Source organism: Cebidichthys violaceus, unplaced genomic scaffold (genome assembly GCF_023349555.1).
Source record: "Cebidichthys violaceus isolate CVI_PGR_0920_01 unplaced genomic scaffold, fCebVio1.0.p SCAF_33, whole genome shotgun sequence".
NCBI lineage: Eukaryota > Metazoa > Chordata > Actinopteri > Perciformes > Stichaeidae > Cebidichthys > Cebidichthys violaceus.
Genome location: NW_027176517.1, coordinates 2,444,915 through 2,589,093, shown reverse-complemented (window position 1 = coordinate 2,589,093; position 144,179 = coordinate 2,444,915). Strand labels below are relative to the sequence as shown.

The following is a 144,179-nucleotide window of genomic DNA, read 5'->3' as shown; positions in this document are numbered from 1 at the left end:
CTGTTCTACAGTGTTAACACATCCAGAGAAGGCTGCAGGAAGTCAAATGAGAAATGGACTCACAGAGCTCCACGAGCCACCAGAGCTTCCACATTGTTAGTGTCGATATCCAAGGCCTTGTTGTACTCGTTCATGGCTTCGACGTGGTGACCGTGTTTGAAGTGGCCCACACCGGCACGGACACTGACGACGAAGACAGACACGCAACAGGAGAAGTGAGACCGAGTGAGACCAAGCGAGAGGAGACGTTGTTCACTTTGCACGGTGATGAATATGATAGACCAGTGACAAATGTCATCATTACCACTTCAAAGCCCATGATGCAGACTGCTTCTTCCTGATTGCTGAGGCAAAATCTTCCTCTTGAAAAAGTTTGCTGTGGAGAAAAGAGGCACAGGTCGTCTCTCAGCATTGAAGACTTCCTGTTCCCAAAGGACACCGCTACCTACCGGCCTGCCTCCAAGGACACTCCTTTAAACACTCACAGTAGTTATTGATCATAGAACTGACACATGTCGTATATTCCTTCTAAAAACACACACCGGTTTGAAGCATTAGGTCAACCCCGTGTCCTCACTGGCTGCTAGTGAAGCAGCAGCTCGAGTTGAACTTTTGTCAGATGCCGTTTCCATTTATTCCTGTCGCCGCCATGGAAGAGGAACGGCTAATTCTTTAAGTACAAATGAGGAGTTGTTTACACCACACCTCCTCCTTTCACTACGAAACCCTGAATAAGGAAACGGCAGGCTGGAGGGATATTCCAGGGAATGTTTCCTACTTGCTGTTCATTTCCAGGATACATCACAAAGAAAAAGTACAAATGTCAGAAGAGAGTCACCCATCTCTGAAGATGACCTCCAGTGGTTTACGCTTGTCGTGAGGATACTGTGTCACTCTCTCTGCTATCATACGGTTGCTGGAGAATTATCCAATCAAAGATGGCGGTGCTTAAAGTAACCAGTTAGTCAGCCGGTGGACATGCTCATTACCTCTGTAGTCCTCTCATCATGGACGGAGGGTGGGTGTCACTGACTCCCACCTTTCCCAGCAGGTAGGCCACTACAGAGGGGTTGTGGTAGCCGTGGCAGCTCTTCAGTATACACTCGTACGTCTCGCTGGAGTCAGCGGCTGCACGAACGCTACGACTAAGAAAAGGAAAAGGGGGGGAGGAGTCAGCGTCGCATGCTAAAACTGAAACACGCCGGCCTTGATGGAGCGATTGTTCGGCGGGTGAAATGATGAAGCAAAGATGTTTTGCATAGTCTGAACGTAGCTTCACTTGATGGACAAGAAAAACTCCAAACACAGATCACTCCACGCTACGGTTACATGACTTGCGTGTATTCTCTGGTGATGAAGAAAGTGTGAACGTTTGAATGAGTCGTGAACTTATATCTGTGGTAAACAGACACTTATTTTAAACACGTCCCGTATCCCTTCATCCTGAAACAAGTTCTATACAAATGTTTCCCCGAGTGTTCAGTACAGAACGCTTCAGTGTTACTCACAACCCTTCAAGCATATTGTAATTCATTTCAAATAAGTGTTATAAGTTGAGTGTTGTATACGTTGCAGTACTTGATCACGTCATGTTGTGTAATTACCTGTAGTGTATGGGCAGCTCCTCCCGAGGAACGACGCCCAGTTTGATGTGCTCCAAGTTGGGAGAAAGAGAGGCCTGCTGGAGGGAGACTGTGATCTTCTCCTGGTAGCGGTCGATGTCCTTCACCGCAGCTACACGACGACAGAGAGGTGACCAGATGTCAACACTTATTGCTGCATTATAATCTGCTCATAGCACTAAACACTCATATACATATATAATATATTCATGATTTCTAACAATCATATTCATAAAAACACATAAATCAGTTCATTACGACTTCAAGTATCACAACAGTTCATGATTGTTTTTTGCAAGGATCATAGTGCATCATAATTTAATAAGAGTCTGTGAGTCAGAGAAGCTATTTCACATGTCGTTCTCCAAAAAGAGGAACGTGGACGAACTCGTACATCTTCATTCTTCCAACAGGCAGATCACCACCAGTCCTTTTAATTAGTAAAAGCAGCGACGTGAAATCCAAACCGAAGACACAGGAAATAAATAATCCCAACGCATGAATTCACTTCACAACAACGAGGTGAACGGAGAGAATAGAGCAGAAACCAGAGCTTTAATAACCACAGATAACGTTCCTGTACACACATTTACCTTATTAGAAGATGAGGAGAAGATAACATCACTTCACACCTGAATGAACAGATTTTAACGCTGCAGGATGATTCAGTTAAAGTCACTTTATTTGAAGCTTCTGTTCTGTAATCTGTTTTTAAATCCAGCCCTTATTGTCATTGAAATGAGAGAAGAACATTTATTTATTATTATTATTTATTATTCATCCAGTTACATTTGAAAACTGACGATGAATATTGTTGAGCTTTAACTTTCTTTACTTGATTTGACAGTCAGTTGTTGACTACATATAGACGTTAATACAACTGCTAGGCTACTTCAATAACCATGGTACTAAATAAAAGCACAAGTTAGACATTGCTGTGATGTTCTGGACCTTTGTGTGAGGATATTCTCTCCAACTGGACCTCGTGAATATTAATGGGTTACCCCTGCTCCAGTACTTATGATGTAATGTTTCCACAAAATACTAACTCTGAAGAGACAACTGACTGAAAACATAGATAATACCTGAAACATGCTCTACTTCACCTGTACTTGTATAGAACAGTGGTATATAATACTTTGAGGAACCAATGAACAATTCTTAAAAGTTATCACAATGTCAATCACTTTATCCTCCGCCATTTAATTTAACAAACGCACTGTGATGTCAGATAAAGTGACATTGTGTTGCAGCAAGTATTGGGCCAGCTCTACCTGGTGAGAATTAAAGCCTTGAAACCGCTGTAGAGAAAACACACCTATGGTCTGACTGTGAGAGAAAGTCTGCACAGAGGAGGTTGTTTCAGAGGAAGCTAAGATACTAACCTCTGATGAAGTCTCCGGTCTGGAAGTAGGACAGAGGATCATCATGGCTGCCAGTGGAGGGGATTTCTCTGATGTGACAAAGAGCCTGTAAGTAGAAGAGAAAGGACATTCCACCAGGTGTTGCACCATTTACTACAGTAAGTACAGTTACACAAATTGTTCGTGTCATGACTTAAGACCTCAAGTTGCGCGGTGGTCATTTAAGTCGGCATTAGCACCGGTACAGCTGGACATCTACACTGGTTGACTGACGGGCTTCGATCCGTTCCCAGGTTGATGACATGAATATGGCCACATCGTGGCTCGATCGATTCAGCTTGTTGACATACCGACAGCTCGAGGTCCTCCACGTCTCTCTTCAGTCCTCCTGCCGTGCAGAGCAGAGTGAGAAAGAAGCCGTACTCTCTAATGTTGTTGATCCTCCCCACCAAAATGTCTCCTCTTTCCAAGTCCCTGTACAGCATGGCTCTTCTTTCTTCATAGGACACCTCCATGAACAACTCCACTGGTGGCATGATGGCATACGGCTCTGGGAAAGAAGAATAAAAAGGGAATCAAACATATGAAGATAGATTTCTCTATATTAGGGTAGATCCACACTAAGCCTCCGTTTTGGCTCTTCATAGTCACTGAGCTGGAAGCATTTCTCACCCAACAATGGAGCCTCTCCACAACTCTCTCCAGAGCCGATGAATCTGAAGACGCCAGGTCAGCATTTTAGTGTTTATGGGGAAAACTGAGCTTTTGCTAATCGATGACATAAGTCTGCCACACAGTTCAGAGAGAGAACTTATTGTTTATAACTCCATTTTATATGTCAACGTAGACACATCACAGCTGTGACCATGAAGATGTAAAGTGTGACCCTGTATTCATTTGTCAGACGACGTGGCGATCGTACATTTAAATAAAATTGAAACTATTTGAATCCATCCAGCTGTCCACACAGGCCGCCCTGCATTCAACATGTTTGGAATTGAAAAGAGGAGAAATGCAAAGTGGTTCTGCTGTAAAGACAGAGGTCTTTACAAAATGACCATGTTGGATGACCTCGTGTGGACCGAGCCTGGGAGACACACACCTGCAGCGTCGTCCTCCTCCTCGTGTTCCTCTTCCTGATGAGTGGTGGTCTTCCATGCTGGACAGAACAGGATGTCAGCCTTCCGGGCAATGAACTGCTCCACAAGGGGGCTGTCCTGCCCGTCACTCTTGCTGCACACAAAACACACAGACGCTCAGCGAGGCTCTCAGGAGAACACGGTTTAGTCAAACTAAGCAAACAGCTGAACTCTCGCACACTATTAGGGCCGAGTTTATTAGAGATACAACCAATAAAAAGAGTTAGTCTAATCTCCAACGCCTCAGACACTATCCATTACGAATAACAACGAGCTGGAACAACAGATCAGTAGTTGATTATTAGGCAAACAACTAAAAAAATCAATCAACAAACTATTTGATCATGAATATACAGGTTCATTCATTTTAGCCAGTTTGAAGTTTTCTGCTGTTCTCCGATTCATATTTAGTCATCTTTGACTTATGGAAATTGTGACTGAATTAAATTGTGCACTTTTCACTATTTTAAGGTTTATTGACCACAGTGAAAATAATTGTTCGTTGCAGCCCAACAACGTATCAGGATCCATAGAAGACAAACTAAAAGATGAGAAGCAAGACTAGATGCAAAGCTCACACGTGAACGACAATCTTCATCAGAACAGAAACGAACTTAAATACCTTTCGCACGAGACCTTGCACAGGTCAGACACCACCGCTTGGAAGTCTGGGTTTTCTGTTTGTTCACATTTCAGTTTGTTGAAGAACGATTCTCCGTGATAGGTCAGACACTGCCTCAACAAGTCTCTGTCCATTCTGCGTTCACAGGGCTGCGCTCACATTATTCTACAAGTCACAACATATAGCAATGTAACGTAACGTAACGTAACGTAACGTAATGTAATGTAATAGTAGCCACTGAGAGCCGTTGGCTATGGTCGAAACGTTGAAGCTAAATTTAGCTAACGTGTTACTTGTATTGCGGTGGAGACGTGATGCTTCCCATCAACAGGCTCGTCTGTTCAACAGATTCAACGTTAAAGGTCCATTAAAGACACTTTAACGTTAATGGACGTAAGTTAGCGAGATAACAGCGTTGCTCTGCGTCGTTTAGCTAGCCACCAAAACAAACGCTAGTCAGTCATGCTACAGCACTAGCAAGTTGAAATAATCTTCGTAATGAACGATATTCCAATAGTCTTACACGTGCAAAGTACCTCTGTTTCCTAAAACACGACTATCATTTCAATTCCAACAAGTCTCGACTGCTCTTTTCTCCTACATCGCCCATTACTATCACACATGGACGAGTGAGCATGCGCAAGGTGTGTTACACTGAAACCGTCGGGAGAAACAAGTCCCACCTAGGAACTAAAGTGGACAAAACATTAATACATTTTTTAAATGTGTTGAATTCTGATTAAGCTATATTCAAAATTAAATCAAAATTGTATTCAAAAGTAACTCCTCTTATAGTAATTATGTTAAAAGTTAAATATCCTACCAACATTTAGTCCCACACAGCCTTATTGAGCCAATGGAGGAAGAAGTACTGAGACATTTTACTTATATAAAACTAGTATTACTACAGTGTAAAAATACTCTGTTACGAGTAAAAGTTCTACATATTTGATTTTTCAACTACATCACCGACAACTGAAACCCTGAGCATTGCGCTTCTAACCACCACAACTGTGGGGTGATTGGGGTGACCGTGGAGAGCAGGGCTGCCTTTCAATCAGAGGGTCGGTGGTTCGATCCCCGGCTCCTGCTCTACTAGTCTCATGTCATTGTGTCCTTGAGCAAGACACTTAACCCCAGAATGTCTCCCGTAGCTGCGTCTACGGTGTGTAGATAGAGACTGAATTGTAAGTCGCTTTGGATAAAAGCGTCTGATAAATGACCGTAATGTAATATAATGTAATGTGACCCCACAACTCCAAACCCCCGATAACTGCACCCCAAAACCTGCAGCCCACACAAATGCGGCTAACAAACCTGCAGCCTCCACAGCTATTGCTCAAACTATCACAACTGCAGCCCTGACAACCGTGGCCCCACATCCATGGCCCCCACAAAAGCACCCCCACAACTACAGCTCCAACAACTGCACCCCTGAACATCTACAGCTCAGAAAACGGCGGCTACCGAACCTGCCACCACCACCGCTATTGCTCAAACTGTCACATTTGGAACCACCACAACTGCAGAAACCACATCTCTAGTTCCAACCACCACAATTACAGCCACAACGACTCCAGCTGTAACATCCACAACTGCAGCTACCACAACGCTGACTGTAGCTATGACAGCTACAGTCACATCAACATGTCCATGTGATTTGTCAGCCGCAGCCTGAAGTAGCAAGTTGAATAGAGAATGAGATGTGAGACGATTTCTGATATGTGTCACTAAGTTCAGGTTCAGTGGGGCAGAGTAAAGTGTTGTAAATGAGATATTTAATGTTACCAGTGCATTCATTTAGACTGGTGAACAGACCGGAGTGTCCATCAGAGCAGTATAAAGAGATTACTATATGATTATTATACGGCTCTAGTGTCCGTTATCAGGAATTAATGTACACCCTGCAGCCAATGAGAATCAAGTATTCACCGAGAACATGAATAGAACGTAATAATGTAGAAAAGTAGAGTTTGAATTAACAAAAAACAGAGACAGATGAAGAACTGAATTGCATGATATGAATAAGAAACCTGTTTGATAACCTTGATGAGGGTTTCCAGTAATGGCTTTGTTAGGAGCAATGCCAATTTCTCAGAGTATTGTATTGTAGTCATCACCTAGTTTCTCAAGTTCCGAGAAAGTATCCTCCGTCATCAATGCCATGCCACTCCCGAGCTAAGGGAGGAGTAAACCACACTATGCAACAAACACTCATCTACAAAGCACCTGTCTGTACCTGTAACTCATCATGGAAAGAAAAATACTTTGTTTGATATTTTTGTTTGGATATTTTCATGCATCCTCTGGACAAGGTAAATATTCAAGTGATACTATTGTGGCTTTGATTGTTTGTATTTTACTTTGGTCTGGATTTTGGTATTTTCGTGCTAAAAATAACTTGACTTTGATGAGACAAAGATGTTGTAAAACGCCAAAAACTTGCTGATCTGGTCTTCGTCCTTGCTTGTGTGAGTGTTTGTGTTTGGGTGATGACGCGGTGAAGTGGATGATCTTACCATTAGTACAAAATCTCAACACTTTGATCGTGTCAACCGCTTGAGGATAACGCACAGGCAGTTAAATGAGGAGACTGAGAGAAAAAGAGAGAGGATGATGATGATGGCAGAGGAAGAGCATGTACTGCCTAATACAGCCAGGATAGTAATAGCATTACGGGGCTTTGAATGGTCGCAATGCTGCATGAAACCTTTAAATCAGGGGTATTCAATTGAATTTCAATGAGGTCCAGTTAGAGAGAATGTCCTCACACAAAGGTCTGGAACATCACAATAATATCTAACTTGTGCTATGATTCAATATCTATATATATTGAAGTAGCCTAGTAGTTGTATCAACCTCTGTATGTTGTCAACAACTGATTATCAAATCAAATAAATAAAGTTCAATTGAATAATATCCCATTTTGAAAAATGTATAAAAAATTAAATAATTCTCAATTATTTATTGGTTGTTGGTCCAAGGTCCAGATACAACGGCGTCTGAGTCCGGACCCGGATCGCGGTCCGCCTATTAGTGACCCCTGGTTTAAATCAAGCTCTATTTTTCAGCTCTCTACCATGATAGTGAGTTAGATGGCTTTTTGAAGTCACTCGTGACAATATTTACAGTTATCCTGAAAATGTAAATTTACCTCAATAAATTTATTGAGTGTTTTTACCTTTATCAACGATATAACCCTAAATTATCAAATCGTTTGTTGGAACCTGAGTTGCGGTAGTCACAACCATAGTTGGAACATCGTTTTTAGTAGTTGCAACTGCAGTTGTTGGAAACACAGTTCCAACTGCAGTTGTGGATCCAGCTGTGGATGATCATTCCATATTGTTAATATAAAAGAATTTCAGAAAAAACAATCCTTTCAAATGCCTCAGTATTTCTATACCTCTTCTCACGTTAATTTTATACGAGCAATTTCACCAAGGAGATGAAATAATTGGATCTATTGTCTGTCTGGATGTCAGTTTGTACAACTCTCACCAAACATCTCAACAACTATTGTCCTGATTGTTCTTCAGCAATGCAGGTGACTCTACCATCTTTACATGAGCATTGACCTTCTGGCTAAACAAGTTTATTACATTAGACTACAATTAGAAATGGTTTCAAAAGTACAGAAGCATAGTAGGCCTACATTCACTTGAGAAAAAAATAATTAATTGAAAAAAAATTTGCTCTGTAATTCTGAATTAACAAGGTTATTATCACAGATTTCTAAGAAAAAGCTTGTCACGGCCACCACAGTGGTTTGTTCTGGCTAAATTCCAGTCATTACAGCCTCTAACTGAAGGTCTGTCTCCAGAGCTGCCGTCTGCTCTCCTTCCAGCGAAGGGCTGTGAGGTTGAGGGACCACCAGGTGTGCTAGCTAGCTAATTATTGTCTAATTTCCAGTCTGATAAACAGTAAACTCATCAAATTCCTCATTAATTCCAAGTTACTCCAAAAAAGGGAATTCAGCCAGCACAGACCACAGCGCCGGGAGTCATGGCAGGGTAGTGGCCCTGAAAACTTTTGGCAAAAGTAAAAGAAAGACAAAAATGATTTTAAAATAACTTAATATTATTAGTCTCCAGTGAGGATGGGATTATATCCTGGATCACGTGGAAAAAACTCACAACAAATTGATGCTGGTGAATTTCCATTATTGATATAACTGTAAAATATCGTCACGAGTGACGAAGGATCTAACACGCTATCATCGAAGACAGGATAAAAACAGAGCTTGATTTTAAAATAAATTTTGTTCTGTAGTCAGTGTAAAGGTTCATTTTCAGCTAATAAATAACTAAATAGTCGTCAGACGATAGCTGATGGGTTCCAAGATTACCACCAAGCACCAATACAACCCAAACTAGCACAATACCACCCACCACATCTGCAACTACAACACCTCTGAGTACCACAACACCTCCAATAACCACAACAACGTCAGCAAATACCAGAGCATCTACAACCTCATCAAGCACCACTATTACACCACCAACTACGACACCACCAAGCACCAGTACAACCCAAACTAGCACAACAACAAACATCACAACTACAACACTTTTGAGCCCCACAACACCTCCGATTACCACTACTTCACCAGCAACTACCATACCCTCAAGCACCTCCACAACAACATCAAGCAGCACTACACCCACAACTATCACAGCTGTATCAATAACAGAAATAATAGCTAATGCATCGGAAAAGCAATCAAATAAATAAGCAAGTTCAAAATGAGCTTGAATTACATATTAAACTGGAGGATAAGCACTGACTTAAAATACCACTATCACCACACAACTTAAAAAGAAAGACTCAGAACTATATACATTGTTGTCAGAAGAAAGAGAGAGATCATTTACATTTAGTAATTAACATTACGACACGGTACCAAACTTACTTAAAAGCCTCCTCACATCAGAACGTGTCCCTCATAAAAACATCAGCAATAGTCGGAATATCAAGCCTAATAAAAAAACTTAAAAAGGGCTAGACTCCAGGGAATTATGGATATACAAACTCACCAGAACACACAGAATCGCAGTCATGAAGTAAATAACTAGGAATTAGTTAAAAAGTCAAAAAGTTCAAAGATGGAAGGTAACTAGAGGAAATCTCAGAAAAGGAGAGAATAACTTCTAAAGCTGGAAACAAAGAGACAAAGTATGAAATATGTATGTTTAACTTGATGAGATATGAGGCCATCATGTAATTTATGAAATGACTTACACCAAGATTAACAAAATAGTATATAAATGCAGAGAGGCAGTGCCACCATCTGGACGATTGAGGGCATATTTGTTGAGCAGCATTTGCACAAAACTTCCAATCACTGGTGAAAATTCCACATGATGTCCCATCTCACTGGAATTTGCGTAAATATTTCTGATGTAAAAGCTTTTTAAAAATAAATTATTAAATATTATTATTATTATTAATAATTCTATCATTATATATATATATAATATTCGCAACAATTAATAATGGCAAAATTAGCCTCTGTCACCAATGCCTTGTCTCCGCCTCCATAGCTGAGGGAGGAGTAATTCACAAACTAAGCGCAACATGCAATCACAGACAAATTACTTGTCTCAGTCATCATGGAAAGACACATCCTTTGTTGGATATTTTTGTTTGGATATTTAAATGCATCCTCCGCACAAAGTAACTGTAAAAATTATATTTTTTTATGGCTTTCATTGTTTTTATTGTATCAACGTAGACTTGAGACATTAGAAGTGTTAAATAATCAAAAAGTTAAGGATCTCCTTCCTTCTGTATCTTCAATTTCACATTTCTACAGAATATTGTCAACATGTTAACACCTACTATTGTTTTGATTGTTTTATGTTTTTTATTTAATCATTTTACTCACTTAATCACAAATAAACAACTTGACGGACAACAGATCCCATTATCCATTCCTTACAAGTTAAACATGACATGATGTATTGAAATACTGACGTATTTGAATTGATCATTTTTTGGAAAATCTTAATGTGACTCATGCTAAATGATCAACCACAATTGCAGGCTCAACAACAGTTGCTCTCACAACTACGGCTCCAACAAATGCATCTCGCACAACAACTGTCACAACAACTGCGGGTCCCACAACTGCAGCTCCAACAACAGCTGCCCCAACAATTGCAGTTCCAACAACTGCGGCTCCAACGACGGCAGCTCCCACAACTGCGGCCACAACTATAGTTCCTACAACCACGGACCCAACAACTGCAGCCTCAACAACTGTGGCTCCCACAACTGCAGCTCCAACAACAGCAGCCCCAACAACAACAGCTTTCCCTACAACTGTTGCCCCAACAACTGCAGCCACAACAACTATAGCCACAACAACTGTTGCTCCAACAACTGCAACCCCAACAACTACAGCCACAACAACAAAAACTCCCACAACTGCGGCCACAACAACCATAGTTCCCACAACTGCGGCACCAACAACTGCGGCACCAACAACGGTAGCTTTAACGACTGCGGCCCCCACTACTGCGGCTCCCACAACCGCGGCACCAACAACTGCAACATCTATAGCCCCCACGACTGTTGCTCCTACAACTGCGGCTGCAACAACAGCTGCCCCAACAACAACAGCTTTCCCTAAAACTAATGCCCCAAAAACTACAACAGCCCCACTTACAACAGCCGCACCTACAACAGCCGCACCTACAACAGCCGCACCTACAACAGTTGCACCTACAACAGCTGCACCTACAACTGCAGCACCTACAACAATTGCACCTACAACAGCCGCACCTACAACAGTTGCACCTACAACAGCCCCACTTACAACTGTCGCACCTACAACTGCAGCACTTACAACTGCCGCACTTACAACTGCCGCACCTACAACAGCTGCAACTACAACAGCCGCACCTACAACAGCCGCAACTACAACAGCCGCAATTACAACAGCCGCACCTACAACAGTTGCACCTACAACTGCAGCACTTACAACTGCCGCACCTACAACAGCCGCACCTACAACAGCCTCAACTACAACAGCCGCAATTACAACTGCCGCACCTACAACAGCCGCACCTACAACAGCCGCACCTACAACAATTGTACCTCCAACAGCCGCACCTACAACAGTTATACCTACAACTGGCGGACCTCCAACAGCCGCACCTACAACAGCCGCACTTACAACTGCATCTACAACAGCCGCACCTACAACAGTTATACCTACAACTGGCGGACCTCCAACAGCCGCACCTACAACAGCCGCACTTACAACCGCATCTACAACAGCCGCACCTACAACAGTTATACCTACAACTGCCGCACCTACAACAGCCGTAATGTAATCATTTGAAACAGATTTTATACTTATACAGCAATCACTTTTTATTACCGGACAGTTTCTGATATAAAATGTATATAGAATGTCCATCCACTACTTAAAACTTTCTTTTTTGCCAAGTTGTTTTCTCACGTACAATAAAAACAAAACACTAATCCCGTGTTACTTGCAGAGCTCAGCCCAGTTTCATCAGTTTCGGTGGACTACACCTGCACCACTCACTCCGCCGTGGTTGCCTGGTCGTCCGTGTTTGGGGCCGACTCCTACAAGGCCACTGCGATGGGCAAAAATGGCACGCAGCTGACGTGCACCAGCCAGAGCATCAGCTGTCAGATCACCGGACTGAGCTGCGGCCAGAGCTACGTGGTGCATGTAACGCCAATGTCAGAGAACTGCAAGCACATGAGGAACACCACCTCAGCCACTTTCCAGACGGGTGAGATGCAACAATCACAAAGAAAAAAGGATCACTTCACTTAGGCGACCTATCTGACATTAACACTCATGCACAATAAAAAACACACATTCGGACATCTTCTTCAAAGTCCTTTTTGACATAACCACCCACCTGAGTCATTGTTGCAGCCTTTTGATTTTAGTTTTTTCAGCCATTTCAACATTGTTGAAACAGAGCAACTATTAGTAGTGAGAGAAACTGTGGGTGTTTGAATGAAGTCTCTTGGGACTCAGTGTGAGGAGAACAGAGAAAGACAAACTAGCGGGACAGTAAATGACCGCAAAACACAGTTAAGAGTCCTATGCTGAGCTGAAATAAAACAAGTGCACAAAACTTAGGTGAATAAAAAGACAGTGGTGGGGGAAACACAAAATACAACCATTTTCACAGGCCAAGTCAAACTTCTCATTACAAGTAATCTCTACTCCATGTGTAGTCAGTGGAGAGGCCCTTTGAATATGAGGGTGGCACTACAAGCCTGAGCTCTGGTCGACATAGTGAGGGAATGTGGTCAAACAGCATGCTACATTTGACAAAAAGGCCAAGAAAACCAAACTGGAAACCCAGCTCTGGATTTGGTAATTATAGCCCATCAATACCATAACTGACTGAATGGCTCTGTGTCCATAAAATGTTAGTCTGACGAACATTCTTGCTGCCCCACCCTTCCATCTATTTTGTTGCAGGCACTTAATCCTTTCATCTCACATATCAGTCTATTCTGTTAGAGAGCCGGGTCGAGATATTCTGTCCAACCACACCCCTGGTGCCACATTGTGCACCGCTAAGCTGTCGTGACTTGGATGATGCTGTACGTGATTTTATGACAAGTAATTGTTTTGTCAATAATACGTTAATAACTCAATCTGGTGACATAATACCTTTTTTGGAAAAGCCTAAAGGCACAAGCAAAAGGAAACAGCATCATCTTGGGATAATTTTGACTTTGCTTTATTAATAACACAGCTCCAATTGGGCTTTCATAGCCTTGGATGAAGACTTTTTACACTATTTTGATTCATAGGATTTTATATAAAGATCCACATCTGAATCCTGACAACAACACATTACATATTTTGTCAGGTATAAGATACATAAATTAAAAATTGTCCTTTGATTTTAACACACCTGGTTGTTACTGAGGTCATATCAGTCAGGGGTCATTTGGGAATAGCTGTTCACCCCCCCCCCCCCCCCCCCCCCCGGTTTTGTCTGGTGTCTACATTCACGCGTTCACTTGATGCATCACTGGGTGTCTCCTTTGAAAACTGGGTCTCCCATTGAGCTGCACTGTCTATAGCACATTGTGTTGTGTTCAGGCTGCTAAGAATGAGCCTGTTTGTGTTAAACCTGAAACCTCATACAGTGAAAAGCAACACTGGAGTGTAATCTTCAGTATCAGGGCGTTTTGACCTGAAAAGGGATCTGACATGCTCGCCTTTGATGTTGATGCAACACCACTTACTTACATTTTTTTTACGTAATTTGTCCTTCATAATGATATCTATCCATCCATCCATCTGACGGGAATGGGATTGATGAATAAGGTGAATTTCACAGTTTAAATAATTATATAATATCCATTTCCTTTAAGTTCCCTGTCCTCCCAAGAACCTGAAGTTGTTGCGAAATTGTTCCAGCGAAGTCATCGTTTTTTCCTGGGAACGCACAAACAGTACAGACCACTACTTGGCCCAGGCAGTGGACACTCAGGTACCGCGTTCTGGACAAAAATATTTGCAGCAGCAATTTTCTATGTAAAATGAATGTATATGTAAGATGATTCTTTTGAATTAAAAGAAAAAGTCCAACATTTTGGGGAAAAAAACGATAATTTGTCTTCTTATGTTGCATATTACTCTACAGCCAGCAGCTAGTTAGCTTAGCTTAGCACCATAGCTAACCTGCCTCTGTCCGAAGGCTTTGGTCTTTGTGCTTAACTAAGCTAACCGGCTGATAGCCGTAGCTTCATATTTAGGATGTAGATGTGACAGTGGTATCAACCTTCTCATCTAACTGCTTGCAAGAAAGCAAATAATAAGCATATGTCCCAAAAGGTTGAACTGTCCCTTTAAAGAGGTAACGACCAGAGTCTGTTAGTGTACACATCATGTCAATGCGTTGTGCTTTCTCTGTAGGGAGTGGTCCAGAAGTGTTTGACTGAAGACAACCACTGTTATTTCACACACACGGTGTGTGGACAACACTATGAGTTCTCAGTCCTCTCCATCACAGGGCAGTGCAGAAGCCAGATTAGCTCTACTGTTGACATCCATACAGGTATGACTACATCATCTATACAGCAGTAAACGCACACATACACATATCATTTTGTACAACACAAACATAACTTTGTGTAGCTTTTCTTTCTAATATTGCTTAATCTAGAGAGATAGTCATTTTATCTCATTCAATTAAAACAAGCAGACAGAAAAATCATTCTTTTTTTAAAATGCAACCAGTGATGAAGATTTTCAATTGAATATCCATAATTTGAATTTGCTGCAGTACAACTCTATTTAAAACATTAGTGGGTAGCTGAACTGTGATCCATTCTCATGTGATCGCCCTCTGGTGGATTCTCTTAAAACATGAACCAACTGCTGTCCTATTTCAAAATGACAATATCACTGCAACTCTTTTTAGCTTGCAGTGTTCGGTTATCATTTTTTATAAATTGCAAATATCAATTAAATAAATAAGTCAAATAACTTTACCTGTCTCCAGCACCTTGTATTCCCCAGAATATGCAAACCTTAGCCGACTGCAACTCAGATGTTCTGCTCAGCAAGTGGGATCTCGCTGAGGGGGCTCTTCGTTACACCGTGGAGGCCTTCGGCAACAGGGAAAACAACAGCTACTACAACTGCAGCTCACTGTCCAACAGCTGCGCTATGTCGGGCGTCCAGTGTGGAGAGTACTTCACCATCCACATCACGGCTTTTGACGAAGAATGTGCCAGCCCGACGGTGCTGGGGCCTGTGGCTGAGACAAGTGAGGAGGAGCTGTTAGTGCCAGTTTAATATTGAGATTATAGACTTATAGCTACCTGTCCTTTATAATAAACTGACCAGATGTTTTTATGTAAAATATTAGCCTGTACCTACAGACAATGTTCAGTACTTATTAGCTACATTTCACCACAAAATATTTTCTCCATCACTTCCCAAACACAGAAACTATTCACTCAGCATTTTCATGGGATTTCTTTATAAGCTGAATCAATTAGTCAATTCATCAAATAGTCAATTAGACAGAAAATGAATCAGCAACTATTTTGATAATTGATTATTATTGTCCAAGTCATTTTTCAAGCAAACCGTTTAACCGTTTGTTTGCTACTTTTCACAATTGAATATCATCATATATGACTTTGAAGACCTCACTCTGGGGTCTGGAAAATGTGATGGACATTCTTTTGTATTATTTTCTGATGGTTTTACAGACCGACCTCGATTCCGATCACCTGCAGAGGTAAAAGAAAAGTGGAATTTGTTCTTATGTAAATGTGTCCCCTCTCCTCTAGTCCCATGCGTTCCTCAGAACGTGTCAGCAGAGAGGGACTGTGGATCCGACTCCATCACAATGACCTGGTTAATGGCCGGCAGTGCAATATTCTTCATCGCCATAGCGAAGGACAGTAATGGCGTCATTCACAGCTGCAACTCCATAGAATTGACGTGTAGGCTCGAGGGCTTAAAGTGCGGCACCAACTACACGGCGTACGTCATTGCCACCAACTTCATGTGCAACAGCCCTGAGAGCGAGATGCTCACCATAGAGACAGGTACTGTGAGGCTGCTCGTTTTTCTTCTCCTGGGTTATTATACTGTAAAGCTGCTTCAGTGTCCTTTGAAATTAACAAAAGTGGGAAAGGAGGGACCTGCATTTTTCATCTGAAGTTTTAAAGGTCAATAATGTTGTCTGGAAGGATTGAACAAACTTCTATCTATGATATATTTATTGGCTTGGTCCCATTTCTGGAAAGCAATATTTCAAATCTGTAAATCTCAGAAGGATATACTGCAGTTCAACAGCCGCACCAACAACAGTTGCACCTTCAACAGCCGCACCTACAACAGTTGCACCTACAACTGCCGCACTTACAACAGCCAGACCTACAACAGCCGCAACTACAACAGTTGCACCTACAACAGCCGCACCTACAACAGTTGCACCTACAACAGCCGCACCAACAACTGCCGCACCTACAACAGTTTCAAATACAACAGTTGCACCTTCAACAGCTGCACCTACAACAGTTGCACCTACAACAGCCGCACCTACAACAGCCGCACCAACAACTGCCGCACCTACAACAGTTTCAAATACAACAGTTGCACCTTCAACAGCTGCACCTACAACAGTTGCACCTACAACAGCCGCACCAACAACTGCCGCACATACAACAGTTTCAAATACAACAGTTGCACCTTCAACAGCTGCACCTACAACAGTTGCACCTACAACAGCCGCACCAACAACTGCCGCACATACAACAGTTTCAAATACAACAGTTGCACCTTCAACAGCCACAACTACAACAGTTGCACCTACAACTGCCACACCTACAACAGTTTCAAATACAACAGTTTAAAATACAACAGTTGCACCTACAACACCCGCACCTACAACAGTTGCACCTACACCAACGGCACCTACAACAGTTTCAGATACAACAGTTTCAAATACAACAGTTGCATCTACAACAGCCGCACCTACAACAGCCGCACCAACAACTGCCGCACCTACAACAGTTGCACCTACAACAGCCGCACCTACAACAGTTGCACCTTCAACAGTCGCACCTACAACAGTTGCACCTATAACTGCCGCACTTACAACAGCCGCACCTACAACAACCGCACCTACAACAGCCGCACCTACAACAGCCGCACCTACAACAGCTGCACCAACAACTGCCACACCTACAACAGTTGCACCTACAACAGTTGTACCTACAACGACGGCACCTACAACAGCCGCACCAACAACAGTTGCACCGTCAACAGCAGTACCTACAACAGTTGCACCTACAACAGCCACACCTACAACAGTTTCAAATACAACAGTTGCACCTACAACAGTTGCACCTACAACAGCCGCACCTACAACAGCCGCACCAACAACTGCCGCACCTACAACAGTTTCAAATACAACAGTTGCACCTTCAACAGCTGCACCTACAACAGTTGCACCTACAACAGCCGCACCAACAACTGCCGCACATACAACAGTTTCAAATACAACAGTTGCACCTTCAACAGCTGCACCTACAACAGTTGCACCTACAACAGCCGCACCAACCACTGCCGCACATACAACAGTTTCAAATACAACAGTTGCACCTTCAACAGCCACAACTACAACAGTTGCACCTACAACTGCCACACCTACAACAGTTTCAAATACAACAGTTTAAAATACAACAGTTGCACCTACAACACCCGCACCTACAACAGTTGCACCTACACCAACGGCACCTACAACAGTTTCAGATACAACAGTTTCAAACACAACAGTTGCACCTTCAACAGCCGCACCTACAACAGCCGCACCTAGAACAGTTTCAAATACAACAGTTTCAAATACAACAGTTGCACCTACAACAGCCGCACCTACAACAGTTGCACCTACAACTGCCGCACCTACAACAGTTGCACCTACAACAGCCGCACCTACAACAGTTGCACCTTCAACAGTCGCACCTACAACAGTTGCACCTATAACTGCCGCACTTACAACAGCCGCACCTACAACAACCGCACCTACAACAGCCGCACCTACAACAGCCGCACCTACAACAGCTGCACCAACAACTGCCACACCTACAACAGTTGCACCTACAACAGTTGTACCTACAACGACGGCACCTACAACAGCCGCACCAACAACAGTTGCACCGTCAACAGCAGTACCTACAACAGTTGCACCTACAACAGCCACACCTACAACAGTTTCAAATACAACAGTTGCACCTACAACAGCCGCACCTACAACAGTTGCACCTTCAACAGCCGCACCTACAACAGTTGCACCCACAACAGTTGCACCTACAACAGCCGCACCAACAACAGTTGCACCTTCAAAAGCCGCATCTACAACAGTTGCACCAACAACAGCCGCACCAACAACTGCCGCACCTACAACAGCCGCACCTACAACCGCACCTACAACAGCCACACCTACAACAGCCGCACCAACAACTGCCGCACCAACAACTGCCGCACCTACAACAGTTGCACCTACAACAGCCGCACCTACAACAGTTTCAACTACAACAGTTGCACCTACAACAACAGTTGTATCTACAACAGCCGCACCTACAACAGTTATACCTACAACTGCCGCACCTACAACAGCCGCACCTACAACAGCCGCACCTACAACAGTTGCACCTACAACTGCCGCATCTACAACAGCCGCACCTACAACAACCGCATCTACAACAGCCGCACCTACAACCGCACCTACAACAACTGCACCTACAACAGCCGCACCAACAACAGTTGCACCTACAACAGTTGCAACTGTCACAATAAAGTAGCAGAAGAAGCAGTCTAGACCATTTAGAATAATGAATACAGCAAAATGAAAAATAAAAATGAGTAAATGACAAAATCAATATAAATATATTTGACACATTACAATTCTTAGGCAATATACATGACAAGACTTGGCTGTGCAAGTAAACAGATGTGTGCTGGAGTAAAGAGTCAAGTAGTGTATATTAGACACTTGAACCATTTTTAGAAATTACAACCTCATCATATTTACACTCCTCTTTCAGAAGAAGTAAAAGAAGAGGACTTTTCAGTCTTTACAAACCATCAATACACTTCAGATATTTGATTTGACTTTTGAGATGTTATCAATATTCATTGAAATTTTTTTCTCCCATTTTCAGCTCTTCAGTGTCAGACTTGCATAGATCAGCAGTGTTCAAACACAATGCTAGTCACATGTTCCTCAGAGACAATGTGTGTAACAGCTTCCATTCAAGGTAGGCATTTATTTATACCATGTTCTACTTTTGAGTGAAATAAATGTACTGCAGAGTTATGTGTTCTTTCCGTTAATATTGACAAACTCAACTTTTTATTTTGTAGCCAATTCATTTGGAACTACACCACAGCAAATATTCAAGGCGTGTGCATCATCCTCCCTGTGTCCAGCCACAGGCAATCAGACATTTTCAGCCAACTTGGGTTTTTCGGGTACAGTTGCATCTGTTAAGTGCTGCAACACAGATAATTGCAACGCAGACACTCTACCGTGTAAGTATAGATGTATAAATACCTCATTTAAGATGAGAAAATACAAAATAGACTTTGAGAGGATTACATTTCTGAAGCTTAGATGTTCTCTCTTCGTCAAACAAATCATGTTCTTTTCTGTTTCAGTCCCTGCTGCTCAGACAGATAACGCCCTAAAGTGTTTCGCTTGTGACCCCATCACCTCTCAATGTACTCTTCAAGTACAATGCAGGGGGAGGAGAACCGCTGCTTTCAAGCAAGTGGTGAGTCTTAATCATACGTGGTTTCCAAAAAGTATTTTACAACCTTAAAGTATCTCAAACCAACTACATGTGAGATCTGGAAAGTCAACCAGTGGAGGAAAGTAAAGAAGTACATGTCCTGAACTGCTGTTCTATAGTATTTGTAGTATTGCTATGATATGCTACTTAATACTTAGTTTACTAAATATCAACAGTAATTATTGTACTTTTTACTGAACTACATTCATATGACAGCTATAGTGACTAGTTACTTCAAGAAAAGTCAATAGACTTAAGTTTTGATGTTCTAATATTCCCAAATGATACATGTCATAATTCAATAGTATTCAAAGTATAGTAATAAACACATACAAAGTGAAAATAATTTTCTGATATTTTAAGTACATTCTACATTATGGTATTATATATTTAAATCAATTAGCAAACTTACAACAATGAAGGCTGTGTAGTTAAACGATGATTTTTCCTCTACAGTGACAAGTGGGTCCGGCACTTCTCCAGCTTTTGGCTGTGCATCTCTAAATATGTGTGCAGCTGCTACAAGTCTGGGTAGCCTTCCTTTCATGCAAAGCGTTGGAAGCATAAGCAGTGGACCATCCTGTTGTGGGACCAGTTTGTGTAATACTGCCACAACAACTGCTTCCCCAACATCAACAACTGCAGCTCCCACAACTATGGCTCCTAACCAAGGCTTGTGACTCCATGATTTTTACTTTTCTTTCCACACTGTCAATAATACAGGAATTTTTTCTACTGCATATTAATAAAATATGTATCAAAGAAATAAGTGATGGGTTAAGCTCACTGGGGGGCAACCGTGGCTCACTGGGTTAAGAGGGTCGTCTGCTAACCGCAAGGTCGGCGGTTGGACCCTCGGCTGGTACGTGTCCTGTGTCGAAGTGTCCCTGAGCAAGACACGGAACCCCTAACTGCTCCCCGGGCGCTTCTCAGCAGCCCACTGCTCCCAATAAGTTGATGATGGGTTAAAAGCAGAAGCTAAATTTCGTATATGTGTAAATGTCTCAGGCTCTGCACTCTCCCTGTTTGCATCCTACCTGACGGGTCGATCCTACCAGGTGACCTGGAGGGGGGCCGTGTCGGAACCACGCATGCTGACTACCGGGATTCCGCAAAGGTCAGTCCTGGGCCCCCTTTTCTTCTCGCTCTACACGACATCTCTGGGTTCTGTTATTCGCTCGCATGACTTCTCCTAACATTGTTATGCCGATGACACCCAGCTGGTCTTGTCATTTCCCCCCGGTGACACCCAAGTGGAGACGAGCATCGCTGCGTGTTTGGCTGACATCTCGAAGTGGATGACGACACACCACCTCAAGCTCAACCTAGACAAAACTACTACTGTTCCTCCCGGGGAAGGGTTGCCCGCACCGGGACCTGTCCATCACCATTGATGATACCGTGGTGACGCCAACTCGGACTGCGAGGAACCTGGGTGTGACCCTGGATGACCAACTGTCATTCTCGGCAAACATTTCATCCGTTACACGCTCCTGCAGATTCCTGCTCTACAACATCAGGAGGATTCGTCCCTTCCTGACTGACGAGACGGCGCAGGTTCTCATCCAGGCTCTTGTCATCTCCCGCCTGGACTACTGCAACTCTCTACTCGCCGGAGCCCCAGCGTCGGCCATCAGACCTCTGGAGCTTGTCCAGAAAGCCGCAGCTCGCCTGGTGTTCAATCGCCCCAAGTTCTCCCACACAACTTCCTTTCTCCGTTCCCTACACTGGCTCCCTGTAAGAGCTCATCCAGTTTAAGACTCTGGTGCTAGAATACAGGGCAGTGAAAGGAACAGCTCCTTCCTATCTCCAGGCCACGGTCAAGCCTCACACCCCCGCCCGACCACTTCTCTCTGCTGCCTCGGGGCGATCGGTCGCCCTGTCGCTCAGAGGTCCTGATGGCCGATCGACCCGGTCACGTCTGTTTTCTGTCCTGGCCCCACAGTGGTGGAATGAACTTCCCACTGACGTCAGGACAGCGGAGTCGCTGCCCATCTTTCATCAGGCTGAAAACCCACCTCTTCAGGAAGTGCTACCCTGAGCCTTCCACTTAGCACTTACTGTTTTCATACTAGCTTGTTGCACTTGTTGTATTCGTATTACTTATAGCACTAACTGTTTCTCTTGTTTCTGCACTTTGGCTCTGAGTTATGCTCTGCTTCATGCTCTTAGATGCTTGTTTGGAAAAGGAAATGTACTTATGACTTCTGGTGACTAGCAGTTCTTTTGATTACCAATGTTGATGCACTTATTGTAAGTCGCTTTGGATAAAAGTATCTGCTAAATGACTGTAATGTAATGTAATGTAATGTATATGACAATATAATACATTTCTATTTTATTTCTATTTCTAATCGTGACTTTGTTACTGCCTTGTCTTTGGATGTATATGGAAAGAGGCTTTGAGGATAGACTGTTAAAACTATTTTGTTTTTTAATTCCTACAGGCTTTGTATTACTGGCCCTTCAGATGAGGATAACTGTGTTTGGAGAGGTTAGCAATGGAACCATCACTGAACGTGTTAATGAGGTATGTAAAACACAATGTGTAAATTAACCGTTTAGTGAAGGCTCTTCAGCGAACATTATCAATGATGATGCATTCACACATGATAGAGGGTGGGGTGACAGGAATGAGATGAATCTCCTGATGTATATTCTCTGTGTTTTCTCTCAATTTAGTTCTTTGAAAAGCAGCTCCCGAATCGAACAGCTCACAGAATCAACGTGGTAAAGATTCAAAAGGAAAGAGTTTCCCCATAGAAGCTTCATGTTGATGTCTAAAGACAGCGGTTCAAGGTTATGCTGGTAGAATTGTTACTCCACTTCTTCTGCGTCTTTATCATTATTATTGTCAAACTCTTGGGTCAACATGAGGACCCATTTTCACTCTATAATCCCTGAACAACATCTCCATGAACTGAAGATGTGCATTGAATGTGCACAGTAGAATGGGAAGCTCAAACCAAGCAGTGTGATCTGTCAAAGAGGTTTCAAACAGGTTTCAATAATTCACATGCTCTGTAACTGGAGGAGGAGCTGCCAGGAAACACTTCCCCCTTTCATCATGAATGAGAAAACGTTTCACACAAACACTGGCAATAATAACCTTGGTGAGTGTCTCATATGATGACGATTGAACCGTGAAAAGAAAAATATGAATGGTCCGTCAGATGTTGCTGACAAAATGCACATGTTCTCGGAATATGAATCTGGTTGTCTTAGGATCTGGAGCCAAGGTTACGGACCACTGTTTGTATATTAACTGTTTGCTAAGTGAGTTTCCAAAATGATTATCACCTTTAAAGTCAGAGTTTACAGAGTATTTTGACAGACAAAGCAACAAAAACAAGGCAATAATAACAGCAACAGAAAGTTCAGTGAGACAGTTGGATACGTTAAAAATAAACTAAGAAATAAATGAAATGAAATAATAAAAAACTAAAATAAGTTGTACTATTCTATCTGATGTTTCAGGATATATATTGCTGCATTAAAATGTATGCTGCATGTTTTTACTCCTTTATATACTGTTAGTTTAATCTGCAGCAATGCATCATGTTCTATAAGATCATCGTATGTTTGTCATGTCATCATTTACCTCTGGAGTAAAGAGTACATTATTTACTTCTGAGATGTAGTGCAATCTGAAAACCACCTCTATACCGCCACCTAATGGCCATTCCAAAGACAATGATTGTAACCAATTAAATCTAGTTATACAATGGTGACTGGGTCCGCCCACTTAGTGTCAAAAAGAAAATCTACTCGCGGGCGACACAAGCAGGTTAAAGTTTCGCGAGCAGAAGAGCAGTTAGTATATAGTATATTAGTCGCACGCTAGAGAACGCCCGTCGCGCTCAAAGCATGGTTTTCTCCTCGCAGGTTGCAATTTTGCTCGCGAGAGCGAACATGTTCTGTGTGGAGTCATATGAAAGTGCTCGCCAAAGTAATATACACGTGCGGGAACTCTACAAACGCAGCACGCGGGGATCTCATTTGCGCTCTCGGATTTTGACAGTGATTTGCCTTCATAGTTGAGCTTCATTTCTACACAAAACAAATAGTAGCCTGTAGCTGTGGCGTCATCATGAGGTTATTAGTAGGTGGTGCAACTGTAGTAGGACAGCGGTAAAGGCCCAGGTATAAAATACATGGGCCGCCACTGATAATGCTAACCACGTTGGCTAACTAGCTTGCCAGCTGCCAATTCGGACCTTATTGAAAACGGAACAATATTCGCCTGGCTAAGTTATTACAGCTGTTCCACATACTGTGGTCATTATTACAGAATGGAAGCCTTAATTGACAGCGAGGTACATTCTAAACTACTACAAAAAAACAAATAAAGTTACTTACCAAAGAATGGACTGTTGCCTGCGATCGGTATGAGTCGGTTTGAAAGACGACTGAGAGTGTGATCTGGCACATGCGCAAAGGGTAGTCCCCCAATTAAACAAATTAATTTTGAGTTGACACCATCTAACCTAAATAAGAACCATTAAATATAAATGTATTTCTTTTTAAAATTGATATATTTAAATAAATCAAACAATATATAAAGTGTCACCTTTAAGAAGGGCTTGAATCGTTTTTTGAGTGACAGTAAAAACTCTCATTTGAGTGCTTTGGGAATGGAAGTCATCCAAACAATTTTAATATCTACAAACCAAAAACACATTTAACGTCCTTTGCTGTATCTGAATTGTAATACATTCCCAGGGTCACACACACACACACACACACACACACACACACACACACACACACCAAAACACACACACACACACACACACACACACACACACACACACACACACCAAAACACTTCATCAGTATTGATTAATATTGATTGATCAGTATTATTGGTACAAACCAAACACTGGTCTGACACACCTATGGTCTGACTGTCAGAGAAAGTCTGCACAGAGGAGGTTGTTTCAGAGGAAGCTAAGATACTAACCTCTGATGAAGTCTCCGGTCTGGAAGTAGGACAGAGGATCATCATGGCTGCCAGTGGAGGGGATTTCTCTGATGTGACAGCCTCCACCGCTATTGCTCAAACTATCACATTTGGAACCACCACAACTGCAGCAACCACATCTCTAGTTCCAACCACCACGACTCCAGCTGTAACTACAAAAACTGCAGCGACCAACACTCTGGCTGTAACATCTACAACTGCAGCGACCAACACTCTGGCTGTAACATCTACAACTGCAGCGACCAACACTCTGGCTGTAACATCTACAACTGCAGCGACCAACACTCTGGCTGTAACATCCACAACTGCAGCGACCAACACTCTGGCTGTAACATCCACAACTGCAGCGACCAACACTCTGGCTGTAACATCCACAACTGCAGCGACCAACACTCTGGCTGTAACATCCACAACTGCAGCGACCAACACTCTGGCTGTAACATCCACAACTGCAGCGACCAACACTCTGGCTGTAACATCCACAACTGCAGCGACCAACACTCTGGCTGTAACATCTACAACTGCAGCGACCAACACTCTGGCTGTAACATCCACAACTGCAGCGACCAACACTCTGGCTGTAACATCCACAACTGCAGCGACCAACACTCTGGCTGTAACATCCACAACTGCAGCGACCAACACTCTGGCTGTAACATCCACAACTGCAGCCACCAGGACTGTAGTTTCAACACCCACAGCTGAAGCCACTGTGGCTCAAACTACCCCACCTGCAAGTAACATCACAATTGTATACGACCACAAAATCAGCTACAACAACCACAACTGCAGCTACCACAACGCTGGCTGTAGCTATGACAGCTACAGTCACATCAACTTGTCCATGTGATTTGTCAGCCGCAGCCTGAAGTAGCAAGTTGAATAGAGAATGAGATGTGAGACGATTTCTGATATGTGTCACTAAGTTCAGGTTCAGTGGGGCAGAGTAAAGTGTTGTAAATGAGATATTTAATGTTACCAGTGCATTCATTTAGACTGGTGAACAGACCGGAGTGTCCATCAGAGCAGTATAAAGAGATTACTATATGATTATTATACGGCTCTAGTGTCCGTTATCAGGAATTAATGTACACCCTGCAGCCAATGAGAATCAAGTATTCACCGAGAACATGAATAGAACGTAATAATGTAGAAAAGTAGAGTTTGAATTAACAAAAAACAGAGACAGATGAAGAACTGAATTGCATGATATGAATAAGAAACCTGTTTGATAACCTTGATGAGGGTTTCCAGTAATGGCTTTGTTAGGAGCAATGCCAATTTCTCAGAGTATTGTATTGTAGTCATCACCTAGTTTCTCAAGTTCCGAGAAAGTATCCTCCGTCATCAATGCCATGCCACTCCCGAGCTAAGGGAGGAGTAAACCACACTATGCAACAAACACTCATCTACAAAGCACCTGTCTGTACCTGTAACTCATCATGGAAAGAAAAATACTTTGTTTGATATTTTTGTTTGGATATTTTCATGCATCCTCTGTACAAGGTAAATATTCGAGTGATACTATTGTGGCTTTGATTGTTTGTATTTTACTTTGGTCTGGATTTTGGTATTTTCGTGCTAAAAATAACTTGACTTTGATGAGACAAAGATGTTGTAAAACGCCAAAAACTTGCTGATCTGGTCTTCGTCCTTGCTTGTGTGAGTGTTTGTGTTTGGGTGATGACGCGGTGAAGTGGATGATCTTACCATTAGTACAAAATCTCAACACTTTGATCGTGTCAACCGCTTGAGGATAACGCACAGGCAGTTAAATGAGGAGACTGAGAGAAAAAGAGAGAGGATGATGATGATGGCAGAGGAAGAGCATGTACTGCCTAATACAGCCAGGATAGTAATAGCATTACGGGGCTTTGAATGATCGCAATGCTGCATGAAACCTTTAAATCAGGGGTATTCAATTGAATTTCAATGAGGTCCAGTTAGAGAGAATGTCCTCACACAAAGGTCTGGAACATCACAATAATATCTAACTTGTGCTATGATTCAATATCTATATATATTGAAGTAGCCTAGTAGTTGTATCAACCTCTGTATGTTGTCAACAACTGATTATCAAATCAAATAAATAAAGTTCAATTGAATAATATCCCATTTTGAAAAATGTGACTCTTAAAATTAAGTACTTAATGTTAGAAAAATGTATTTAACTGAATTGTCTTTGCCCTGCAGCTCTAAATTCAGTTCATTCAGGCTGAAGTGATGTCAGCCAAGAAAACCATAAAAAGATAAATTTGTGTGCGCCGAGATCAAAGAGTGGCCGATGGAATGCTACTGTTGTTCAGCGACATCTACCGATCCTTGCAGTGGTATGACATTCCTTATCACGTTATACCGTTTCCTGAACAGGTGCCGCTTGAAAGTTGGTAAATGTCGTTGAATCAGAGTGGTATGGTTCATATCAGCGGTATATGGCATTGATATACAGCATACGTATATCTATATATACATACATATATATAGATATATAGAGATAGCCTGACATTGGCCATCATAACAGTTTCAGGGTACATCAGCAAATACAAAATCACTTTATTGCCATTTCAAAAGCCTTGCATATATTCCAAGACAATGGACGAGATACAATAGAAACATTTCTTTATTTAAGATGCTGTGTTACGCTACTTTGTCAATAAAGTCAGAAAAAAATACATTTACGGCATCACTGTTCATGAATCAAACCAATTAGCATTAAATTTGCATCAGGAGGCGGCACTGGTGTGTCTGATAATGGATTTCCACTTTCAAGCGGCACCTGCCTTCAGGAATCGGTATATGCTGTTGGAAAAGGAGTGGCATACCACTCCAGGGATCGGTACATACCGTATATATAGCGCTACTGAAGGGACTTTATCTGTGGTTACTAAACCTCTTGTTTCAGCTCTACTTTCTGTTAACATCATTGTTGGGCAGTGAATGAATGTGTTAGGATTCTGATCATATTGGGCTCTTAGATTGTTCATTTTTTGACCCTTTACTTTGGATGTGAGTGTGTGCGTTTGCTCAAAAGATTAGTGCTTTGTCTCGTAGTGGCGCTTCACATTGCTGCTTTCATTAATCGTCCAGTCTCTGAACATGAGGTACTGCTTTTAAACTGTCCTTGGGAAGAATGAACATTTAAGAGTCTGTCCATTCTTGGTTAAAGGCTCTGGTTTCGCTGTCCACATTTCTCTTTTTGGAGAACGCCATGTGAAATAACTTCTCTGACTTACATACGTCTCCTGTTGGGTCTCTCTCCCCGTTTCTTCTGTGTGTATAAATCTTGTATAAATTTCCTAGACCGCTGAATGTAAAGGCTATAAAGCTGTGCCTGTTAAAATAGTCAAAATTAAACAATTCTCAATTATCTATTGGTTGTTGGTCCAAGGTCCAGATACAACGGCGTACAACCGCGGATTGCGGTCCGCCTATTAGTGACCCCTGGTTTAAATCAAGCTCTATTTTTCAGCTCTCTACCATGATAGTGAGTTAGATAGCTTTTTGAATATTTACAGTTATCCTGAAAATGTAAATTTACCTCAATAAATGTATTGAGTGTTTTTACCTTTATCAATGATATAATGCTAAATTATCAAATCGTTTGTTGGAATCTGAGTTGTAGTAGTTGCAACTGCAGTTGTGGATCCAGTTGTGGATGATCATTCCATATTGTTAATATAAAAGAATTTCTGAAAAAAACAATCCTCAGTATTGCCTCAGTATTTCCAAGCCTCTTCTCTCGTTCATTTTATACGAGGAATTTCACCAAGGAGATGAAATAATTGGATCTATTGTCTATCTGGATGTCAGTTTGTACAACTCTCACCAAACATCTCAACAACTACTGTCCTGATTGTTCTTTGTGTGAACATGTTCTTCAGCAATGCAGGTGACTCTACCATCTTTACATGAGCATTGACCTTCTGGCTAAACAAGTTTATTTCATTAGACTACAATTAGAAATGGTTTCAAAAGTACAGAAGCATAGTAGGCCTACATTCACTTGAGAAAAAAATGTGTGCCTTGTTTTTGCTGTACCAATGAGAATAATATATCATAATTCTGAGATAATTTATTGAAAAAAAATCTACTTTGTATTTGTGAATCAATAAGGTTATTATCACAGATTTCTAAGAAAAAGTTTCAATCTGAACAATGATTTTTTCAGATCATGCAACCATTACCCTAAAAATTAAATTAAGTTCTAAAAAAGCCTAAACAACTACTTTGAATTGAACAACACAGGGGAAATCATTGAGATCATGTCATGGAAAGGGGCAGAAGCTGTATCAAGAAGAGAAATAATAGCTAATGCATCTGCAAAGCAATACAATAAATAAGCAAGTTAAAAATTAGCTTGAATTACAAACAGTATTAAAATGGAGGATAAGCACAGACATAAAATACCACCATTACCACACAACTTAAAAAGAAAGACTCAGAACTATATACATTATCAGAAAAAAGAGAGAGATCATCTAATTAAAAACAAAAATAAAACATTACGACGCGGTACCAAACTTACTTAAACTAAAACAAGCCTCCTCACATCAGAACGTGTTCCTCATAAAAACGTTAGCAATAGTCGGAATATCAAGACTAATTTTCTAAACTTAAAAAGGGCAAGACTCCAAGGAATTATGGATATACATACACATTTTTGACACCAATCCTAAAGTTTAATTTTAATTTTGCATGAGATTTGGGAACCGGAGCACCAAATTAAACTCAACTTAAGTAGGTGGAAAATGATACCAGACTACATTTTTGCAGAGGAGATACAATTAATTATGATCTTCACAGTTTCTCTACCTGTTTCAGAGATTACAAATTCCAATTCCTACTGTATCTTTTCAACGGAAGAATAGATTAATAATTAACTTCATATAGAACAATGAAAGGAAAATTAACCAAAGCAAAACATTTTTTTTATAACTGGCCAAGCTATTTTAATGCAACAAAAAAATGTAGAGTATGATAAACAACAACTGCGGCCCAACTGACAACAACTACAGCCCAGATATCAACTGCTGCCCTAACAACAACTGCACCCCAAATAATTTGAATGACCTTGTTGTTGAAATGTGCTATACAAATAAACTTGCCTTGCCTAACAGCCCAGACAACAACTGCAGCCCCAACAACAACTGCGGCCCAGTTGACAACAACTGCAGACCCAACAACAACTGGGGCCCAATTGAACACAACTACAGCCGAGACAACAACTGCTGCTGTAACAACAACTGCGGCTCAAATGACAACAACTGCAGCACAGACAACAACTGCTGCCCTAACAACAGCAAATGTTGTGCAGACGACAACGACTGTGGCCCCAACAACAACAATTGCCGCCACAACAACAACTAATGCCCAAACGACAACGACTATAGTCCCAACAACAACAATTGCCGCCACAACAACAACTGCTGCCCAAACAACAACTGTTGCCCCAACGACAACAACTGTGGCCCCAACAACAACTGTGGCCAAAACAACAACAACTGTGGCCCCAACAACAACTGTGGCCCCAACAACAACAATTGCCGCCACAACAACAACTGCTGCCCAAACACCAACTGTTGCCCCAACGACAACGACTGTGGCCCCAACAACAACGATTGCCGCAACAACGACTGTGGCCCCAACAACAACGACTGTGGCCCCAACAACAACAACACTTGCCGCCACAACAACAGTTGCCCCAACGACAACGACTGTGGCCCCAACAACAACAATTGCCGCAACAACAACAACTGTGGCCCCAACGACAACGACTGTGGCCCCAACAACAACAATTGCCGCCACAACAACAACTGCTGCCCAAACGACAACGACTATAGCCCCAACAACAACAATTGCCGCCACAACAACTACTGCTGCCCAAACAACAACTGTTGCCCCAACGACAACGACTGTGGCCCCAACAACAACAACTGTGGCCCCAACGACAACGACTGCGGCCCCAACAACAACAACTGTGGCCCCAACGACAACGACTGTGGCCCCAACAACAACAATTGCCGCCACAACAACAACTGCTGCCCAAACGACAACGACTATAGCCCCAACCACAACAATTGCCGCCACAACAATAACTGCTGCCCAAACAACAACTGTTGCCCCAACGACAACGATTGTGGCCCCAACAACAGCAACACTTGCCGCCACAACAACTGTTGCCCCAACGACAACGACTGTGGCCCCAACAACAACAATTGCCGCAACAACAACAACGACTGTGGCCCCAACAACAACAACTATGGCCCCAACGACAACAACTGTGGCCCCAACGACAACGACTGTGGCCCCAACAACAACAATTGCCGCCACAACAACAACTGCTGCCCAAACAACAACTGTTGCCCCAACGACGACTGTGGCCCCAACAACAACAATTGCCGCAACAACAACTGTGGCCCCAACGACAACGACTGTGGCCCCAACAACAACAATTGCTGCAACAACAACAACAACTGTGGCCAAAACAACAACGACTGTGGCCCCAACAACAACGACTGTGGCCACAACAACACTTGCCGCCACAACAACAGTTGCCCCAACGACAACGACTGTGGCCCCAACAACAACAATTGCCGCCACAACAACAACTGCTGCCCAAACAACAACTGTTGCCCCAACGACAACGATTGTGGCCCCAACAACAGCAACACTTGCCGCCACAACAACTGTTGCCCCAACGACAACGACTGTGGCCCCAACAACAACAATTGCCGCAACAACAACAACTGTGGCCCAAACAACAACTGTTGCCCCAACGACAACAACTGTGGCCCCAACAACAACAATTGCCGCCACAACAACAACTGCTGCCCAAACAACAACTGTTGCACCAACGACAACAACTGTGGCCCCAACAACAACGACTATAGCCCCAACCGCACCAATTGCCGCCACAACAACTGCTGCCCAAACAACAACTATTGCCCCAACGACAACGACTGTGGCCCCAACAACAACACTTGCCGCCACAACAACAACTGCTGCCCAAACGACAACGACTATAGACCCAACCACAACAATTGCCGCCACAACAACTGCTGCCCAAACAACAACTGTTGCCCCAACGACAACAATTGCCGCAACAACAACAACTGTGGCCCCAACAACAACAACAACTGCAGCCCAAACGACAACGACTGTGGCCCCAACAACAACAACACTTGCCGCTACAACAACTGCTGCCCAAACAACAACTGTTGCCCCAACGACAACGACTGTGGCCCCAACCACAACAATTGCCGCCACAACAACAACTGCTGCCCAAACGACGACTATAGCCCCAACCACAACAATTGCCGCCACAACAACAACAGCAGCCCAAACAACAACTGTTGCCCCAACGACAACAACTGTGGCCCCAACAACAACAATTGCCGCCACAACAACAACTGCTGCCCAAACAACAACTGTTGCCGCAACAACGACGACTGTGGCCCCAACAACAACAATTGCCGCAACAACAACTGTGGCCCCAACAACAACGACTGTGGCCCCAACAACAACAACTGTGGCCCCAACGACAACGACTGTGGCCCCAACAACAACAATTGCCGCCACAACAACAACTGCTGCCCAAACAATAACTGTTGCCCCAACGACAACAACTGTGGCCCCAACAACAACTGTGGCCCCAACAACAACAATTGCCGCCACAACAACAACTGCTGCCCAAACACCAACTGTTGCCCCAACGACAACGACTGTGGCCCCAACAACAACGATTGCCGCAACAACGACTGTGGCCCCAACAACAACGACTGTGGCCCCAACAACAACAACACTTGCCGCCACAACAACAGTTGCCCCAACGACAACGACTGTGGCCCCAACAACAACAATTGCTGCAACAACAACAACTGTGGCCCCAACGACAACAACTGTGGCCCCAACGACAACGACTGTGGCCCCAACAACAACAATTGCCGCCACAACAACAACTGCTGCCCAAACGACAACGACTATAGCCCCAACCACAACAATTGCCGCCACAACAACTACTGCTGCCCAAACAACAACTGTTGCCCCAACGACAACGACTGTGGCCCCAACAACAACAACTGTGGCCCCAACGACAACGACTGTGGCCCCAACAACAACAACTGTTGCCCCAACGACAACGACTGTGGCCCCAACAACAACAATTGCCGCCACAACAACAACTGCTGCCCAAACGACAACGACTATAGCCCCAACCACAACAATTGCCGCCACAACAATAACTGCTGCCCAAACAACAACTGTTGCCCCAACGACAACGATTGTGGCCCCAACAACAGCAACACTTGCCGCCACAACAACTGTTGCCCCAACGACAACGACTGTGGCCCCAACAACAACAATTGCCACAACAACAACAACGACTGTGGCCCCAACAACAACAACTATGGCCCCAACGACAACAACTGTGGCCCCAACGACAACGACTGTGGCCCCAACAACAACAATTGCCGCCACAACAACAACTGCTGCCCAAACAACAACTGTTGCCCCAACAACGACTGTGGCCCCAACAACAACAATTGCCGCAACAACAACAACTGTGGCCCCAACGACAACGACTGTGGCCCCAACAACAACGACTGTGGCCCCAACAACAACAACACTTGCCGCCACAACAACAGTTGCCCCAACGACGACGACTGTGGCCCCAACAACAATAATTGCCGCAACAACAACAACTGTGGCCCCAACGACAACAACTGTGGGCCCAACGACAACGACTGTGGCCCCAACAACAACAATTGCCGCCACAACAACTGCTGCCCAAACGACAACGACTATAGCCCCAACCACAACAATTGCCGCCACAACAACTACTGCTGCCCAAACAACAACTGTTGCCCCAACGACAACGACTGTGGCCCCAACAACAACAACTGTGGCCCCAACGACAACGACTGTGGCCCCAACAACAACAATTGCCGCCACAACAACAACTGTGGCCCAAACGACAACGACTATAGCCCCAACCACAACAATTGCCGCCACAACAACTACTGCTGCCCAAACAACAACTGTTGCCCTAACGACAACGACTGTGGCCCCAACAACAACAACTGTGGCCCCAACGACAACGACTGTGGCCCCAACAACAACAATTGCCGCAACAACAACAACTGTGGCCCAAACAACAACTGTTGCCCCAACGACAACAACTGTGGCCCCAACAACAACAATTGCCGCCACAACAACAACTGCTGCCCAAACAACAACTGTTGCACCAACGACAACAACTGTGGCCCCAACAACAACGACTATAGCCCCAACCGCACCAATTGCCGCCACAACAACTGCTGCCCAAACAACAACTGTTGCCCCAACGACAACGACTGTGGCCCCAACAACAACACTTGCCGCCACAACAACAACTGCTGCCCAAACGACAACGACTATAGACCCAACCACAACAATTGCCGCCACAACAACTGCTGCCCAAACAACAACTGTTGCCCCAACGACAACAATTGCCGCAACAACAACAACTGTGGCCCCAACAACAACAACAACAATTGCCGCCACAACAACAACTGCAGCCCAAACGACAACGACTGTGGCCCCAACAACAACAACACTTGCCGCTACAACAACTGCTGCCCAAACAACAACTGTTGCCCCAATGACAACGACTGTGGCCCCAACCACAACAATTGCCGCCACAACAACAACTGCTGCCCAAACGACAACGACTATAGCCCCAACCACAACAATTGCCGCCACAACAACTACTGCTGCCCAAACAACAACTGTTGCCCCAACGACAACGACTGTGGCCCCAACAACAACAACTGTGGCCCCAACGACAACGACTGTGGCCCCAACAACAACAACTGTTGCCCCAACGACAACGACTGTGGCCCCAACAACAACAATTGCCGCCACAACAACAACTGCTGCCCAAACGACAACGACTATAGCCCCAACCACAACAATTGCCGCCACAACAATAACTGCTGCCCAAACAACAACTGTTGCCCCAACGACAACGATTGTGGCCCCAACAACAGCAACACTTGCCGCCACAACAACTGTTGCCCCAACGACAACGACTGTGGCCCCAACAACAACAATTGCCACAACAACAACAACGACTGTGGCCCCAACAACAACAACTATGGCCCCAACGACAACAACTGTGGCCCCAACGACAACGACTGTGGCCCCAACAACAACAATTGCCGCCACAACAACAACTGCTGCCCAAACAACAACTGTTGCCCCAACAACGACTGTCGCCCCAACAACAACAATTGCCGCAACAACAACAACTGTGGCCCCAACGACAATGACTGTGGCCCCAACAACAACAATTGCTGCAACAACAACAGCTGTGGCCCCAACAACAACGACTGTGGCCCCAACAACAACGACTGTGGCCCCAACAACAACAACACTTGCCGCCACAACAACAGTTGCCCCAACGACAACGACTGTGGCCCCAACAACAATAATTGCCGCAACAACAACAACTGTGGCCCCAACGACAACAACTGTGGGCCCAACGACAACGACTGTGGCCCCAACAACAACAATTGCCGCCACAACAACTGCTGCCCAAACGACAACGACTATAGCCCCAACCACAACAATTGCCGCCACAACAACTACTGCTGCCCAAACAACAACTGTTGCCCCAACGACAACGACTGTGGCCCCAACAACAACAATTGCTGCAACAACAACAGCTGTGGCCCCAACAACAACGACTGTGGCCCCAACAACAACGACTGTGGCCCCAACAACAACAACACTTGCCGCCACAACAACAGTTGCCCCAACGACAACGACTGTGGCCCCAACAACAATAATTGCCGCAACAACAACAACTGTGGCCCCAACGACAACAACTGTGGGCCCAACGACAACGACTGTGGCCCCAACAACAACAATTGCCGCCACAACAACTGCTGCCCAAACGACAACGACTATAGCCCCAACCACAACAATTGCCGCCACAACAACTACTGCTGCCCAAACAACAACTGTTGCCCCAACGACAACGACTGTGGCCCCAACAACAACAATTGCTGCAACAACAACAGCTGTGGCCCCAACAACAACGACTGTGGCCCCAACAACAACGACTGTGGCCCCAACAACAACAACACTTGCCGCCACAACAACAGTTGCCCCAACGACAACGACTGTGGCCCCAACAACAATAATTGCCGCAACAACAACTGTGGCCCCAACGACAACAACTGTGGGCCCAACGACAACGACTGTGGCCCCAACAACAACAATTGCCGCCACAACAACTGCTGCTGCCCAAACAACAACTGTTGCCCCAACGACAACGACTGTGGCCCCAACAACAACAATTGCTGCAACAACAACAGCTGTGGCCCCAACAACAACGACTGTGGCCCCAACAACAACGACTGTGGCCCCAACAACAACAACACTTGCCGCCACAACAACAGTTGCCCCAACGACAACGACTGTGGCCCCAACAACAATAATTGCCGCAACAACAACAACTGTGGCCCCAACGACAACAACTGTGGGCCCAACGACAACGACTGTGGCCCCAACAACAACAATTGCCGCCACAACAACTGCTGCCCAAACGACAACGACTATAGCCCCAACCACAACAATTGCCGCCACAACAACTACTGCTGCCCAAACAACAACTGTTGCCCCAACGACAACGACTGTGGCCCCAACAACAACAATTGCTGCAACAACAACAGCTGTGGCCCCAACAACAACGACTGTGGCCCCAACAACAACGACTGTGGCCCCAACAACAACAACACTTGCCGCCACAACAACAGTTGCCCCAACGACAACGACTGTGGCCCCAACAACAATAATTGCCGCAACAACAACTGTGGCCCCAACGACAACAACTGTGGGCCCAACGACAACGACTGTGGCCCCAACAACAACAATTGCCGCCACAACAACTGCTGCCCAAACGACAACGACTATAGCCCCAACCACAACAATTGCCGCCACAACAACTACTGCTGCCCAAACAACAACTGTTGCCCCAACGACAACGACTGTGGCCCCAACAACAACAACTGTGGCCCCAACGACAACGACTGTGGCCCCAACAACAACAATTGCCGCCACAACAACAACTGTGGCCCAAACGACAACGACTATAGCCCCAACCACAACAATTGCCGCCACAACAACTACTGCTGCCCAAACAACAACTGTTGCCCTAACGACAACGACTGTGGCCCCAACAACAACAACTGTGGCCCCAACGACAACGACTGTGGCCCCAACAACAACAATTGCCGCAACAACAACAACTGTGGCCCAAACAACAACTGTGGCCCCAACGACAACGACTGTGGCCCCAACAACAACAATTGCCGCCACAACAACAACTGCTGCCCAAACAACAACTGTTGCCCCAACAACGACTGTGGCCCCAACAACAACAATTGCCGCAACAACAACAACTGTGGCCCCAACGACAACGACTGTGGCCCCAACAACAACAATTGCTGCAACAACAACAGCTGTGGCCCCAACAACAACGACTGTGGCCCCAACAACAACGACTGTGGCCCCAACAACAACAACACTTGCCGCCACAACAACAGTTGCCCCAACGACAACTGTTGCCCCAACGACAACGACTGTGGCCCCAACCACAACAATTGCCGCCACAACAACAACTGCTGCCCAAACGACGACTATAGCCCCAACCACAACAATTGCCGCCACAACAACAACAGCAGCCCAAACAACAACTGTTGCCCCAACGACAACAACTGTGGCCCCAACAACAACAATTGCCGCCACAACAACAACTGCTGCCCAAACAACAACTGTTGCCGCAACAACGACGACTGTGGCCCCAACAACAACAATTGCCGCAACAACAACTGTGGCCCCAACAACAACGACTGTGGCCCCAACAACAACAACTGTGGCCCCAACGACAACGACTGTGGCCCCAACAACAACAATTGCCGCCACAACAACAACTGCTGCCCAAACAATAACTGTTGCCCCAACGACAACAACTGTGGCCCCAACAACAACTGTGGCCCCAACAACAACAATTGCCGCCACAACAACAACTGCTGCCCAAACACCAACTGTTGCCCCAACGACAACGACTGTGGCCCCAACAACAACGATTGCCGCAACAACGACTGTGGCCCCAACAACAACGACTGTGGCCCCAACAACAACAACACTTGCCGCCACAACAACAGTTGCCCCAACGACAACGACTGTGGCCCCAACAACAACAATTGCTGCAACAACAACAACTGTGGCCCCAACGACAACAACTGTGGCCCCAACGACAACGACTGTGGCCCCAACAACAACAATTGCCGCCACAACAACAACTGCTGCCCAAACGACAACGACTATAGCCCCAACCACAACAATTGCCGCCACAACAACTACTGCTGCCCAAACAACAACTGTTGCCCCAACGACAACGACTGTGGCCCCAACAACAACAACTGTGGCCCCAACGACAACGACTGTGGCCCCAACAACAACAACTGTTGCCCCAACGACAACGACTGTGGCCCCAACAACAACAATTGCCGCCACAACAACAACTGCTGCCCAAACGACAACGACTATAGCCCCAACCACAACAATTGCCGCCACAACAATAACTGCTGCCCAAACAACAACTGTTGCCCCAACGACAACGATTGTGGCCCCAACAACAGCAACACTTGCCGCCACAACAACTGTTGCCCCAACGACAACGACTGTGGCCCCAACAACAACAATTGCCACAACAACAACAACGACTGTGGCCCCAACAACAACAACTATGGCCCCAACGACAACAACTGTGGCCCCAACGACAACGACTGTGGCCCCAACAACAACAATTGCCGCCACAACAACAACTGCTGCCCAAACAACAACTGTTGCCCCAACAACGACTGTGGCCCCAACAACAACAATTGCCGCAACAACAACAACTGTGGCCCCAACGACAACGACTGTGGCCCCAACAACAACGACTGTGGCCCCAACAACAACAACACTTGCCGCCACAACAACAGTTGCCCCAACGACGACGACTGTGGCCCCAACAACAATAATTGCCGCAACAACAACAACTGTGGCCCCAACGACAACAACTGTGGGCCCAACGACAACGACTGTGGCCCCAACAACAACAATTGCCGCCACAACAACTGCTGCCCAAACGACAACGACTATAGCCCCAACCACAACAATTGCCGCCACAACAACTACTGCTGCCCAAACAACAACTGTTGCCCCAACGACAACGACTGTGGCCCCAACAACAACAACTGTGGCCCCAACGACAACGACTGTGGCCCCAACAACAACAATTGCCGCCACAACAACAACTGTGGCCCAAACGACAACGACTATAGCCCCAACCACAACAATTGCCGCCACAACAACAACTGCTGCCCAAACAACAACTGTTGCCCCAATGACAACGACTGTGGCCCCAACCACAACAATTGCCGCCACAACAACAACTGCTGCCCAAACGACAACGACTATAGCCCCAACCACAACAATTGCCGCCACAACAACAACAGCAGCCCAAACAACAACTGTTGCCCCAACGACGATGGCTATAGCCCCAACAACAACAATTGCTGGCACAACAACTGCTGCCCTAACGACAACAACAATTGCTGCCACAACAACTGCTGCCCAAACAACAACTGTTGCCCCAACAACAACAACAATTGCCACCACAACAACCACTGCTGCGCCGACGACAACAACCATTTCTCCAACGACAACTGCCGCCCAAACAACAACTATAGCCCCAACAACTGTTGCCCCAACGACAACAACAATTGCCGCCACAACAACTGCAGCCCAAACAACAACTGTTGCCCCAACGACAACGACTATAGCCCCAACAACAACAATTGCTGCCACAACAACAACTGCTGCCCAAACAACAACTGCTGCCCCAACGACAACGACTGTGGCCCCAACAACAACAATTGTCGCCACAACAACTGCTGCCCAAACAACAACTGCAGCCCAAACAACAACTGTTGCCCCAACGACGACGACTATAGCCCCAATTACAACAATTGATGCCACAACAACAACTGCTGCCCAAACAACAACTGTTTCCCCATCAACAACAATTGCCGCCACAACAACAACTGCTGCGCCGACGACAACAACCATTTCTCCAACGACAACTTCTGCACAAACTGCAGCCCCAACAACAACTGTCATAGCAACAACAACCATCACCCCAACATCAACAATTGCTGCCTTAACAACAACCCCAGCGGGTAAATTCACATGTCACAATACAGTAGCAGAAGAAGCAATCTAAAGAGGCAGGAAAGGAATAAAGACCATTTCGAATAATAAATACAGCAAAATGAAAAATAAAAATGAGTAAATGACAAAATCAATATAAATATATTTGACACATTACAATTCTTAGGCAATATACATGACAAGACTTGGCTGTGCAAGTAAACAGATGTATGCTGGAGTAAAGAGTCAAGTAGTGTATATTAGACACTTGAACCATTTTTAGAAATTACAACCTCATAATATTTACAATCCATTTTCAGAAGAAGTAAAAGAAGAGGACTTTTCAGTCTTTACAAACCATCAATACACTTCAGATATTTGATTTGACATTTGAGATGTTATCAATATTCATTGAAATTTTTTTCTCCCAATTTCAGCTCTTCAGTGTCAAACTTGCATAGATCAGCAGTGTTCAAACACAATGCTAGTCACATGTTCCTCAGAGACAATGTGTGTAACAGCTTCCATTCAAGGTAGGCATTTATTTATACCATGTTCTACTTTTGAGTGAAATAAATGTACTGCAGAGTTATGTGTTCTTTCCGTTAATATTGACAAACTCAACTTTTTATTTTGTAGCCACTTCACTTGAAATTACAGCACAGCAAATATTCAAGGCGTGTGCATCATCCTCCCTGTGTCCAGCCACAGGCAATCAGACATTTTCAGCCAACTTGGGTTTTTCGGGTACAGTTGCATCTGTTAAGTGCTGCAACACAGATAATTGCAACGCAGACACTCTACCGTGTAAGTATAGATGTATAAATACCTCATTTAAGATGAGAAAATACAAAATAGACTTTGACAGGATTACATTTCTGAAGCTTAGATGTTCTCTCTTCGTCAAACAAATCATGTTCTTTTCTGTTTCAGTCCCTGCTGCTCAGACAGATAACGCCCTAAAGTGTTTCGCTTGTGACCCCATCACCTCTCAATGTACTTCTCAAGTACAATGCAGGGGGGAGGAGAACCGCTGCTTTCAAGCGAGTGGTGAGTCTTAATCATACGTGGTTTCCAAAAAGTATTTTGCAACCTTAAAGTATCTCAAACCAACTACATGTGAGATCTGGAAAGTCAACCAGTGGAGGAAAGTAAAGAAGTACATGTCCTGAACTGCTGTTCTATAGTATTTGTAGTATTTCTATGATATGCTACTTAATACTTAGTCTACTAAATATCAATAGTAATTATTGTACTTTCTACTGAACTACATTCATATGACAGCTATAGTGACTAGTTACTTCAAGAAAAGTCAATAGACTTAAGTTTTGATGTTCTAATATTTCCAAAAATGTTACATGTCATAATTCAATAGTATTCAAAATATAGTAATGAACACATAAAGTGAAAATACTTTTCTGATATTTTAAGTATATTCTACATTGTGGTATTTTTTATTTAAATCAATTAGCAAACTTACAACAATGAAGGCTGTGTAGTTAAACGATGATTTTTCCTCTACAGTGACAAGTGAGTCCGGCACTTCTCCAGCTTTTGGCTGTGCATCTCTAAATATGTGTGCAGCTGCTACAAGTCTGGGTAGCCTTCCTTTCATGCAAAGCGTTGGAAGCATAAGCAGTGGACCATCCTGTTGTGGGACCAGTTTGTGTAATACTGCCACAACAACTGCTTCCCCAACATCAACAACTGCAGCTCCAACGACAACCACAATACCGGAAACAACAACTGCTGCGCCAACGACAACAACAACAATTTCTCCAACAACAACTGCCGCCCTAACATCAACAACTGCAGCTCCCACAACTATGGCTCCTAACCAAGGCTTGTGACTCCATGATTTTTACTTTTCTTTGCACACTGTCAATAATACAGGAATCTTCTCTATTGCATATTAATAAAATATGTATCAAAAAAATAAGTGATGGGTTAAAAGCAGAAGCTAAATTTCGTATATGTGTAAATGTATATGACAATATAATAAATTTCTATTTTATTTCTATTTCTAATCGTTACTTTGTTACTGCCTTGTCTTTGGATGTATATGGAAAGAGGCTTTGAGGATAGACTGTTAAAACTATTTTGTTTTTTAATACCTACAGGCTTTGTATTACTGGCCCTTCAGATGAGGATAACTGTGTTTGGAGAGGTTAGCAATGGAACCATCACTGAACGTGTTAATGAGGTATGTAAAACACAATGTGTAAATTAACCGTTTAGCGAAGGCTCTTCAGCGAACATTATCAATGATGATGCATTCACACATGATAGAGGGTGGGGTGACAGGAATGAGATGAATCTCCTGATGTATATTCTCTGTGTTTTCTCTCAATTTAGTTCTTTGAAAAGCAGCTCCTGAATGGAACAGCTCACAGAATCAACGTGGTAAAGATTCAAAAGGAAAGAGTTTCCCCATAGAAGCTTCATGTTGATGTCTAAAGACAGCGGTTCAAGGTTATGCTGGTAGAATTGTTACTCCACTTCTTCTGCGTCTTTATCATTATTATTGTCAAACTCTTGGGTCAACATGAGGACCCATTTTCACTCTATAATCCCTGAACAACATCTCCATGAACTGAAGATGTGCATTGAATGTGCACGGTAGAATGGGAAGCTCAAACCAAGCAGTGTGATCTGTCAAAGAGGTTTCAAACAGGTTTCAATAATTCACATGCTCTGTAACTGGAGGAGGAGCTGCCAGGAAACACTTCCCCCTTTCATCATGAATGAGGAAACGTTTCACACAAACACTGGCAATAATAACCTTGGTGAGTGTCTCATAGTGTATGATGACGATTGAACCGTGAAAAGGAAAGAATTAATGGTCCGTCAGATGTTGCTGACAAAATGCACATGTTCTCGGAATATGAATCTGGTTTTCTTGTGCCAACAATAAGCTTATAAAATGTATCTTCTTAAGCAGAGTGTGAATGCACTGCAAGGGTCTGCAGCAAAAAAAAAAAAAAGATATTATTTAATTAAACAATATAAATTATTTTATGCCCTTTACTTTCACTTCAGGCTATATAGCATTATAGACTTTCTGGATTTGCTTTGATGTAACACTAGATTTATAAGACAAGATTAACATTATTTCATGTTGTGTGTTGCTATTTATGAATGAATATAAATAATGAATGAAGAGACATCTATTTGAAGTACTGTTTTGTTTTTTATAATACTTCATTGATGTGTAGACTTAACAAATCTTTGATATTGTTGGCAAGTTCATTAATAGTTAAGCCTTAAGTACACACAGTGCATACCCGACAACTTTTCCCCAACCCCTTGAGTGTGTGTGTGTGTGTGTGTGTGTGTGTGTGTGTGTGCGTGTGTGTGAGAGTGTGTGTGAGAGTTTGTGTGTGTGTGTGTGCGTGCGTGCGAGCGAGCGAGCGAGTGTGTGTGTGTGTGTGTGTGTGTGAGTGCGAGTGTGTGTTTGTGTGTATGAGAGTTTGTGCGTGCATGCGAGCGAGCGAGCGAGCGAGAGTGTGTGTGCGCGTGCGTGTGCGCGTGAGTGTGTGTGTGAGAGTGAGTGTGAGTGTGAGTGTGAGTGTGAGTGTGTGTGTGTGTGTGGGCGGTGGCCTGCTCACCTGTATAGTGTCTGTGATCTTGCTCAGGGCTTCTTGCGCCTCAGGGTTTGAGTCATCCAGAGATAGAGCTCTCCTGTACAATCCCTCTGCTGTTACTAGTTTCTCCTGTTCCTCAAGCCGAGAGACACACAAACACAAGAGACCTGAGTACATAAGGTCAAAGATAAATGAATGAATAACAAAACTCCCGTTACCACTCTTACTTATTAGCCTGTTTTTTATTACAGTAACAAGCAAAGCCAGTTGATGCTCATTCATTTGTTCCTAAACAGTATTTCTGTGTATTCAATGTTGATGAAGCACATACATGTTCAAACTGTTTTAGGATTGTCCTGTCTCCTTAATATACTTTTAGTACACCAGTATATAAAAAAAGAACATTTACATGAAAAATGTATTTCGAGGCAGCAGAGGAGGCGTTGTCTCTAATGTACTGTGCAACTGCTGGCGACGCCTCTTCAACCCCGTGGAGGCAGAATGAGAAGCATGATAATGATTACTTACATGGGCAACCATGTTTAATCACTGCAGATTAACTAGACTGTGACACAACTACTCAGAGAGAAACAAGTCTCAGACAGGTTCTTGTACTTGAACCACTTGAAACAAAGCCCTGACACTGAACTTGCCCTTCTTTAAACTCAACAGAAATAAAGCAATTCATTGGTGGAGCTTGTTGCAGAGTCTGGGAGTAGGCATTGCCTCATTTACCCTAACATACTTCAGATTACTGTCTGTCTTGCTTCTCGACAAGCCAACTGCATTTGGTTGAAAGACCACTTCTGCTAACATTTTGAATTATAAATACACTTCTACTCATTAAAACAATACTTCAGGGGGTGAAGAGTATTTAATCAGTATTTAAAAATAGAGCAACTTGCTGGAAACTGTTTGGAGACAAATCCATACAATGCTTTTTAACTTCACTATTTACACACTTTGGTAGACATGTGACGGCTCTAGCTAGCTAATGTAACGCATAAAAATCCAGTGAGAGCCGGCAGCTGGAGCAAAGTAGTTTTTTATTTTTAAATCCAGCCCTTATTGTAATTGAAATGAGAGAAGAACATTTATTTATTATTATTATTTATTATTCATCCAGTTACATTTGAAAACTGACGATGAATATTGTTGAGCTTTAACTTTCTTTACTTGATTTGACAGTCAGTTGTTGACTACATATAGACGTTAATACAACTGCTAGGCTACTTCAATAACTATGGTACTAAATAAAAGCACAAGTTAGACATTGCTGTGATGTTCTGGACCTTTGTGTGAGGATATTCTCTCCAACTGGACCTTGTGAATATTAATGGGTTACCCCTGCTCCAGTACTTATGATGTAATGTTTCCACAAAATACTAACTCTGAAGAGACAACTGACTGAAAACATAGATAATACCTGAAACATGCTCTACTTCACCTGTACTTGTATAGAACAGTGGTATAGAATACTTTGAGGAACCAATGAAAAATTCTTAAAAGTTATCACAATGTCAATCACTTTATCCTCCGCCATTTAATTTAACAAACGCACTGTGATGTCAGATAAAGTGACATTGTGTTGCAGCAAGTATTGGGCCAGCTCTACCTGGTGAGAATTAAAGCCTTGAAACCGCTGTAGAGAAAACACACCTATGGTCTGACTGTCAGAGAAAGTCTGCACAGAGGAGGTTGTTTCAGAGGAAGCTAAGATACTAACCTCTGATGAAGTCTCCGGTCTGGAAGTAGGACAGAGGATCATCATGGCTGCCAGTGGAGGGGATTTCTCTGATGTGACAGCCTCCACCGCTATTGCTCAAACTGTCACATTTGGAACCACCACAACTGCAGCAACCACATCTCTAGTTCCAACCACCACGACTCCAGCTGTAACTACAAAAACTGCAGCGACCAACACTCTGGCTGTAACATCTACAACTGCAGCGACCAACACTCTGGCTGTAACATCCACAACTGCAGCGACCAACACTCTGGCTGTAACATCCACAACTGCAGCGACCAACACTCTGGCTGTAACATCCACAACTGCAGCGACCAACACTCTGGCTGTAACATCCACAACTGCAGCCACCAGGACTGTAGTTTCAACACCCACAGCTGAAGCCACTGTGGCTCAAACTACCCCACCTGCAAGTAACATCACAATTGTATACGACCACAAAATCAGCTACAACAACCACAACTGCAGCTACCACAACGCTGGCTGTAGCTATGACAGCTACAGTCACATCAACATGTCCATGTGATTTGTCAGCCGCAGCCTGAAGTAGCAAGTTGAATAGAGAATGAGATGTGAGACGATTTCTGATATGTGTCACTAAGTTCAGGTTCAGTGGGGCAGAGTAAAGTGTTGTAAATGAGATATTTAATGTTACCAGTGCATTCATTTAGACTGGTGAACAGACCGGAGTGTCCATCAGAGCAGTATAAAGAGATTACTATATGATTATTATACGGCTCTAGTGTCCGTTATCAGGAATTAATGTACACCCTGCAGCCAATGAGAATCAAGTATTCACCGAGAACATGAATAGAACGTAACAATGTAGAAAAGTAGAGTTTGAATTAACAAAAAACAGAGACAGAAGATGAAGAACGGAATTGCATGATATGAATAAGAAACCTGTTTGACAACCTTGATGAGGGTTTCCAGTAATGGCTTTGTTAGGAGCAATGACATTTTAATTGTTTATTTGTTGTTCTTTATTGTTGATGGAGAGAATTGAATCTCCATTTAATTGATAGTTACTTGATACCAGCTTTTAAAACCAAGGAGTTCCTCAATGGATTATTGTAGTCATCACCTAGTTTCTCAAGTTATATAAAAGTATCCTCCGTCATCAATGCCATGCCACTCCCGAGCTAAGGGAGGAGTAAACCACACTATGCAACAAACACTCACCTACAAAGCACCTGTCTGTACCTGTAACTCATCATGGAAAGAAAAATACTTTGTTTGATATTTTTGTTTGGATATTTTCATGCATCCTCTGGACAAGGTAAATATTTGAGTGATACTATTGTGGCTTTGATTGTTTGTATTTTACTTTGGTCTGGATTTTGGTATTTTCGTGCTAAAAATAACTTGACTTTGGTGAGACAAAGATGTTGTAAAACGCCAAAAACTTGCTGATCTGGTCTTCGTCCTTGCTTGTGTGAGTGTTTGTGTTTGGGTGATGACGCGGTGAAGTGGATGATCTTACCATGAATACAAAATCTCAACACTTTGATCGTGTCAACCGCTTGAGGATAACGCACAGGCAGTTAAATGAGGAGACTGAGAGAAAAAGAGAGAGGATGATGATGATGGCAGAGGAAGAGCATGTACTGCCTAATACAGCCAGGATAGTAATAGCATTACGGGGCTTTGAATGGTCGCAATGCTGCATGAAACCTTTAAATCAGGGGTATTCAATTGAATTTCAATGAGGTCCAGTTAGAGAGAATGTCCTCACACAAAGGTCTGGAACATCACAATAATATCTAACTTGTGCTATGATTCAATATCTATATATATTGAAGTAGCCTAGTAGTTGTATCAACCTCTGTATGTTGTCAACAACTGATTATCAAATCAAATAAATAAAGTTCAATTGAATAATATCCCATTTTGAAAAATGTACTTAAGCAGTACTTCATTTTAGAAAAATGTATTTAACTGAATTGTCTTTGCCCTGCAGCTCTAAATTCAGTTCATTCAGGCTGAAATGTCAGCCAAGAAAACCATAAAAAGATAAATTTGTGTGCGCCGAGATCAAAGAGTGGCCGATGGAATGCTACTGTTGTTCAGCGACATCTACCGATCCTTGCAGTGGTATGACATTCCTTATCACGTTATACCGTTTCCTGAACAGGTGCCGCTTGAAAGTTGGTAAATGTCGTTGAATCAGAGTGGTATGGTTCATATCAGCGGTATATGGCATTGATATACAGCATACGTATATCTATATATACATACATATATATAGATATATAGAGATAGCCTGACATTGGCCATCATAACAGTTTCAGGGTACATCAGCAAATACAAAATCACTTTATTGCCATTTCAAAAGCCTTGCATATATTCCAAGACAATGGACGAGATACAATAGAAACATTTCTTTATTTAAGATGCTGTGTTAGGCTACTTTGTCAATAAAGTCAGAAAAAAATACATTTACGGCATCACTGTTCATGAATCAAACCAATTAGCATTAAATTTGCATCAGGAGGCGGAACTGGTGTGTCTGATAATGGACTTCCACTTTCAAGCGGCACCTGCCTTCAGGAATCGGTATATGCTGTTGGAAAAGGAGTGGCATACCACTCCAGGGATCGGTACATACCGTATATATAGCGCTACTGAAGGGACTTTATCTGTGGTTACTAAACCTCTTGTTTCAGCTCTACTTTCTGTTAACATCATTGTTGGGCAGTGAATGACTGTGTTAGGATTCTGATCATATTGGGCTCTTAGATTGTTCATTTTTTGTCCCTTTACTTTGGATGTGAGTGTGTGCGTTTGCTCAAAAGATTAGTGCTTTGTCTCGTAGTGGCGCTTCACATTGCTGCTTTCATTAATCGTCCAGTCTCTGAACATGAGGTACTGCTTTTAAACTGTCCGTGGGAAGAATGAACATTTAAGAGTCTGTCCATTCTTGGTTAAAGGCTCTGGTTTCGCTGTCCACATTTCTCTTTTTGGAGAACGCCATGTGAAATAACTTCTCTGACTTACATACGTCTCCTGTTGGGTCTCTCTCCCCGTTTCTTCTGTGTGTATAAATCTTGTATAAATTTCCTAGACCGCTGAATGTAAAGGCTAGTAAAGCTACCTCATTTAAAACGATTTGGTTTTCACTAAAAAACGTGTTCACTACAAAAAGATGTGTGTCCTATGCAATTAAATATGTGTTATTTAACTAAATGTATCGGTAAAGTGAAAGCTGTATATGTTTTGAGAGTTTTAATAATTCTGATGATTATTCGGACATCGTTAATCGCATCTCATGAAATTTTCATATTGTTCCACGCATAGCTCCAACCACAACAACTCCCACTGTAACTACCACAACTGCTATGATGGCAGTTATTGCATTCCTGTTCCTCTGTTAATGACATTGTAGAATAATAAAGAAGGGCATAAACATAAAATCTGACTAGCAGAAAGCTTCATGTGCCACCACCTCCCTTTTGACTTGGGAAAAAAAAAATAAATGTTAAAAGGATGAAAAGGTCATTATTTGTACTTTGTTGCTCATAGGTTTAATAGCATTATTAGACATTAAATATGTCATATTGCAGAACATATCTGTTTGTGATTACATTTTTTTTTAAATTGCCAACAGACATTTCTATATTCTGGTACTATACATATTTTACTATTTCCACAGTTTTATTTACCGGCATGCAGCTCAGCATTTAACAGTTAATCTAACATCCAGAATGCACTAATGCAAACAAATACTTCATAGACATCTCAGGATCAATTCCTGAGATGACTATGAAAAATTCATACATTTTGAAAGATGTGGTTGTTGAATGCATTTTGTGTCAGCACAATGCAAAGTTATCCACGGTTTAGTCCACATTGACTTCTGTTGTGCTGACTGTGATATGTTTTGAAAAAGTGAACTCAGTATTGAGGGGAAAAAAAGTGTTATCAAAACCATAGGATTTCAATAACCCGAAACCATAGGGTTTTAATAGCACTACAGCAGCTGTAGCTACAACTACCACAACTGAAACCCCAGCAACAACTGCAACTTCTACTTCAATTACACACACAAACATAACTGCTGCACAACCACAATAGCTGCAGCCCCAATGACCATAATGGAAGATTCAACCACCACAAACTGAGATGGAAGCAATAAGTGAGGGATAAATTAAGCTCACCCCAATCTTGGAACAAATAGCTAATGGGTTGGGTTTGGGATTGAGGTGAGCTTCAAGGTTCGGTCCGTAACTTGTATAGAAAATAACATTTTGTTATATTTGCGGAAACTTTGACTATATCCTGACAGAAGTGGATGAAACAGATAATCTATGAAAAAGTCAGGTTCCTCGGTTTCCTCCAAGTGTTCTAGATACCACCAAGCTGGCGGCAATAAAAGATCCGCGTTGATGAGTTTAGAACATAGTGTCAATCACTGGTCGTGAACTCCGATCAAAAAGTCAATCTAGGCAGTGCGGGTCAAATATGAATCAAGATTCTGTTACTGCTTTGCCTATTTCTCGCATCTAATATTTTCGAAATATATGTTATTGTACACGTAATCAGTGTAAAGGTTAATTTTGAGCAAAGAAAAACAATCAATGATTCACATAATTATCTTTAAAAGTCCCATTTTGTATATTGTTTGTCTTTTATTCATGTTCAGATTTATGGTATTTTCTTTAATCCCTAGAGGCTTGGTACATCTAAAGATGAAAATAACATTCTTTAGAAAGTTCAGCAATGAAACCATCAGTAAAAATGTCGAACAGGTATGTAAAAAAGCTATTTTGTGAAGGCTCTACAGTTAACATTCTCAATGTCAATGCAAACACAAGATACAAATTTCTGACTTCTCTGCATTTAGATTTTTAGACAACAGCTCATTAATGGAACAGTCACAGTGAAAAAGATCCAAAGGGTTGGAACCACCACAATGACTATACCACCAACTACCACACAACCGAGCACAACCCAAACAACCACACCAACAAGCACAACCACACACCAAAATTCAACAACAACCACAACAACTACAACACCTTTGAGCACTACAACACCTCCAAGCACCACTACTACACCACCAACCACCACACTACCAGGTACCAGTACAACACAAACTAGCACAATACCTACCACATCTGCAACTACAAATCCTCCAATAACCACAACAACACCAACAACTACATCACCCACCACCAAAACAACACCAAGCACAACTACTAAACCACCAACTACCACACTACCAAGTACCAGTACAACACAAACTAGCACAACACCCACCATATCTGCAACTACAAATCCTCCAATAACCACAACACCAACAACATCACCCACCACCACAACAATGTCAGGCACAACTACGACACCACCAACTACCACACTACCAAGTACCAGTACAACACAAACTAGCACAACACCCACCAGATCTGCAACTACAAATCCTCCAATAACCACAACGACACCAACAACTACATCACCCACCACTACAACAACGTCAAGCACAACTACTACACCACCAACTACCACACTACCAAGTACCAGTACAACACAAACTAGCACAACACCCACCACATCTGCAACTACAAATCCTCTAATAGCCACAACAACACCAACAACTACATCACCCACCACCACAACAACGTCAAGCACAACTACTACACCACCAACTACCACACTACCAAGTACCAGTACAACACAAACAAGCACAATACCCACCACATCTGCAACTACAAATCCTCCAATAACCACAACGACACCAACAACTACATCACCCACCACCACAACAACACCAAGCACAACTACTACACCACCAACTACCACACTACCAAGTACAACACAATCTAGCACAACACCTACCACATCTGCAACTACAAATCCTCCAATAACCACGACACCAACAACTACATCACCCATCACCACAACAATGTCAACCACAACTACTACACCACCAACTACCACACTACCAAGTACCAGTACAACACAAACTAGCACAACACCCACCACATTTGCAACTACAAATCCTCCAATAACCACAACGACACCAACAACTACATCAACCACCACCACAACAACGTCAAGCACAACTACTACACAACCAACTACCACACTACCAAGTACCAGTACAACACAAACTAGCACAACACCCATCACATCTGCAACTACAAATCCTCTAATAGCCACAACAACACCAACTACATCACCCACCACCACAACAACGTCAAGCACAACTACTACACCACCAACTACCACACTACCAAGTACAACACAAACTAGCACAACACCCACCACATCTGCAACTACAAATCCTCCAATAACCACGACACCAACAACTACATCACCCATCACCACAACAATGTCAACCACAACTACTACACCACCAACTACCACACTACCAAGTACCAGTACAACACAAACTAGCACAACACGCACCACATTTGCAACTACAAATCCTCCAATAACTACAACGACACCAACAACTACATCACCCACCACCACAACAACGTCAAGGACAACTACTACACAACCAACTACCACACTACCAAGTACCAGTACAACACAAACTAGCACAACACCCACCACATCTGCAACTACAAATCCTCTAATAGCCACAACACCAACAACTACATCACCCACCACCACAACAACGTCAAGCACAACTACTACACCACCAACTACCACACTACCAAGTACAACACAAACTAGCACAACACCTACCACATCTGCAACTACAAATCCTCCAATAACCACGACACCAACAACTACATCACCCATCACCACAACAATGTCAACCACAACTACTACACCACCAACTACCACACTACCAAGTACCAGTACAACACAAACTAGCACAACACCCACCACATTTGCAACTACAAATCCTCCAATAACCACAACGACACCAACAACTACATCACCCACCACCACAACAACGTCAAGCACAACTACTACACAACCAACTACCACACTACCAAGTACCAGTACAACACAAACTAGCACAACACCCACCACATCTGCAACTACAAATCCTCTAATAGCCACAACAACACCAACAACTACATCACCCACCACCACAACAACGCCAAGCACAACTACTACACCACCAACTACCACACTACCAAGTACCAGTACAACACAAACTAGCACAACACCAACCACATTTGCAACTACAAATTCTCCAATAACCACAACGACACCAATAACTACATCACCCATCACCACAACAACGTCAAGCACAATTACTACACCACCAACTACCACACTACCAAGTAAAACACAAACTAGCACAACACCCACCACATCTGCAACTACAAATCCTCCAATAACCACGACACCAACAACTACATCACCCATCACCACAACAACGTCAAGCACAACTACTACACCACCAACTACCAAACTACCAAGTACCAGTACAACACAAACTAGCACAACACCCACCACATCTGCAACTACAAATCCTCCAATAACTACGACACCAACAACTACATCAACAATCACCACAACAATGTCAACCACAACTACTACACCACCAACTACCACACTACCAAGTACCAGTACAACACAAACTAGCACAACACCCACCACATTTCCAACTACAAATCTTCCAATAACCACAACGACACCAACAACTACATCACCCATTGCCACAACAACGTCAAGCACAACTACTACACCACCAACTACCACACTACCAAGTACAACACAAATTAGCACAACACCCACCACATCTGCAACTACAAATTCTCCAATAACCACAACACCAACAACTACATCACCCACCAACACAACAATGTCAAGCACAACTACTACACCACCAACTACAACACTACCAAGTACCACTACAACACAAACTAGCACAACACCCACCACATCTGCAACTACAAATCCTCCAATAACCACAACGACGCCAACAACTACATCACCAATCACCACAACAACGTCAAGCACAACTACTACACCACCAACTACCACACTACCAAATACCAGTACAACACAAACTAGCACAACACCCACCACATCTGCAACTACAAATCCTCCAATAACCACAACAACACCAACAACTACATCACCCACCACCACAACAACGCCAAGCACAACTACTACACCACCAACTACCACACTACCAGGTAACAGTACAACACAAACTAGCACAACACCAACCACATCTGCAACTACAAATCCTCCAATAACCACAACAACACCAACAACTACATCACCCACCACCACAACAACGACAAGCACAACTACTACACCACCAACTACCACACTACCAGGTACCAATACAACACAAACTAGCACAACACCTACCACATCTGCAACTACAAATCCTCCAATAAGCACGACACCAACAACTACATCACCCACCACCACAACAACACCAAGCACAACTACTACACCACCAACTACCACACTACCAAGTACCAGTTCAACACAAACTAGCACAACACCAACCACATCTGCAACTACAAATCCTCCAATAACCACAACACCAACAACTACATCACCCACCACCACAACAACGTCAAGCACAACTACTACACCACCAACTACCACACTACCAAGTACCAGTACAACAAAAACTAGCACAATACCCACCACATCTGCAACTACAAATCCTCCAATAACCACAACGACACCAACAACTACATCACCCACCACCACAACAACGTCAAGCACAACTACTACACCACCAACTACCACACTACCAGGTACCAGTACAACACAAACTAGTACAATACCCACCACATCTGCAACTACAAATCCTCCAATAACCACAACGACACCAACAACTACATCACCCACCACCACAACAACGCCAAGCACAACTACTACACCACCAACTACCACACTACCAAGTACCAGTACAACACAAACTAGCACAACACCCACCACATTTGCAACTACAAATTCTCCAATAACCACAACGACACCAATAACTACATCACCCATCACCACAACAACGTCAAGCACAACTACTACACCACCAACTACCACACTACCAAGTACAACACAAACTAGGACAACACCCACCACATCTGCAACTACAAATCCTCCAATAACCACAACGACACCAACAACTACATCACCAATCACCACAACAATGTCAACCACAACTACTACAACACCAACTACCACACTACCAAGTACCAGTACAACACAAACTAGCACAACACCAACCACATCTGCAACTACAAATCCTCCAATAACCCCAACAACTACATCACCCACCACCACAACAACGACAAGCACAACTACTACACCACCAACTACCACACTACCAAGTACCAGTACAACACAAACTAGCACAACACCCACCACATCTGCAACTACAAATCCTCCAATAACCACGACACCAACAACTACATCACCCATCACCACAACAACGTCAAGCACAACTACTACACCACCAACTACCAAACTACCAAGTACCAGTACAACACAAACTAGCACAACACCCACCACATCTGCAACTACAAATCCTCCAATAACTACGACACCAAAAACTACATCAACAATCACCACAACAATGTCAACCACAACTACTACACCACCAACTACCACACTACCAAGTACCACACTACCAAGTACCAGTACAACACAAACTAGCACAACACCCACCACATTTCCAACTACAAATCTTCCAATAACCACAACGACACCAACAACTACATCACCCATTGCCACAACAACGTCAAGCACAACTACTACACCACCAACTACCACACTACCAAATACAACACAAATTAGCACAACACCCACCACATCTGCAACTACAAATTCTCCAATAACCACAACACCAACAACTACATCACCCACCAACACAACAATGTCAAGCACAACTACTACACCACCAACTACAACACTACCAAGTACCACTACAACACAAACTAGCACAACACCCACCACATCTGCAACTACAAATCCTCCAATAACCACAACGACGCCAACAACTACATCACCAATCACCACAACAACGTCAAGCACAACTACTACACCACCAACTACCACACTACCAAGTACCAGCACAACACAAACTAGCACAACACCCACCACATCTGCAACTACAAATCCTCCAATAACCACAACACCAACAACTACATCACCCATCACCACAACAACGTCAAGCACAACTACTAAACCACCAATTACAACACTACCAAGTACCATTACAACACAAACAAGCACAACACCAACCACATTTGCAAATACAAATCCTCCAATAACCACAACGACACCAACAACTACATCACTCATCACCACAACAACGTCAAGCACAACTACTACACCACCAACTACCACACTACCAAGTACCAGTACAACACAAACTAGCACAACACCCACCACATCTGCAACTACAAATCCTCCAATAACCCCAACAACACCAACAACTACATCACCCACCACCACAACAACGACAAGCACAACTACTACACCACCAACTACCACACTACCAAGTACCAGTACAACACAAACTAGCACAACACCCACCACATCTGCAACTACAAATCCTCCAATAACTACGACACCAACAACTACATCAACAATCACCACAACAATGTCAACCACAACTACTACACCACCAACTACCACACTACCAAGTACCAGTACAACACAAACTAGCACAACACCCACCACATTTCCAACTACAAATCTTTCAATAACCACAACGACACCAACAACTACATCACCCATTGCCACAACAACGTCAAGCACAACTACTACACCACCAACTACCACACTACCAAGTACAACACAAACTAGCACAACACCCACCACATCTGCAACTACAAATCCTCCAATAACCACAACACCAAAAACTACATCACCCACCAACACAACAATGTCAAGCACAACTACTACACCACCAACTACAACACTACCAAGTACCACTACAACACAAACTAGCACAACACCCACCACATCTGCAACTACAAATCCTCCAATAACCACAACGACGCCAACAACTACATCACCAATCACCACAACAACGTCAAGCACAACTACTACACCACCAACTACCACACTACCAGGTACCAGTACAACACAAACTAGCACAACACCCACCACATCTGCAACTACAAATCCTCCAATAACCACAACACCAACAACTACATCACCCATCACCACAACAACGTCAAGCACAACTACTACACCACCAACTACCACACTACCAAGTACCAGTACAACACAAACTAGCACAACACCCACCACATCTGCAACTACAAATCCTCCAATAACCACAACGACACCAACAACTACATCACCCACCACCACAACAACGCCAAGCACAAGTACTACACCACCAACTACCACACTACCAGGTACCAGTACAACACAAACTAGCACAACACCCACCACATCTGCAACTACAAATCCTCCAATAACCACAACACCAACAACTACATCACCCACCACCACAACGTCAAGCACAACTACTACACCACCAACTACCACACTACCAAGTACCAGTACAACACAAACTAGCACAATACCCACCACATCTGCAACTACAAATCCTCCAATAACCACAACGACACCAACAACTACATCACCCACCACCACAACAACGTCAAGCACAACTACTACACCACCAACTACAACACTACCAGGTACCAGTACAACACAAACTAGTACAATACCCACCACATCTGCAACTACAAATCCTCCAATAACCACAACGACACCAACAACTACATCACCCACCACCACAACAACGCCAAGCACAACTACTACACCACCAACTACCACACTACCAAGTACCAGTACAACACAAACTAGCACAACACCCACCACATTTGCAACTACAAATTCTCCAATAACCACAACGACACCAATAACTACATCACCCATCACCACAACAACGTCAAGCACAACTACTACACCACCAACTACCACACTACCAAGTACAACACAAACTAGGACAACACACACCACATCTGCAACTACAAATCCTCCAATAACCACAACGACACCAACAACTACATCACCAATCACCACAACAATGTCAACCACAACTACTACAACACCAACTACCACACTACCAAGTACCAGTACAACACAAACTAGCACAACACCAACCACATCTGCAACTACAAATCCTCCAATAACCCCAACAACACCAACAACTACATCACCCACCACCACAACAACGACAAGCACAACTACTACACCACCAACTACCACACTACCAAGTACCAGTACAACACAAACTAGCACAACACCCACCACATCTGCAACTACAAATCCTCCAATAACCACGACACCAACAACTACATCACCCATCACCACAACAACGTCAAGCACAACTACTACACCACCAACTACCAAACTACCAAGTACCAGTACAACACAAACTAGCACAACACCCACCACATCTGCAACTACAAATCCTCCAATAACTACGACACCAACAACTACATCAACAATCACCACAACAATGTCAACCACAACTACTACACCACCAACTACCACACTACCAAGTACCAGTACAACACAAACTAGCACAACACCCACCACATTTCCAACTACAAATCTTCCAATAACCACAACGACACCAACAACTACATCACCCATTGCCACAACAACGTCAAGCACAACTACTACACCACCAACTACCACACTACCAAGTACAACACAAATTAGCACAACACCCACCACATCTGCAACTACAAATTCTCCAATAACCACAACACCAACAACTACATCACCCACCAACACAACAATGTCAAGCACAACTACTACACCACCAACTACAACACTACCAAGTACCACTACAACACAAACTAGCACAACACCCACCACATCTGCAACTACAAATCCTCCAATAACCACAACGACGCCAACAACTACATCACCAATCACCACAACAACGTCAAGCACAACTACTACACCACCAACTACCACACTACCAAGTACCAGTACAACACAAACTAGCACAACACCCACCACATCTGCAACTACAAATCCTCCAATAACCACAACACCAACAACTACATCACCCATCACCACAACAACGTCAAGCACAACTACTAAACCACCAATTACAACACTACCAAGTACCATTACAACACAAACAAGCACAACACCAACCACATTTGCAAATACAAATCCTCCAATAACCACAACGACACCAACAACTACATCACTCATCACCACAACAACGTCAAGCACAACTACTACACCACCAACTACCACACTACCAAGTACCAGTACAACACAAACTAGCACAACACCCACCACATCTGCAACTACAAATCCTCCAATAACCACAACGACACCAACAACTACATCACCCACCACCACAACAACGTCAAGCACAACTACTACACCACCAACTACCACACTACCAGGTACCAGTACAACACAAACTAGCACAACACCAACCACATCTGCAACTACAAATCCTCCAATAACCCCAACAACACCAACAACTACATCACCCACCACCACAACAACGACAAGCACAACTACTACACCACCAACTACCACACTACCAAGTACCAGTACAACACAAACTAGCACAACACCCAATACATCTGCAACTACAAATCCTCCAATAACCACGACACCAACAACTACATCACCCATCACCACAACAACGTCAAGCACAACTACTACACCACCAACTACCACACTACCAAGTACCAGTACAACACAAACTAGCACAACACCCACCACATCTGCAACTACAAATCCTCCAATAACTACGACACCAACAACTACATCAACAATCACCACAACAATGTCAACCACAACTACTACACCACCAACTACCACACTACCAAGTACCAGTACAACACAAACTAGCACAACACCCACCACATTTCCAACTACAAATCTTTCAATAACCACAACGACACCAACAACTACATCACCCATTGCCACAACAACGTCAAGCACAACTACTACACCACCAACTACCACACTACCAAGTACAACACAAACTAGCACAACACCCACCACATCTGCAACTACAAATCCTCCAATAACCACAACACCAAAAACTACATCACCCACCAACACAACAATGTCAAGCACAACTACTACACCACCAACTACAACACTACCAAGTACCACTACAACACAAACTAGCACAATACCCACCACATCTGCAACTACAAATCCTCCAATAACCACAACGACGCCAACAACTACATCACCAATCACCACAACAACGTCAAGCACAACTACTACACCACCAACTACCACACTACCAGGTACCAGTACAACACAAACTAGCACAACACCCACCACATCTGCAACTACAAATCCTCCAATAACCACAACACCAACAACTACATCACCCATCACCACAACAACGTCAAGCACAACTACTACACCACCAACTACCACACTACCAAGTACCAGTACAACACAAACTAGCACAACACCCACCACATCTGCAACTACAAATCCTCCAATAACCACAACGACACCAACAACTACATCACCCACCACCACAACAACGCCAAGCACAACTACTACACCACCAACTACCACACTACCAGGTACCAGTACAACACAAACTAGCACAACACCCACCACATCTGCAACTACAAATCCTCCAATAACCACAACACCAACAACTACATCACCCACCACCACAACGTCAAGCACAACTACTACACCACCAACTACCACACTACCAAGTACCAGTACAACACAAACTAGCACAATACCCACCACATCTGCAACTACAAATCCTCCAATAACCACAACGACACCAACAACTACATCACCCACCACCACAACAACGCCAAGCACAACTACTACACCACCTACTACCACACTACCAGGTACCAGTACAACACAAACTAGTACAATACCCACCACATCTGCAACTACAAATCCTCCAATAACCACAACGACACCAACAACTACATCACCCACCACCACAACAATGCCAAGCACAACTACTACACCACCAACTACCACACTACCAAGTACCAGTACAACACAAACTAGCACAACACCCACCACATTTGCAACTACAAATTCTCCAATAACCACAAAGACACCAATAACTACATCACCCATCACCAAAACAACGTCAAGCACAACTACTACACCACCAACTACCACACTACCAAGTACAACACAAACTAGCACAACACCCACCACATCTGCAACTACAAATCCTCCAATAACCACGACACCAACAACTACATCACCCATCACCACAACAACGTCAAGCACAACTACTACACCACCAACTACCACACTACCAAGTACCAGTACAACACAAACTAGCACAACACCCACCACATCTGCAACTACAAATCCTCCAATAACCACAACGACACCAACAACTACATCACCCACCACCACAACAACGCCAAGCACAACTACTACACCACCAACTACCACACTACCAGGTACCAGTACAACACAAACTAGCACAACACCCACCACATTTGCAACTACAAATTCTCCAATAACCACAACGACACCAATAACTACATCACCCATCACCAAAACAACGTCAAGCACAACTACTACACCACCAACTACCACACTACCAAGTACAACACAAACTAGCACAACACCCACCACATATGCAACTACAAATCCTCCAATAACTACGACACCAACAACTACATCACCCACCACCACAACAATGTCAACCACAACTACTACACCAACTACCACACTACCAAGTACCAGTAAAACACAAACTAACACAACACCCACCACATCTGCAACTACAAATCCTACAATAACCCCAACAACACCAACAACTACATCACCTACCACCACAACAACGCCAAGCACAACTACTACACCACCAACTACCACACTACCAAGTACCAGTACAACACAAACTAGCACAACACCTACCACATCTGCAACTACAAATCCTCCAATAACCACGACACCAACAACTACATCACCCATCACCACAACAACGTCAAGCACAACTACTACACCACCAACTACCACACTACCAAGTACCAGTACAACACAAACTAGCACAACACCCACCACATTTCCAACTACAAATCCTCCAATAACCACAACGACACCAACAACTACATCACCCATTACCACAACAACGTCAAGCACAACTACAACACCACCAACTACCACACTACCAAGTACAACACAAACTAGCACAATACCCACCACATCTGCAACAACAAATCCTCCAATAACCACAATGACACCAACAACTACATCACCCACCACCACAACAACGTCAAGCACAACTACTACACCACCTACTACCACACTACCAGGTACCAGTACAACACAAACTAGTACAATACCCACCACATCTGCAACTACAAATCCTCCAATAACCACAACGACACCAACAACTACATCACCCACCACCACAACAATGCCAAGCACAACTACTACACCACCAACTACCACACTACCAAGTACCAGTACAACACAAACTAGCACAACACCCACCACATTTCCAACTACAAATCCTCCAATAACTACAACACCAACAACTACATCACCAATCACCACAACAATGTCAACCACAACTACTACAACACCAACTACCACACTACCAAGTACCAGTAAAACACAAACTAGCACAACACCAACCACATCTGCAACTACAAATCCTCCAATAACCCCAACAACACCAACAACTACATCAACCACAACCACAACAACGCCAAGCACAACTACTACACCACCAACTACCACACTACCAAGTACCAGTACAACACAAACTAGCACAACACCTACCACATCTGAAACTACAAATCCTCCAATAACCACGACACCAACAACTACATCACCCATCACCACAACAACGTCAAGCACAACTACTACACCACCAACTACCACACTACCAAGTACCAGTACAACACAAACTAGCACAACACCCACCACATTTCCAACTACAAATCCTCCAATAACCACAACGACACCAACAACTACATCACCCATTACCACAACAACGTCAAGCACAACTACAACACCACCAACTACCACACTACCAAGTACAACACAAACTAGCACAACACCCACCACATCTGCAACTACAAATCCTCCAATAACCACAACACCAACAACTACATCACCCACCAACACAACAATGTCAAGCACAACTACTACACCACCAACTACCACACTACCAGGTACCAGTACAACACAAACTAGCACAACACCCACCACATCTGCAACTACAAATCCTCCAATAACCACAACACCAACAACTACATCACCCATCACCACAACAAAGTCAAGCACAACTACTACACCACCAACTACCACACTACCAAGTACCAGTACAACACAAACTAGCACAATACCCACCACATCTGCAACTACAAATCCTCCAATAACCACGACACCAACAACTACATCACCCACCACCACAACAACGTCAAGTACAACTACTACACCACCAACTACCACACTCCCAGGTACCAGTACAACACAAACTAGCACAATACCCACCACATCTGCAACTACAAATCCTCCAATAACCCCAACAACACCAACAACTACATCACCCACCACCACAACAACGTCAAGCACAACTACTACACCACCAACTACCACACTACCAAGTACCAGTACAACACAAACTAGCACAACACCAACCACATCTGCAACTACAAATCCTCCAATAACCACAACGACACCAACAACTACATCACTCATCACCACAACAACGTCAAGCACAACTACTACACCACCAACTACCACACTACCAAGTACCAGTACAACACAAACTAGCACAACACCCACCACATCTGCAACTACAAATCCTCCAATAACCCCAACAACACCAACAACTACATCACCCACCACCACAACAACGACAAGCACAACTACTACACCACCAACTACCACACTACCAAGTACCAGTACAACAAAAACTAGCACAATACCCACCACATCTGCAACTACAAATCCTCCAATAACCACAACGACACCAACAACTACATCACCCACCACCACAACAACGTCAAGCACAACTACTACACCACCAACTACAACACTACCAGGTACCAGTACAACACAAACTAGTACAATACCCACCACATCTGCAACTACAAATCCTCCAATAACCACAACGACACCAACAACTACATCACCCACCACCACAACAACGCCAAGCACAACTACTACACCACCAACTACCACACTACCAAGTACCAGTACAACACAAACTAGCACAACACCCACCACATTTGCAACTACAAATTCTCCAATAACCACAACGACACCAATAACTACATCACCCATCACCACAACAACGTCAAGCACAACTACTACACCACCAACTACCACACTACCAAGTACAACACAAACTAGGACAACACCCACCACATCTGCAACTACAAATCCTCCAATAACCACAACGACACCAACAACTACATCACCAATCACCACAACAATGTCAACCACAACTACTACAACACCAACTACCACACTACCAAGTACCAGTACAACACAAACTAGCACAACACCAACCACATCTGCAACTACAAATCCTCCAATAACCCCAACAACACCAACAACTACATCACCCACCACCACAACAACGACAAGCACAACTACTACACCACCAACTACCACACTACCAAGTACCAGTACAACACAAACTAGCACAACACCCACCACATCTGCAACTACAAATCCTCCAATAACCACGACACCAACAACTACATCACCCATCACCACAACAACGTCAAGCACAACTACTACACCACCAACTACCAAACTACCAAGTACCAGTACAACACAAACTAGCACAACACCCACCACATCTGCAACTACAAATCCTCCAATAACTACGACACCAACAACTACATCAACAATCACCACAACAATGTCAACCACAACTACTACACCACCAACTACCACACTACCAAGTACCAGTACAACACAAACTAGCACAACACCCACCACATTTCCAACTACAAATCTTCCAATAACCACAACGACACCAACAACTACATCACCCATTGCCACAACAACGTCAAGCACAACTACTACACCACCAACTACCACACTACCAAGTACAACACAAATTAGCACAACACCCACCACATCTGCAACTACAAATTCTCCAATAACCACAACACCAACAACTACATCACCCACCACCACAACAACGCCAAGCACAACTACTACACCACCAACTACCACACTACCAAGTACCAGTACAACACAAACTAGCACAACACCCACCACATTTGCAACTACAAATTCTCCAATAACCACAACGACACCAATAACTACATCACCCATCACCACAACAACGTCAAGCACAACTACTACACCACCAACTACCACACTACCAAGTACAACACAAACTAGGACAACACACACCACATCTGCAACTACAAATCCTCCAATAACCACAACGACACCAACAACTACATCACCAATCACCACAACAATGTCAACCACAACTACTACAACACCAACTACCACACTACCAAGTACCAGTACAACACAAACTAGCACAACACCAACCACATCTGCAACTACAAATCCTCCAATAACCCCAACAACACCAACAACTACATCACCCACCACCACAACAACGACAAGCACAACTACTACACCACCAACTACCACACTACCAAGTACCAGTACAACACAAACTAGCACAACACCCACCACATCTGCAACTACAAATCCTCCAATAACCACGACACCAACAACTACATCACCCATCACCACAACAACGTCAAGCACAACTACTACACCACCAACTACCAAACTACCAAGTACCAGTACAACACAAACTAGCACAACACCCACCACATCTGCAACTACAAATCCTCCAATAACTACGACACCAACAACTACATCAACAATCACCACAACAATGTCAACCACAACTACTACACCACCAACTACCACACTACCAAGTACCAGTACAACACAAACTAGCACAACACCCACCACATTTCCAACTACAAATCTTCCAATAACCACAACGACACCAACAACTACATCACCCATTGCCACAACAACGTCAAGCACAACTACTACACCACCAACTACCACACTACCAAGTACAACACAAATTAGCACAACACCCACCACATCTGCAACTACAAATTCTCCAATAACCACAACACCAACAACTACATCACCCACCAACACAACAATGTCAAGCACAACTACTACACCACCAACTACAACACTACCAAGTACCACTACAACACAAACTAGCACAACACCCACCACATCTGCAACTACAAATCCTCCAATAACCACAACGACGCCAACAACTACATCACCAATCACCACAACAACGTCAAGCACAACTACTACACCACCAACTACCACACTACCAAGTACCAGTACAACACAAACTAGCACAACACCCACCACATCTGCAACTACAAATCCTCCAATAACCACAACACCAACAACTACATCACCCATCACCACAACAACGTCAAGCACAACTACTAAACCACCAATTACAACACTACCAAGTACCATTACAACACAAACAAGCACAACACCAACCACATTTGCAAATACAAATCCTCCAATAACCACAACGACACCAACAACTACATCACTCATCACCACAACAACGTCAAGCACAACTACTACACCACCAACTACCACACTACCAAGTACCAGTACAACACAAACTAGCACAACACCCACCACATCTGCAACTACAAATCCTCCAATAACCACAACGACACCAACAACTACATCACCCACCACCACAACAACGTCAAGCACAACTACTACACCACCAACTACCACACTACCAGGTACCAGTACAACACAAACTAGCACAACACCAACCACATCTGCAACTACAAATCCTCCAATAACCCCAACAACACCAACAACTACATCACCCACCACCACAACAACGACAAGCACAACTACTACACCACCAACTACCACAATACCAAGTACCAGTACAACACAAACTAGCACAACACCCACCACATCTGCAACTACAAATCCTCCAATAACCACGACACCAACAACTACATCACCCATCACCACAACAACGTCAAGCACAACTACTACACCACCAACTACCACACTACCAAGTACCAGTACAACACAAACTAGCACAACACCCACCACATCTGCAACTACAAATCCTCCAATAACTACGACACCAACAACTACATCAACAATCACCACAACAATGTCAACCACAACTACTACACCACCAACTACCACACTACCAAGTACCAGTACAACACAAACTAGCACAACACCCACCACATTTCCAACTACAAATCTTTCAATAACCACAACGACACCAACAACTACATCACCCATTGCCACAACAACGTCAAGCACAACTACTACACCACCAACTACCACACTACCAAGTACAACACAAACTAGCACAACACCCACCACATCTGCAACTACAAATCCTCCAATAACCACAACACCAAAAACTACATCACCCACCAACACAACAATGTCAAGCACAACTACTACACCACCAACTACAACACTACCAAGTACCACTACAACACAAACTAGCACAACACCCACCACATCTGCAACTACAAATCCTCCAATAACCACAACGACGCCAACAACTACATCACCAATCACCACAACAACGTCAAGCACAACTACTACACCACCAACTACCACACTACCAGGTACCAGTACAACACAAACTAGCACAACACCCACCACATCTGCAACTACAAATCCTCCAATAACCACAACACCAACAACTACATCACCCATCACCACAACAACGTCAAGCACAACTACTACACCACCAACTACCACACTACCAAGTACCAGTACAACACAAACTAGCACAACACCCACCACATCTGCAACTACAAATCCTCCAATAACCACAACGACACCAACAACTACATCACCCACCACCACAACAACGCCAAGCACAACTACTACACCACCAACTACCACACTACCAGGTACCAGTACAACACAAACTAGCACAACACCCACCACATCTGCAACTACAAATCCTCCAATAACCACAACACCAACAACTACATCACCCACCACCACAACGTCAAGCACAACTACTACACCACCAACTACCACACTACCAAGTACCAGTACAACACAAACTAGCACAATACCCACCACATCTGCAACTACAAATCCTCCAATAACCACAACGACACCAACAACTACATCACCCACCACCACAACAACGCCAAGCACAACTACTACACCACCTACTACCACACTACCAGGTACCAGTACAACACAAACTAGTACAATACCCACCACATCTGCAACTACAAATCCTCCAATAACCACAACGACACCAACAACTACATCACCCACCACCACAACAATGCCAAGCACAACTACTAAACCACCAACTACCACACTACCAAGTACCAGTACAACACAAACTAGCACAACACCCACCACATTTGCAACTACAAATTCTCCAATAACCACAAAGACACCAATAACTACATCACCCATCACCAAAACAACGTCAAGCACAACTACTACACCACCAACTACCACACTACCAAGTACAACACAAACTAGCACAACACCCACCACATCTGCAACTACAAATCCTCCAATAACCACGACACCAACAACTACATCACCCATCACCACAACAACGTCAAGCACAACTACTACACCACCAACTACCACACTACCAAGTACCAGTACAACACAAACTAGCACAACACCCACCACATCTGCAACTACAAATCCTCCAATAACCACAACGACACCAACAACTACATCACCCACCACCACAACAACGCCAAGCACAACTACTACACCACCAACTACCACACTACCAGGTACCAGTACAACACAAACTAGCACAACACCCACCACATTTGCAACTACAAATTCTCCAATAACCACAACGACAACAATAACTACATCACCCATCACCAAAACAACGTCAAGCACAACTACTACACCACCAACTACCACACTACCAAGTACAACACAAACTAGCACAACACCCACCACATATGCAACTACAAATCCTCCAATAACTACGACACCAACAACTACATCACCCACCACCACAACAATGTCAACCACAACTACTACACCAACTACCACACTACCAAGTACCAGTAAAACACAAACTAACACAACACCCACCACATCTGCAACTACAAATCCTACAATAACCCCAACAACACCAACAACTACATCACCTACCACCACAACAACGCCAAGCACAACTACTACACCACCAACTACCACACTACCAAGTACCAGTACAACACAAACTAGCACAACACCTACCACATCTGCAACTACAAATCCTCCAATAACCACGACACCAACAACTACATCACCCACCACCACAACAACGTCAAGCACAACTACTACACCACCAACTACCACACTACCAAGTACCAGTACAACACAAACTAGCACAACACCCACCACATTTCCAACTACAAATCCTCCAATAACCACAACGACACCAACAACTACATCACCCATTACCACAACAACGTCAAGCACAACTACAACACCACCAACTACCACACTACCAAGTACAACACAAACTAGCACAATACCCACCACATCTGCAACAACAAATCCTCCAATAACCACAATGACACCAACAACTACATCACCCACCACCACAACAACGTCAAGCACAACTACTACACCACCTACTACCACACTACCAAGTACCAGTAAAACACAAACTAGCACAACACCAACCACATCTGCAACTACAAATCCTCCAATAACCCCAACAACACCAACAACTACATCAACCACAACCACAACAACGCCAAGCACAACTACTACACCACCAACTACCACACTACCAAGTACCAGTACAACACAAACTAGCACAACACCTACCACATCTGAAACTACAAATCCTCCAATAACCACGACACCAACAACTACATCACCCATCACCACAACAACGTCAAGCACAACTACTACACCACCAACTACCACACTACCAAGTACCAGTACAACACAAACTAGCACAACACCCACCACATTTCCAACTACAAATCCTCCAATAACCACAACGACACCAACAACTACATCACCCATTACCACAACAACGTCAAGCACAACTACAACACCACCAACTACCACACTACCAAGTACAACACAAACTAGCACAACACCCACCACATCTGCAACTACAAATCCTCCAATAACCACAACACCAACAACTACATCACCCACCAACACAACAATGTCAAGCACAACTACTACACCACCAACTACCACACTACCAGGTACCAGTACAACACAAACTAGCACAACACCCACCACATCTGCAACTACAAATCCTCCAATAACCACAACACCAACAACTACATCACCCATCACCACAACAAAGTCAAGCACAACTACTACACCACCAACTACCACACTACCAAGTACCAGTACAACACAAACTAGCACAATACCCACCACATCTGCAACTACAAATCCTCCAATAACCACGACATCAACAACTACATCACCCACCACCACAACAACGTCAAGTACAACTACTACACCACCAACTACCACACTCCCAGGTACCAGTACAACACAAACTAGCACAATACCCACCACATCTGCAACTACAAATCCTCCAATAACCCCAACAACACCAACAACTACATCACCCACCACCACAACAACGTCAAGCACAACTACTACACCACCAACTACCACACTACCAAGTACCAGTACAACACAAACTAGCACAACACCAACCACATCTGCAACTACAAATCCTCCAATAACCACAACGACACCAACAACTACATCACCCACCACAACAACACCAAGCACAACTACTAAAACACCAACTACCACACTACCAAGTACCAGTACAACACAAACTAGCACAACACCCACCACATCTGCAACTACAAATCCTCCAATAACCATGACACCAACAATTACATCACTCACCACCACAACAACGCCAAGCACAACTACTACACCACCAACTACCACACTACCAGGTACCAGTACAACACAAACTAGCACAACACCTACCACATCTGCAACTACAAATTTTCAAATAACCACGACTCCAACAACTACATCACCCACCACCACAACAACACCAATCACAACTACTACACCACCAACTACCACACTACCAAGTACCAGTACAACACAAACTAGCACAACACCAACCACATCTGCAACTACAAATCCTCCAATAACCACAACGCCAACAACTACATCACCCACCACCACAACAACGTCAAGCACAACTACTACACCACCAACTACCACACTACCAAGTACCAGTACAACACAAACTAACACAATACCCACCACATCTGCAACTACAAATCCTCCAATAACCACAACACCAACAACTACATCACCCATCACAACAACATCAAGCACAACTACTACACCACCAACTACCACACTACCAAGTACCAGTACAACACAAACTAGCACAATACCCACCACATCTGCAACTACAAATCCTCCAATAACCACAACGACACCAACAACTACATCACCCACCACCACAACAACGTCAAGTACAACTACTACACCACAAACTACCACACTCCCAGGTACCAGTACAACACAAACTAGCACAATACCCACCACATCTGCAACTACAAATCCTCCAATAACCACAACGACACCAACAACTACATCACCCACCACAACAACACCAAGCACAACTACTAAAACACCAACTACCACACTACCAAGTACCAGTACAACACAAACAAGCACAACACCCACCACATCTGCAACTACAAATCCTCCAATAACCACGACACCAACAATTACATCACTCACCACCACAACAATGCCAAGCACAACTACTACACCACCAACTACCACACTACCAGGTACCAGTACAACACAAACTAGCACAACACCTACCACATCTGCAACTACAAATTTTCAAATAACCACGACTCCAACAACTACATCACCCACCAGCACAACAACACAAATCACAACTACTACACCACCAACTACCACACTACCAAATACCAGTACAACACAAACTAGCACAACACCAACCACATCTGCAACTACAAATCCTCCAATAACCACAACACCAACAACTACATCACCCACCACCACTACAACGTCAAGCACAACTACTACACCACCAACTACCACACTACCAAGTACCAGTACAACACAAACTAACACAATACCCACCACATCTGCAACTACAAATCCTCCAATAACCACAACACCAACAACTACATCACCCATCACAACAACGTCAAGCACAACTACTACACCACCAACTACCACACTACCAAGTACCAGTACAACACAAACTAGCACAATACCCACCACATCTGCAACTACAAATCCTCCAATAACCACAACGACACCAACAACTACATCACCCACCACCACTACAACGTCAAGCACAACTACTACACCACCAACTACCACACTACCAGGTACCAGTACAACACAAACTAGTACAATACCCACCACATCTGCAACTACAAATCCTCCAATAACCACAACAACACCAACAACTACATCACCAATCACCACAACAATGTCAATCACAACTACGACACCACCAACTACCACACTACCAAGTACCAGTACAACACAAACTAGCACAACACCAACCACATCTGCAACTACAAATCCTCCAATAACCACGACACCAACAACAACATCACCCACCACAACAACACCAAGCACAACTACTAAAACACCAACTACCACACTACCAAGTACCAGTACAACACAAACAAGCACAACACCCACCACATCTGCAACTACAAATCCTCCAATAATCACAACACCAACAACTACATCACCCACCACCACAACAACGTCAAGCACAACTACTACACCACCAATTACCAGTACAACACAAACTAGCACAACACCCATCACATCTGCAACTACAAATCCTCCAATAACCACGACACCAACAACTACATCACTCACCACCACAACAACGCCAAGCACAACTACTACACCACCAACTACCACACTACCAGGTACCAGTACAACACAAACTAGCACAACACCTACCACATCTGCAACTACAAATTTTCAAATAACCACGACACCAACAACTACATCACCCACCAGCACAACAACACCAAGCACAACTACTACACCACCCATTGCCACACTACCAAGTACCAGTACAACACAAACTAGCACAACACCAACCACATCTGCAACTACAAATCCTCAAATAACCACAACACCAACAACTACATCACCCACCACCACAACAACGTCTAGCACAACTACTACACCACCAACTACCACACTACCAAGTACCAGTACAACACAAACTAGCACAATACCCACCACATCTGCAACTACAAATCCTCCAATAACCACAACGACACCAACAACTACATCACCAATCACCACAACAATGTCAACCACAACTACGACACCACCAACTACAACACTACCAAGTACCAGTACAACACAAACTACAACAACACCAACCACATCTGCAACTACAAATCCTCCAATAACCACAACGACACCAACAACTACATCACCCACCACAACAACACCAAGCACAACTACTAAAACACCAACTACCACACTACCAAGTACCAGTACAACACAAACAAACACAACACCAACCACATCTGCAACTACAAATCCTCCAATAATCACAACACCAACAACTACATCACCCACCACCACAACAACGTCAAGCACAACTACTACACCACCAACAACCACACTACCAATTACCCGTACAACACAAACTAGCACAACACCCACCACATCTGCAACTACAAATCCTCCAATAACCACAACGACACCAACAACTACATCACCCACCACCACAACAACGCCAAGCACAACTACTACACCACCAACTACCACACTACCAGGTACCAGTACAACACAAACTAGCACAACACCTACCACATCTGCAACTACAAATCCCCCAATAACCACGACACCAACAACTACATCACCCACCACCACAACAACACCAAGAACAACTACTACACCACCAACTACCACACTACCAAGTACCAGTACAACACAAACTAGCACAACACCAACCACATCTGCAACTACAAATCTTCCAATAACCACAACACCAACAACTACATCACCCACCACCACAACAACGTCAAGCACAACTACTACACCACCAACTACCACACTACCAAGTACCAGTACAACACAAACTAGCACAATACCCACCACATCTGCAACTACAAATCCTCCAATAACCACGACACCAACAACTACATCACCCACCACCACAACAACGTCAAGCACAACTACTACACCACCAACTGCCACACTACCAAGTACCAGTACAACACAAACTAGTACAATACCCACCACTTCTGCAACTACAAATCCTCCAATAACCACAACGACACCAACAACTACATCACCCACCACCACAACAACGCCAAGCACAACTACTACACCACCAACTACCACACTACCAAGTACCAGTACAACACAAACAAACACAACACCAACCACATCTGCAACTACAAATCCTCCAATAATCACAACACCAACAACTACATCACCCACCACCACAACAACGTCAAGCACAACTACTACACCACCAACAACCACACTACCAATTACCCGTACAACACAAACTAGCACAACACCCACCACATCTGCAACTACAAATCCTCCAATAACCACAACGACACCAACAACTACATCACCCACCACCACAACAACGCCAAGCACAACTACTACAACACCAACTACCACACTACCAGGTACCAGTACAACACAAACTAGCACAACACCTACCACATCTGCAACTACAAATCCCCCAATAACCACGACACCAACAACTACATCACCCACCACCACAACAACACCAAGAACAACTACTACACCACCAACTACCACACTACCAAGTACCAGTACAACACAAACTAGCACAACACCAACCACATCTGCAACTACAAATCTTCCAATAACCACAACACCAACAACTACATCACCCACCACAACAACAACGTCAAGCACAACTACTACACCACCAACTACCACACTACCAAGTACCAGTACAACACAAACTAGCACAATACCCACCACATCTGCAACTACAAATCCTCCAATAACCACGACACCAACAACTACATCACCCACCACCACAACAACGTCAAGCACAACTACTACACCACCAACTGCCACACTACCAAGTACCAGTACAACACAAACTAGTACAATACCCACCACTTCTGCAACTACAAATCCTCCAATAACCACAACGACACCAACAACTACATCACCCACCACCACAACAACGCCAAGCACAACTACTACACCACCAACTACCACACTACCAAGTACCAGTACAACACAAACTAGCACAACACCCACCACATTTGCAACGACAAATTCTCCAATAACCACAACGACACCAATAACTACATCACCCATCACCACAACAACGTCAAGCACAACTACTACACCACCAACTACCACACTACCAAGTACAACACAAACTAGCACAACACCCACCACATCTGCAACTACAAATCCTCCAATAACTACGACACCAACAACTACATCACCAATCACCACAACAATGTCAACCACAACTACTACAACACCAACTACCACACTACCAAGTACCAGTACAACACAAACTAGCACAACACCCACCACATTTCCAACTACAAATCCTCCAATAACCACGACACCAACAACTACATCACCCATTGCCACAACAACGTCAAGCACAACTACTACACCACCAACTACCACAATACCAAATACAACACAAACTAGCACAACACCCACCACATCTGCAACTACAAATCCTCCAATAACCACAACACCAACAACTACATCACCCACCAACACAACAATGTCAAGCACAACTACTACACCACCAACTACAACACTACCAAGTACCAGTACAACACAAACTAGCACAACACCCACCACATCTGCAACTACAAATCCTCCAATAACTACGACACCAACAACTACATCACCAATCACCACAACAATGTCAACCACAACTACTACACCACCAACTACCACACTACCAAGTACCAGTACAACACAAACTAGCACAACACCCACCACATTTCCAACTACAAATCCTCCAATAACCACAACGACACCAACAACTACATCACCCATTGCCACAACAACGTCAAGCACAACTACTACACCACCAACTACCACAATACCAAATACAACACAAACTAGCACAACACCCACCACATCTGCAAATACAAATCCTCCAATAACCTCAACGACACCAACAACTACATCACCCACCACCACAACAATGCCAAGCACAACTACTACACCACCAACTACCACACTACCAAGTACAACACAAACTAGCACAACACCCACCACATCTGCAACTACAAATCCTCCAATAACCACGACACCAACAACTACATCACCCATCACCACAACAACGTCAAGCACAACTACTACACCACCAACTACCACACTACCAAGTACCAGTACAACACAAACTAGCACAACACCCACCACATCTGCAACTACAAATCCTCCAATAACTACGACACCAACAACTACATCACCAATCACCACAACAATGTCAACCACAACTACTACAACACCAACTACCACACTACCAAGTACCAGTAAAACACAAACTAGCACAACACCAACCACATCTGCAACTACAAATCCTCCAATAACCCCAACAACACCAACAACTACATCACCCACCACCACAACAACGCCAAGCACAACTACTACACCACCAACTACCACACTACCAATTACCAGTATAACACAAACTAGCACAACACCTACCACATCTGCAACTACAAATCCTCCAATAACCACGACACCAACAACTACATCACCCATCACCACAACGTCAAGCACAACTACTACACCACCAACTACCACACTACCAAGTACCAGTACAACACAAACTAGCACAACACCCACCACATTTCCAACTACAAATCCTCCAATAACCACAACGACACCAACAACTACATCACCCATTACCACAACAACGTCAAGCACAACTACTACACCACCAACTACCACACTACCAAGTACAACACAAACTAGCACAACACCCACCACATCTGCAACTACAAATCCTCCAATAACCACAACACCAACAACTACATCACCCACCAACACAACAATGTCAAGCACAACTACTACACCACCAACTACAACACTACCAAGTACCACTACAACACAAACTAGCACAACACCCACCACATCTGCAACTACAAATCCTCCAATAACCACAACGACACCAACAACTACATCACCAATCACCACAACAACATCAAGCACAACTACTACACCACCAACTACCACACTACCAGGTAACAGTACAACACAAACTAGCACAACACCCACCACATCTGCAACTACAAATCTTCCAATAACCACAACACCAACAACTACATCACCCATCACCACAACAACGTCAAGCACAACTACTACACCACCAACTACCACACTACCAAGTACCAGTACAACACAAACTAGCACAATACCCACCACATCTGCAACTACAAATCCTCCAATAACCACAACGACACCAACAACTACATCACCCACCACAACAACACCAAGCACAACTACTACACCACCAATTACCACACTACCAAGTACCAGTACAACACAAACTAGCACAACACCAACCACATCTGCAACTACAAATCCTCAAATAACCACAACACCAACAACTACATCACCCACCACCACAACAACGTCAAGCACAACTACTACACCACCAACTACCACACTACCAAGTACCAGTACAACACAAACTAGCACAATACCCACCACATCTGCAACTACAAATCCTCCAATAACCACAACGACACCAACAACTACATCACCAATCACCACAACAATGTCAACCACAACTACGACACCACCAACTACAACACTACCAAGTACCAGTACAACACAAACTAGAACAACACCAACCACATCTGCAACTACAAATCCTCCAATAACCACAACGACACCAACAACTACATCACCCACCACCACAACAACGTCAAGCACAACTGCTACACCACCAACTACCACACTACCAATTACCAGTACAACACAAACTAGCACAACACCCATCACATCTGCAACTACAAATCCTCCAATAACCACGACACCAACAACTACATCACTCACCACCACAACAACGCCAAGCACAACTACTACACCACCAACTACCACACTACCAGGTACCAGTACAACACAAACTATCACAACACCTACCACATCTGCAACTACAAATTTTCAAATAACCACGACTCCAACAACTACATCACCCACCAGCACAACAACACCAAGCACAACTACTACACCACCAACTACCACACTACCAAGTACCAGTACAACACAAACTAGCACAACACCAACCACATCTGCAACTACAAATCCTCCAATAACCACAACACCAACAACTTCATCACCCACCACCACAACAACGTCAAGTACAACTACTACACCACCAACTACCACACTACCAAGTACCAGTACAACACAAACTAGCACAATACCCACCACATCTGCAACTACAAATCCTCCAATAACCACAACGACACCAACAACTACATCACCCACCACCACAACAACGTCAAGCACAACTACTACACCACCAACTACCACACTACCAGGTACCAGTACAACACAAACTAGTACAATACCCACCACATCTGCAACTACAAATCCTCCAATAACCACAACGACACCAACAACTACATCACCCACCACAACAACACCAAGCACAACTACTAAAACACCAACTACCACACTACCAAGTACCAGTACAACACAAACAAGCACAACACCCACCACATCTGCAACTACAAATCCTCCAATAATCACGACACCAACAACTACATCACCCACCACCACAACAACGCCAAGCACAACTACCACACCACCAACTACCACACTACCAAGTACCAGTACAACACAAACTAGCACAACACCCACCACATCTGCAACTACAAATCCTCCAATAACCACAACACCAACAACTACATCACCCACCACCACAACAACGTCAAGCACAACTACTACACCACCAACTTCCACACTACCAAGTACCAGTACAACACAAACTAGCACAATACCCACCACATCCGCAACTACAAATCCTCCAATAACCACAACGACACCAACAACTACATCACCAATCACCACAACAACGTCAAGCACAACTACTACACCACCAACTCCGGCTCCAACAACGGCTGCTCTCACAACTGCAGCTCCAACAACTGCAGCTCTAACAACAGTTGCCCCAACAAATGTGGCTTCCACAACAGCTGCCTCAACAACTGCTGCACCCACAACTGTGGCCACAACAACTGCAGGCTCAACAACAGCTGTTCTCACAACTGCGGCTCCAACAACTGCGGCTCCAACAACAGATGCTCCAACAACTGCAGCTCCCACAACAGCTGTTCTGACAACTGCGGCTCCAACAACTGCGGCTCCAACAACAGCAGCTACAACTACAAATCCTCCAATAACCACAACGACACCAACAACTACATCACCCACCACCACAACGTCAAGCACAACTACTACACCACCAACTACCACACCACTGAGCACAACCCAAACTACCACAACAAGCACAACTACACCCCAAACAACCACAACACCCACCACAACTACAACACCTTTGAGCCCTGCAACAACACCTCCAATAACCACGACACCAGAAAATTCCACAGCATCTACAACCTCCACAACAATATCAAGCACCACTAATACACCACCAACTACAACACCACCTTAGCATCACCACAACAACTCCAAGAAGAACTATCACAACTCAAACTACCATACCAACAAGCACCACAATACCCACCACAACTACAACACATTTGAGCCCCGCAACAACACCTCCAAGCACCACTACCACATCACCAAGTACCAGTACACCCCAAACTAGCACAACACCCACCACAACTACAACACCTTTGAGCCCTGCAACAACACCTCCAATAACCACGACACCAGTAAATTCCACAGCATCTACAACCTCCACAACAATATCAAGCACCACTAATACACCACCAACTACAACACCACCCTAGCATCACCACAACAACTCCAAGAAAGACTATCACACCTCAAACTACCATATTAACAAGCACCACAATACCCACCACAGCTACAACACATTTGAGCCCCACAACAACTCCTCCAATAACCCCTGCTACACCAGAAACTAAACCAACTAACCAAGTCACCGCTCAAAATGGTTACTATAACTCAGGTGCGAAAACTCCTACAACAACAAAAGGAGGCGTTTACGGACATTATTCAACAAGAGAAGAGCTTCAAATGTTTTATTCAAATGATATTGGATTCTATGAACAAACAAATGGACCTCAAAATATCTCAAAATGAGTATTCAATACACGCAGAAGGAAATGGATGACCTGAAATCAACCAATGTAAAACAGCTGGCCCACAAGGATAAAGTAGCTGCTCTTCAGAATGCTCGGCACCGAAAGGAAACTAACATCTTTATCAATGAGGACTTTACGGAGGCTGTCCGCCAAAGAGAAGGGATCTCATGCCAGCCATGAGGGCAGTGCATGAGAAAGGGGAAATTGCCTTTCTCCGGCACGACAGACTGATAACACATCCTCCTACAAGAAACCGACACAGTGAGAAAACCACTAATCTTGTGAGTGAGTTGGGTCATTAAGCCCTACTCTTGCCATCTAACTATTCACTGCTTGGTGTTATTTTAATATGGGCTCAAAAACTCTTAATATCCCAGGCAAAGGCCTGCTGATAGCTGATGTAAACATTTGTACCTTAAGAATTAAGATCTATGAATTAAGTTGTATGATGCAACCAAACAATATCCATATACTTGCAATATCCGAGACACATTTAGATCCCTCATTTGAAAATACAGAATTAGTGGTTGATGGATATACACTGTTCAGGAAAGACCGAAATAGATATGGTGGTGGCGTCGCTTTTTATGTCCAGAATAACTTTCCAGTAGATATACGAGGTGATTTAATGGTGTGTGACATGGAAGCACTGTGGCTATAGGTTCACCTGACACAAACTAAACCTATACTCGTGGGTTGCTGCTATAGGCTGCCTACTGCATATATAGCATACTTAGACTCAATTTGTGAAATGCTGGATAAATCTAGTGATTAAAAACGAGAACTGTTTTTTGTAAGTGCTTTAAACATTGATTAGTTAGCTACCTGTCCTTTAAAGACAAAGCTTCTTGCAATTAAACAGGGAGATATACTGTTTCACCAAGTAATCTACTTGTCACAAAAAGAACATGAAAGTTGCATGAAATGCACAAGAGTTTTCGTCCTCATAGCTCAACAAGAAAGGGAGTTGTAACAATTATAAAAGCCCACATTCCCTTTGAAAAGATAAACTGTATACAGGATAAGGAAGAAAGATTTGCTTTGGTTGTCGGAAAAATAGAGACAACTGAAGCATCTCTGATGAATGTATGCCATCCACCGGATTTATTGCCTCAATTTATGGCTCAAATAAAAGAGTTAATAATGACACAAAGGAAAGGAACAATTATTATTGGTGGGGACTTTAACCAAAGCTTTAACCCCAATGTAGACTCAACAGTTTGAACATGTAAGGCATAAAAAGCAGCTTCAATACTTAGGAGTACATGTGCAAAGATAGAAATAACAGATGTATGGAGAACACTACATCCAACAACTAAAGATTATACATATTACCCAGGTAGACATTCCACATACAGTAGATTGGTAGACGTTACATTTTTTTATTTCATCTATCAGTCAATCTGCTCTTGGAACAATGACTTTTTCAGATCATGCAACCATTACCCTAAATGTGAAATTAAGTTCTAAACAAAGCCTAAACAACTACTTTGAATTGAGCAACACAGGGGAAATCACTGAGGTCATCTCATGGGAAGGAGCAGAAGCTGTATCAAGAAGAGAAATAATAGTTAATGCTTCTGATCTTGAAAAATGCAAGTTAAAAATTTGCTTGAATTACATATTAAACTGGAGAATAAGCACAAACTTAAAATACCCCCATTACCACACAACTTAAAAAGACTTAAAACATCTTAAAAAGATTGTTATCAGAAGAAATAGAGAGATCATTTACATTTAAAAAATGAAAACATTACTACGGGGTACCAGACTTAAACTAAAACAAGCCTCCTCACATCAGAACGTGTCCCTCATAAAAACATCAGCAATAATCGGAATATCAAGACAAATAAAGAAACTTAAAAAGGGTAAGACTCCAGGGAATCATGGATATACAAACTCATTTTTCCAGGTTTAATGCAATACTGACACCAAAGTTTATAATTTTGCATTCGATTTGGGAACCTGAGCACCGACCTCTCATCATTAATAACAGTCATCCCTAAAGAAGGCAAGGATTTAACTGAGGGTTCATCATACACGCCAATATTGCCATATGAAAAATGCATTAATAATAGCAGTGAGGTCAAAAGAAATGCCAAATATAATAAATATGGACCAGTGTGTTTTGTCTGTAACGGTTATGGATATGGCTTTTATATAGCGTTTTTCTAGCCGTCCAACCACTCAAAGCGCTGAACATACATGTCAACATTCACACACAGCTATTTTAATGCAACAAAAAATACAGTATGATGCGGTCGAAGGACCAAGAGAGAATCCACACACTTAAAAGACAAAAAGGATTATTGAAAGGACAGAATTAATTCTTAATTCTTTGATTCAAAATCAAAGTAAGCTAATCAAAAACTCTGTCACAAATACATACAAATAATATAATTCAACACAAATGGATTTCTGAACAGGAAATCAGTAGGAAAATCCCCACCAGAACACACAGAATCGCAGTCATGAAGTAAATAACTAGGAATTAGTTAAAAAGTCAAAAAGTTCAAAGATGGAAGGTAACTAGAGGAAATCTCAGGAAAGGAGAGAATAACTTCTAAAGCTGGAAACAAAGAGACAAAGTATGAAATATGTATGTTTAACTTGAAATATGAGGCCATCATGTAATTTATAAAATCAGAGGCAGTGCCACCATCTGGACGATTGAGGGCATATTTGTTGAGCAGCATTTGCACACAACTTCCAATCACTGGTGAAAATTCCACATGATGTCCCATCTCACTGGAATTTGCGCAAAGATTTGTGATGTAGAAGCTTTATAAAAATACATTATTATTATCAATACTATCATTATAGCAACAATTAATAATGGCAATAATAATAAAGGTTCATCAGCACCAAACAATCGGGTTTCAGCCGTTTGGACCCCTAATAACGGGCTCAGCTCGCTTAGAATGTGAATTGTCATCCTTTGTGAAAAGAGTAATTCCACTGATGAAAAACATCCAAACAAAGACCCAAATATGCAAATAATGACTAGAAACTGATTAATACAGCAGTTAAAATAATCACTAATTATTCTTTAAAAAAACTGGATTGTTAGCTAAATGCAGCATGGTGTAAGGTATGATGTAAATAGTGATTTAGTTTGGACTGTGCACTATTTTGTAAACGTGTGTGTCTGTGACTTACCTGGTTTTTCAGGTTATATGAAAGTACCCTCTATCACCAATGCCTTGTCTCCGCCTCCATAGCTGAGGGAGGAGTAATTCACAAACTAAGCGCAACATGCGATCACAGACAAAATACTTGTCTCAGTCATCATGGAAAGACACATCCTTTGTTGGATAGTTTTGTTTGGATATTTACATGCATCCTCCGCACAAGGTAACTGTTGAAATTACATATGTTTTAGTTTGACTGACTAGTCTTCAAATATAAGAATAATAATAGTAGTTAATAAAACGCTGTTTTGTAGCTGATTAATTTCCAAGATGACATTTACTGCCTGAATGGTCTTCTGTCAAGGACATTAAAGAATAAAAACAAGAACATCCACATTAATCCTGGACAGCAGAAAGAATCAGGTAGCACTGTCTCACTTTTTAAATGTTAGAAAAAATGAAAAAAAAGTTAAAAGTTATTTGTACTTTAGAGCAGTATTGAATTAATAGCATTGCTACATTGGAATTTTGATATTGCGAAACATTATATGTGATTAACATTTTACCCCATAAAACAATCACTCCAAATTAAAGCTGCATTAAAAAAAAGCACATATATAACAATGAAGCAGTCATTACCCTCTGTCAAGGTTTAAACATTTCTGAGTTAGACACAGCATTTGAAGACAGTGTTGAATTATGAAGAAGACAGAGAACTTATACAAAGTTTGGCCTGATGGTCCGTGATCAAGAGAAGGTGGTAGTTTCAACTAAAACATTAGGATCTTTTTGTTGACAATATGGATGTTCAAACTGTAATTTATGCAAATACTTCCTGATATGTTTGATAACAGTTGTACAAACTAACAACTTGAAGAACAACAGATCCCAATAGCCATTCCTTACAAGTTAAACATGACATGATGTGTTGAAATACTGAGGAATTTGATACATTTTTGGAAATTCTTAATATTACTCATACTAAGTGAACAACCACAACTGCAGGCTCAACAACAGTCACTCTCACAACTACGGCTCCAACGACTGCGGCTCCAACAACTGCAGCTCCAACAACAGCTGCCCCAACAATGGCTGCCTCCACAACTGCAGCACTCACAACAGCTGCCGCAACTGCTCCAACAACGGTAGGTAACACAACTGCAACCCCAACGACTTTGGCTCCCACAACTGTGGCTACCACAGCTGCTACTCCAACAACCTCGGCCACAACAACAGTTGCCTCCACAACTGCGGCTCCAGCAACGGCAGGTCCCACAATTGCGACCCCAACAACTGCGACTCCAACGACGGCGGCTCCAATGATGGCGGCCCCAACAACGGCAGCTCCCACAACTGCGGCCCCCACAACTGCGGACCCAACAACTGCGGCCCCAACAACTGCAGGCTCAACAACAGCTGCTCTCACAACTACGGCTCCCACAACGGCAGCTCTCACAACTGCGGCTCCCACAACAGCTGACTCAACAACTGCTGCACCCACAACTGCTGCACCCACAACTGCGGCACCAACAACTGCGGCCCCAACAACTGCGGCCCCAACAACTGTGGCTCCCACAACAACTGTGGCTCCCACAACAGCTGACTCAACAACTGCTGCACCCACAACTGCGGCACCAACAACTGCGGCATCAACAACTGCGGCCCCAACAACTGCGGCTCCCACAACGGCAGCTCTCACAACTGCGGCTCCCACAACAGCTGACTCAACTGCTGCACCCACAACTGTGGCTCCAACAACAGCTGCACCCACAACTGCGGCCCCAACAACTGCAGGCTCAACAATAGCTGCTCTCGCAACTGCGGCACCAACAACTGCGGCTCCCACAACTGCGGCCCCAACAACTGCGGCCCCAACAACTGCGGCTCCCACAACAGCGGCTCCCACTGCGGCCTCAACGACGGCGGCTCCAACAACTGCGGCTCTCACAACTGCAGCTCCAACAACTGCGGCCCCAACAACTGCGGCTCCCCCAACTGCGGCCCCCACAACTGCGGCTCCCACAACGGCAGCTCTCACAACTGCGGCTCCCACAACAGCTGCCTCAACAACTGTTGCACCCACAACTGCGGCCCCCACAACTGCGGCCCCAACAACTGCGGCCCCAACAACTGCAGGCTCAACAACAGCTGCTCTCACAACTACGGCTCCAACAACGGCAGCTCCCACAACTGCGGCACCCACAACTGCGGCTCCCACAACGGCAGCTCTCACAACTGCGGCTCCCACAACAGCTGACTCAACAACTGCTGCACCCACAACTGCGGCTCCAACAACAGCTGCCCCAACAACTGTGGCTCCCACAACAGCTGACTCAACAACTCCTGCACCCACAACTGCGGCCCCAACAACTGAGGCCCCAACGACGGCGGCTCCAACAACTGTGGCCCCAACAACTGCGGCTCCCACAACTGCGGCTCCCACAACGGCAGCTCTCACAACTGCGGCCCCAACAACAGCTGCCTCAACAACTGCTGCACCCACAACTGTGGCCCCCACAACTGCGGCTCCCACAACGGCAGCTCTCACAACTGCGGCTCCAACAACTGCGGCTCCCACAACTGCTGCCTCAACAACTGCTGCACACACAACTGCGGCCCCCACAACGGCAGCTCTCACAACTGCGGCTCCAACAACTGCGGCTCCCACAACTGCTGCACCCACAACTGCGGCCCCAACGACGGTCCCAACAACTGCTGCCCCAACAATAGCGGCCCCAACGACGGCGGCTCCAACAACTGCGGCCCCAACAACTGTGGCCCCCACAACTGCGGCTCCCACAACTGCGGCTCCCACAACTGCGGCTCCCACAACTGTGGCTCCCACAACGGCAGCTCTCAATACTGCGGCTCCCACAACAGCTGCCTCAACAACTGTTGCACCCACAACTGTGGCCCCAACAACTGCAGGCTCAACAACAGCTGCTCTCACAACTGCGGCTCCAACAACTGCGGATCCCACAACTGCGGCCCCAACAACTGCGGCCCCAACGACGGCGGCCCCAACAACTGCGGCCCCAACAACTGCGGCTCCCACAACTGCGGCTTCTACAACTGCGGCTCCCACAACGGCAGCTCTCACAACTGAGGCTCCAACAACTGCTACCCCAACAACTGCTGCACCCACAACTGCAGGCTCAACAACAGCTGCTCTAACAACTACGGCTCCATCAACGACAGCTCCCACAATTGTGGCCCCAACAACTGCGGCTCCCACAACTGCGGCTCCCACAACGGCAGCTCTCACAACTGCGGCCCCCACAACTGCGGCTCCCACAACGGCAGCTCTCACAACTGCAGCCCCAACAACAGCTGCTCTCACAACTGCGGCTCTAACAACAGTTGCCTCAACAACTGCTGCACACACAACTGTGGCCCCAACAACTGCGGCTCCCACAACGGCAGCTCTCACAACTGCGGCTCCAACAACTGCGGCTCCCACAACTGCGGCCCCAACAACTGCGGCCCCAACGACGGCGGCCCCAACAACTGCGGCCCCAACAACTGCGGCTCCCACAACTGCGGCTCTCACAACTGCAGCCCCAACAACAGCTGCTCTCACAACTGCGGCTCTAACAACAGCTGCCCCAACGGCAGCTCCCACAACTGCGGCTCCCACAACGGCAGCTCTCACAACTGCGGCTCCCACAACAGCTGCCTCAACAACTGTTGCACCCACAACTGCGGCCCCAACAACTGCAGGCTCAACAACAGCTGCTCTCACAACTGCGGCACCAACAACTGCGGTTCCCACAACTGCGGCCCCAACAACTGCTGCACCCACAACTGCGCCCTCAACAACAGCTGCTCTCACAACTGCGGCTCTAACAACAGTTGCCTCAACAACTGCTGCACACACAACTGCAGCCCCCACAACGGCAGCTCTCACAACTGCGGCTCCAACAACTGCGGCTCCCACAACTGCTGCACCCACAACTGCGGCCCCAACAACTGCGGCCCCAACGACGGCCCCAACAACTGCAGCCCCAACAACTGCAGCCCCAACAACTGCGGCCCCAACGACGGTGGCTCCAACAACTGCGGCCCCAACAACTGCGGCTCCCACAACTGTGGCTCCCACAACGGCAGCTCTCACAACTGCGGCTCCCACAACAGCTGCCTCAACAACTGTTGCATCCACAACTGCGGCCCCAACAACTGCAGGCTCAACAACAGCTGCTCTCACAACTGCGGCGCCAACAACTGCGGCCCCAACAACTGCGGCTCCCACAACTGTGGCTCCCACAACGGCAGCTCTCACAACTGCGGCCCCAACAACTGCGGCTCCCACAACTGCTGCACCCACAACTGCGGCCCCAACAACTGCGGGACCAACAACTGTGGTTCTCACAACAGCTGCCTCAACAACTATTGCACCCACAAGTGCGGGACCAACAACTGCAGGCTCAACAACAGCTGCTCTCACAACTACGGCTCCAACAACGGCAGCTCCCACAACTGCGGCTCCCACAACGGCAGCTCCCACAACTGCGGCTCCCACAACAGCTGCCTTAACAACTGCTGCACCCACAACTGCGGCCCCAACAACTGCAGGCTCAACAACAGTTGCTCTCACAACTGCGGCTCCAACAACAGCTGCCCCAACAACTGTGGCTCCCACAACTACGGCTCCAACGACAGCAGCTCCCACAACTGCGGCTCCCACAACAGCTGCCTCAACAACTGTTGCACCCACAACTGCGCGACCAACAACTGCAGGCTCAACAACAGCTGCTCTCAGAACTACGGCTCCAACAACGGCAGTTCTCACAACTGCGGCTCCCACAACTGTGGCCCCAACAACTGTTTCCCCAACGACGGCGGCTCCAACAACTGCGGCCCCAACAACTGCGGCTCCCACAACTGTGGCTCCCACAACGGCAGCTCCCACAACTGTGGCTCCCACAACGGCAGCTCTCACAACTGCGGCCCCCACAACTGCGGCTCCCACAACAGCTGCTCTCACAACTGCGGCTCCAACAACAGCTGCCTCAACAACTGCTGCACCCACAACTGCGGCCCCAACAACTGCGGCTCCAACGACGGCAGCTCCCACAACAGTGGCTCCCACAACGGCGGCTCTCACAACTGCGGCTCCCACAACTGCGGCCCCAACAACTGCAGGCTCAACAACAGCTGCTCTCACAACTGCGGCCCCAACAACTGCAGGCTCAACAACAGCTGCTCTCACAACTGCGGCTCCAACAACAGCTGCCCCAACAACTGTGGCTCCCACAACAGCTGCCTCAACAACTGTTGCACCCACAACTGCGGGACCAACAACTGCAGACTCAACAACAGCTGCTCTCACAACTGCGGCTCCAACAACAGCTGCCCCAACAACTGTGGCTCCCACAACTACGGCTCCAACGACAGCGGCTCCCACAACGGCTGCTCTCACAACTGCGGCTCCAACAACAGCTGCCCCAACAACTGTGGCTCCCACAACAGCTGCCTCAACAACTGTGGCTCCCACAACAGCTGCCTCAACAACTGTTGGACCCACAACTGCGGGACCAACAACTGCAGGCTCAACAACAACAGCTCTCACAACTACGGCTCCAACGACAGCAGCTCCCACAACTGTGGCCCCAACAACTGCAGGCTCAACAACAGCTGCTCTCACAACTACGGCTCCATCAACGGCAGCTCCCACAACTGTGGCCCCAACAACTGTTGCCCCAACGACGGCGGCTCCAACAACTCCGGCCCCAACGACTGTGGCTCCCACAACGGCGGCTCCCACAACTGTGGCTCCCACAACTGTGGCTCCCACAACAGCTGTTCTCACAACGGCGGCTCCCACAACTGTGGCTCCCACAACGGCAGCTCCCACAACTGTGGCTCCCACAACGGCAGCTCCCACAACTGCGGCCCCCACAACTGCGGCTCCCACAACAGCTGCTCTCACAACTGCGGCTCAAACAACAGCTGCCTCAACAACTGCTGCACCCACAACTGCGGCACCCACAACTGCGCCCTCAACAACAGCTGCTCTCACAACTACGGCTCCAACGACAGCAGCTCCCACAACTGTGGCTCCCACAACGGCAGCTCCCACAACAGCGGCCCCAACAACTGCAGGCTCAACAACAGCTGCTCTCACAACAAAGGCTCCAACAACGGCAGCTCCCACAACTGCGGCCCCAACAACTGCGGCTCCAACGACGGCAGCTCCCACAACAGCGGCTCCCACAACGGCTGCTCTCACAACTGCGGCTCCAACAACTGTGGCTCCCACAACAGCTGCCTTAACAACTGCTGCACCCACAACTGCGGCCCCTACAACTGCAGGTTCAACAACAGCTGCTCTCACAACTGCGGCTCCAACAACAGCTGCCCCAACAACTGTGGCTCCAACAACTGCAGGCTCAACAACAGCTGCTCTCACAACTGCGGCTCCAACAACAGCTGCCTCAACAACTGCTGCACCGACAACTGCGGCCCAAACAACTGCAGGCTCAACAACAGCTGCTCTCACAACTGCAGCACCAAAAACTGCGGCTCCCACAACTGCGGCTTCTACAACTGCGGCTCCCACAACGGCAGCTCTCACAACTGAGGCTCCAACAACTGCTACCCCAACAACTGCTGCACCCACAACTGCAGGCTCAACAACAGCTGCTCTAACAACTACGGCTCCATCAACGGCAGCTCCCACAATTGTGGCCCCAACAACTGCGGCTCCCACAACTGCGGCTCCCACAACTGTGGCTCCCACAACGGCAGCTCTCACAACTGCGGCCCCCACAACTGCGGCTCCCACAACGGCAGCTCTCACAACTGCAGCCCCAACAACAGCTGCTCTCACAACTGCGGCTCTAACAACAGTTGCCTCAACAACTGCTGCACACACAACTGCAGCCCCCACAACTGCGGCTCCCACAACGGCAGCTCTCACAACTGCGGCTCCAACAACTGCCGCTCCCACAACTGCTGCACCCACAACTGCGGCCCCAACAACTGCGGCCCCAACGACGGCCCCAACAACTGCAGCCCCAACAACTGCAGCCCCAACAACTGAGGCCCCAACGACGGTGGCTCCAACAACTGCGGCCCCAACAACTGCGGCTCCCACAACTGCGGTTCCCACAACTGTGGCTCCCACAACGGCAGCTCTCACAACTGCGGCTCCCACAACAGCTGCCTCAACAACTGTTGCATCCACAACTGCGGCCCCAACAACTGCAGGCTCAACAACAGCTGCTCTCACAACTGCGGCGCCAACAACTGCGGCCCCAACAACTGCGGCTCCCACAACTGTGGCTCCCACAACGGCAGCTCTCACAACTGCGGCCCCAACAACTGCGGCTCCCACAACTGCTGCACCCACAACTGCGGCCCCAACAACTGCGGGACCAACAACTGTGGTTCTCACAACAGCTGCCTCAACAACTATTGCACCCACAACTGCGGGACCAACAACTGCAGGCTCAACAACAGCTGCTCTCACAACTACGGCTCCAACAACGGCAGCTCCCACAACTGCGGCTCCCACAACGGCAGCTCCCACAACTGCGGCTCCCACAACAGCTGCCTTAACAACTGCTGCACCCACAACTGCGGCCCCAACAACTGCAGGCTCAACAACAGTTGCTCTCACAACTGCGGCTCCAACAACAGCTGCCCCAACAACTGTGGCTCCCACAACTACGGCTCCAACGACAGCAGCTCCCACAACTGCAGCTCCAACGACGGCAGCTTCCACAACAGCGGCTCCCACAACGGCTGCTCTCACAACTGCAGCTCCCACAACTGCGGCTCCAACGACGGCAGCTTCCACAACTGTGGCTCCCACAACAGCTGCCTTAACAACTGCTGCACCCACAACTGCGGCCCCAACAACTGCAGGTTCAACAACAGCTGCTCTCACAACTGCGGCTCCAACAACAGCTGCCTCAACAACTGCTGCACCCACAACTGCGGCCCCAACAACTGCAGGCTCAACAACAGCTGCTCTCACAACTGCGGCGCCAACAACTGCGGCCCCAACAACTGCGGCTCCCACAACTGTGGCTCCCACAACGGCAGCTCTCACAACTGCGGCCCCCACAACTGCGGCTCCCACAACGGCAGCTCTCACAACTGCAGCCCCAACAACAGCTGCTCTCACAACTGCGGCTCTAACAACAGTTGCCTCAACAACTGCTGCACACACAACTGCAGCCCCCACAACTGCGGCTCCAACAAAGGCAGCTCTCACAACTGCGGCTCCAACAACTGCGGCTCCCACAACTGCGGCCCCAACAACTGCGGCCCCAACGACGGCCCCAACAACTGCAGCCCCAACAACTGCAGCCCCAACAACTGCGGCCCCAACGACGGTGGCTCCAACAACTGCGGCCCCAACAACTGCGGCTCCCACAACTGCGGTTCCCACAACTGTGGCTCCCACAATGGCAGCTCTCACAACTGCGGCTCCCACAACAGCTGCCTCAACAACTGTTGCATCCACAACTGCGGCCCCAACAACTGCAGGCTCAACAACAGCTGCTCTCACAACTGCGGCGCCAACAACTGCGGCCCCAACAACTGCGGCTCCCACAACTGTGGCTCCCACAACGGCAGCTCTCACAACTGCGGCCCCAACAACTGCGGCTCCCACAACTGCTGCACCCACAACTGCGGCCCCAACAACTGCGGGACCAACAACTGTGGTTCTCACAACAGCTGCCTCAACAACTATTGCACCCACAACTGCGGGACCAACAACTGCAGGCTCAACAACAGCTGCTCTCACAACTACGGCTCCAACAACGGCAGCTCCCACAACTGCGGCTCCCACAACGGCAGCTCCCACAACTGCGGCTCCCACAACAGCTGCCTTAACAACTGCTGCACCCACAACTGCGGCCCCAACAACTGCAGGCTCAACAACAGTTGCTCTCACAACTGCGGCTCCAACAACAGCTGCCCCAACAACTGTGGCTCCCACAACTACGGCTCCAACGACAGCAGCTCCCACAACTGCGGCTCCCACAACAGCTGCCTCAACAACTGTTGCACCCACAACTGCGCGACCAACAACTGCAGGCTCAACAACAGCTGCTCTCAGAACTACGGCTCCAACAACGGCAGTTCTCACAACTGTGGCTCCCACAACTGTGGCCCCAACAACTGTTTCCCCAACGACGGCGGCTCCAACAACTGCGGCCCCAACAACTGCGGCTCCCACAACTGTGGCTCCCACAACGGCAGCTCCCACAACTGTGGCTCCCACAACGGCAGCTCTCACAACTGCGGCCCCCACAACTGCGGCTCCCACAACAGCTGCTCTCACAACTGCGGCTCCAACAACAGCTGCCTCAACAACTGCTGCACCCACAACTGCGGCCCCAACAACTGCGGCTCCAACGACGGCAGCTCCCACAACAGTGGCTCCCACAACAGCGGCTCTCACAACTGCGGCTCCCACAACTGCGGCCCCAACAACTGCAGGCTCAACAACAGCTGCTCTCACAACTGCGGCCCCAACAACTGCAGGCTCAACAACAGCTGCTCTCACAACTGCGGCTCCAACAACAGCTGCCCCAACAACTGTGGCTCCCACAACAGCTGCCTCAACAACTGTTGCACCCACAACTGCGGGACCAACAACTGCAGACTCAACAACAGCTGCTCTCACAACTGCGGCTCCAACAACAGCTGCCCCAACAACTGTGGCTCCCACAACTACGGCTCCAACGACAGCGGCTCCCACAACGGCTGCTCTCACAACTGCGGCTCCAACAACAGCTGCCCCAACAACTGTGGCTCCCACAACAGCTGCCTCAACAACTGTGGCTCCCACAACAGCTGCCTCAACAACTGTTGCACCCACAACTGCGGCCCCAACAACTGCAGGTTCAACAACAGCTGCTCTCACAACTGCGGCTCCAACAACAGCTGCCCCAACAACTGTGGCTCCAACAACTGCAGGCTCAACAACAGCTGCTCTCACAACTGCGGCTCCAACAACAGCTGCCTCAACAACTGCTGCACCCACAACTGCGGCCCCAACAACTGTGGCTCCCACAACGGCAGCTCCCACAACTGTGGCTCCCACAACGGCAGCTCTCACAACTGCGGCCCCCACAACTGCGGCTCCCATAACAGCTGCTCTCACAACTGCGGCTCCAACAACAGCTGCCTCAACAACTGCTGCACCCACAACTGCGGCCCCAACAACTGCGGCTCCAACGACGGCAGCTCCCACAACAGTGGCTCCCACAACGGCGGCTCTCACAACTGCGGCTCCCACAACTGCGGCCCCAACAACTGCAGGCTCAACAACAGCTGCTCTCACAACTGCGGCCCCAACAACTGCAGGCTCAACAACAGCTGCTCTCACAACTGCGGCTCCAACAACAGCTGCCCCAACAACTGTGGCTCCCACAACAGCTGCCTCAACAACTGTTGCACCCACAACTGCGGGACCAACAACTGCAGACTCAACAACAGCTGCTCTCACAACTGCGGCTCCAACAACAGCTGCCCCAACAACTGTGGCTCCCACAACTACGGCTCCAACGACAGCGGCTCCCACAACGGCTGCTCTCACAACTGCGGCTCCAACAACAGCTGCCCCAACAACTGTGGCTCCCACAACAGCTGCCTCAACAACTGTGGCTCCCACAACAGCTGCCTCAACAACTGTTGCACCCACAACTGCGGGACCAACAACTGCAGGCTCAACAACAACAGCTCTCACAACTACGGCTCCAACGACAGCAGCTCCCACAACTGTGGCCCCAACAACTGCAGGCTCAACAACAGCTGCTCTCACAACTACGGCTCCATCAACGGCAGCTCCCACAACTGTGGCCCCAACAACTGTTGCCCCAACGACGGCGGCTCCAACAACTGCGGCCCCAACAACTGTGGCTCCCACAACGGCGGCTCCCACAACTGTGGCTCCCACAACTGTGGCTCCCACAACAGCTGTTCTCACAACGGCGGCTCCCACAACTGTGGCTCCCACAACGGCAGCTCCCACAACTGTGGCTCCCACAACGGCAGCTCCCACAACTGCGGCCCCCACAACTGCGGCTCCCACAACAGCTGCTCTCACAACTGCGGCTCCAACAACAGCTGCCTCAACAACTGCTGCACCCACAACTGCGGCACCCACAACTGCGCCCTCAACAACAGCTGCTCTCACAACTATGGCTCCAACGACAGCAGCTCCCACAACTGTGGCTCCCACAACGGCAGCTCCCACAACAGCGGCCCCAACAACTGCAGGCTCAACAACAGCTGCTCTCACAACAAAGGCTCCAACAACGGCAGCTCCCACAACTGCGGCCCCAACAACTGCGGCTCCAACGACGGCAGCTCCCACAACAGCGGCTCCCACAACGGCTGCTCTCACAACTGCGGCTCCAACAACTGTGGCTCCCACAACAGCTGCCTTAACAACTGCTGCACCCACAACTGCGGCCCCTACAACTGCAGGTTCAACAACAGCTGCTCTCACAACTGCGGCTCCAACAACAGCTGCCCCAACAACTGTGGCTCCAACAACTGCAGGCTCAACAACAGCTGCTCTCACAACTGCGGCTCCAACAACAGCTGCCTCAACAACTGCTGCACCGACAACTGCGGCCCAAACAACTGCAGGCTCAACAACAGCTGCTCTCACAACTGCAGCACCAAAAACTGCGGCTCCCACAACTGCGGCTTCTACAACTGCGGCTCCCACAACGGCAGCTCTCACAACTGAGGCTCCAACAACTGCTACCCCAACAACTGCTGCACCCACAACTGCAGGCTCAACAACAGCTGCTCTAACAACTACGGCTCCATCAACGGCAGCTCCCACAATTGTGGCCCCAACAACTGCGGCTCCCACAACTGCGGCTCCCACAACTGTGGCTCCCACAACGGCAGCTCTCACAACTGCGGCCCCCACAACTGCGGCTCCCACAACGGCAGCTCTCACAACTGCAGCCCCAACAACAGCTGCTCTCACAACTGCGGCTCTAACAACAGTTGCCTCAACAACTGCTGCACACACAACTGCAGCCCCCACAACTGCGGCTCCCACAACGGCAGCTCTCACAACTGCGGCTCCAACAACTGCCGCTCCCACAACTGCTGCACCCACAACTGCGGCCCCAACAACTGCGGCCCCAACGACGGCCCCAACAACTGCAGCCCCAACAACTGCGGCCCCAACGACGGTGGCTCCAACAACTGCGGCCCCAACAACTGCGGCTCCCACAACTGCGGTTCCCACAACTGTGGCTCCCACAACGGCAGCTCTCACAACTGCGGCTCCCACAACAGCTGCCTCAACAACTGTTGCATCCACAACTGCGGCCCCAACAACTGCAGGCTCAACAACAGCTGCTCTCACAACTGCGGCGCCAACAACTGCGGCCCCAACAACTGCGGCTCCCACAACTGTGGCTCCCACAACGGCAGCTCTCACAACTGCGGCCCCAACAACTGCGGCTCCCACAACTGCTGCACCCACAACTGCGGCCCCAACAACTGCGGGACCAACAACTGTGGTTCTCACAACAGCTGCCTCAACAACTATTGCACCCACAACTGCGGGACCAACAACTGCAGGCTCAACAACAGCTGCTCTCACAACTACGGCTCCAACAACTGCAGCTCCCACAACTGCGGCTCCCACAACGGCAGCTCCCACAACTGCGGCTCCCACAACAGCTGCCTTAACAACTGCTGCACCCACAACTGCGGCCCCAACAACTGCAGGCTCAACAACAGTTGCTCTCACAACTGCGGCTCCAACAACTGCTGCCCCAACAACTGTGGCTCCCACAACTACGGCTCCAACGACAGCAGCTCCCACAACTGCAGCTCCAACGACGGCAGCTTCCACAACAGCGGCTCCCACAACGGCTGCTCTCACAACTGCAGCTCCCACAACTGCGGCTCCAACGACGGCAGCTTCCACAACTGTGGCTCCCACAACAGCTGCCTTAACAACTGCTGCACCCACAACTGCGGCCCCAACAACTGCAGGTTCAACAACAGCTGCTCTCACAACTGCGGCTCCAACAACAGCTGCCCCAACAACTGTGGCTCCAACAACTGCAGGCTCAACAACAGCTGCTCTCACAACTGCGGCTCCAACAACAGCTGCCTCAACAACTGCTGCACCCACAACTGCGGCCCCAACAACTGCGGCTCCCACAACTGCGGCTCCCACAACTGTGGCTCCCACAACGGCAGCTCCCACAACTGCGGCTCCCACAACAGCTGCCTTAACAACTGCTGCACCCACAACTGCGGCCCCAACAACTGCAGGCTCAACAACAGTTGCTCTCACAACTGCGGCTCCAACAACAGCTGCCCCAACAACTGTGGCTCCCACAACTACGGCTCCAACGACAGCAGCTCCCACAACTGCGGCTCCCACAACAGCTGCCTCAACAACTGTTGCACCCACAACTGCGCGACCAACAACTGCAGGCTCAACAACAGCTGCTCTCAGAACTACGGCTCCAACAACGGCAGTTCTCACAACTGCGGCTCCCACAACTGTGGCCCCAACAACTGTTTCCCCAACGACGGCGGCTCCAACAACTGCGGCCCCAACAACTGCGGCTCCCACAACTGTGGCTCCCACAACGGCAGCTCCCACAACTGTGGCTCCCACAACGGCAGCTCTCACAACTGCGGCCCCCACAACTGCGGCTCCCACAACAGCTGCTCTCACAACTGCGGCTCCAACAACAGCTGCCTCAACAACTGCTGCACCCACAACTGCGGCCCCAACAACTGCGGCTCCAACGACGGCAGCTCCCACAACAGTGGCTCCCACAACGGCGGCTCTCACAACTGCGGCTCCCACAACTGCGGCCCCAACAACTGCAGGCTCAACAACAGCTGCTCTCACAACTGCGGCCCCAACAACTGCAGGCTCAACAACAGCTGCTCTCACAACTGCGGCTCCAACAACAGCTGCCCCAACAACTGTGGCTCCCACAACTACGGCTCCAACGACAGCGGCTCCCACAACGGCTGCTCTCACAACTGCGGCTCCAACAACAGCTGCCCCAACAACTGTGGCTCCCACAACAGCTGCCTCAACAACTGTGGCTCCCACAACAGCTGCCTCAACAACTGTTGCACCCACAACTGCGGGACCAACAACTGCAGGCTCAACAACAACAGCTCTCACAACTACGGCTCCAACGACAGCAGCTCCCACAACTGTGGCCCCAACAACTGCAGGCTCAACAACAGCTGCTCTCACAACTACGGCTCCATCAACGGCAGCTCCCACAACTGTGGCCCCAACAACTGTTGCCCCAACGACGGCGGCTCCAACAACTGCGGCCCCAACAACTGTGGCTCCCACAACGGCGGCTCCCACAACTGTGGCTCCCACAACTGTGGCTCCCACAACAGCTGTTCTCACAACGGCGGCTCCCACAACTGTGGCTCCCACAACGGCAGCTCCCACAACTGTGGCTCCCACAACGGCAGCTCCCACAACTGCGGCCCCCACAACTGCGGCTCCCACAACAGCTGCTCTCACAACTGCGGCTCCAACAACAGCTGCCTCAACAACTGCTGCACCCACAACTGCGGCACCCACAACTGCGCCCTCAACAACAGCTGCTCTCACAACTATGGCTCCAACGACAGCAGCTCCCACAACTGTGGCTCCCACAACGGCAGCTCCCACAACAGCGGCCCCAACAACTGCAGGCTCAACAACAGCTGCTCTCACAACAAAGGCTCCAACAGCGGCCCCAACAACTGCAGGCTCAACAACAGCTGCTCTCACAACAAAGGCTCCAACAACGGCAGCTCCCACAACTGCGGCCCCAACAACTGCGGCTCCAACGACGGCAGCTCCCACAACAGCGGCTCCCACAACGGCTGCTCTCACAACTGCGGCTCCAACAACTGTGGCTCCCACAACAGCTGCCTTAACAACTGCTGCACCCACAACTGCGGCCCCTACAACTGCAGGTTCAACAACAGCTGCTCTCACAACTGCGGCTCCAACAACAGCTGCCCCAACAACTGTGGCTCCAACAACTGCAGGCTCAACAACAGCTGCTCTCACAACTGCGGCTCCAACAACAGCTGCCTCAACAACTGCTGCACCGACAACTGCGGCCCAAACAACTGCAGGCTCAACAACAGCTGCTCTCACAACTGCAGCACCAAAAACTGCGGCTCCCACAACTGCGGCTTCTACAACTGCGGCTCCCACAACGGCAGCTCTCACAACTGAGGCTCCAACAACTGCTACCCCAACAACTGCTGCACCCACAACTGTAGGCTCAACAACAGCTGCTCTAACAACTACGGCTCCATCAACGGCAGCTCCCACAATTGTGGCCCCAACAACTGCGGCTCCCACAACTGCGGCTCCCACAACTGTGGCTCCCACAACGGCAGCTCTCACAACTGCGGCCCCCACAACTGCGGCTCCCACAACGGCAGCTCTCACAACTGCAGCCCCAACAACAGCTGCTCTCACAACTGCGGCTCTAACAACAGTTGCCTCAACAACTGCTGCACACACAACTGCAGCCCCCACAACTGCGGCTCCCACAACGGCAGCTCTCACAACTGCGGCTCCAACAACTGCCGCTCCCACAACTGCTGCACCCACAACTGCGGCCCCAACAACTGCGGCCCCAACGACGGCCCCAACAACTGCAGCCCCAACAACTGCGGCCCCAACGACGGTGGCTCCAACAACTGCGGCCCCAACAACTGCGGCTCCCACAACTGCGGTTCCCACAACTGTGGCTCCCACAACGGCAGCTCTCACAACTGCGGCTCCCACAACAGCTGCCTCAACAACTGTTGCATCCACAACTGCGGCCCCAACAACTGCAGGCTCAACAACAGCTGCTCTCACAACTGCGGCGCCAACAACTGCGGCCCCAACAACTGCGGCTCCCACAACTGTGGCTCCCACAACGGCAGCTCTCACAACTGCGGCCCCAACAACTGCGGCTCCCACAACTGCTGCACCCACAACTGCGGCCCCAACAACTGCGGGACCAACAACTGTGGTTCTCACAACAGCTGCCTCAACAACTATTGCACCCACAACTGCGGGACCAACAACTGCAGGCTCAACAACAGCTGCTCTCACAACTACGGCTCCAACAACGGCAGCTCCCACAACTGCGGCTCCCACAACGGCAGCTCCCACAACTGCGGCTCCCACAACAGCTGCCTTAACAACTGCTGCACCCACAACTGCGGCCCCAACAACTGCAGGCTCAACAACAGTTGCTCTCACAACTGCGGCTCCAACAACAGCTGCCCCAACAACTGTGGCTCCCACAACTACGGCTCCAACGACAGCAGCTCCCACAACTGCAGCTCCAACGACGGCAGCTTCCACAACAGCGGCTCCCACAACGGCTGCTCTCACAACTGCAGCTCCCACAACTGCGGCTCCAACGACGGCAGCTTCCACAACTGTGGCTCCCACAACAGCTGCCTTAACAACTGCTGCACCCACAACTGCGGCCCCAACAACTGCAGGTTCAACAACAGCTGCTCTCACAACTGCGGCTCCAACAACAGCTGCCCCAACAACTGTGGCTCCAACAACTGCAGGCTCAACAACAGCTGCTCTCACAACTGCGGCTCCAACAACAGCTGCCTCAACAACTGCTGCACCCACAACTGCGGCCCCAACAACTGTGGCTCCCACAACGGCAGCTCCCACAACTGTGGCTCCCACAACGGCAGCTCTCACAACTGCGGCCCCCACAACTGCGGCTCCCACAACAGCTGCTCTCACAACTGCGGCTCCAACAACAGCTGCCTCAACAACTGCTGCACCCACAACTGCGGCCCCAACAACTGCGGCTCCAACGACGGCAGCTCCCACAACAGTGGCTCCCACAACGGCGGCTCTCACAACTGCGGCTCCCACAACTGCGGCCCCAACAACTGCAGGCTCAACAACAGCTGCTCTCACAACTGCGGCCCCAACAACTGCAGGCTCAACAACAGCTGCTCTCACAACTGCGGCTCCAACAACAGCTGCCCCAACAACTGTGGCTCCCACAACAGCTGCCTCAACAACTGTTGCACCCACAACTGCGGGACCAACAACTGCAGACTCAACAACAGCTGCTCTCACAACTGCGGCTCCAACAACAGCTGCCCCAACAACTGTGGCTCCCACAACTACGGCTCCAACGACAGCGGCTCCCACAACGGCTGCTCTCACAACTGCGGCTCCAACAACAGCTGCCCCAACAACTGTGGCTCCCACAACAGCTGCCTCAACAACTGTGGCTCCCACAACAGCTGCCTCAACAACTGTTGCACCCACAACTGCGGGACCAACAACTGCAGGCTCAACAACAACAGCTCTCACAACTACGGCTCCAACGACAGCAGCTCCCACAACTGTGGCCCCAACAACTGCAGGCTCAACAACAGCTGCTCTCACAACTACGGCTCCATCAACGGCAGCTCCCACAACTGTGGCCCCAACAACTGTTGCCCCAACGACGGCGGCTCCAACAACTGCGGCCCCAACAACTGTGGCTCCCACAACGGCGGCTCCCACAACTGTGGCTCCCACAACTGTGGCTCCCACAACAGCTGTTCTCACAACGGCGGCTCCCACAACTGTGGCTCCCACAACGGCAGCTCCCACAACTGTGGCTCCCACAACGGCAGCTCCCACAACTGCGGCCCCCACAACTGCGGCTCCCACAACAGCTGCTCTCACAACTGCGGCTCCAACAACAGCTGCCTCAACAACTGCTGCACCCACAACTGCGGCACCCACAACTGCGCCCTCAACAACAGCTGCTCTCACAACTATGGCTCCAACGACAGCAGCTCCCACAACTGTGGCTCCCACAACGGCAGCTCCCACAACAGCGGCCCCAACAACTGCAGGCTCAACAACAGCTGCTCTCACAACAAAGGCTCCAACAACGGCAGCTCCCACAACTGCGGCCCCAACAACTGCGGCTCCAACGACGGCAGCTCCCACAACAGCGGCTCCCACAACGGCTGCTCTCACAACTGCGGCTCCAACAACTGTGGCTCCCACAACAGCTGCCTTAACAACTGCTGCACCCACAACTGCGGCCCCTACAACTGCAGGTTCAACAACAGCTGCTCTCACAACTGCGGCTCCAACAACAGCTGCCCCAACAACTGTGGCTCCAACAACTGCAGACTCAACAACAGCTGCTCTCACAACTGCGGCTCCAACAACAGCTGCCTCAACAACTGCTGCACCGACAACTGCGGCCCAAACAACTGCAGGCTCAACAACAGCTGCTCTCACAACTGCAGCACCAAAAACTGCGGCTCCCACAACTGCGGCTTCTACAACTGCGGCTCCCACAACGGCAGCTCTCACAACTGAGGCTCCAACAACTGCTACCCCAACAACTGCTGCACCCACAACTGCAGGCTCAACAACAGCTGCTCTAACAACTACGGCTCCATCAACGGCAGCTCCCACAATTGTGGCCCCAACAACTGCGGCTCCCACAACTGCGGCTCCCACAACTGTGGCTCCCACAACGGCAGCTCTCACAACTGCGGCCCCCACAACTGCGGCTCCCACAACGGCAGCTCTCACAACTGCAGCCCCAACAACAGCTGCTCTCACAACTGCGGCTCTAACAACAGTTGCCTCAACAACTGCTGCACACACAACTGCAGCCCCCACAACTGCGGCTCCCACAACGGCAGCTCTCACAACTGCGGCTCCAACAACTGCCGCTCCCACAACTGCTGCACCCACAACTGCGGCCCCAACAACTGCGGCCCCAACGACGGCCCCAACAACTGCAGCCCCAACAACTGCGGCCCCAACGACGGTGGCTCCAACAACTGCGGCCCCAACAACTGCGGCTCCCACAACTGCGGTTCCCACAACTGTGGCTCCCACAACGGCAGCTCTCACAACTGCGGCTCCCACAACAGCTGCCTCAACAACTGTTGCATCCACAACTGCGGCCCCAACAACTGCAGGCTCAACAACAGCTGCTCTCACAACTGCGGCGCCAACAACTGCGGCCCCAACAACTGCGGCTCCCACAACTGTGGCTCCCACAACGGCAGCTCTCACAACTGCGGCCCCAACAACTGCGGCTCCCACAACTGCTGCACCCACAACTGCGGCCCCAACAACTGCGGGACCAACAACTGTGGTTCTCACAACAGCTGCCTCAACAACTATTGCACCCACAACTGCGGGACCAACAACTGCAGGCTCAACAACAGCTGCTCTCACAACTACGGCTCCAACAACGGCAGCTCCCACAACTGCGGCTCCCACAACGGCAGCTCCCACAACTGCGGCTCCCACAACAGCTGCCTTAACAACTGCTGCACCCACAACTGCGGCCCCAACAACTGCAGGCTCAACAACAGTTGCTCTCACAACTGCGGCTCCAACAACAGCTGCCCCAACAACTGTGGCTCCCACAACTACGGCTCCAACGACAGCAGCTCCCACAACTGCAGCTCCAACGACGGCAGCTTCCACAACAGCGGCTCCCACAACGGCTGCTCTCACAACTGCAGCTCCCACAACTGCGGCTCCAACGACGGCAGCTTCCACAACTGTGGCTCCCACAACAGCTGCCTTAACAACTGCTGCACCCACAACTGCGGCCCCAACAACTGCAGGTTCAACAACAGCTGCTCTCACAACTGCGGCTCCAACAACAGCTGCCCCAACAACTGTGGCTCCAACAACTGCAGGCTCAACAACAGCTGCTCTCACAACTGCGGCTCCAACAACAGCTGCCTCAACAACTGCTGCACCCACAACTGCGGCCCCAACAACTGTGGCTCCCACAACGGCAGCTCCCACAACTGTGGCTCCCACAACAGCTGCTCTCACAACTGCGGCTCCAACAACAGCTGCCTCAACAACTGCTGCACCCACAACTGCGGCCCCAACAACTGCGGCTCCAACGACGGCAGCTCCCACAACAGCGGCTCCCACAACGGCGGCTCTCACAACTGCGGCTCCCACAACTGCGGCCCCAACAACTGCAGGCTCAACAACAGCTGCTCTCACAACTGCGGCCCCAACAACTGCAGGCTCAACAACAGCTGCTCTCACAACTGCGGCTCCAACAACAGCTGCCCCAACAACTGTGGCTCCCACAACAGCTGCCTCAACAACTGTTGCACCCACAACTGCGGGACCAACAACTGCGGCTCCCACAACGGCAGCTCTCACAACTGCAGCCCCAACAACAGCTGCTCTCACAACTGCGGCTCTAACAACAGTTGCCTCAACAACTGCTGCACACACAACTGCAGCCCCCACAACTGCGGCTCCAACAAAGGCAGCTCTCACAACTGCGGCTCCAACAACTGCGGCTCCCACAACTGCTGCACCCACAACTGCGGCCCCAACAACTGCGGCCCCAACGACGGCCCCAACAACTGCAGCCCCAACAACTGCAGCCCCAACAACTGCGGCCCCAACGACGGTGGCTCCAACAACTGCGGCCCCAACAACTGCAGCTCCCACAACTGCGGTTCCCACAACTGAGGCTCCCACAATGGCAGCTCTCACAACTGCGGCTCCCACAACAGCTGCCTCAACAACTGTTGCATCCACAACTGCGGCCCCAACAACTGCAGGCTCAACAACAGCTGCTCTCACAACTGCGGCGCCAACAACTGCGGCCCCAACAACTGCGGCTCCCACAACTGCGGCTCCCACAACTGCTGCACCCACAACTGCGGCCCCAACAACTGCGGGACCAACAACTGTGGTTCTCACAACAGCTGCCTCAACAACTATTGCACCCACAACTGCGGGACCAACAACTGCAGGCTCAACAACAGCTGCTCTCACAACTACGGCTCCAACAACGGCAGCTCCCACAACTGCGGCTCCCACAACGGCAGCTCCCACAACTGCGGCTCCCACAACAGCTGCCTTAACAACTGCTGCACCCACAACTGCGGCCCCAACAACTGCAGGCTCAACAACAGTTGCTCTCACAACTGCGGCTCCAACAACAGCTGCCCCAACAACTGTGGCTCCCACAACTACGGCTCCAACGACAGCAGCTCCCACAACTGCGGCTCCCACAACAGCTGCCTCAACAACTGTTGCACCCACAACTGCGCGACCAACAACTGCAGGCTCAACAACAGCTGCTCTCAGAACTACGGCGCCAACAACTGCGGCCCCAACAACTGCGGCTCCCACAACTGTGGCTCCCACAACGGCAGCTCTCACAACTGCGGCCCCAACAACTGCGGCTCCCACAACTGCTGCACCCACAACTGCGGCCCCAACAACTGCGGGACCAACAACTGTGGTTCTCACAACAGCTGCCTCAACAACTATTGCACCCACAACTGCGGGACCAACAACTGCAGGCTCAACAACAGCTGCTCTCACAACTACGGCTCCAACAACGGCAGCTCCCACAACTGCGGCTCCCACAACGGCAGCTCCCACAACTGCGGCTCCCACAACAGCTGCCTTAACAACTGCTGCACCCACAACTGCGGCCCCAACAACTGCAGGCTCAACAACAGTTGCTCTCACAACTGCGGCTCCAACAACAGCTGCCCCAACAACTGTGGCTCCCACAACTACGGCTCCAACGACAGCAGCTCCCACAACTGCGGCTCCCACAACAGCTGCCTCAACAACTGTTGCACCCACAACTGCGCGACCAACAACTGCAGGCTCAACAACAGCTGCTCTCAGAACTACGGCTCCAACAACGGCAGTTCTCACAACTGCGGCTCCCACAACTGTGGCCCCAACAACTGTTTCCCCAACGACGGCGGCTCCAACAACTGCGGCCCCAACAACTGCGGCTCCCACAACGGCAGCTCCCACAACTGTGGCTCCCACAACGGCAGCTCTCACAACTGCGGCCCCCACAACTGCGGCTCCCACAACAGCTGCTCTCACAACTGCGGCTCCAACAACAGCTGCCTCAACAACTGCTGCACCCACAACTGCGGCCCCAACAACTGCGGCTCCAACGACGGCAGCTCCCACAACAGTGGCTCCCACAACGGCGGCTCTCACAACTGCGGCTCCCACAACTGCGGCCCCAACAACTGCAGGCTCAACAACAGCTGCTCTCACAACTGCGGCCCCAACAACTGCAGGCTCAACAACAGCTGCTCTCACAACTGCGGCTCCAACAACAGCTGCCCCAACAACTGTGGCTCCCACAACTACGGCTCCAACGACAGCGGCTCCAACGACAGCGGCTCCCACAACGGCTGCTCTCACAACTGCGGCTCCAACAACAGCTGCCCCAACAACTGTGGCTCCCACAACAGCTGCCTCAACAACTGTGGCTCCCACAACAGCTGCCTCAACAACTGTTGCACCCACAACTGCGGGACCAACAACTGCAGGCTCAACAACAACAGCTCTCACAACTACGGCTCCAACGACAGCAGCTCCCACAACTGTGGCCCCAACAACTGCAGGCTCAACAACAGCTGCTCTCACAACTACGGCTCCATCAACGGCAGCTCCCACAACTGTGGCCCCAACAACTGTTGCCCCAACGACGGCGGCTCCAACAACTGCGGCCCCAACAACTGTGGCTCCCACAACGGCGGCTCCCACAACTGTGGCTCCCACAACGGCGGCTCCCACAACTGTGGCTCCCACAACGGCTGTTCTCACAACGGCGGCTCCCACAACTGCGGCTCCCACAACGGCAGCTCCCACAACTGTGGCTCCCACAACGGCAGCTCCCACAACTGCGGCTCCCACAACTGCGGCTCCCACAACAGCTGCTCTCACAACTGCGGCTCCAACAACAGCTGCCTCAACAACTGCTGCACCCACAACTGCGGCCCCCACAACTGCGGCCCCAACAACTGCGGGACCAACAACTACAGGCTCAACAACAGCTGCTCTCACAACAACGGCTCCAACGACAGCAGCTCCCACAACTGTGGCTCCCACAACTACGGTTCCAACGACAGCAGCCCCCACAACTGCGGGTCCCACAACTGAGGCTCCAACAACTGTTGCACCAACAACTGCGGCCCCCACAACTGCGGCTCCAACAACAGCTGACTCAACAACTGCTGCACCCACAACTGCGGCCCCAACAACTGCGGCTCCAACGATAGCGACCCCCACACCTATGGCTCCAAACCAAGGCTTGTGACGCCATGATTTTTCTATTTTTATCTTTCCTTTTCTTTCCACACTGTCAACAATACAGGAATTATGAAATATGCATTAAAGAAATACGTGATGGGTTAAGCTCACACTGACAAAGAAAGATCATAGTATTTATTTTGACCCTAAGCATATTGTACCCCTTTGATTGGGTACTGAAACTGAAAACAATGTCCATTAACATCAGAAAATAATTGTAGACCATGTAATGGATAATATAGTCAATACAGAAACTAATTGACTTCATAAGTCATACATAGCTATTACTAATCTTCAGATATCTAGTTGGGCTTTTACATGTAAAGTGTAACTAAAACATAAAGCTTCACTCATGAAAACTATAATACAATACAAATACGGAGATACAGTCAATCAGATCACACATTTCATATACCACAGTAGACAAGTGGAGACACCAAGGTTAATAACATTTCAATTAGCAAAAATTGGGTACATTCTTGGTTTTCTTTTTGCTAGCAATGAACCTTTGTAGTAAAATATTTTATATCTGGAATTAATTTTATTTCAGTATTTTACAGTCGCCATTCACCACGCTAATCGTGACTTTGTTACTGCCTTGTCTTTGGATGTATATGGAAAGAGGCTTTGAGGATAGACTGTTAAAACTATTTTGTTTTTTAATTCCTACAGGCTTTGTATTACTGGCCCTTCAGATGAGGATAACTGTGTTTGGAGAGGTTAGCAATGGAACCATCACTGAACGTGTTAATGAGGTATGTAAAACACAATGTGTAAATTAACCGTTTAGCGAAGGCTCTTCAGCGAACATTATCAATGATGATGCATTCACACATGATAGAGGGTGGGGTGACAGGAATGAGATGAATCTCCTGATGTATATTCTCTGTGTTTTCTCTCAATTTAGTTCTTTGAAAAGCAGCTCCTGAATGGAACAGCTCACAGAATCAACGTGGTAAAGATTCAAAAGGAAAGAGTTGCCCCATAGAAGCTTCATGTTGATGTCTAAAGACAGCGGTTCAAGGTTATGCTGGTAGAATTGTTACTCCACTTCTTCTGCGTCTTTATCATTATTATTGTCAAACTCTTGGGTCAACATGAGGACCCATTTTCACTCTATAATCCCTGAACAACATCTCCATGAACTGAAGATGTGCATTGAATGTGCACAGTAGAATGGGAAGCTCAAACCAAGCAGTGTGATCTGTCAAAGAGGTTTCAAACAGGTTTCAATAATTCACATGCTCTGTAACTGGAGGAGGAGCTGCCAGGAAACACTTCCCCCTTTCATCATGAATGAGGAAACGTTTCACACAAACACTGGCAACAATAACCTTGGTGAGTGTCTCATAGTGTATGATGACGATTGAACCGTGAAAAGGAAAGAATTAATGGTCCGTCAGATGTTGCTGACAAAATGCACATGTTCTCGGAATATGAATCTGGTTTTCTTGTGCCAACAATAAGCTTATAAAATGTATCTTCTTAAGCAGAGTGTGAATGCACTGCAAGGGTCTGCAGCAAAAAAATTATTTTATGCCCTTTACTTTCACTTCAGGCTATATAGCATTATAGACTTTCTGGATTTGCTTTGATGTAACACTAGATTTATAAGACAAGATTAACATTTCATGTTGTGTGTTGCTATTTAAATAAATGAATGAAGAGACATCTATTTGAAGTACTTATTCTTTGTATGTTTTAATAAATCTTTCAAAAAGAATCTTGTTAATCCTTTGATTTTAAAGCAAATATAATTATAAATACACATGCATTGTCCAGATCTGCTTCAAAACATGTGAAAATACAAAAAAAGTTTAATATCTGAAAAATGTTAATGAATTGCCATTCATTTTGTAAAACATTTCCTCAATATATCAATGTATAAATATCAGCTAACCCTAACCCAGAGAGAAGGCAAGAGACTAGTTCTTTGTAAGATGTCAAGAAGACGCAGTGTGGTGCAATCTTTATCAGTTTAGTATCTTGGATTAACTATTAAAAGATTAAAACATGGATGATAATCTTAACTGAAGAATTCATCTATGGAGTTTCCTTTATCTGTGTCAACAACTGATTACAGTGTGTTGACATAATTCATCATATCTGATCCACAACAGCCAAAACTGGTAAACCATTCCTTCCTATTCTTCTGAAAGATGAAACAAAACGAATGAAAGCTTGTGTAGAGCTGCTGTTATACTCTGAATGAATAAAGCCTTAAACAATACAAACACTGATCGAGGCTTACTAATCAGGTCGGATGAGTCATAGTGACAAACTGTTCACAGACCAGCACTGCTTGGCTTTCTTTACAGTCACACTGTTCGTATTTCACAGAAATCTTTGAGCTCCACAAAGTCAAATTCAGCAGGACCTCAATGATCCATCCACTTCAGAATCTATGCAGCCAGCCTCTCCGCCTCCCGTCCGGCCTTCACGCACGGCTCTGCTCAGCAGCGCCGACAGCTCTGCAGCCCCCGCTGCTCCCCTCGGCAGGCAGAGCTCCAGGGCGCAGGTGGAGGCGTGAGGCCGCCGCGCGCCTGACGTGCTCACGTCCTGGAAAATGTATTTAAGGGGAGGTGAATGAGACAACAAAGTTCATCTCTCATCTTCCTAACTGTGAAATTCGACCTCAAAATACTTTACCGTTTCATTTTAAATAACATTGACTTGAGATTATTATAGTATTATAATGAAAGAAAAGTTGAGTATCCTGTCAACAATTTGAATTGGCTGGAAAAATATTTACACAAATGTAGATGTTTTCAGACCTCCTGTTTCTTTAGCATTTAAAAATGAATTGGTCGCCTTTGTAAAATCCTCAGACATGTTAACAGTGCTTTTATCAATAAACTATTAGTTGGAAAAGTCTCGAGCCTAGTTACAAAAATGCAGAGGAGCATGACTCAGCTTGAGGAGACTTTGCACTCTTCCTGCCGGTCGCTGTTAAACTGTGATCCCAGCTCTCTGGGGGTTGGAGATGCACTCAGCTGTGTTATCACTAGCGACCCCTACCAGCAGGGGCCAGTTAAGAGTCGCGAGTCAGGAGTCAGCAGGCAGTCAATAGCAGGATAACACAGGCAGGGCCCTAATAGCACTGGTCCAGTGAGGACAACAGGGAGGACAGTCCTGCATGTCATTCATCAGTTTGTAGCATACAGGGATTTAACAACGGCTGGCTTGTGAGATAGATACCAACCTGGGAGTAAAAACGTAGGGAGATCAATCTGGGGAACCCGAGAGGAGGCAGATGATCAGCTCCAGTGATGAAGACGAGGAGGTCTTCAAAGGAAAAATCTACCTTACCATCTGATTGTGCACATGGAAACATTTGAGTTAAAAGCTTCTCATAGTAAACCCTGACACACCTTTTCAATGCATCGCTCCGTTCTTACCGCTGACCAAAGCAAGGACCGTCTGCCAGTGTCCGGCTGTCGCCTCCTCGGTCGGCCTCAGCCGGCTGTCTGGACGGCTGTAGCAGACGGTGAAAAGCCGTTTGAACTCCTCCACGGTCAGAGGCTGCTGCTGTGCGCTCGTCATCACAGGCACAAACTCCTCCCAGTTGGACTGTACCGTTTCCCACAATCCACCACAGCTGTTCAGTCCCTCTGTGAACTGGGAGATCATACTGGCCACCCTGAAGGACAGCAGACGGGCTGTGGGAGGGTTTCATTGGCTCACTCGGCTTTGTTATAGGATATGCTAATTGGCGTTTGCTAAGTAATGAAACGGCACAGATTTCTTTTACTGTTCTGATGACATCATTTAATACAAATTAAACTGCAAGACTTAGAGACACAAGATCAAAGGCCAATGAGTCCTAAAATAAAAAAAAGTTACACCACACTCCAAACCAGTGCATGGGGCGAGAACTACAAGTGTGTGATCTGCGTTTGTGTGTCAAACCTGTGGTAGATGTAGTGTTTGACCAGGCGGACATAGATGGATGGTAGTTCATCAGAATGGACTGAATTGACTGCAGGGATCCCAGCGCTCGACACCCAGTCACACAGACTGGGAGAAAGCAGCTTCACATCGGTACAACTGTGCATCTACAAGAGGAGCATTAATGCTGTGTGTGTGTGTGTGTGTGTGTGTGTGTGTGTGTGTGTGTGTGTGTGTGTGTGTGTGTGTGTGTGTGTGTGTGTGTGTGTGTGTGTGTGTGTGTGTGTGTGGTGGACAGTTGGGAGTTGACAGAAAACAAGGGTCTGAAATGGAAATGCTGGAAGCAAACAGGTTTGTGGTCAAGTTCTCTCTAATTAGGTGGAACTGTGTCAATTCAAAACAAAAATCTGGAAAGCAGTCTCTCATCCGTACAGATAAACACTGGATTAATTCACCATGTTGTTTTTCACCACCTATTGTTTATAGCTTTATATTCAATACAACTGAAACTATGACACGCAGCAGTGCATCACATTAATCACAGCAATCTAAAATTGATTGGACCTACTTCTTCAATTCCTCTGTCTGAAGTACAGGTGAGTGAGACGTCTGCGTGTTTGTTACCTGCTGCAGCCTGATCTGTGCTTCAGCATCAACAATGTCCCTCCAGCTGAAGTCCTCCAACGATGGATTCTGGCCACAAACCAACTGTGACAATAAAACAATACGATGACTCAGAGAATATCAAAAACAACTAAGCTGCTAGGAATGATACACAATGTGCTTTAAATGCTGCGATTTAGGAAACGTTCCATCTACATAAGACAATGCACACCACCTGGAAAAGTGCAGGGTGTAAACAACGGGGTCCAGGCCCGCCCTGAGTCAGAGACCAGCCAATCAGAACGCCTGCTTCGTAATACTTCCCGTCTTCAAGAGCTTCAAGATCGCAGGTCAGGAACAGACGCCCCGGATGACCCTCAAACACAGAACTCTGCTGCAGCTCCAGCAGAGTCAGCCTGTGAGAGGAGAGGACACGGTCAGGACCACTACGAAGAACGAACACGTCTTCTCTACTAAACAACACATTAGTGCTCCAGATGAATCACTTGGTCAAACAGAACATCATCTGGAAATGTCTGGCTATTACATCAGCAATGAATGTGACAATGTGTTGCTCTCCTTGGCTTTTCATCATTGTAATAATAATGATCAATATTCTTGGTTTTGGTATGTTGGTCAAGCAGCACATCTGAATATGTTGCTCTGGGAATCACAATTTTGATTTATTATAATTTCAAAATAAAAATCAGCAGGTTCATTGATAAAGAAGAACAAACATCTGTTTGTTACAGCATGATCATTTTTGTGATGATAATCATTTTGACAGGAATTTCATCCTCAAATAATATAATAAGTCAGTCTAAAACATTTATATTGGCTCTCATGCGAATAAATAATCAAGCAAAGAATAACATGAAGCAAGTATTACTCTGTTTTCATAACTCTTTAAACTACATTCAATAAAGAACACCAGAGACCGATGACAGCTCTGTTCATATTTCACAGTCAATAATCATAATAATGATCAAAACCTAAAGAAGTCTCTGAGAGGTCCGTCACGGCCGTCCGTCTCCTCTCCACTGAAGGAGACGATGGGCGTCGTCTGGAAACAGAAGTCTGGCCTCCTCACCACCTCCAGAGCGCTGTGGAGCAGGTCCTCCCTCCTCACCTGGACGTGGGTTTCTACGCCTCGACCCACGTTCTCCCGTCTGAACAGCCTCAGGATGGAGTCCAGGTCGTGTGAGCACTGCTCACCACAGAGACAGATTTGAAGGAGATGGAGAGGAAATGGTGTCCTTCCTGTCCTAGCTTCTTGGACTATTGGAAAAACTTTTGAAGATTTGGTGAAAAAGTTGGATTTGTACGTTTTTCTAAACCCACCTCCTCTGAGGAGCTGGAAACACATGGTTGGGTCCGACTTCCCAGCTGATCGTCTTTGTCCGAGCAGCTCTCTGTGACGTTCCCCCGGCAAAACTCCTTCCTTCCAAAAGATAACGCACATTCATATTCAGGGAATTCAATTATACGGTTCACCATTTATCATTTTTAAACATTCCTCTTCCTCACCTGGTCACCACAGGTGTCTCGCTTGCTGACTTCTCAGATTCCGCCTGTTGAGAGAAGAGTGTATAATTAATGCACTTTAGAAGAAGCATGTAAAAGTTAAATCAATGACTTTGCTTTCATATATTGCTGAAAACTACATTAACATTAAGGGAACTCAGAGACTGTCACAACCATTATTTGTATGCGATACACCCACAGCACTGAATCCATATCTGGATTCACGTCACATACCAAAAGACAGACGTCAATCATTTTGGAATCATGGCGAAGCTACTGTAATGTGTGCATTTCATTTTACAGATCCTGTCTCTCTCACACACACACACACACACACACACACACACACACACACACACACACACACACACACACACACACACACACACACACACGGCAAAGCAGTTGGAGGATGAATCAGACTCTTTCATTTGGTTAACGTCTTTAATTAATGACGTCGTTATGGAGGAAGATTTAAATGGGACTAAAAACATGAGTCACATCTTTAGAAATGTACTTTAATTAATCATAACTGCTGAAAGGTTTTACAGTTTTAAGGAGAAACAGAGCAGCCGTGGTTCACCTGTGGGTAGTCCCGTTGGCTCAGGATGTACAAAGCACCATGTCCAGAGGTCCTGAGTACCTGCTCTCCAGTCCAGCCCTCTGCAGGAGAGTCTGGGACAAACAGCACCCCGGATCCCATGACACACTGGAACCACACACACCGTCAGACATGCATACCAAAATGTGGAAGAACAGGAAGGAAACTCTCCAGATTCACTGTCGGATGCTAAACTTAATCCTACATTCGATCTTTATTTATAACCCGAGACCTCGACAGGAAGAGTGAACCATCAAATATGAAGTCCAACCCCCACAGGGACAGAAACACACACCTGTAGAAATGTGAAGGAGAACTTTTGTCCGGCTCGTTTCACAAACCGCCCCCGGAAGAGCGCCGCCAGACGACTCTCCATCTGATTGGCCGACCAATCGTAATCGATGGAGATGCGAGCGGTCAGTCCCATGGCCGCTAGAGCTGCGTGTTCTCCGCCTCGAGGAACAGTGTGTCTGAAAGGACAATAGAATATTCATATACATCAACCTTTAGATTGAGGTCACTGGCGTCACATCTAGATAAAGATCATTTAAATGGCAGTTTGCCTCATTGACAGTTTGGCTTAGAGTGTCCAAAATGGAGAGGGTTCAGCCTCTGAGGATTTCATTGTGATCCATAGAACATATGGACTAGTTGTTGCTTTACAGAGGAAAGGTCCGTCGGGTCACAGCAAACTTTAGGATTCATCCTCTCAGGAACTTCAGAAAATGTCACGGAAAATTAAATAAAAATAAATAAACTAAGACGTATCAAGGACTAATAGTGGTGCTGGAGAAAAAGGTTCAAGGGGTCACAACATGTTAAGAGTCATCAAAAAGAGACCATGAACATCCATACCAATATGGCCAGTGTGTTAGAATGTTTAGGAGAAGTCCTACATACCAGTCCCAACAAGCAACAACAACCCACGTAGTCCTCACAAGCGCTTACAAGAGAGGAGGACGGGAAAGAGGATCTTACACTACAATAACACCTTTCACCTCTCCAGCTGTGCCAGGTCGTATCCTCTGGGGAGACAGACCACATCTTTGACCACCAGTCCCGTCTTCTGCAGCGTCGGTCTTTTCCACTTCAGACGACCGGCTTTGTTTGGAGACGGCTACGGCACACAGACGTCCCACGAAACGAATCAAACGGACATACGGGGAGATCAGACACATTGTTAAGACACACAGCTTCTCATGTTGTAAATGTGTTGCTCTTTCAATGCACAACCATCCAGGATGAGGACAAGAAGTCTTGAATGATTAGTTGATAAAATAACATCTTGCTAGGAAGGCAACCGATTGGGCTCTTGGGCCGTTATTTCCTGACATTTTGTTCAATAAGCATACATGTGAAAATAAGCAAAAATACCACGTAAGCAGACATGCCTGAAACGTTCCACACTGATAAGAGACGTGTTGATTGATTGAATCAGTAAACACCATTTGTTTGCTTTCAGTCTTTCTGTAAGGGCTCAAGATTAGTGCACAACAACCCTCGACCTCATGAGATGATGCTGTTATATTATTGAGATGGAAGGGAGCAGAGCACCAACAGCAGAAACACTCCCATCTTCCATGTTTGCACACGCTACCGCGCTGAACTGCTGAGAAACAAACATTGTGATCAGCTGATCAGGAAATGACAAAACAACACCTGAGCTGACGCTACCAGGGTTATGATGGAAGGATCATCTGGTTTTAGAGCCACTCGCTCAGTCACTTTGAGGGGAGGAAACACCTGAACGGAGGAAAGGAAAGAGAACGCGGTTATTTTGGTTGAGAAGTTTCTATTTTGAATGTATTCATTTATTTACGTACCTCCATTTCTATCTCAGTTTCCTCCATGAACCCTGGGAAAGGGGGGCAGTGCTCGACCTCCGTCTGCTGCCTGAGCGGTGGGGTCTGGACCGCTGGCTCTGGTTCCTCCACACAGTCGGGTACCAGAGGATGCTCCAAGTGTTTCTGGGTTAAAAAACAGAAACATAAAATGAATGATTCACCATAACAATGACTTGGTATTTAATGCAACAAAGTGTTGCTCCGTCTCTTGTTCCAGTCCTCGTCAAACATGCAGCATGCATTTGGGATTTGGTTGATTTAAACCTTTACTGTGAACCTCAGTACTTGGTAGTCCTTCAGTCTGAAGGTACGAGGTCACATTCTGGGGTCTACCTGCAGAACATACCGTTTGGACTTTCTATGAATTAGAACAGGGCATTACTAAATACATGAAGCAGTCTGAGGACCACCACAGTCTGGTTGTCGTTTTAATTTCTGAGTCAACCTGAACGCTCAGATGCAATTAGACAGAAGACACACCTGGTCACAGGTCTGTCCGTCCTTCGTCTCCTGCGTTGACGTCTCCATGCAGGGCTCCCCTGAAGAGAACAGCTCCATCTCAATGTTTTCTGTGAAGGCCAGCAAAGCCACGTTCTTCACGCTCAGCTTCATCTCCTCTGATGGGACTTTGTCGCTCCACTCCTTGTCAGAACAAACTGCTCTTCACTCTTCCTTTACTTAATCTTCTCTGACCTGTTTGGGTTGTGTCCTCGCTCCAGCCTTAGCCTTCCTTTGCTCTCTCCTTACTGATTTTCATCTACTTGATCTCTTGTCCATTGATATGTTCTACCGCTTTCTACTGCCTCTCTAGTATCTCCCCCCCCTCCAAACATCTAACCAGCTGAGCTCTGATTACCTCAAGCTGAGCTCTATCAGAGTCAAACGCTATGATTGGCTCAGAGTTGAGCTCTCCAGATGCGATTGGTTCTGTGGTCTGTGCTGAAGTTCTCATTGGTTGAGAGGTTTGTGAAATAGCTCTGGTTGGTTCTGCAGTTCCTTCAGAGTCACATGTTGGCCTGTTGTTGTGGTTGGAGCTTTTAAATTGTTTGAATGTGTTGAAATGAGTTTTGGATGGCTCATTAAGGTCAGGTAGACAATACAGAAGCTTCATTAACATTAATCAACCCCTCGTGTTTCCTCATTGAGTGATTGATTCAGTACCCGTCACTGAAGCAATCACGGGAACCAAATACTATCGTAGAAAATGAAAACCCATTTAACATGAATACTTTGGTCTCTTCTTCTTTAGTGTCTTTGGTAATCACTTAAAGTGGGACATCTTGAACTCTGTATTCAGCAGATACCACAGGAATTATCTAATCACGTGTGCTGCTGGCTCAAACAATACGATCTAGAATCTGTGAGTCAGACGACTGAGCTGTCAGCAGCTCAAGTGATCTTTGACAACTTCCTGCAGTCAAACTCAAGTTCGCAAGAAACCCAACACCTATTGACTGACATGAGTCACGTACACCACGACTGAAGAGAAGGAATCGACTGTTTGACTTCAGATGTTTCTTGTGAATCAAGTGAAAGAACACGGGACCAACAAAACATTTTGACGGACTCGTTACTGCAGTTTGGATCAGATATATTTGGATAAAACTCAAATACTCGCTGCTTGAGTGAGAACAATCTCACATGACAAGGTTTCTAACACAACAGTGGCAATAAAAACTCAACAGAACAGGAAGGGCTGACTAGAATATGTCAAGACAGCTGCTGCATAATGAAACACAACATGTTCTCATATTCCAAGGTTATGCGAGTTGGAGAACAAAACATGACAAGGTTCTTTTGTTTGTTTACACAGAATCAACAATGGTTTAAGAACAAAATGTGGTGATGGAGGCCGCAGCTTTAAACGCTTTAAACTTATGACAGGATTAGTTTAAGGACTACAAACTGTAAAAAGTAATGACACATTTAGTAGCTAGACATTTAAGATTATATCAACACATACAGTATGGCCCACAAGAAGACAAACTCATTCTTAAAATGCTACAAATATGACAATGCAAGTGGAAAACTCAGAAATGTGAAGAGTACAAACAAGTAAAAATCAAAGAAAAACGAAGCATATTGGATATATAGGTTGACATGCACCGGAAGGGAAACCTGAAACTCTGCATGACTTGCTCTATACACTGTAGTCTATTCTTATGTATCCTGCATATTCTATTCTCTTCTATGTCTACTTTGTCAGCTAAAAACACAGACGGGACGTCACCAGAGCGACTCAAACGTTGGTCTCGTATTAGTGCGATCATAAACGTACAAAAACCTGAACGCGATTGTCTGAGGACAAACAAAGTGCTGACAGCAGAGAGATCAGAGAGGGTCATGTTGAAGCAGTGTGTGTGTGTGTGTGTGTGTGTGTGTGTGTGTGTGTGTGTGTGTCTGTGTGAGTGTGTTTCAGGCCAGCAGGCGTCTCTGGCTACAGGTCAACAGGTAAGGCAGGAAATAGGAGGCGGCGCCGTCATCGGGCATCAGCTCCAGGAACTCTGTGGGGCTCGTCTCCATGGCAACCACTACCAGCGTCTCTGTTGGCATGTGAACCGGCCGGATAGAATCATCAACATCATCATCAGCTGATCTCAACATTATTTAATATTAAATAATAAATAACATCATGTGTTTGTTTCCTCCTAATTCCTAAGATGTTTTAATCATTTGAATTCATCATATTTTCTATATTCAGTAATCAGTTATATCTTCTGTAAACAATATTTACCTTCGTGAAGCTCTAAATGCTTCTGCCAGTAATAAACGTGAGGTTCATCTATCGATCTGTCTGTTGGCTTAAACAGGGGTCACATTGAAATAGCAGAACTCGTCATGTGACCGCCATGTGACCACCATGTGGCCACAAACAGCCCTGATTGACTTTCCTGATCTTTTTAGACTGTTGTCTAACCTGCTCGGTATTTCCTTCATCAGTAAAAACTCTGTTCAATCAGTCCAACATGACTCTGAGGAAACAGGAGAAGTTCTTTGACTAAACGATGTCGAGTGACCCTAACCTGTAAATACTGTAGATACAACCTGTAATATACGACACCGGGGTACTTTTGACAGACTGGTGGTGTTCGGAGAGAAGCGTCTACCTTTGAGAGCAGCCAATAGGATGCCGTTGTCTGCTGCAGCTCTCGTCCTGTTACAAAGCTCTGGGAGCAGCTTCTGCCACCACAACACCTGCAGAGGTTAGACGAGACAGACGAGGAAACGCTCCTCATGATCACCGGGTGTACAACGCAGAACATTCAGACGTGAGACGGAGACAACGTGACACATTCATACTGCTCGGTACAAACCATGTGTTTGTCTTGTAACTGGTGGTTAGCGTAGGCTATGATGGCCTGAGGACATCGGTCCAGCAGCTTTTCAATGCTGCCGTCGTACTGCCCCCTTCTGGTGGCGCAGAGGAGGTGCAGGCTGAAGCCCCACAAGGTTTCCTCTGAAAGACGCTCCATCAGAGGCACGACGGAGCCCACCGACAGGGACGGACCGCACAGGAGAGACTGCAGAGGAACAGTGGACTACAATCACTGGACACGTGTGGAGGACAGGGAGGCTATGTCACCTTCAAAATATTAAATAACTCAATCTCTGTGGGTGAGCAAAAGGTCTGGAGTCACTGCACTGTAGTCCTACTAACAGCTGGGTTCACATCTCCATACATGTCTTTCTCTGCCCTGCTTTACCATGAATATCTTATATTTTAATTTTTAATTTTAAAGTCTATTTTACACCTTGAAGGCAGATGGACACCTCTAGACGTGTTTTATGACATGTAGACGCAGCCTTGTGTTCACAGACAGATTACCTGCAGTTTGTAGAGCGCCTCCTGGTGGTGTGAGCTGGTGGTGTGTGCTGGGTTGAGAACGATGAGCCACGGGTACAGAGCCCCGTAATGAGAGCACGAGTTCATCTGAAACACACACAAACCCGCGTGATGAGAGCGATGTTCACATGAACTCATTCCGCGTCACGCTGGTGATACTCAACGATCGTGTTGGGCTGGTATTGGAATCTTGAACAGCTCCCGACCAAACAAAGAGCAGCTTCATGTCTAGCTACCGTACCAGATCGTCAGCGCTCTTCAGCGGCCGGCGTCTTGAAGGCGTGTGCGGTTCGTCGGTGTGTGTGTCCGAGGTTGTGTTTGTCAGCCGGTCGATGTAGACGGACGCCACTCGGAACAGAAGCTCCTGGATGATGGTTTCCTGTGAGGACGCCATGAGCATCGCCTCCCAGAAATCCACCTGTAAGCAGTTCTCACAGCCCAGCTCCTACACACACACACACACACACACACACACACACACACACACACACACACACACACACACACACAATATCTTGTAAGCTTGAAACCAACATGATAAATCACTTAAACTTCCCTTCTAGCCTCCTAGCTGTGAATTACCAGGTGCTAACGACACACACACACACACACACACACACACACACACACACACACACACACACACACACACACACACACACACACACACACACACACCTTGAATATGTGATCAGCCTGTTCCAGCTGGACTTTGTTGTTTTCGTGTAACGCCACCACGGCAGCCACCAGCAGTCCTGGTTGGGACTTTGCCAATTGGCGAGTCAACGCTGTGGGACGGACGCGTGCCTGCTGGCCTCCTCCTCCTCCTCCTCCTCCTCCTCCACCTCCTCCATGCAGCAACAGCCTCGGCTCCTCGATGAACCCGTACACCAGCAGCATCTGAACACAGACAGACAGTCCTCTGGAGTGACTCCTACATGTTGAACAGCTATTCATTGCTCCTGTGTCCATCAAACGTGTTCGTAAAGGAGACCTAGCAAACAAAGCAGCGTCGCGTCTTAAAACCAGCTCATGCACAGTGTCTTCACACACACACGCGCACGCACACACACACACACACACACACACACACACACACACACACACACACACCTCGGCGTGTCTTTCCATCAGATGCGTGTACTGTGGCAGGTCGTCCAGACGCAACATCATGGCCGCCATGGTGGTTGTCAAAGGCACAGACACGCCAGCTGTGTCTTCCAGATGTTGTAGGATCCGCAGCGTCTGGGCGGGACTGATGTTGATCAGGGACGGGCTGGCACAAACGCCGACGAGCTGTGAGGGCTCTGATTGGCTGAAAATGTCTATGACCTCATCAGCTGCCTCCTGCAGAAAGATGATTATTATTGTTCTTCAGTTTCCATATTTAATTATTGTCTATTTAACATCGGACTTTGGAGAACTGGTGGCAAACGTTTAGTTGTGATAAACTGATGCGGCGTACTTAATAATTACTAAATGACATGTTGAATAGACAATGTATGCTTCGTATTATAGACTTCTGAAGCTGAGGAGAGACTTGTCTACGTTAAGGTGCTTCTTAAGGTACCTTCTAAACACATCTCTTACAGCCTTACATGTTTTTATGTTTGTGTTCACCTGACTGAGGATCTGCTCCGTTTCTTCTAACAGGTAATGCTTCAGGTAGAAGAGGAAGCCGGGGCCGTAGGAGTGAGGGCTGCTGGGAAGCGGCCGGTTCCTGGCCATGATGTCAGTGACGGACAGACCGGACATCCTGTAGTACGGCAGAGCCTGGTGGCAGTCCTTCTGACTGCCCCTGACACAACAGAGGAGCACAGAACTACGACTGAAGTATCTGTAAGTCTACCAGCAGCACTGCTGATGATCAATACATCATATATTAAGACAGAAATACCAAACATTCATCTGAAGATGGACATTCTAATGACCGTTTTCCACTATTTTATAGATTCAAAAAAATTAAATAATAATAATTGGCAAATCATTCATTACCAAACATTGTTGTTCATTGCCGTCCCAAACAGAAGGGAACATACTTAAAGTACACACAGTAAGTACACATATGAGTATATCAGTGTATATCAAGAATACGGTCAATGAGTCTGGATTGTACAGCCCAAACGGCTAAATGTGACTAATATGCTCATCGTTCTGCTCTTGATGTTTTATCTTTTTATTTTACTTTTAATAATTATGGCGTTAAACCATTAAATTAAAAAACAGAAAAGACAAGATTTGAGGGTGTATTAAGTTACTCTTTAGGTATATTAATTCATAGGTAAGTGGTCACTAAATTTGCAAATCTAAATTTGTTGAACCTATTTCCGTGGTATAGGGGTGTGTGTGATGTGTGTGTGTGATGTGTGTGTGTGTGTGTGTGTGTGTGTGTGTGTGTGTGTGTGTGTGTGTGTGATGTGTGTGTGTGTGATATGTGTGTGATATGTGTGTGTTTGATGTGTGTGTGTGTGATATGTGTGTGTGATATGTGTGTGTGTGTGTGTGTGTGTGTGTGTGTGTGTGTGTGTGATGTGTGTGAGTGTGTGTGTGTGTGTGTGTGTGTGTGTGTGTGAGTGTGTGTGTGTGTGTGTGTGATGTGTGTGTGTGTGATGTGTGTGAGTGTGTGTGTGTGTGTGTGTGTGTGTGTGTGTGTGTGTGTGATGTGTGTGTGTGTGATGTGTGTGAGTGTGTGTGTGTGTGTGTGTGTGTGTGTGTGATGTGTGTGATGTGTGTGTGTGTGTGTGTGTGTGTGATGTGTGTGTGTGTGATGTGTGTGTGAGTGTGTGTGTGTGTGTGTGTGTGTGTGTGATGTGTGTGTGTGTGATGTGTGTGAGTGTGTGTGTGTGTGTGTGTGTGTGTGTGTGTGTGTGTGTGATGTGTGTGTGTGTGATGTGTGTGAGTGTGTGTGTGTGTGTGTGTGTGTGTGTGTGATGTGTGTGATGTGTGTGTGTGTGTGTGTGTGTGTGATGTGTGTGTGTGTGATGTGTGTGTGAGTGTGTGTGTGTGTGTGTGTGTGTGTGTGATGTGTGTGTGTGTGATGTGTGTGAGTGTGTGTGTGTGTGTGTGTGTGTGTGTGTGTGTGATGTGTGTGTGTGTGTGTGTGTGTGTGTGTTGTGTGTGATGTGTGTGTGTGTGTGTGATGTGTGTGTGATGTGTGTGATGTGTGTGTGTGTGTGTGTGTGATGTGTGTGTGATGTGTTATGTGTGTGTGTGTGTGTGTGTGTGTGTGTGTGTGTGTGTGATGTGTGTGTGTGATGTGTGTGAGTGTGTGTGTGTGTGTGTGTGTGTGTGTGTGTGTGTGTGTGTGTGTGTGTGTGTGTGTGATGTGTGTGTGTGTGTGTGTGTGTGTGTGTGATGTGTGTGTGTGTGTGATGTGTGTGTGTGTGTGAGATGTGTGTGATGTGTGTGTGTGTGATGTGTGTGTGTGTGTGTGTTGTGTGTGATGTGTGTGTGTGTGATGTGTGTGTGATGTGTGTGATGTGTGTGTGTGTGTGTGTGTGATGTGTGTGTGATGTGTGATGTGTCTGTGTGTGTGTGTGTGTGTGTGTGTGTGTGTGTGATGTGTGTGTGTGTGTGTGTGTGTGTGTGTGTGTGTGTGTGTGATGTGTGTGTGATGTGTTATGTGTGTGTGTGATGTGTGTGTGTGTGTGTGTGTGTGTGTGTGTGTGATGTGTGTGTGGTGTGTGTGATGTGTGTGTGTGTGTGTGTGTGTGTGTGTGTGTGTGTGATGTGTGTGTGATGTGTGTGATGTGTGTGTGGTGTGTGTGTGTGTGTGTGTGTGTGTGATGTGTGTGTGTGTGTGTGTGTGTGTGTGTGTGATGTGTGTGTGATGTGTGTGTGATGTGTGTGTGATGTGTGATGTGTGTGATGTGTGTGTGATGTGTGTGTGTGTGTGTGTGTGTGTGTGTGATGTGTGTGATGTGTGTGTGTGTGTGTGTGTGTGATGTGTGTGTGTGTGTGTGTGATGTGTGTGATGTGTGTGTGTGTGTGTGTGTGATGTGTGTGATGTGTGTTACCTGCTGAAACAGTCTCCCAGCTGTGCACAGTTTTGCCTGAACGCCTCCTCCAGATCTTGAGCGTCTGTCCGTACAGCCGTCTGTCTCTCAGCTGGTCCGTCTGCGTCGGTCTGCAGAGACAGCGCGGAGTCCTCCTCGGCGTGTCGTTGCCGCTCTGATGTTTGGAGCGAGGAGGTGCGGAGGAGGAGGTGAGCTTCGCTCAGGAGGTGTCGAAGGCTTTGAGCCTGGGGGTTGGTCTCTGCGAACCGCTGGCTGTATTCAACCTGACTCACAGAGACACGGAGAGTGTGTAGAAACATGCAGTGAGTACACACTCAGTCTAGTCCTAAAACCTCACTTAAAATACCTAAACAGTAAGAACAAAGTCTTAACAGCAATGTTCTACGAACTGAAACCCTGTGAAATGTTACTTTGTTAGAAAATAAAGATATAAGGAATGAATTGCAGCTGGAATGACTTGAAAAAGTAGACTTTGCAATGCAGATACATATATTAATGTACTTTTTATTTCTTCCCTTTTCTATATTTCTTTTGGTTTCATTTATTTAGTCCATCATGACTATCATTAATAATGAATATAAATGTAAACAAATACAACAACTGACATTCAGATGAAGTGGATGGTTTTGGTGTGTTTGTGTTACCATCTCCTGGTAAAGAGTGAGGGGGGAGACGGTGTCGACCACATAGAGGTTCCATCCGTGTCCTGCAGCGCTGCTTTCTTTAGGGGACGAGATGGTCCACTTCCTGCTCCTGAGGTCAGAGAGAATAATCAAACAGAGAGATGAGTTGATCTCTAACTCTTACCTCACAGAGTTGATCTCTAACTCTTACCTCACAGAGTTCATCTCTAACTCTTACCTCACAGAGTTCATCTCAAACTCTTACCTCACAGAGTTGATCTCTAACTCTTACCTCACAGAGTTGATCTCTAACTCTTACCTCACAGAGTTCATCTCTAACTCTTACCTCACAGAGTTGATCTCTAACTCTTACCTCACAGAGTTCATCTCTAACTCTTACCTCACAGAGTTCATCTCTAACTCTTACCTCACAGAGTTCATCTCAAACTCTTACCTCACAGAGTTCATCTCTAACTCTTACCTCACAGAGTTCATCTCTAACTCTTACCTCACAGAGTTCATCTCTAACTCTTACCTCACAGAGTTGATCTCTAACTCTTACCTCACAGAGTTCATCTCTAACTCTTACCTCACAGAGTTCATCTCTAACTCTTACCTCACAGAGTTCATCTCTAACTCTTACCTCACAGAGTTCATCTCTAACTCTTACCTCACAGAGTTCATCTCTAACTCTTACCTCACAGAGTTCATCTCTAACTCTTACCTCACAGAGTTCATCTCTAACTCTTACCTCACAGAGTTCATCTCAAACTCTTACCTCACAGAGTTCATCTCAAACTCTTACCTCACAGAGTTCATCTCAAACTCTTACCTCACAGAGTTCATCTCTAACTCTTACCTCACAGAGTTAATTAAACATTAAACTCCATGAACCAAGTGGAGGAATGCTTCCTGCTTCCGTTTCCTGACTGACTACTGAAGCAGAAACACGAAGGTCTGCATCACCAACACACTGCCAAAGAAGAAGAACCTCTAGGGTACAGGTCCTCTATGGCACAGCACATGATGAACCACCTAACACTGAGACATGTCACTACACCATACATGAACAAACAGTTAGGACGATGTTAGTGAGCAGGTTAACATGGAGAAGGGAGCATGATGGGTAATTCTGTCTGTGTGCGTGTGTGTGTGTGTGTGTGTGTGTGTGTGTGTGTGTGTGTGTGTGTGTGTGTGTGTGTGTGATGCTGGTCACACGTCATGACGTGGCCTCAAACCTGTAGATCTACCAATCACACACCTTTTAGAACTTTCAGCGTTAAACCTGGAAACGGGGATGATCTTTAGAAGATGTGTGTTTAGTCACGACTCTTAAACTTCCAATGAAACTCAGCAGGGTGCTTTATGAATCATCTTGGACCATCCAAGGAGCAGACTGACACCAGATATGGACTTTTGGGTGTTCCTACATTACCTGTCAAAGACATACTTGGCAGTGTGGGCGTCCAGAGTCGCGTCACGATGTCCAAACCTGATTTACTGACAGAAGCTGCTCTGGAGAAGGAGCCATTATCTAAATCCTTAAGATGCAACCATGAAGGTTTGCATTACTTATTTTCATTTCAATAAGAATATGTAGATTTTATTAAAGGTATTTACCGTTAAACTGGATTATTAGGTTAAGATAATAGGGTTTGTCACACAGACTGAGGAGTGTTAGGTAGGTTATGGTTGGACCGGTGTAGGAACTAAAACAGGAAGTGTCACTTTTAGACCAAACTGCAAAGAAACACAGATCATCAATTAACCACGGCTGAAGTGACTGAGTTTTAGTTTCAGTATATTTCCATATGGAGAAACTTGATTCAAGAAGATATGCACCAAGCATTTGCAGACTATAGATCCTTCATTTTTTAATCAAATGCAAACAAATGGCTGCTTTCAAATATAATCAAGAAGTATTTCTAAGCAGGTTGTGGATTTTCAATATTTAATAGGTTTCGTCGTTCACCATGATCTCTAGAAACAGCGGGACAAGATTTCGGTATCCGAAGCATTCTGGTTTTCTACAGTCCGAGTAGCATTGACCAATCACGCTGGAGCAGGTTTGGGTTGAATGCAGGTAAACTGTCTACTGGTGGAACATCGCGGTCGTTAACTTGACCTCATGAATATGCGATGACTTATGTTGATGCAAGGCAGCTCACTGTGGTAAAACCCTAGTGCCTTTATGCCTGAAGGAGGTACATGTTGAAGGTCTCCTTTTCTTCACGAGGTGTTGGTCGTGTATCAGGAAGAACCTGCTTCATGGATGTTCTAGTTCAGCTTTCATTCTGTGACATTAAATGAGCGCTGATATGAGGACCGTCCGCTAAACTAGGAGTTCAAGGGTTTCCTGGCGTTGCAGCCTGGCCTAGAAGTGACAACTGAGACTGTGGGGGGGGAGGGGGGGGGGGGTTTGTCTTACAGGAAGGGGCGTGAGAGAAGGCTCTCCAGAGCCGGCGTGGTTGCGGGATCGATTCCCACCGCCAGGAAAATACCAGTCAGCAAGGTGTGTTCTTTCAACTCACTAAAATAACAACATACACACACAGTGAACAGGTTTATAGATGCACACACACACACACACACACACACACACACACACACACACACACACACACACACACACACACACACACACACACCAGTGCTGGTAAGATGTTCTAGTTCCCACAGGGAGGTATCTGGTGACATGAAGGGTGTGTGATGTGTACACTATCATACTCATGCTCTGTGTATTGAATGCGTGTGTGAGAGACGTACAGGCCTCTGCGTTGTGCGGTGCGTTCTGGTTCCTCTGGCGTCTCTGCGTCGGCGGTGGAGAGCAGGACGACATGGCGGCCGTAGACACACACCGAGCGCAGACCAATAAACAGCTGCATCCTGAGCGCGCACACCTCCAGGCTGCAGGGCGGACAGGCCTTCAGTCGCACGCGGAGCGGAGAGAGGTGAGACTGAATCAGTGAGCAGAGTAACGGAGAGGCCGCACAGCAAGGCTTCAGGTGGGGCTCCTACCTTCAAGGTGCTGTCGATGTAGGGGTCTTCAACCCTGGCTGCTACCGCTGCACAGCGCACGGTGAAACACTGCAACGCACTCCTACCGGCCACACGGGAGTCAAGACAACACGTACCGGTGAAACAAACAAGAACGTCCTCCGTCTTAAGTCAGTCAGTTTAAGACTGAGGCTTAGATATGGGACTCACTGGGCCTCATGCAAGTGATTTGTGAGCTGAGCCGTGTTCACCACCAACGCATAATCGTATATATGGTATTATTGGGGATTTCATTATGCTAATCTACAATTATCATGAACACACGCTCCTTTACACAGTTATCTGACATTAGAAGTGTTTGACACACTCACACTGTACGAACAAAAGTTAAGTTAACAATATGAAAATATTCTCGCATGATGTTCAAAAGGGATGATCTGATTTCCACATGGGACGTACTTTGTTATGACGTGCAACAGGTGGTCCGTCAGCACCGCCTTCAGGACCTTCTCTGGATACTGATAGGCCGAGAGAAGCTCGACACCACCCTTCAGACTGTACAGGTAGCCGGCGGAGGGGAGGGAGAAGAAGCAGAATATGCACGACGGTTCGTCCAGAGACACCGACTGGTTACCTGGAGCGAGTAAGACGGAGAGAAAATTGTATAACCAGTGAAAGTCTCAGTCAACCGGCAGAATTTCAGAAAAATAGATCCTGAAGGTGAAGACGAGACGTTAGAATGTGTTCACAATGATGGAGGTTGCAGTGGATGTTGTGCTTTGCTGCAACTAAATTAAGGTGAAACTGGTCTGAATACATTAATACGTGGAGTAGAAACCCTTCCTGTGACAACACATGCTGCTTTTGTACCGACACTCGTATCGTGTCTCGTGCTGGATTGCGGTACTGACTGGTGAACAGCGGGTAGAGCTGCAGCGAGTGGAGCTGAGTCTCCTCCACACTGCAGCCCTGGAAGAAGTCTGGAGTGAAACGCCTGCAAGAGAGAAGAGACACAAGTTAAATAAGCCTCACATAGAAACAAACCCGCTCACTGTGAAGATCTAAGGGTCCAACCGGTCCTCAGAGACACCCGTGCTCACCTGAAGAGAACGTACGACAGCGTGTACTGTCCTGTGCCGTCCTCCAGCCCGGTCTGTTCTATGCTGACGGGGATGTCACAGTCCTCAGCTCGATCCCCGAGCAACTCTTGGTGTCTCGGAAGGACCTGGAAGTCAGCCTGGTCCTCCAGATGGTCTGCTGCACACAAATACACCGACGTGAAGCTCAGTGTGAGCCGAAGCACTAAACCTAATGACCGACTCAATAGCTGCTTGTAATACGTGCCTCATGGTCATAATCACGTTAGTTACTGACGCCTCGTCCCTTTGCCCCAAAAGTGAATTTTCTGGATCCAGAGCAGACAAACACTGCAGCCAGCTACAAACCCACATGTAAGAGTCCACACACTCTTTCAGACTCCATGCTGTCCTACAGTAGAGTCACCGACACCGCAAACAGATCCGTCACTAGAGGGCAACACACCTTTCTTTGTGTCTAAAGATTCTTCCAGGGTTTTAGGTTCAGAGGACACGTCCAGTTTCAGAACCAGCACTTCCAGCTCCGCCTGCACCGCCACATACACTCCACACAGCGCCACCTGTGGGTCAGAGGAAGTCAATGTTAATAGTTTGAACTTCTGAAACACATAAACAAAAGTAAATGCATCCTTTTTGAGGAGTGAGGAGTTTTCCTCTATTTACTATATTTTGTTTTCCACACACAGTTCAACGTATAACTGCTGATCACCACTGATGATGATATTTCAGTTATTAAAATAATAAACACAATGTGGAGATAGAAGTGATGTTTGTGCTTGTAGTCATAGAACAGTAGGATCATAATGGTTGTGTTTAACCAATCAATACAGTGGTTATATTGTTGTGTACCGTTGTTACGGCTCATATGTAACTCGGGGATTATGAACACGCTCAAAGCTCAACACCAGACCAGTTATTACGGGCCTTTACTAGTACAACGCTGTAGAGTAATAAAGACTAACTGAAGAGTTTACCTGTTTAGGCTTGAGTTTAGGAAGATGCAGAATAACTGAGCGTTCAAAATCCAGGAAATTCTGGTTTGAACCTGTGATCTGACCTGAAGACAGAGAGAGGATTACCTTCAGGTCTTAAACAGAATATATATATATATATATATATATATATATATATAAATAAATAAAGGCTGAGAACATGACTATGACGATACGTGTTACTTTGACGTTGTTACCGTGACTCTGACTGGTGGTCCAGCTGCTCGGAAACATCTGCTGACTTAGATTCTGTTGTTTTGTTCAGAGAAAGACGCAACATTAATGTATCAATAGGAGTTCACTTGTTTAGAGATGATGTGCTTTATATAGGAGATCAACCTGATGATGAAATACATCTACTACATTTCATATTTTAACACTTTTTTGAGGCTTAAAGACAGAATTGAATTTGAATGTTGTGGTAAACGCCCAGATCAGCAGGTAGACTCTTACCAGGCTCTGCTGGTTCTGCCTCCTCAAAGCGAACAGAACCAGAGTGTTCTCGCAGCCGACCAGAAGGTCTCCCGTGACTGAGCAACACGCCACGGCAACGGGGCGCTCCGACAGAGGGATCTCAATGATCTCCATCTGCACCCCGCCCCGCACAGACGCCCCGCGCAGCAGGTGGCCCAACAAACGCACCCCGACACGGGCCTTCCCCTCCGCCTGAACAGAGAGCAAGAATCAAGCAGATCCAAATCCAAGAAGATCTGAGTGAAGAAGTGAACGCTGCAGTAGATATATACGGATAACTATTCAGCTTCATATTCAGAAACACATTCATAAAACGTCATTTCACGGGCTCATTTGTCTTTGGCATATGTTCACACACACATTTGTGGACCAGGACCAACTCAAACCAGGTTTAATGCACCTGAGAGAAAACTAGTTTATTTATTCTATTTCACAGTTTAGATAACATGGTTTGAATTAAGGTTACACATCATATCAAAGAGAAAACAAGATCATGTTGTTCAGCACCATCACATTAAGTGCTTACCTGGTAGCGCCAGTTGGTGTAGGCTCTCAGGTAGGTGGCGCTGTTCTTTTCCTCGATGGTCACCAGGTAATCTCCTGTGGAGGTAGAAAGGCTGTAAAACGTCTTCCTCACTGCTGCTCACATATAGAGCCAACAACAAAAGCCCTGATGCAGTCACAGAGAGGGAGGCTGGCTGAAGAAGAGCGCTCGTGCTTTTTACCCATCTTGCTGTGCTGGATGCTCTTCACAGCGCCCATGGTGGCAAAGCGACATATGAGAGGGCAGCCCTCCTTCTCCACGCTGTACGCATCCACCTTGGTTCAGTTCACATCACAACAGAGTCAGAAACCTGCAGGAACCTGTCATCATGTCCTGTGTGACTCAAGAGTGTTCCCACATTTAGATGTGTTCCTTCATGAGGTTACACTGATCCTGTAGATACCACTTCATATTCACTTCATATCTATGTTTATAAATACCTTGCATCCTCCAGTAGCCACCACGAACAGGGCTCCACCTCCACAGCAGATCAGTCCAGGCTCCTGCTCCACCTGAGACACAGAGAGGGAGGGTGGATGAGTTGAGACCTGATCCAGACCTAAGTGTCAGACCGTATCAACCCACCTGGACAATCTGCTGCGAGGAGAAAGGATGGCAGTTGTAGACGTGCACCATGTTTGGTCCGCGGCTTTATTCAAAGGTTGACTGACTGCTGCTGCTTCCTCTTTTGTTCGGGTTCCTTGAAGGCCTCATCAAGCAGGACACCTGCAGACGTTAAAACAGGCTTATTAGAGCTAGATCAAAGGGCCAAAGGGCCAGTTCACATCATAATAAAACACTCATTCTCACGGCATCCCACATGAGAAACATTCACATCCAGGCATCACATGTGATCAATTCACTAATACATCGTCATTATGGGTTTCAGACACTTAAACATAGACTTCACACGACCTCAATGGAGGTAAATATGGTGCACTTTAAAACCAATATATCAACTATTTAAAACGAGCAACACATGCAACATGAGCAACCACAACTTAACTTAAATGTTGAATTCAGCTTCCCCTGCATCTGTGTCAGTCGGACTGAAACAGGGCTGCAGTATGTGTGTGTGTGTGTGTGTGTGTGTGTGTGTGTGTGTGTGTGTGTGTGTGTGTGTGTGTGTGTGTGTGTGTGTGTGTCTCTGATCGGAATCACATGCTGCAGTCTTGTGAGCAGCAGAGAGGCACACTACGCTCAGACGAACCCGTTCGCTCTTCGGTTTACTCACCCTGTAGATACAGACAGGCTGGACTGACAGTGTTTAGAACGTGACAGGTTCTCTGTCTACTACCTACTTTGCTGCCATGTCCTTAGTTCCTTCTCGTTTCCTTCTAGTGCGGAGTACTCTGCCGCAGCGTATTGATCTCACGCTGCCAAGCAGGAAGTGAACAGTCAACCACAACAACAAGCGCCCGCCCACTCTCGACTCTCATTGGCTCACGCTCCTTGTCTGTCACGCTCCTGTCACAAGAGACAGCGTGGATCCGCCTCTGTAGTGAAGTTGTTCTTTTGTTTTGTTTGTCATCAGTTCATGTCTTTGTAAACACTACAGAGTGCAGCACTGTTGTCCACTTTAAAAGATCCTTTATTTATTAAAAGTTCGAAGTAAAGATCATTTCGAAAATCAATTCAATAAGCGGTGATATTAAACTGCATACTTCTGCGCTTTCAGATTGACACACTTTTGAAAATTGACGTGACCCGAATAAAGACGTATTTTGTCCTGAGCCGGCCACCGTTGCTGCTGCAATAATCCTGAGTCGGACACATCCGCTCTGCCAGAACCACCACCGAACCGGATTAATGTGTGTGTGAGTACAACCACTGCATCAACGTGTGTCACTTCATCTGTACACATGCATGACGTTATGAACATGGATGAATATTATAACACGAACCTTGATACAAGAGAGCACTCTGACCACACTAACTAACTAACTTAAGTAACTTAACTAACTTAAGTAACGAGTGCATCAAGTAACGTAACAGCTATCGCGTAGTTACCGTTCGCTAGCTAGCTACCGCTTTAGCTGCAACTGGCTTGTCTTGAAGCTAGTAGTGTGCTGAGCTAGGACCCATGAAGTGTCTGTGGTTAGGACAGAGGAGAGGAGATCTGTCTGTGGTTAGGACAGAGGAGATGAGATCTGTCTGTGGTTAGGACAGAGGAGAGGAGATCTGTCTGTGGTTAGGAGAGAGGAGATGAGATCTGTCTGTGGTTAGGACAGAGGAGAGGAGATCTGTCTGTGGTTAGGACAGAGGAGAGGAGATGAGATCTGTCTGTGGTTAGGACAGAGGAGATGAGATCTGTCTGTGGTTAGGACAGAGGAGAGGAGATCTGTCTGTGGTTAGGACAGAGGAGATGAGATCTGTCTGTGGTTAGGACAGAGACGAGGAGATGAGATCTGTCTGTGGTTAGGACAGAGACGAGGAGATGAGATCTGTCTGTGGTTAGGACAGAGGAGAGGAGATCTGTCTGTGGTTAGGACAGAGGAGATGAGATCTGTCTGTGGTTAGGACAGAGGAGATGAGATCTGTCTGTGGTTAGGACAGAGGAGAGGAGATCTGTTTGTGGTTAGGACAGAGGAGATGAGATCTGTCTGTGGTTAGGACAGAGGAGATGAGATCTGTCTGTGGTTAGGACAGTGTGAGTGTGAGAGTGCACATGTGTGTGAAAACAATGAGCGAACACTTTATCATGTAAGCGGTCGATGTATTTAAGTCCTAGATGTATTCATGTGTTTGTGGTTCAGCCCTGTGTGTGGTGATGCTTGAGAAGATAGGCTGAACGAGGAAGAACAAAAGAAAAAGCGCAGAGAAAGGAAAGGACGCAGCAAGGAGACCAATATAAAAGAAAGGTAGGTACGGCCTTTTGATTATGTCTTCATGTGTGTGTATGTATCTGCATAGGAGCCACTCCATTGTAAAAGGAAAGGGCGATGCTTTTGTTTATGTAGTAATTAATCAGCCATCAGAATGCTGACGTGACACGAGTTGTACCATTACTAATGTCTTGTAATATGCAGAAGATGCCCAATATCCGGCAGCTGAGGAAGAGAGGCAGCAAGGGGCCCAAATGGACCAAAGAAGCCATGGGGCAGGCCATGCAGGAGGTGCAGGCAGGCAGGCAAACCTTACGGCACGCAGCCAAGCAATTTGGAGTCCCAAAGTCCAGCCTGTCGGACCGACTCAGTGGACGCGTGGCCATGGACTGCTTCTACGGCCAAAGCCAGCTTCTCAGCCCTGAAGATGAGAGTTCTCTGGTGGAGTATTGTTTGTTCTCCGCCAGTCACGGGTGTCCTCTACGAAAGTATCAGGTTGTGGCCCAAGCTCTGGCAATTTATAATTATCGTAATCCGCACAAACCCAGGACTGTTCTCGGCCAAACCTGGTGGATTAATTTCAGGGAGCGGAACCACCATCGCCTTACCTCGAAGACCCCAGACGTTGTTGACCACGGTGATAAACGGCGCACAAACAAAAGGGCTTCGGTCAAAGGCGTCCCCTTATCCCGGTTACCCCCGCCCGAGAGCCCGCCTTCCTCTCCGTCTTCCGATCCCTACCTCACCCACCCACTGGTAGCGTCAGGGCGCATAACGGTGGACCTGGCCCGCGTCTTGTCCAAAACCAACCAAACCTGTGAAATCCGAAAGCTCAGGAGAAGTGCCTACGTGCTGACGGCACAGGAAGTGTCAGAGGTCATCAAGAAGGTGGAGGACGGTGCAGCGAGAGCGGAGGGCAGAAGTGTGACGCGACCGGGGGAGGAAGACCCCGACCCGGCGGTCTCCTCCTCTACCGTACCCGGTGGCTCTCGTCTCCGTCGCACAAGACGCCTTCCCCCTGGGGCCCATCCGGACACCGGCTCTGGTGCTGCCGGTCCCTCGGCCCTCTTTGTTCCCCCTTGTGCATCCCACAGCGCCTCAATCGGCCCCAGCAGCACACCGAGCAACATGAGCTGGTCCTCCGATGACCGGCATCATAAAGCTGTAGAAGGTAACGAGAAAGCATTTTTTATTTTAGCACACAGCAAGCTCCTTCCTCGTTTCAGGACGACCAAGTCACGTGTTTTCATATGCACAGCTTCCAACCTGTGGCAGACCTCCTCCATGCCTCTAGCTCCTCCGTCTGCTGGCTCCTCCTCCTCCTCCTCAACTGCTGAACCCACAGCGTCCACTGGTACGTATGCTGAACAGACTGAACTTGTAGACCACCCATGAAAATCTGCAATTTCCTCACACGTGCCCCCCCCCCCCCCCCCCCCCCTCTGAGTAGGTCACGTAGCTGCAAAGAAGAAGAAATGTGAAAGGCAGATTTTGCGATGCGGACGGTGCAGACAGCCTCACCCTCCACAGGACCCAGAAGGACTGGTCCTGTGGGTTCAATGTGACAACTGCCACAAGATGTTTCACACCACGTGTGTGAGCTCAGAGATGGACGTGGACGACGATGAATTTTGGTGTTTTTGGTGCCTTGATGTTTGATTTTGGTGCGATTCATCATGGCTCGTAATAAAGTCACGTTCATCACGACAGCTGGTGGTGTGTGCACTGACCACTGTAAACAATGAGAGCTTTTACATAACCTGCAATGTATGTTTTAACACCAGAACGATTCTACGATTTTACATTCAATTGACTCAATTTCTGAAAAATACCACATGGGGGCAGTAGTTGACAAACAAGGAAGTCAGTCCTGATAAGAGTCACATGACTGAATGTATGTGCAGAAGTTGTGTTTGTGAGGCTCACTACAATAAAGACGACGTATTCAATGCTCAGAGACGGACGTGGAGGAACATGAATGTTGGTGTTGTAATTTATTGTCTCACTCATAATAACATTTCAGTTTGACTTGATTTTCTACACACTTGAATCTTACACAGTTAGGTTCTCCAACATCTCTTCTGTTTGAATCACATTAAAGTACAGCAGGATAGAACAGTGCATTGAGGAGATGAATAATTCAAACACACTTGGATTAAATGTCGGGTGAGTCAGTTATTGACAGGTTTACAAACTAACATTTGTCCTTTTGCTGATTACACCGTTTATAACGGGGGGAGGGGGGGCAGTAGTGGTTTGGTATGAACTGAAAATTATTACAATCTGAAATATATGTTATGACAGCAGAAAGACACATTGTTACTTCCACTAGTGAAATATATTACTGTTCACTGAAGAATACCATTAGTCTCTCTCTCTCTCTCTCTCTCTCTCTCTCTCATTATTTTTCAATTCAATAGCTTTATTGGCATGAAAGTTTAGACAGTATTGCCAAAGCATCAACAAAATTAAACATACAATAATATTAATACACAATATCATCAATATAACATCTAGATTGATTATTAATTACATATACATACATACAGTGTGTGTAGGTGTGCGTCTCCCCCCCTCTCTGTCTCCCCTCTCTCTCTCTCTGTGTGTCTCCCCCCTCTCTCTCTCTCTCTCTGTGCGTCTCCCCCCTCCCTCCCTCTCTCTCTCTCTCTCTCTCTCTCCCTCCCCTCTCCCTCCCTCTCTCTCTCTCTCTGCCCCCTCCTCCCCCCTCCCTCCTCTCTGCTGACAGGTACTTGAAGGTAGTGAGTTTCTGCAGACATCAGCTGGAGTCTTTCGCGGACTGAACTTTGCAGTCACCAGCGCAGCGCGCCGACACGAGGCTCCACAGTCCGAGCTGTGACGGGGGCTCTCGGCTCAGACCGACTCTCCTCAGCAGGTGGTGTCCGCGCTGCACGCAGCAGTCCGCCGCACCGCCTCTGCGCTTCTGTCGCTCCTCAACTCCCGCGAGGTAAGACACGTCGCTCATCTTCAGCGATGGGCATCTTCTGATTTATGACCATTTGCTGGTGAAAGAAACGCGTCCTGCCTCGCACGTTTGTACGACGCACTTGACTTGAAACTTGAACATAATGTGGTGCAGCTCCAATCAGGCAACGATTCAAACAAGAAGTAGAGAGGAACACTAAATAAAAGCAGCTTTGCAAGAGTATTCCTCGTTTGCTGGGGGACCCCTGATACCATGCTAGACCTCCTCCAGATACACAGATGCTGAGCCGGTTGAAGGTCTACAGTTTGTGCAGAAGCCAGCCAGTTCCCCGAAGGAATGCCCTTACCTCAGAGCTGAGTCATGCAGATTACACCTCCCTTCTCCTTCTCCCACCTCTGAGCTGTTACCACCAGACCACCGTCATTTCATCTCCAACACAATTTACATTCCATAAATAAGTGAGTCATTTTCCTGCATACATTCTTAAAATCTTTTTCTTTAATAACCAAACTCATTAAAGTTGCCAAGAAAGACAGATTCTACCAACGTTTGAGGACACGTGAACTAAAAGAGATTCCGTACGAGTGATGACGAGTTGAACTCTGCACATCAACGTGTTTTACAGGCCAACACTCAGAGATGTGGAAACGTGTCGGCTCACAGCCCCCAACATATTTTGGAGATCCAAGCGACGCACTGAGCCACTCTTTAGGATTAAATAAATCTTTTCTTTATTGACGCACAAACTCAATTATACTAATTAGTGTGTGACTAGTGATTTCAGTAATATGAGGGTTTACTCCCTCGAGCACACAGCGCAGGAGATGAATGTTGACTAGAACCTTTATTTTATGGGGTTAGATTACACCGCCAAAGTATGTCCCCGTTACCCTCGGGGCTTGTAAAAGAAATGCAGAGACACTTGTATTTAAATAGCCAATAAAGCAGGAGAAGAAGCCTCTGAGAGAACATTTCAGTCAGCTTAGGATCACAGAAACAGTTTAAATGAAATGCAAACCTCCTCGAGGCACAAGCCCAAACCAAGTGAGCACTGCTGCTGCTGCTGTGCTGCAGTGTGATAATAGCCCCTCTGCTCTACATGCACAGTGAAAGTCATCTAGCGTTTCACACAAATAAGATGTTTGCTGCTGTGTGGCTGCTTAGCTGCAAGCCCAGCCATGCTTGATACGCACCTGTGTGTGTGTGTGTGTGTGTGTGCGTGTGTGTGTGTGTGTGTGTGTGTGTGTGTGTGTGTGTGTGTGTGTGTGTGTGTGTGTGTGTGTGTGTGTGTGTGTGTGTGTGTGTGTGGCTGGCTTTAACTCTTCATGAAACTCTCTGAGAAGACATACAAAGGGAAGATGGAAGTAAGGACAAAAAGAGACAGAAATGATGCATGCAAGAGGAGGAACTGTATAAAAACAGCTGAGGCAAGGAGAGGAGTAAGGAGGAGACAGCACGGAGCAGTAAGGTGGTGAAAGGTGACACAGTCAGCAGAGGAGGAGAAGATTGAAACCATGAAAGAAGAGAAAGTTTAGAAGAGAACATGCGAGGAAATGAAGAAGACAAGTTTGGAGGATTCCCAGAGAGGAAAGGAGAGGAGTGATGTTTCTAATCAGCCCTGAGATTACTGCCTCCTACTTCTTCAGTGCCTCACCTGATCCTGACATGTGATCCTCTGTCATATTCCTGCTGCTTCTATTGCTGCTGAAACCTACAGGTAAACATAGTCAGGCAGCTTCAGACATGTTCTCAAGGCAGGAACACAAGCACAGGAAAATGAAATGACCTCCGTCGAACGTATACGGTTCAGGGTCACGGAGCATCTCCAGAACCAGAACCAGAATAATACTGTGTCCTTCAAGACGTACACACTGACGTCTGGGCAGCGAGTCAATATTATAGAGTAATGCATCAACTATTAGAGGTGTGTTGGTGATATTCTTTCATCTGTTGAAGGCGCAGTGCACACTTTCTGACATGTGAATATAATGATATTGGAGCTCAGAACTGTCCTATTAGTGGTGGAATCATTGCAAGCTAGTAGCAGTTTGTGCTTGTTTAGTTGTGTACGTATGGCAGGTATTGAATGAGAAATAGGAGCTGAACTTTGTGTGTTGCGCTGACGTCGGTTGTTTTTAGTCATTGGACAAACGGGAAGCCTTACTGTACCCGATTATGAGCACAGTGGCCTGAAACTGGAACTCAGTGACAAAGTGTCATTGTCTCTGCGGCGTCCTTCATTTAAAATAATCAAACATCGAGCTCCCCGGCTCAATAACAGGAGCTGGAACTGCCTTGGTGGCGATGCTGATGTTGTTTCTGCAGCTTAATTCAATTGGTTGGATTGTGTCCCTCTAATGTGATTGGCAAAACTTATGCCCTTGGGCTATAGAAGGCAGCCAATAGAGAGGTTGGAGAGTGACTCTCCTCTAATGCTGTCATGGCGGCTCCGGGCTGTGAGTTTGATGCTGACGCTGCTTTGGTATTTGTTGAGTGTTTGTCAAAGAGCCAGGCCTGTTTGGATCATTCAGTGAATGGGATGCTGGGATAGGTCAATGTATTTATGTTCTATAGTACAATGGGCACTGTGACCGTGCTCCAGAGAAATGTGGTCATGGGAAAAGGCTGAGGTCAAACTAACAGGCAGAGGATGCTGGACTGGACCGGACAGGAAGAAGAACCCCCTGAGGGACCAGAGCACGGGTTCAGTTTTCTGTTTGGGGAAGTTGTTCGCTGGATCAACTGGGAATACTTTTCCTCAGTGCTCACGTCAGAAGGAACCTCTAGAACCTCTTCTCTTCAGCACCATTGGGAATGTGTACAAGCATGTCCTTCCATTGTGAGATCATTGTGAGATCTTCAGGAGTTACACATTTGGTGGCCTCCCTCCTGAGTAGCCTGTCTTATGAGGACAACCAGTGTTTTGAATCCAGAAGAGGAACCCTGACCTCCCCAAAGGACATGCAAGAAATGTAAAGTTTTCCTTTCCCCCCCCCCCAAGCAAGTCATTTCTAACTCCTTTAAAGCGCCACCAAGTCTTCAAATGTGTTTGTTGAAAGATCACAGAACCTGTTCCAGACAAACAGCTTTCAACGAGCCATGTGGAGCACTTTGGAAGTTTTACAAGACAAACCGCTCACAAGATCAGGAGAAAGCGTCGACGCTTTGAAATGACACACAGCTGTTCAATAGGCTGCACTAGCCCACTGAGTAGCTGCATGGATCATCTGGCCGAAAGATGCCGTGGAAGGCCCTGGTATCGGAGTGCGGTAGACCGGGCCGGAGCCGGAGACAGACAGGGTGTGGCCAAACCAGGTTTCACTGGCATCTCTTGCTGCACAAGCTTCTCAATGAACCCAGCTGTTCAGACTGTAAAACTTGATGGCACATCTTTACGGTAATCATATGGAGAGCACCGCTTTTAGACCCTTCTCCCTCTGTGATATCCCTTTTAATTAAGTCAGCAGTTAGAGATGACGACATGTACTTTTCTTTTAAGCTACACACAGATAAATACTCACATTCACTGGTTGGTGAAGTTTTGGGCCGAGGGGGTAAAAGAGGCAGAACGGGCTGACGTCAATGTACTCGTGATTATCCTGAATGAAGCTCAGGAGCTGCTATCTGTGTCAAGAAACTGTCATCACAGATATTCACAATATCAAATGACTCAAAAATGCTTCTTCAGATATCTTTTATTCGTTGTAGAATTATGACTAGAAGCAACGCAATTGCAGATATATGCAAAAAAGATAATAATATTCCAAAATGTCTCACTTCAATAATGATAACAATAATAGTAACAATGGATTGTCGATATCTGAAATGTGAGTTTCTCCTCTTTCTAGATATCACAAATTGCAATTGTGTACATCTGAAATCAACGTCGTGGATAGAAACATGTCATTGTTGATATGTGTGAAATGTTCTTTTGGACTTGGAAGAATTAAAGTACAAATATCTGCAATATATATATATATATATATATATATATATATATATATATATATATATATATATATATATATCCAGTCTAGCTGTTACATGTCAAACCAGTCACTTTTGCTTTTGAAGGATATAAAGAAATCTTGAATTTAGTTTTGACTTGTACCATCAAAGATATTTATAAGTTGATGAAGTGGGCATTAAGAGATGAAGAGGAGGTTTGCCAGTGTGCATATTTGCAACATCAGCTTAATGTGGATCTGAGCCAGTATAGTGAAAGAGCCAGTAATGACAATGACTCTCTGCACATGTATAAGTGTTTACAGACATGTGTGTATGAACACATACAATGTATGTTACTGTATACAGTAACATACTGTATACAATGTGTTACTGTAAACAGTGTGTTGCTCTATACAGTATGTTACTGTGAATAAGATCATTGCTAACGACCTCCACCTCTCCATCAGGTTAAACTGTAAATAGTGCTCGACACCGACAGGAGTCCATATACTGTATGAACGACTCCTCTTCTCTAATCTATATGATGACTCAACCACAGGTTAGATTGATATGATTGAAGGAGGGGGCTGGTGTGTGTGTGTGTGTGTGTGTGTGTGTGTGTGTGTGTGTGTGTGTGTGTGTGTGTGTGTGTGTTGAAGATGGATCCTAGGGTCTAACAACCTTTGGTAGCAGTCAGTGAAATCACGTATATCTCTGTGACATCACTTAATCTGATTGGGTGGGGGGGGTTACTGCACGTGCTCAGTGAACGCCTCTTTGCCTGACAAGGTTTTTGTTGTTCTGTCTTTACCAAGGCGTGTCACCACACACACACACACACACACACACACACACACACACACACACACACACGGATACAAACACACACATGCATAAAACGTAATGACAGCACAACCCCCTCACATGCATGTGTGCTCTGCCACTCACTTAACCCATGACACAAGGGACACACACACACACACACACACACACACACACACACACACACACACACACACACACACACACACACCGCTGCTAGTACACAAGTACTCAAATACAGCAGAGGAAGTCATTGTGGTTTCCATCAATAGAAATGTGTTTTCTATTGATCCAGAACAATATTATCTACATATATTTCACATCTTTTCCATTCTGGAGGGCTGTAGATTCTGAAACCGTCGAGCGTTTCAGAAGAATACCAAAAATGCAAATGTTCTAAATCGGTTAATCAGCTGCTCTTCACCTCTTTGTGTTGTAGCGACTATTTCTGTCTTTCAAACAGAATTGCAAAGTGTTGTTTTACCGCGTTGTTATTGCATGCAAATGGCTTGTAACGGTTGGGAGAGCGGTGCGTATGAATTAAAAAGAGATTTGATGGATCGGCGATATGAAGATGTACCTTCAGATAGTATAAATCTGTGTACTGTAAAGTATTGTGGCAGTCGTCCCTTTAATACCTCTAGTTGTATCAGCCCATCGTGGGCGATGTTTAAAATCAATGATAAGGAATTTATGTCAATGTCAGATTCTATATGAGGAACCTTCATTCATCAGGTATTTCATTTGCTGAACTAATAACAGACACACACATTGTTTTCTTTAATCCATTAAACGTTTCTGAACTAATTTATCAGAAAATGGATTATTTCCCATGTTCCCCCAATGTCTTCATAAAGAATTGCACATGCACTGTGCAGAGTTTATGTCAGAGAGAAGCCTATCGTCAGAGTCCAGTACTGAAGGACTCGGGTCAGGAACGGGACAAGAACTAGATCTCGTCTAGGTCTCGTTTGTGTCTGTTCTGTCCTCTTCTTGTGTTCACGTACGTATGTTGCCGTAGTTACAGCACAGGGCTCACTGGTGAACCATGGTTGTGGTAGTAGTCAGCTCTTATTTCCAGTGTTCAGTTCCTGAGTTGCTGCTGTACGTTCTGTTGAATGTCTGTTTAATGCTGCGTCTTGATTGGCAGACAGAGTCTGATTCTCAGCTCAGGACCAGCCGTCTGTTGAGCCTGAGACATCGTCACCCTCGGGTGTTGTCTGAAGCGTTTCTGCTAATCGCCCATTACACTGATAAAGAACAAGACTTGGCTGCAGAGCTGTCATATATGGTGTTCAGGCGTACGTGTCCTCACACAGAGGACTATGGGTAGAAGTGGCTCATGACAATTACCCCTTTCTTCAAGTATTGTGAATGCTGCTTGTTTTTACTTTGGCACAAGTCCAGTTCAAATGTGAGGAAATAGGCCCCCAAACTCACATGTTAGAATTGAATCAACACATACTTCATCTCTTACAGATATTGTTTGCAGTGTGGTTCTGTAGGAGGGGAGTGCAGGTTGTGAACAGCCTTGAGAAGTCAATTAATGTCTTTAACCGACTAATAGCTCGGATATTTTCAGCAAACCCTCCCACATCTGGTCTGCTCAAGAGTTCCAAGTTCCTTCTCCCAGACCCCCTAAAAGGTTGTGAATATGCATCATTCATGCCTTGTTGTACTTTCCAAAAGCCGACTAGAAGTAATCTGGCAGATTCCAGAGCCATGAAGAAGAAGATGAGTAACTGTAATTGATTTGGCTACCTTTGTGTGAGATTAATTAACGAAGGTTTCACAATTTGACACTTTGGCATCAATTTCTAATTGTGTTTACTTGTTTGATGACCATCAGTCATCGAAGTTAAATTGATCTTCTCTTCCTTCTTTGTGTTTCAGGTTCCTTCTGACAGTGTGTGAGTGGCAGAGTGTGTGTGCGTCTCTGTGCACAGAGTGTGTGTGTGTGTGTGTGTGTGTGTGTGTGTACATGTGTCACGATGAAGCACCAGTCGATCTCTCGATGGCTGAGCCAGCTGGGACTGCCTCAGTACTGCCCGGCGCTGGAGCAGGAATACGACGGTGTAGAGGTAATGCATGAACACAGACTCTAAAGAGACGTCTACAGAGGAACTTATGTTATTATGTATTCATTATTACTATTTAGTGAATAATGGCTGAAACCTTAAAAACCCAAACTCATCTCAATGATTGTTCACGGTGCACTTATACTGATTCAAGTAGGGGTCAAGGGAGCACCGGTCGAAACATACTTTTTGCTAAATTGTAGTAGAATACCACGAGTGTAAAAGAGGCAAACAATTAGTCCCCACCGGAGTCACAGCTGTTTACAATGAGAGTTCATTATGCAATTTAAGAAACCACCGACAGAGCAGATCTAAGCTGAAGATACAAGCTGAAGATACAAACTGAAGATACAAACTGAAGATACAAACTGAAGATACAAGCTGAAGATACAAGCTGAAGATACAAGCTGAAGATACAAACTGAAGATACAAGCTGAAGATACAAACTGAAGATACAAGCTGAAGATACAAGCTGAAGATACAAGCTGAAGATACAAACTGAAGATACAAACTGAAGATACAAGCTGAAGATACAAACTGAAGATACAAGCTGAAGATACAAACTGAAGATACAAACTGAAGATACAAACTGAAGATACAAACTGAAGATACAAGCTGAAGATACAAGCTGAAGATACAAGCTGAAGATACAAACTGAAGATACAAACTGAAGATACAAACTGAAGATACAAGCTGAAGATACAAACTGAAGATACAAACTGAAGATACAAACTGAAGATACAAGCTGAAGATACAAGCTGAAGATACAAACTGAAGATACAAACTGAAGATACAAGCTGAAGATACAAACTGAAGATACAAGCTGAAGATACAAACTGAAGATACAAGCAGAAGATACAAGCAGAAGATACAAGCTGAAGATACAAGCTGAAGATACAAACTGAAGATACAAACTGAAGATACAAGCTGAAGATACAAACTGAAGATACAAGCTGAAGATACAAACTGAAGATACAAGCAGAAGATACAAGCAGAAGATACAAGCTGTAGATTCAGGCAGTAAGACTTGAGGCACAGCAGGAAGAATGGGGACACTGAGATCGGTATGTCTAACAGTATGTGTGCAGTGAGCATTAGCTTGACAACATTTGTTTGCTAACAGCTAACTTGTTGATCATCATTTTAGTTATCAGCTGCAGCCCAGCTTCTTCTATATCTGCCCATATTTTGTCTATGAATCTACTGTAACGCTAGTTTTCCTCTACCCTGTACACCATCTTATGCAGGACACATCATCGTCTCGGCTGTGTGTGGGAGGAGGAGGCAGAGATACATCTTTAGTAGAATTAGAATATATTCCTTTACAACTGAAATTATTTTGTCCGTCTTTATTTGTTGCCTCACATGAATGAAGTTACCTAAGTGATTTCAGCTCTCGGTTGCATATTGTGGCTCTGATAGTCGTCTCTGTTTTGAGATCAGCACATGAAGCCGTCACTAACTGAATGTCCAGACTGTAACCATGTCTGTCTAACGAGCGGCTGCAGTAAATGTTGTGTACATGTACAGAGGAAAGCCAACTGTTGTAGTTTAGAGTGTTTCCCACAGCAGCGTAACACAGCAGCCTCATAAAACTCCATCACAGGCTGGATGCTGTTTAAACATCCAACCATTAGACCGCCATCGGCTAGGACACTACAGTGATTTGTCAATAAGACATGAATTATGCCATTACCTCCTGCTAATGTATACCCAGAATGCATTGGTGTAATTAATGAAGGCATAATGGGAAAAGCTTAAGAAGGTGAAAGGGGCAAGGAAGCAGAGACAGAGGAAACAAGGACACAAAGTGTTGCTTTCGTCTCTTTGAAGCATGATGGAGTTTAGACTGAAGTATCCTCTCTAAGGTAGAGGACTGTCTGAGCTTCACTCTACTGATTCAGTCACTGCACTTCACTGAGAGACATTAGTTTAGTTGAAAGTCTCTAGAACTCATCCAAGGGCGTAGGTTAGCATGTGGACGGTAGGGACATGTCCCTGCTAACATGTTGGGAGGACAGAATTGTCCCCACCAATAGACTGACAGCCATCAACACCACAGCTGTCTGCAGTGGTGAGGTGACGGAGAAGACTGCGTAAAACAAAAGTGTGATACAAAATATTCCAGACATTTGAGTGATTTCCACCATTAAAAACCTTAGAAAGTTAGGTTTCATCAGTGATGATAAATAATATATAGTCTATAGTTTATGAACGTTTAGATTCATCAATATTTGGTTTCTTTGATTAATCTTTAAACATATCGGATAGAAAAGTTGATCTACAGGAGAATACATATTTGCATTGCGTTCCATTATATCTAAATCTTTGAACGGTCACCTGAACATAAAGAAAGACTTTT

At 46.2% G+C, this 144,179-nt stretch overlaps 5 protein-coding genes and 1 long non-coding RNA gene across 13 annotated transcripts in view; 3 read left to right on the top strand and 3 right to left on the bottom strand.

The window, feature by feature from the left end:
• Nucleotides 1–5,376, bottom strand: part of ttc14 (tetratricopeptide repeat domain 14) — a 10,121-nt gene extending 4,745 nt beyond the window's left edge. For 3 of the 4 annotated variants that reach the window (XM_068725017.1, XM_068725018.1, XM_068725020.1), the window contains exons 1-8: nucleotides 4,748–5,376; nucleotides 4,089–4,219; nucleotides 3,337–3,536; nucleotides 3,008–3,092; nucleotides 1,605–1,734; nucleotides 990–1,145; nucleotides 305–376; nucleotides 64–183 (exon numbers count right to left, since the gene is read on the bottom strand). In XM_068725017.1, the coding sequence (XP_068581118.1) occupies nucleotides 64–183; nucleotides 305–376; nucleotides 990–1,145; nucleotides 1,605–1,734; nucleotides 3,008–3,092; nucleotides 3,337–3,536; nucleotides 4,089–4,219; nucleotides 4,748–4,881 (1,028 nt within the window). In that variant the 5' untranslated portion in view covers nucleotides 4,882–5,376. The remainder of the gene's footprint in view (nucleotides 1–63; nucleotides 184–304; nucleotides 377–989; nucleotides 1,146–1,604; nucleotides 1,735–3,007; nucleotides 3,093–3,336; nucleotides 3,537–4,088; nucleotides 4,220–4,747) is intronic. The other variant, XM_068725019.1, reaches the window with a different exon arrangement.
• A 63,519-nt stretch (nucleotides 5,377–68,895) lies between these two features.
• On the top strand, nucleotides 68,896–103,543 carry LOC137883492 (uncharacterized protein DDB_G0283357-like; the record flags this gene model as incomplete). Its single annotated transcript, XM_068724978.1, has 30 exons — nucleotides 68,896–68,943; nucleotides 70,042–70,095; nucleotides 70,401–70,522; nucleotides 70,893–70,951; nucleotides 71,064–71,098; nucleotides 71,244–71,386; nucleotides 73,848–73,980; nucleotides 74,224–74,304; nucleotides 74,548–74,595; nucleotides 76,210–76,311; nucleotides 77,530–77,577; nucleotides 78,603–78,853; nucleotides 84,040–84,183; nucleotides 84,238–84,438; nucleotides 84,796–85,106; nucleotides 86,142–86,453; nucleotides 87,437–87,497; nucleotides 88,504–88,907; nucleotides 89,616–89,661; nucleotides 90,676–90,903; nucleotides 94,183–94,275; nucleotides 94,438–94,650; nucleotides 95,845–96,027; nucleotides 97,630–97,779; nucleotides 97,942–98,154; nucleotides 99,304–99,531; nucleotides 100,819–100,911; nucleotides 101,074–101,286; nucleotides 102,436–102,663; nucleotides 103,516–103,543. Coding segments are annotated over 30 exons (4,473 nt in total), but the record flags the coding sequence as incomplete, so codon positions are not given.
• Nucleotides 103,544–105,737: 2,194 nt separating this feature from the next.
• LOC137883581 (uncharacterized) lies at nucleotides 105,738–107,640 on the top strand. Its single transcript, XR_011104581.1, has 3 exons — nucleotides 105,738–106,152; nucleotides 106,826–106,908; nucleotides 107,061–107,640. It is a non-coding gene; the product is annotated as an uncharacterized lncRNA (long non-coding RNA).
• Nucleotides 107,641–107,935: 295 nt separating this feature from the next.
• On the bottom strand, nucleotides 107,936–115,954 carry LOC137883580 (uncharacterized). Its single transcript, XM_068725123.1, has 15 exons — nucleotides 115,094–115,954; nucleotides 114,593–114,736; nucleotides 114,429–114,512; nucleotides 113,768–113,886; nucleotides 113,065–113,239; nucleotides 112,752–112,877; nucleotides 112,172–112,215; nucleotides 111,986–112,085; nucleotides 111,637–111,851; nucleotides 110,880–111,060; nucleotides 110,666–110,749; nucleotides 110,063–110,208; nucleotides 109,552–109,793; nucleotides 109,356–109,465; nucleotides 107,936–108,712 (listed from the first exon to the last, which is right to left on the bottom strand). Exons 1-15 carry the CDS (start codon nucleotides 115,223–115,225, stop codon nucleotides 108,521–108,523), a joined length of 2,094 nt encoding a protein of 697 aa, XP_068581224.1. The 5' UTR covers nucleotides 115,226–115,954; the 3' UTR covers nucleotides 107,936–108,520.
• Nucleotides 115,955–116,187: 233 nt separating this feature from the next.
• On the bottom strand, nucleotides 116,188–130,597 carry hps3 (HPS3 biogenesis of lysosomal organelles complex 2 subunit 1). 5 transcript variants are annotated; one of them, XM_068725011.1, is made up of 25 exons: nucleotides 130,502–130,597; nucleotides 129,786–129,926; nucleotides 129,641–129,712; nucleotides 129,382–129,475; nucleotides 129,183–129,256; nucleotides 128,636–128,848; nucleotides 128,380–128,431; nucleotides 128,165–128,247; nucleotides 127,636–127,750; nucleotides 127,194–127,350; nucleotides 127,005–127,087; nucleotides 126,553–126,727; nucleotides 126,115–126,196; nucleotides 125,863–126,020; nucleotides 125,525–125,626; nucleotides 123,118–123,226; nucleotides 122,474–122,736; nucleotides 120,078–120,255; nucleotides 119,571–119,804; nucleotides 119,136–119,357; nucleotides 118,699–118,902; nucleotides 118,440–118,544; nucleotides 117,928–118,134; nucleotides 117,721–117,808; nucleotides 116,188–117,156 (listed from the first exon to the last, which is right to left on the bottom strand). In XM_068725011.1, exons 2-25 carry the CDS (start codon nucleotides 129,834–129,836, stop codon nucleotides 117,029–117,031), a joined length of 3,249 nt encoding a protein of 1,082 aa, XP_068581112.1. In that variant the 5' UTR covers nucleotides 129,837–129,926; nucleotides 130,502–130,597; the 3' UTR covers nucleotides 116,188–117,028. The 5 variants fall into 5 exon arrangements, with proteins under 5 accessions (XP_068581112.1, XP_068581114.1, XP_068581113.1 ...); XM_068725013.1 differs by having other exon boundaries at nucleotides 127,194–127,347; XM_068725012.1 differs by having other exon boundaries at nucleotides 130,435–130,595.
• A 187-nt stretch (nucleotides 130,598–130,784) lies between these two features.
• Nucleotides 130,785–134,004, top strand: LOC137883524 (uncharacterized). The gene is made up of 5 exons (XM_068725045.1): nucleotides 130,785–131,017; nucleotides 131,957–132,061; nucleotides 132,230–133,196; nucleotides 133,284–133,379; nucleotides 133,476–134,004. Exons 3-5 carry the CDS (start codon nucleotides 132,233–132,235, stop codon nucleotides 133,682–133,684), a joined length of 1,269 nt encoding a protein of 422 aa, XP_068581146.1. The 5' UTR covers nucleotides 130,785–131,017; nucleotides 131,957–132,061; nucleotides 132,230–132,232; the 3' UTR covers nucleotides 133,685–134,004.
• The last annotated feature ends 10,175 nt before the right edge of the window (nucleotides 134,005–144,179 follow it).

Bases quoted from the DNA above. Each gene is read 5' to 3' on its own strand.
- LOC137883580 (XM_068725123.1), bottom strand. From the start codon at position 115,225: ATGAAGCTGAGCGTGAAGAACGTGGCTTTGCTGGCCTTCACAGAAAAC. The intron at 113,887-114,428 runs GTGTTGTTTTGT...TGTGTGCCGTAG, and splicing joins CCCTGGTAGCGTCAGCTCAG to CCGTCTCCAAACAAAGCCGG. The intron at 112,878-113,064 runs GTGTGTGTTTCT...GTGTGGTTCCAG, and splicing joins TCTCCTTCACATTTCTACAG to TGTGTCATGGGATCCGGGGT.
- LOC137883524 (XM_068725045.1), top strand. From the start codon at position 132,233: ATGCCCAATATCCGGCAGCTGAGGAAGAGAGGCAGCAAGGGGCCCAAA. The intron at 133,197-133,283 runs GTAACGAGAAAG...TCATATGCACAG, and splicing joins GCATCATAAAGCTGTAGAAG to CTTCCAACCTGTGGCAGACC. The intron at 133,380-133,475 runs GTACGTATGCTG...CCCTCTGAGTAG, and splicing joins TGAACCCACAGCGTCCACTG to GTCACGTAGCTGCAAAGAAG.
- hps3 (XM_068725011.1), bottom strand. From the start codon at position 129,836: ATGGTGCACGTCTACAACTGCCATCCTTTCTCCTCGCAGCAGATTGTC. The intron at 126,197-126,552 runs GTACGTCCCATG...TGTGGCCGGTAG, and splicing joins CTGTTGCACGTCATAACAAA to GAGTGCGTTGCAGTGTTTCA. The intron at 120,256-122,473 runs GTAACACACATC...CTGTTGTGTCAG, and splicing joins CTGGGAGACTGTTTCAGCAG to GGGCAGTCAGAAGGACTGCC.